The 144,179-nt window shown below is 45.9% G+C and overlaps 2 protein-coding genes, 1 long non-coding RNA gene and 4 other non-coding genes across 7 annotated transcripts; 1 reads left to right on the top strand and 6 right to left on the bottom strand.

Annotated features, from left to right (window-relative positions):
* Positions 1-32,034: 32,034 nt before the first annotated feature.
* Positions 32,035-58,726, bottom strand: LOC138503744 (uncharacterized). The gene is made up of 2 exons (XR_011279699.1): positions 57,771-58,726; positions 32,035-34,712 (listed from the first exon to the last, which is right to left on the bottom strand). It is a non-coding gene; the product is annotated as an uncharacterized lncRNA (long non-coding RNA).
* Positions 58,727-70,566: 11,840 nt separating this feature from the next.
* LOC138503746 (large ribosomal subunit protein uL15) lies at positions 70,567-74,670 on the bottom strand. Its single transcript, XM_069623710.1, has 5 exons — positions 74,538-74,670; positions 73,629-73,692; positions 72,389-72,464; positions 71,116-71,290; positions 70,567-70,738 (listed from the first exon to the last, which is right to left on the bottom strand). Exons 1-5 carry the CDS (start codon positions 74,538-74,540, stop codon positions 70,610-70,612), a joined length of 447 nt encoding a protein of 148 aa, XP_069479811.1. The 5' UTR covers positions 74,541-74,670; the 3' UTR covers positions 70,567-70,609.
* On the bottom strand, positions 70,905-71,039 carry LOC138505394 (small nucleolar RNA SNORA3/SNORA45 family). Its single transcript, XR_011280183.1, has one exon. It is a non-coding gene; the product is annotated as a small nucleolar RNA SNORA3/SNORA45 family (small nucleolar RNA).
* On the bottom strand, positions 71,833-71,959 carry LOC138505392 (small nucleolar RNA SNORA3/SNORA45 family). Its single transcript, XR_011280182.1, has one exon. It is a non-coding gene; the product is annotated as a small nucleolar RNA SNORA3/SNORA45 family (small nucleolar RNA).
* On the bottom strand, positions 73,110-73,241 carry LOC138505395 (small nucleolar RNA SNORA3/SNORA45 family). Its single transcript, XR_011280184.1, has one exon. It is a non-coding gene; the product is annotated as a small nucleolar RNA SNORA3/SNORA45 family (small nucleolar RNA).
* LOC138505396 (small nucleolar RNA SNORA3/SNORA45 family) lies at positions 73,797-73,929 on the bottom strand. Its single transcript, XR_011280185.1, has one exon. It is a non-coding gene; the product is annotated as a small nucleolar RNA SNORA3/SNORA45 family (small nucleolar RNA).
* Positions 74,671-74,844: 174 nt separating the features above from the next.
* On the top strand, positions 74,845-101,325 carry LOC138503745 (large ribosomal subunit protein uL15-like). Its single transcript, XM_069623709.1, has 5 exons — positions 74,845-74,952; positions 79,107-79,170; positions 89,507-89,582; positions 96,478-96,652; positions 101,147-101,325. Exons 1-5 carry the CDS (start codon positions 74,950-74,952, stop codon positions 101,273-101,275), a joined length of 447 nt encoding a protein of 148 aa, XP_069479810.1. The 5' UTR covers positions 74,845-74,949; the 3' UTR covers positions 101,276-101,325.
* The last annotated feature ends 42,854 nt before the right edge of the window (positions 101,326-144,179 follow it).

Genomic DNA, 144,179 nt, shown 5'->3' on the forward strand with positions numbered 1-144,179 from the left:
AAAGGAAGGCTGGTTTCCATTGTGAAATCATAAAATGGAGACGCAGGGGTTTTCTGGGGCAGTGGTTGAGGTTCCGTACACAGAGGAATTGGATGTAACAGTAGGAGGGAAGACAGTGCGAGCACCGCTATTGTACTACGAAGACTCACCAATAGACTTATTAGGGACGGACCTCCTATAATTTACAGAAAGAGGAATAGTGTGCTCAACACCAGGAATATGCACCCTGCACGCCATGTTAACAATACACACAAAGGCCACAGCACATCAAGTGCGTGGGGTACCAGTTAATCCAGATATGTTCACACAGGGACTAAAAGTGTTGGCACGTGTTGTGCCCGAACTCACCCGAGTGGTGAGTGCCATCTGAATGTGTGTTCCGTCCCGTAGCACCCCCAGAAATAGTAGCCGGATCAGTAATGTCTATAGAGTTACAAGGGGTGCAGGAGTCGACCCAATGAATCACAGTGATTGGCATGGATGTGAATGGCGAGCACTGTTGTGTATAAACGTTGATATAGCATTACGAGATGTTTCCGATGAAGAATTGTTCACAGATGCAGACACTGATGGTGAAATAATCATGGAAATAGCAATCCCCTGTGAAATGATAATCCAACACAGACAAGTACCTATCCCCATCATGGCCATAATCAGCACACTGCCAGGGTACTTTAGTGAAGACATGCACCAAGTACCACCAATATTGTGCACTACAGGCCCCATGATGTAGGGCTGTTGCGAGAAGTGACCCCTCCAAAAATAAAACTCAAACCCGGAGCATTACTGCCCCGGGTGAAACAATATCCTCTGTCAAGGGAAGCAGAAGAGGGAATAAAAGAAACAATACACGCACTACTACAGAAGGGGATCATTGTACCATCAAATTCTCCTTGCAATACTTTTATTTACCCGATTAAAAAGGCAAAGGGAGGGGCATAGAGGATGATACAGGACCTACGCCCTCTCAATGACATCATAAAAAAGGAGTTCCCACTTATCCCAAAACCTGCGTCAATTTTGTGCAGTATTCCAAAAACATCAACGCACTTCACAGTGGTGGATTTGAAAAATGCCCTTTTCTCAGTACCACTGGACCCCAACTCACAATACCCGACAGCATTTACCCATGGCAGGAAAAGGTACCAACATTGCAGGCTGCCCGAGTGATATTGCAAAAGCTCAAGCATTTTTAACAGGATATTACAAGAGGATCTTGGGAATGTTGACACTGAGAGCACCATTATTCAGTACGTGGATAACTTGTTGGTTTGTGGTGAGAATGAGGAAGCATGCAGACCAGACTTTGTTAGCATATAAGGGATATAAGGTGGACAAACAAAAATTGCAGCATTGTCTAACAGAAGTACTATATCTGGGTCAACTGATATCGAAAGAAGGTAAACGAATATTATCCGACAGGGCAGCAGCAATACAGGCAGTAAATGAACCCAAGACAGTGAAGGAAATGCAAAAATTCCTCAGCATGTGTAAGTATTGCTGCGTCTGGATATTAGACTATGCATCATACACAAAACCTTTACTCCATACACTCAAGGAGGCACAGAGAGAAAATACAGTTTTAATGTGGACACAAGAAATGCATACCTCCTTTAAAATGCTAAAAGAACTGATTGCCACAGCACCCGTCCTAGCAACCCCAGATTATGATCGCAAATTCTACTTGTTTTCACACTGCAATGGAATGTTAATGACTGCAGTGCTAATGCAAAAAACATTGCTAGGCCACAAACCTCTGTCATATTACAGCAGCATCCTTGATGCAGTTATGCAAGGACACTTCGCCTGCGAACAAGCTCTCGCAGCTGCATCGTTCGCCATTGAAAAAAGTGCCACGATTGTGATGGGGTGCTCAGTGACCCTGTTTGTGGAGCAATCATTATTTGCAATACTGGAAAGATCAAAAAGTACACTAACAACCCAGAGAGCTACTGCATATGAAACAATTTTGTCCAGCGCAAACATACACATAGTGCGATGCAAGACAGTGAACCCAGCCATGTTTCTCACAGAAGCTTGCACAGTGGAAGATATGCAGAATCATGATTGTGCATCATACAGGAGGAGGATGAAGACACACCCACAGCAAGTGAAAATGCTCTCTCGGAGGGATAGGTATACTTTGTAGATGGGTCAGCATCAATAAACGGTGAAACAGGTGAAAAACATGTAGGGGCAGCAGTGGTACGATTAGAGGAGGAGGAATACAAGGTGATTGTACAAAAAAGACTACATGCACATTTCTCAGCACAAGCAGCCGAGTTGGTTGCTCTAATTGAAGCTCTACATGCTGCCCGAGCGTGCGCAGTAACAATATACACCAACTTGGCATATATGACAACCACAGTGCATGGGGGTCTAGCGCGGTGGGGAGAAGAGGATTAAGAAGAGCAGACGGGTCCCCTGTACAGCATGCCAAACTACTGATGGAATTGATTGAGGCCCTAAAGGAATCTACAGTAGTAGCCCTGGTTAAGTGCCAAGCTCACATGAACAATAGTGATGTCATCTCACTCGGGAACGCGGCGGCATTTGCTGCCGCGAAAGAGGCAGCATATATCAAAAAAAGAAATGTCGGGAGAATATGTATTACAAAAGCATGTGGAGGGAGGGCAAGGTGAGGGATATAACTCAATGCCAATATCTCAAATAATTGAGCTGCAGCAAGAAGCAGCGCCCAAAGAGAAGGAGTTATGGGGAAAAGGGGGATGTAGCGAGTCATCCACAGACCTCCTATGGAGACAGAATAACACGGGTAAAATAGTGATGCCGGTAAAACTGCTAGAAATAGCCTTCTAGCAGCTCCACTTCCCAGCCCACAATGCAAAACAACATATAGCTGTAGAGATACAAGAAAATTGGTTCATGCCAGGATTGCACGAGCATGTGTCCAAAATGGTAAAAGAGTGTACAACATGCCAAACATATAATTCAGGGATGGCCTTAAGAACACTGACAGGAACACTGCCCCGTCCCATTGGGCCATTCTGTGAACTGCACATTGACTACGCAGACATGGGAGAAAGTTGCAATGGAGCACGATACTGGATAGTGGTGGTCTGCACGTTTTCACGTAGGGTAGAAGCAGGCCCCTGCGCACACACAAATGCATGGCAAAATTTCTAGTGAGAGAAGTTTTCCCCGCTGGGGAATATGTGACGTTATATGCTCCGACAACGGAACGTATTTCGTCAACGATCTTTTCAAAGCGGTAACAACAATGCTGGGCGTCACCAACAAATTGTGTTCGATTTATCACCTGCAAGCTAATGGTATTGTAGAAAAAATCAACGCCCTCTTAAAGAGCAGACTGTCCAAATTATGCCACACCCTAAAGAAAAACTGGGTGTACTGCTTGCCGTTGGCGCTATTTGAATTAAGGAACCAGCCCAGCAAAGACCACCACTTGTCCCAGCAAGAAATAGTGACAGACAGACGTATGCACACAGCACTATCTTGTTACGCTCACCTGGTATCCACAGGGACACCACCCAGCCGGGTTACTCGCTGGTATGCTTCTCAGCCTTGCCCTGATGTGGTCTGCGGAGAAGGTTCTGCCTGAAACTACAGGAGACTGTGTTCACGACTGACCGACTGGGGTAAGTATCCTCCCTCCACCCCGGTATGATTTCAGTCCCTTTGGCGCCCTCTCCTCACCTTGTCGTAGAATTAGGCGTGCTCTCCGTCCTGCCTTCTTTTCAGGGGCGCGTTGTCTTTCATGGGCGAGTGCGGCCCAGTTACTTCACTGACGCTGGCCCGTTTGATATTGTTCAGGTAGGTCTTATTGCTGTTCTTTAGTTTTGTTGCTATCCTGCATGCCTTTCTTTGTTTAAAATGTCTCTTTTTTCTCCCTTAGGTATGCAGAGCTTCAGCGCGGTGAACAGTCTTGATTGAGCCCCGCTGGTAAATGATGGCGCATTAAGAGCGCTATGATGCGGTAAGTAAGCGATATGTGCAGCGCTGCGAGGTCTTGCCTTTGCTAACCTGTGTTTTCCTTCCTTGTAGGTCGCGGTGTTCTTCAGCGCGAGTGGAATGTCCGGAGTGGTGCAAGCTGAGAGGCGACCAGCCAGGTAAGCCTTTTGAGCAGTTCATAATTTGTAAATGTCTCTACTGCTTTCTTTAATGTTGCCTCTATCTTCCTCTTTCAGGTCGTTCTGTCCGGGAGGCGTGCAGATTCGAGGAAGCTGTTCTCAGTAGCTGCGAGTGTTTAAAGATGAAGAATGCAGGTAAGATGCTGCTGCTAATGATGTTCCTTTTGTCTCCTTGCAGGTTCTGCTTCTCCGAGGTTCGAGGGAATAGCTGGACACGGTGAGCATCACGTTGCAAAGTAACACAAAGCGTGTTGTCTTGCTCGGGTGTGGTTTAAATAGCCCCAACAAAATAGTCCAGGTAAAGTAGTCCCTAGGCTACCACACCCAAAACACTAGACCGCAAAGCTTGGTTCTTAGGAACCAAGCTATGTGGATGCCTCCATGTTGGCTGACAATACAATAAAGTCGTTCCCAAGCACATTGTTTTTCATGGTGTATGAGCCTGGCGCCATAGGCACCAGGACTGGCCCCATGAGGGCTTTTGAAGAGGATGCCAGGCTCTAGAGGCCAGAGTCCTGACTGTACCTGGCCAATGGGTTTGCCAGAGGGGGCTTTGGGCGAGGGTCGTGACAGCACTCCCCCTTAAGGCCCCTTCCATTGTGTTCCTTCTGTCTGGCCCAGGTTTGGTTGGGAAGTTCCGATGGAATTTCCTGATTAGACGTGGTGCATGGATATTCTCACTGGGCTCCCAGGATCTATCTTGTGGTCCAAATCCTTTCCAATCAACGAGATGATATAGCTTGGTCCTAGAGTATTTAGAGTCCAAGATATCTTTGACTTCGAATTCTGGTTCTCTGTCAACAAGTATGGGCTTAGGTGATGTCCCAATCTGTGTGCCGGGTTGCATTGGTTTCAGGAGGGACACATGGAATACCGGGTGGATGTGTAGATTAGGTGGTAAATCCAGTTTCACGGCTGCTGGGTTGATAATTGTCTTAATGGTATAGGGTCCTAAGAATCTGGGATGAAAGGTCCGGGATCCCTTGATGGGTACGAATTTAGCGGCTAACCAAACTTTGTCTCCTACTTGATAATCAGGGGTCTTTTTCCGGTGTTGGTCGACGAATCTCTTTTGTTTTTCTTTGGCCCTTTTGAAAGCCTGAGTAATGATTGTGTGTAGAGTCTTTACCGCTGGCATTTCCAAGCTGGCTGGAAGGTCTAGTTCAGAGGTATATGGATGTCTGCCATAAAGGGTATAGAAGGGCGTTTGTCCCGTGCTTGAATGCAAAGAATTGTTATATGCATATTCCGCTATCCATAGTAGGTCTTTCAAATTCCTTTCTTCGTGGTGCAGCATGCACTGTAAATATTGCTCGAGTGTCTGATTGGTTCTCTCAGTTTGGCAGTCCATTTGGGGATGGTGACTGGTAGATAGCCGAACATCGATCTGCGCCATTGCACAACATTTTTTCCAGAAGTTTAAAACAAACTGGCGCCTCGATCAGAGACCAGAACCGAAGGGAAGTCATGTAGCTTAACCACGCCCTCCAGGAACACTTTTGCTAAAGTGGCTGCGTCTGGGAGGCCTTTGAGAGGAATAAAATGGGCCATCTTTGAGAATAAGTCCACAACTACAAGGATGGTGTTGAACCCTTGGCTTGGAGGTAGATCAGTGATGAAGTCAAGGGAAAGAGTGTGCCATGGAACTGGAGGAATGTCCAATGGTTGTAGGAGACCAGATGGTTTTTGTTTCTGTGATTTATTTTGTGCGCAGACACCGCAGGACTGAATATACTGAATGATGTCCTTACGCCAGGTAGGCCATCAAAAGTTCTCTTTCACCTTAGCTAGGGTTTTGGCGATCCCAGGATGCCCTTCGATCAGTGAATCGTGATAGTTTGAAATAATATGCTGTTGTAATTCCTTCTTGGGTACATATAGGCGATCCCTAAAAAAGGGTAGATGGTCCATGATGTTATATTGTTATCCTTGAGATTGCCATGCGAGGTAGGCATCAGGATTCATTGTCCGTTGGATTTCTTTTCATAGTTCTGCTTGTGTTAAGGCTGTCGTGTTACCCAAGAGTTTGTCTTCAGGCATAATAGGTACTGGGTCTGGAGTTGTATATACTATTTCATCTATGCCCATCGAGATAAGGCATCCGCCTTTCCGTTCTGACTCCTGGTCGAAATGTGATTAAATAATCATATTCGGCGAAGAAAAGGGCCCACCGTAGTTGGCGCAAGGACTGGGCCTTGGCTGTTTTGAGATATTGCAGGTTTCGGTGGTCTGTGATGACTGTAATGGTGTGTCTGCCCCCTTAAGGTAGTGCCTCCATGCTTTAAAGGCGGATTTGATAGCTAAGAGTTCCTTGTCGGTGATGGAATAATTCATCTCTGGAGGTGATAACTTTTTCGACCAGAAGGCCACAGGATGTAGCTGGCCAGTTTCCGGGTCTCTCTGTGAAAGGACAGCCCCATTGCGAGACTGGACACATCAGTTTCAACGACATAAGGGAGGTCTGGACGAGGATGTCGCAGGATTGGAGCGGAGGTAAACCTTTGTTTAAGTTCCTGAAAGGCTTCTTCTGCTTCTTCGGTCCAAGCAAACTTTTTATTGTTTTTTCGTAATAGTACTGTGATTGGGTGCACAACCTACCTGAGAGAAGTCTGGGATGAACCGGCGGTAGAAGTTCGCAAAGCCCAACATGCTTTGTACCCCTTTCAGAGACGTCGGTGAAGGCCATTTCAGAATGGCATCTACCTTGTGCACGTCCATTCTGATGCCTCCTGGAGTAAGGATAAAACCAAGAAATTCTACGTGACGTGAAAAAAGCATTTTTCAAGCTTTGCAAACAAGCGATGTTGACGGAGCTTGGTGAGGACTGAACGAACGTGCCTGACATGAACTTGTTCCGAGGCTGAGTATACTAAGTTTTCGTCTATGTACACTAAGGCGCACACATCAATTAACTCCCTTAAGAAGTCATTCATGAAATATTGGAATGCTGCAGGAGCGTTGCATAACCTGAAGCGCATGACTTGATATTCATACAAGCCGTACTTAGTACGGAAGGCAGTTTTTCATTCATCTCCTTTTCTGTCTCGGACCAGGTGGTACACTCCTCGAAGGTCCAATTTGTATAAAATCTGGGCATCTTTAACTTGGTCTAGCATCTCAGGAATAAGTGGCAAGGGGTAGTGGTTCTTCACAGTGATCTGGTTCAATGCGCGGTAGTCAATACAGGTTCTCAAGTCTCCTTCCTTTTTCGGTACGAAGAACAAAGGACTGGCTGCGGGGTACTTCGAAGGATGGATAAATCTGTTTGCAAGGTACTGGTCTAAATAGGATTTCAAATGAAGGTTTTCTGGTTCTGTGAGAGCGGATCTACGGATCCTGCCTCAAGGGATTTGTGCACCAGGAACAAGGTCGATCTGACAGTCATAGAGCCTGTGCAGTGGCAATGTATAGGCTTGGTCCTTTCGGAAAACATCCTGGAAATCATGGTATTCACTTGGCAAGGTATTAGTTGCTCCCAGGGTTGATACTGTCGCTCCGGGAGTCATGGGGATACAGATGTCGGGTTTCTCCTCTTGGTAATAGCAGGCAAGGGAGCACTCACCGGGGAAGGTTAATTTTCGTGCCCGCCAGTCTATCAAAGGGTTGTGAGCAACCAACCGTGACATCCCTAGTATTAGCCTGAACTGGGGTGCCTTGATGAGATTGAATGAAATAGACTCCCGATGTCTGTCCTGGCACAGCAAGGTTACCCTGGCTGTGCACTGGGTTACTGGTCCAGAAGCGATTTCTGTCCCATCCACGGTGGGTTACCTTGTCCATAGTTGGCTTAGAACACAAAGGAAGCCCCATCTCTGCTGCCAGTTCTTGATCAATATAATTTCCAACTGCTCCGCTATTGATGTATGCTTCAACGGCATGCATTCTTGATGACTGTTGGTGGTTAGTTAAGATCATTGGTATTGCAAAGTGCGAGGTCAGCAACTCTTTCTTCTCACTCGACAAACTGACCTCTACGTTTGTCAAGCTTGGTAGTTTTCCGATTCCTTAGCTTCATCCTTCTCTGTGGCCCCGACTGTTCTTCTTGGGGGTTTTACTGTACAGTCCTTCAGGAAATATCCTGGTTTCCCACAATACATACAAAGCTGTTGTTGTCTTCTTTTGTTCCGCTATTGTTTTGTAAACGGAGGCCGTATCCCTCCAATCTGCATGGGTTCTGCAGCATTTTCAGGTACACGGGGTGTGTTTTCCCTTGGTCGAACATACACGGTCCGAGGGTCCGTTTTAGACAGGTCTGCCTTTCGGTCCTGCAACCGGTGGTCTAGCTGCACGACCAGATTTATGAATTCTGCACAGTCTCTGGGTGGATCAACCACCTGGGCTAAGACGTTCTTTAATTCGGCTCGTAAGCCTCGATGGAATAACGTGGTTCTTTTGTTTTCTGGCCACCTAGCTTCGGCAACAAGTCTGTTGAAGGTAGTAATGTACGTTAACAAGTCCTGATTCCCCTGTCGGAGAGACAAGAGTTCATTGAGTACTGCTTGTTACTGGGTATGGCAAGCAAATCTCTCCCTCTCTCCCTCTCTCCCTCTCTCCCTCTCTCCCTCTCTCCCCTCTCCCTCTCTCCCTCTCTCCCTCTCTCTCCCTCTCTCTCTCTCTCTCTCTCTCTCTCTCTCTCTCTCTCTCTCTCTCTCTCTCTCTCTCTCTCTCTCTCTCTCTCTCTCTCTCTCTCTCTCTCTCTCTCTCTCTCTCTCTCTCTCTCTCTCTCTCTCTCTCTCTCTCTCTCTCTCTCTCTCTCTCTCTCTCTCTCTCTCTCTCTCTCTCTCTCTCTCTCTCTCTCTCTCTCTCTCTCTCTCTCTCTCTCTCTCTCTCTCTCTCTCTCTCTCTCTCTCTCTCTCTCTCTCTCTCTCTCTCTCTCTCTCTCTCTCTCTCTCTCTCTCTCTCTCTCTCTCTCTCTCTCTCTCTCTCTCTCTCTCTCTCTCTCTCTCTCTCTCTCTCTCTCTCTCTCTCTCTCTCTCTCTCTCTCTCTCTCTCTCTCTCTCTCTCTCTTCTCTCTCTCTCTCTCTCTCTCTCTCCCTCTCTCTCTCTCCCTCTCTCTCTCTCCCTCTCTCTCTCTCTCCCTCTCTCCTCTCCCCTCTCTCCCTCTCCCTCTCCCTCTCTCCCTCTCCCTCTCCCTCTCCCTCTCCCCTCTCCCTCTCCCTCTCCCTCTCCCAAAAGAGGATACGGTACAACGTCATTTCCTCGCCGGATGTTTTTTCGCAGGGTTTTATGCTGCAGATTTTTTTTCTAAAAAGATCATCGAATTTTTGGGGGGGATCAAAAAATTATATAAATTGGGTGTGGGTGTACGGGGAAATAAAAATAATTAAAGGGGAGGGGTGGTTTGAGGGGTGACCCCCCAAAAAATCTGTGGTAAAAAACCCCAAGATGAAACAGCAGGTGATGAAATCACATGGAACGGGATATAATGTTCAAAGTGGCTCTATATTACACATTTTCAGCAAGCCTTTTCCTATGAGAAAAAACAAAAGAGGCCCAAGGTGCAGAGGCCTACCAGGAAATCTCCAGAGTTCCCTAAAGGCCAGTCCACCCCTGGAGGATGGCTCAGAGGCAACGTGCTCTCCTTGGAAGCAAGAGACACGACACGAAGCAACACAGGTTCGATCCCCGGGTCTGCGGTTAGAAACCCCTAGTTATTAAGCGTGTTATAAATAACCTATCATCATTAAAGTGGAAATGGTTGCTTATGGTGTGGAACAGCTACACCACGGAAATACGAACACACTTGTTGAATGAAATCGAAATGAGATATAGAAGGAGAATGGCTGTCTTTTTTGGAAAAATGACAAAGTTGGATAAGTTGCGACAGAGGCTTTAAGGCATGGGTGTGCCCCGCTTTTCAGTGGTGTTTTGCAGTCCAACAAGGGGCCTCATAAGTACAGCGTACTTGGGTTGGGGAGGTGGAATTGCGCTGTTGGGATTATTGGGTAAGATTTTCACGAGCCAGCTAGCAACTCGACTAGGGCCGCGGGCTAACAATGCTGAGATGTTGCCCAGCAACCAAGGATGGATTTATCCTGGGTTTTCAGCCAGAGGTATTCTACCTTTTCTCACTTTTCCCTGAGAAGCTCACTGTCTCCAGAGCTTTGGTTCTGCCCAGGCTGGACTACTATGAAAACAGGAAATAATGGACCAATAGGATAGGGAATGGTACATCATATACATTTATCTTTTTAAATATACAAATGCAAAAATATCAATTAATAATACATATATCAAAATATTTCTCAAATTCCACTCACATTCATTCATTACTACCATCCATTCAATATCATTTTCTTAAAAAATTGACATATCACCCATATTTTTTCTGACCACTTGGTCAACAATCTATATTTTCCACTGTAAAACGCCCTCCACCTAACTCTCAGATGGTTCAATCTGTGTTTCAGCAATTGCACAGATATAAATGTCTACATATGTTTCGGTTGTCTGTTTGGACTTCCGCACATTCGTCCACTTGATAATGCAACCTTCATCAGGACCACAATGGGGAATTCAATCATTCCTGTTAAACTGAGTAGGGTGATTAACAACACTCCAAAAACGTGCAACAAACCATTTCTGGTTCTAATGTCCGGTAATTTGGACGTATCCTTATTTGGTTAGGCAAGGTTCTTCGCAACCTAATTAGATCTGAGCAATCTAGGCACCTGTCTGTTGGTCCAACTCCTCTTTCTGTCCTCAATAGTGCATACACATGGATCCATCTCTTCGAAAATATCTCTGTAGGGTATACTTTCAGGGTGGTTCTGTTTTTTTTTAATGCAAGCTCCTGAGCTGTTGCCAGCACCATGTGGCTCTTTACTTCTGGGGTGGCTGGCTTTCTTATTCAGGCCCCTTAAAAAAGAAGATAAATAAGAACAAGAGTGCCACAAGTCTAACACTTTCAGCACTGACCCTAAATAAGAAAGAATAGGAATACCAAATGTGTCTTTCTGGAATTCTATACAATAATTGCTAGACTCATTAAAGGTTTATTTCAGGCACACTTCGGGGGGTGAGTCAATGATTTAGTCTGTTCTTAAAAGCCTCAACTCAGCCTTTCATCCTTCTGAGGTAGATAAATGAGTAACAACACGGGTTGGGTGATATTGGGTGTATATTTTTTCTATATAAAGTGCTTAAGCGTAAGTGCTATACAATAACACATCATTATCATTTGGTGATGGACGTCTACTTGCATTCACAGTAATTTGGTAATATGGGCCTATACACACTGATCTTAACGATACATATGGCGATCCATTCTTGTCTGAAATGTACATCGCACTATAGTGATATTGTAACCATATTTTTCGTAGTGTACAATGCTATGTGATGCCACTTTCTGTTTTGTCAACAGGTGAAAGGTCGTGTTCCATTGCTTCCCGTGATATCACTCCGGGGTGGGGTCAAATGACATCACTTCCTGTGATGTCATCAGGGGGTCAAGGGTTGTGTGGTGTCACTTCCGCTACCCCTGGCATTTTGGTGAAATGATGTCCCTGGATACACTTTAATATTTGGCTGTGCATTATGCAGTTTATCTAGCATCCCAGTAACATATATTTACATAAAAGTTGTCTCTGGATCAAAACGTGTAAATGTTATATATGTAATCATCGGCTTATCAATGGTATGTGTTAAGCAGAAAGCTGTAATACCAGCCCACATGCCCAACCAAACATCACACTCAAACCACGACTGCACCCACCCCATTCCCTGTGTAGCCCTTGGGGCCCTCCTGCAAAGCCGTTAACATCCTGGGGAAGCCCAGTACACATGTGGCCCCTTGGGATCCTGGCCCAGGGACATGGTGTGGTTTAGTGAGAAGCTGGAGGACAAGTAGGCTGGAACTAGCTTACCCAGAAGGCTGCATACTCACACAGGACATGGGAAATCACAGTGGCCATATTGAAGCCAAGGCTATATGAGCCATGGCATGAACTGTGCCCATTTGGTCAGTGTTTTATGTGCACAAGTGCTCTTGACTGCATGCGCCCCTCACTCCGCCCCAGTACCTGCTTCCTGCTCCAATTCGGTGCTTCAAATGGCATTTGGCTGCACCAGTAAGGAAAGGAAAATAGTTTAGTATGGGAAAATAGTGAGACATCACATATTGGCACCTTAAATGCTGAGATCTAGGCATTTGTTTTGGACGCTACCTTCGAAGTGAATCCAGAGAACCACAGCCATATTGATGAACCTCAACCAGTGAGTTAACTAGGGTGGGAGAACACACTGCAAGCCTGAAATAGATGGACTGCTTCATTCAAGAAGAGTGAAGGAGCCTACTTGGGTGGCATGAAATCTGTCTACCAAATCTCAATCCTCCAGGTAACAAGGGATCACATTAAAGGGAGGGGAGGAATCAGAGTAGATATAAAGAAAGGCACTTAAGGCTGGTTTCTTTATTGTTTTGTGGAAAGGTTGCCATCTCAAATACTACAGTGTTTGTAGACCAATAGAACCTATCATCCTTTGGTCGAGAAGTAAAGTTATACATGTTTTCATAATTATATACACCCTGGGTCCCAATAATATATGGGGAAACTGTGCTCTAATTATAGGAGATGAGTCTGAAAATGGTACTGCACAATGATCCTAGCGGTTTTTGTTTAACCACTGTACTGGGCTATCTTTATGAATACAAACATATCAAAACAGTTAACAAAACAAATTTGCTGAGCCATGTCTTGCTTCTGTGTCATTGCCAGGATTTACCAAAGCCACTTGGGCACTGTACCGGATTTTAGGACACAGCACAATCCAGCCAGACACTTCTTCCACTGACACTGAAGGTGGCGCATAATAAAACACGCCTATTTATTTTTATTTGAACCCTGGATTCTTTCTTGAAAAAGCACCCAACCGCTCTCACAACCACCTTAACAAACACCCTCTGTCGCAATGGACCATGAACCAGGCCGGTGTGTAACAAAGAAATATTTATTTATTTTTAGAATTCAAATGAAAATTCAGAACTAAACAAATTTTAGGGCAGCAATCACCATTGTGGTGACAATATAAATGCAAAATCTTATAATACTGTTAATTCAACTTTCTGACATCATATACATATACCTTACATAAAACAAAATCACTCTTTTTCACAATCATAGATGACAATTAGGTTATGCACTCCCCCTGCAGCACTTCCCCCAAACACCTGCTAACTAAATTCTGTGTGGATGGAAAGCAGTGGTAAGGAGTCAGCAAGAAGAGGAAAATTCCACCCACCATCCCAGAATGGGAGGCCAAAAACGAATGAAAACCTTAAAAATGAGCAAAATAGCATACTCGGATTGCACTTGTTACTTATAGATCAGTTACAGTTGGGGTAGGATCGTTATAACAGAAATTTGTGTGGCTGCACTAAAGAGACAAGGAAGCTTACAGGCTACTGAGCAGGGCACTAAAGCAATGTGAACACAGGTGAGAAGATCGATTTGGGAAGGGAAACAATGCAACAAAAATCACACGCAGCAGAATTGCAATTTCTTATTTCGCACAGGCTTTAAACTGGTAAACAGCTGCTTCCAGCAGAAATGCATTTTTCCTGCACTCTCAGTTCGCCATGTGCCAGAAAGATGCACCTAGTCTTATTGTGCATGTCCAAAAATCACATTAAAACTGTCATAATATCACATAACTGCTTATTCAGATTGCAGGGAAACATGTCTTAAAGTATAAATGTCCTGCATTGTCAATAAGGTGGATTTGCCAAAGATGTGGGCGGCGCTGCCACCCCCACAATCCAAATTGTCTCCCCTGGGTCAGCTTGCACAAGGGTATCCATGACTCCCCTCTGAAGTCCTCCAGTGGATACTGGGAATGAATGGAGAGGAAATCACACCTACAAGGCAAAACACAGGGCTTCACCCCCATCCTTTGTCCTTGGGAGCAAATCTGCCTGTCAGTCTGGGAGAACTTGTAATTATCACACTGTCAGGTCCATAAGAACAGGGCACATTGCGTAGCGGCCTTAGTCACTGGTAGGTGCAAAATTAACCTTGCTGCCAAACTGGTTTGACAGAGATTCCTGGGCCTGAGCCGGGATGATTTGTCTTTTGGGGGGAAAACAGAGCACAATATACCTATCTTTGCAGCCCCTCTCTCCACATGTACAATTGTGTTTCTGTGCGAGCTACATTATTATTTCACTTTTAGCTTTCCCAAGGTCATTTTCTGCTTTGCAACAACAGATTTACGCCTGTTCATTTTTTCTCGTGTTCATTTCACAAAATGTGGTTTTTCCCGCACACAGCTTCCTTTGTACTTACTTTCTGAAAGGCTTTTCATTGATCTGGTATGTTTCTGGACACAGAGATATGCTTGAAAATGGTTTCTTGGAAATTGACACGAAGCAAGAGAGAGCATCTTTCCTTTGAAGTACTTTGCGTGTGTTGGTTTATTTCAAAAAGTAAATCCAAACCGTGCAGACTTGAAGCTGAATTCTTTTCCTTTGCATGAACTTTACTGATGAAAAAATGCCATTCTGGGAGGGATGGCCTTATTTAATGGTGTTCAAAATGAAATACACAGACAGGGCTGTGTTTTAATAGAACACAACTGTGTGATGTTTGAAATGAAAGTAGCACCGGTGCGATGCCTTTTTAAATGTAGCTCATTTTCTTGTGCAACCATGAATGTTTAAATGATAGAACAGCAATGCACAGCCATTCTGAAATTGATTTGTTTTCTCTGGATTCACGTGAATGACAACAAAATACAGCTATTCTTGGGGTGGCTGTGTTCAACTCGCACCCCCTATGTGCTCAGCAGGCAAAAGCACAGCCATTTTTGGGTGACGGCTGAAATGCAGTTTTTGTTGTGGGGGGGTTCTATCTTAGGCCTTAAATATACCCCACAGAACCCCCCCCTGCTCTGCTGCGACATCTTGTTAAGGGAGAGTAGGGCAGAGTGGGGTTCATTTGACAGAGTTCTCTTTCATCGGGGAGCGGCACACCAGGATTTCCTTCTGTCTTTCGGTTCGAGGGGATGGAGCAGCACCTCCTTTCCTTCCTTCACTTTCCAGGTCCTCGCCAGACTAGGAGGTAACAAAGTTAATTATCTAATAGGAGATAGATAAAAACAGGTTTTAGTATATTTAAATCACAGTCTTCCCGGAAGATTTACAACAGTGAGACAATAATTAAACACAAGTTTTTTAAAAATATTACAGTACACTGAAGGGAAATACTCCCTGTTATATAAATATAGCTATGAACCTCAATACCTCCCTCTGCTTTTTCTTTTCCTTTCTTCTCATTCTTAAGATGTCTCCTCTGTTTGATTTCCCTTTGGCTCATCAATCAGCTGCAAAGTGTGTTTGGGGTGACAACTTTTTAACTGATTGATGTGGACCCATTTCTCTTCTGACAGCTCTCCTTTGAGGATGCGGATTCTGTAGGCGACAAGTGAAATTTTGTCTACAATTTCAAAGGGACCACGCCAGGAGGGCAGAAATGTTCTCTCCTTAGTCTGGTTCCTCTGAAAATTTTACAAGCAGACCCGGTCTCTTACTTGGTATTCTTTTTAGTTGTTTTTAAATCATAGTGGGTTTTCATCCCCTCTGCCGATTTCTCCAGATTCCACTGAGCATATGCAAAAGCATGCTGAACGTATTTTCTTAGATTCTCAACATATTCATGTGTTGTGGAGGTGTTTATCAGTGTTTGCTCTTGTGTTCTATAGAGCAGATGCTGAGGTAGCACCATTTTTTGCCCAGTCATTAGCTCAAACTGAGAAATTTTGGTTGCAGAAGATGGTGTAGATCTGATGGCCATCAGGACAAGCGGTAATCGGATTTTTCAACTTGGCCTAGAATCTGCCACAAACCTCTTGAGAATGCTCACAATGGTTTTATTGTACCTCTCAACTCTCCCACTAGAGGATAGGTTGTATGCAATATGGAGTTTCTTTTTTACCCCTAGTATTTCCCACATCTTTGTCATCACTTTGCTGATGAAATGACTTGCTCGGTCTGACTCAATCCTTTGGGGAAGGCCAAAATGCGAGAAGATGTGGTTGATCATCAGGGCAGCTGCTGTACCTGCCTTGCAATTTAGGGTCGGGAGACATTCCACCCATTTGGTAAACAAGCATCTTACTGTTAACATGTACTTGTTGCCCTTAAAGGAGCGAATCATGGGCCAGATGAAATCTACTTGTAAATCTGACCAAGGCAGTGTCATCCCCCTCTTCTGGTTGGGAGCTCGTTGTGCTAAAATTGTGCACACACAAGACACCCCTTCAAATATTGGTCCAGGTCCTGCCCCCTGTGTGGCCAGTATGCAACCTCCTGCAAGATTTCTAGAGTTATGTGAAACCCCCGATGACTGGATGTGGCTGCGTCATGGGCGTGACTTAGCATCTGGCTTCGGAATGAGGTAGGTACCACCCACTGGTCACATCCAGAGAAGGATCTCCTTACAACACAAAGCGTCTTGGATTCGGAACATTTTGGGAAACTTCATCAACAACCTGAGGTCCTCTTTCCCAATATAATCGGTTTCCATCAGAGGAAAGTTCACAGGGTCCTCAATGTGTTGGTAAAATTTCCCAATAATCGGAGCCCCTTTTTGTGCCATAATTGAATCAGCATCTGGGGTCTTGTTACTCCACTGGGCAGTTGAGTGTTTATTTTGAGCAAGTGTCTGGGACCTGGTGACACCAGTGACCTGGATTTCCCCCAACAGGGTCTCGATCTCAAAGAGATCCCCCTGGATGGATCCGGTTTTGGCCAATTGATCAGCCAAGTCATTTCCAGTTTTGTCTGGTCCCTCTATTCTGGAATGACCCTTAATCTTTTTCCAATAGATGGTCATCTCATTAAAGGTGACCAGATCATCAATATTTTGTACGAGCTTGCCATGTTTAAGTGGTTTATTATTTGCACACAGCATGCCTCTGGTTTTCCAATTGATCATATGCTCCACGAACCTGTTCCGGAAATTCTCAATCAGTGATTATGACCAGCTCGTGGAGTCAGTGTTGCACGGCAGCGAGGATGGCCTGGTGAACTGCCATCAACTCTGCTACCTGACTACTGCGGGGACCAATTTTGTACCCAGCGGAGGGTTCCGGGGCATCATTCACCGAGACATTCCCAACGCTGGCCACCAGTTCCTTTTTCCCGTTGTTGTCAACATGGAAGGAACACCCGTCCACATAAACTGTGGGCATTCCCTTGACCTTGGGAAGGAAATTCAGGTACACCTCCATGTTGTCTTGAGTTTTGAGACTTTCGTCCTCGAGACACAATCATGCAAGTCAGCTGATCCTTGCGCGAGGGGACTCTTCTCGTTTTAGCCATATCTGACCTCCACAGGAAAGCCTTGCATGGACAGAATCCAGCAGGAAGTAATTTGGCAATTAATCACATTTCCTGCCCGATTCTGTCACTTTGGAGGTATTGCAAAGGCTGTTGCGGAGTCTCCACTATGATGTGCTACCCCTGGATGAACAGGCAGTATGTTTTCAATGCCCACACCATTGCCAGGAGTGACCTCTCACAATCGTTGAATTTTTCCTCCACACTGGATAACATTTTACTTGCATAGGTGATGACTTTATTGACCTTGTCATGCTTTGATATAATACTGCTGTTAAGCATGTATTCGAGAATCTCGTCTCCAAGAAGAACTCCTTGTTTTTGACGGGGTAAGCTATACAAGGCGTTTGTGAGAGACTTCTTTTGAGTTTCTTCACTGCCTCAGGTTGTTCTGTACCCCACTCCCACTTGACCCCCCTTTAACAGATGACAGGGGGTCTCGTGACCTCTGCGTAATCCTCAATGAACTTCCTACTGTAATTAGTCAGTCCAAGAAGGTTCCTTAGTTCACGCAGAGTTGTGGGGTCTTTCCGTTTTATTAGTGCTTCCACTTTCTTCGCCTGGGGACAGAGACCCTCAGGGGTGATTTCATGTCCCAAGAAGTTGACAAGGGTCCTACACCACTGTGCCTTCTGGAAGGACAGTTTCACTCCGTCAATCCTCAACTGGGACAGAACATAGCAGATTTCCGCTATGTGTTCCTCCACAGTTGAGCTATTAATCAGGATATCATCCACATAGGCCAGGTTACCCCTTTCACCCAAGTCGGGCATGGCCTTGTGTAGGAAGAGGTTGAATTAATTGCCGGAGTTTATGTATCCAAAGGGAGTCCGGGTCCATGTGTACTGCTACCCCCAGAAGGTAAAGGCCAGCTTGCACTGATCCTCCCTACTGACTGGTACTGTCCATTATCCATTTGTCAGATCAATGGCGGTGTACACCTTTGACCCCTGGATATGGGCATGCCCCTGGCCAATGTAGGGAAGAGGCCATCGGGAGATGTGAAACCGTTTCCTCAGCTCCCTAAGATCTGTGCAAAGTCTACATTGGCCATTTACCCAGTACCGGATTATTAAAGGTACTGTGGACTGGACGAATTACCCCACTGGACTCTAGGTTCATTATACTTTCTGTAAGGGACTCCACAGACGAGAGAGGCTAGCGATATTGCTTCACGAATACAGGAGTCATTCCATGGTCTGTGGGAATTGAGGTGGTATGTATCTCGGTGCGACCACAGTCGTACAAGTCCACAGAAAAGATATCTTGAAAGTTTAAAACCACCTGTTTCAACTTTTGCTTTTGTTCCTCGGTCTCATGGGCATCAGCGAGGATGACCCATTCTTCAACCATCTGTCTGAAGTCTGGAAAGACTTCGGATTTCGCGATCTCAGCGGCCTCCTCCAGCTTTGTGGAGAGATCTCTGGTGAGGGGGTTGACCTGGACAGAGGGTTTCAGGTAGGAGAGGTAGTCATTTTGGACCTGGAATATCACCTCATCCTTCCTGATGTCACAGGTCACCTCTCCCCCACGCAAGGGCAGGAAGAGTACACCAGGAAATACCCCCTTGCCGGGTTAAGATCCTTTCTGGCAGTATGTCATCATCAGAGTCATAGCAGTCATTGGGGATTGGTCCTATAATTTAATTCCCTAAGTCCATGGACAAATGCTGGTAATCAACCGCCATTCCAATAATGGTGCCTGTACCCAGAGTGATACTCCTATGGTCGCTGTTATACACCAATATTGGAATTGTGTTGTGTTCTACGCTAACTATTGGTGTTGGGTTTAACCGTATGCCCTGCTGTTGAAGATGGGCATTGAGGTGTACATAAGCATCTGGATTTTGAAGTTTCTGACCTCTCTTAATGTTTAAGTCAAGTGGGAATTGTCAGGCCTGTCCTGGGATGGTGTCAGGAATCAGGGTTGGCACAGGCGTGGAGTGCTAAAATACACCTATTGAGACATTATGTGCTGGAAGGATAAGGAAACTTCAGTTCCCAGCATCCTTTGTGTTATTTTGTAGTTTGGCCCGTGCGCGCCTTGCCAGCTGTACTGCATCAAGAATCAAGGCAGCTTAAAGGCAGGCAACGGTGGTGGGCAGGTGTGGCTTATTGTTGATTGGGAGCAGGAGTCAGGCTGCTGCGTTCGGCAACAGAAGGAAGGCGTCCGCGTGCGACGAAACGAGATGCAGAGGAGGAACGCTTGATCGCACGCGTTCACAGTGCGGTAGAAGCAGGAGGGGCGGCAGAGACAACGCTTGCTGTTCTTAGTCTGGGAAGTCCCACGGGGCTCTCAGACTCAAGATAAGTACTCGTGAGGGCAATATATTTCCTGAATTGCTTGGAATGATTTACCGCTGTTTCATTAATTGTCTGGGAAGTCCCACAGGCTCCCCAGACCTGAGATAAGTAACGCCCTAATCACTTTGAATTCAATCCGTATGAGAAACGAAAGTGTGTTTGTGACTCGTATAATTCAAGAACTTTGCCAATCTTGTATGGGTTAATGCAGGAAGTACTGCATATGGACAACGACATTTCACTAGTGCCAGGAACTAAAGGAAATGCATTTATGTTGTATGTTGCCAACGCTGCCCGAAGGGCCTTGTGTGTTGTCTAATCATTTTGGGAAGCTTTCCTTTATGTGTGGTCATATTGCTTGCTTATGTGTTGTACGGGAATGATATTTCGGAGTAGGAGACAGTACACGTATTAAGGTGTGCTATTCAGGAATCAGGTATATGTTAATTGTGCAGGTGATTGTTCTTTTCAGTCTATGTGAGTAGGGTTTTTTCCTGTGTTTCCCGAGTCCCATCCACCTTAGGAGTTTCCTTATCCTCTTTCCGGTGTTCATAATTTCCCCTCCCTATCCACAACCTCTCCCTAACCCCTCTTCCCCCCATTGGCTGCCACGTGGTGACCTGTTTACTAACTCAGGCGCCTGTGCCAACCACGGTGGGAGGGTCGAGTTCATTCGGCTTCCGTGGTTCGGGGGAGAGTGTCGATCTCTCTTCCTTCCAGGTAGTGTGATTGTGGCAGATGGTGACCTCCTCTCCAATTTGAACTTCAACCACACACGGCAGCAATTGAGCTGACCGAAATGCCTTTTCAGAATCATCAAAGCCCATGGGATTGCCCCCCAGTCGGGACCAGGCCTTGTAATTTATAAGGTCCAAATTAATTGCAAACCAATTGAGAATGTCACTGCCTAAATATAATGCAGCATGGACATCTCGCACGACCCAACAATTATGCTCTATGCTTTTATCATCTATGGAAATTTTTATCATACACCTGCTAAGCAGGAGATGTTTGGAATTGGGAGTTTCCAGGCCCATTTCCCACTTATCAATCAATTTAAATGTGGGAATGGCCGGATATTTTCGGAGTTTCTTGAACAACGCTTCGCTGATTAAACATTTTCCATTATTCAGGCACACTCGGGCGAGAACAGGCTCCCTCACCTCATTTAAGTGAATAGGGAGGAACAGCGGTTCTCTCATTTTCTGAATATCAGCCAAACTTTGAGCTGGTCTTTCATCACTTTTGACTGTAGGACTTGGACTTTCAGATTGGGGATCGGTATAACATTTCAAGGTATTTCGTTCCAGTGTGGAATTTTACTTGAAACTGGAAGGAAGTTTGATTTTCAGGAATGGAGAGGAGTTCCCATCACCAGTTTGTTGTCCTCCAGCAATTACTGTAATGTCAGGTATTTGATTGTTTTGGAAATGGAACTCAATTTGGTCAGGTTTTTGTTCATCCATGTGGCATGTGCCATTTAAACTGACATAGTTGTTGCTTTGTTTTAATTTTATTGGCCAGTTAGTCTAAGTCGAGAGTACCTTGTTCACACAGTTTATTAGTGGAGACAACCTCCAAAGGAGGTCGTTTCCTAATAGACAGGGGGTTTCCTCTAGAGTCACAACTATTACCGGGTGCTTCACCTTGTGTCACCCAATTTTCATTTCCAGATCCGCAGTCCCCTTGATGGGAATTTCATTCCTGTCGAAGTTCTGGAGTTGTCCAGGAAGAGGGGTGAGAGGGATCTGGTGTCTCTCACCCTTCCTGAATTTAGCTGCTCAAATGACCTTTTGGATAGAAGAGTGGCTTGGTATCCGGTGTCCACCAGTGCTAAAAATGCACATTGCCCTTGCACTCGGACAGGGGCATAGCACCCCCCTTCTTTCTCCTCCAAGGGGCAAAGAAAATGGGAATTTTGGGCAAGCTGGGCGGTGAGTTTCTTTATTTTGGACTCCGACACAATGGGGTTTTGGACAGTTTTTCGTGTCGGAGTCCGGGAATCTGTAAAGAAAATTTGGCATCCTGAAATAGATGGGATTTCGGAATCCCCTTTTCTCCTTAGCTCTGTGCTGTCCCGCCTTACCTGGAGACAGTCACTAGAACCGGTTTGTGTGGAGGATCCCTCAGTTACTGTTACATTCACAGGATGGCATTTCTGGTGTTCAGGGATGCTCGATTCTGAATTAGTCCCCACCTCTACCCTGTCGGGGTTATGGTCTCTTGGGACCCACTTTCTTTGGGAGGAATTCCCCCATCCTTGATGGAGAAGACTTTTCCCTCCAAGGATTCTTCCTCTTCAAACTGGAGGACACTGACTTCCTCCACAAAATGGTCCTTTTTGGTCTCTTAGTTTCTCCTACCCACCCTCTGTTCCCTAGGTTGCAGATTTTCGGGGGCAGGAGATTTAATTTCCGGATTTGGGATGTCAAGGGGATTTTCACAGGGGAGGAAGGAAGCTTCCTCTAGGGCTTTGCATCCCCCTTCCTCCCTTTCCTCCTCCTCTAGAACCAGTGGATTATCAAGGTTCTCTCCCAATAATTGTTCCGGGGTACCAGACCCTTGGTTGGAGTTATTCTGAGCCGCCATGTTCATCTGAGGGTTCTGCTGAGCCCTCAACATGAGACTCAGATGTTGTGTAAGGTTCTGGACCTGGCACTCCAGTTGGGACACCCGCTCTGGCTGGTACGGGGCCTTGGATAAACTCTGGGCTGCTCTCGGGAAGGGTAACTATCCCTTGTCCCGGAGTAACCTGTGTACTGGGGGTTCCCCTGGTAACCCTCCACCCTGAGCCTCCCCTCTACCGGATTTGGTGGTCTGGACTCCTGAAAGCTGGGAGAGTAAGGAGGGCTGTTCTGCATGTTGGGGTTTTGAAGGTACCGTGAGAAGAAACTTAAACCAGGATTTGGAGGATTACTGCTCTCCTGAGGAAAGTTTGGAGGGAAGTTTCCTGGGGCCGTACTCACCTGATTGGATCTCCCACTCCGGGCCAGGGGAGTCCACACGTACCCCAAGATGGGTCTGTTGCCTTTATACCTAGTGATGATGTGTTTGGCAGAGTTAGAGGGCACATTTGTGGGGTACCCTACCTGACTACCACCTGCTTGTGATTGATCAGAGGGTCTTCTTAGCCTCTGATTCGGTTGGTTTTGGGAAGGTGTATTTTTAGGCCCCCCCATTTCTAGGTCCAAAATGGGGGCAACCTTCACCTCCACCACCTTGGCAGCAGCGGGGTGTTGGTTGGTTTGGGGTTTTTGGTTGGATTTTTTTTCCTACATGTTTTTGGACCTCATAGATCTGGGTAGCTTGCTCTATTACCCAATTCAGGGCCCTGTCATCATGAAAATCTCTTACCAACTGTGTCATGATGTATTTTGGGAGTGCATGAAAATAGGTCTTTTTTTTTTTAATTCCCTACTATTCGTGCGCACCCGCCTAGTAGTTTGCCAAAATGCCTGTTTTAGCTCCTGAACAAATTCTATTGCGGCCTGATCCTCTCCACACTGCAGATTGTAGGCCACCTTGCAGGCCTCTTGGGGGTTCCTGTGTGTGGAGATGTGCTTCAAGATGGTTGCCTTGTAGGTGGACCACCATGAATGGTTCTGGTCTTCCAATCAGGCAAAGAAGATGGAGTACTCTGGAGAGAACGTCCATTTGGCAAATTCTATGAAATTCTGATTATTTTTAATGTCAAAAGAGTTACTCATCTGTTCCTATAGCTCCAGATTCTCCCAGACAGAATATTCGGCATTCTTGTGGTACAAGGTCATGAAACTCCTAATAGCTTTAATCTGTTTAATAGGGTCTTTCACCAAAACTCTCTTTTGTTTGTTAGCCTTCTTTTGCCGCTTCACCTGAGTCCATTCACCCTCAGACTCAGAGCTGATGCTATTTGAGGTCCCCTCATTATCCTCAAGGCGCTTCCTGATTCTTTGAGCCTGTGAATTTTTATCAGAATGGTGGGGCCTAGTCTCATCTCCCCTGTATTGCCTTGGGCTCTCTGGGTCTCTCCCCTTGGATTCCCTCTTTCGCACAGGAGAGTAGTCTTCTGACTCCTCCCTGCTTCCAGGGTTGGTGGAGAATCCCCCCACTGCCCTGATTGGGTGGAGGCTTTTAGAATACTGTTTTGAGGCCTCAACGCATACTCCTTTTCTCTGCAGAGCGAACCAAGTGGTTCTTTGTAGGGGAGGTTTCTGCAGGTCTAGCTCCCTGATTTTCTCATCATAGGAGCTATCCTGGTCAGATCCCTCAGCAATAATATTTTTGTACCTGAACAGGAACGCCCGTCCATCAGTCTCTGATGGACGCTGACCCGTCAGCTCAATCATGCTAGGCCTATTTAAGTCTGGCTGCCTCCTGGTTTCGGGTTCATGTGAACCTGTGGATATGAAGTGTGCAATGCCTTGTGCATACAAAGTGGTAAATGGGTTTGAGTCCCTTGGTACAGAGGGCATCATGCTGTGATAAGGGGTTCGCCTGCCACTCTCTACTTGTTCGGGGCCCCTCAAGTTTTGATTCAGCCTAGCACACTCTTTTTCTAACTTCCCAAGGTTCTCCTAAGCCCCTACCTTTTTATAGTAGGCAAAGGTCTGGGCCGTTTGCTCTGCTATCAGGGCTTGACTTGCCTCTATTACCTTCCCTTGGGCTGCTACCTGGCTCTGGATCCCCCTGTTCTCGCCACAGAGGGCCTCATTGTCTTTTTGTGCTGCCTGTATTGCCTGGGAGCACTGACACCATTTTAGTTGCAGCAGGTACATCTCCTGACCTTGCACATTTTTGGCTTCGGTGGTCTCTTCTAGATCACCTTATAATTGTCTTGTGTGCCCCAATAATTTTTCATATTCTACTTTTAGTTCATTCAGTTCCTGGAGGTCTAACCCTCTGTTCTGTAGGCCTGTCTTTAATTTGCACACTTCCTAACATAGGGCATCTCTTTCCAGATACAGGATGCCCTTCTTTTCAGCCAGGTCATCCCTCGGTTGCTTGAAATCACTTAATTTCTGGCGTTCTTGATCAAATTCTTTTTGAGAGTGGAGTTCTTTAATGATTGACTTATTAGTCTCCTCTTCCAAATTTTTGATCGGATTTTGTAATGCTATCATGTCCCCTAAGCAGGTTCTATTGAATGATACCTGTTGGTTTAGTTTGAGCTGATTCTCTTTCAGGGAATCAACCTTTTCCTTACACTCTTTTTGTAATGTAGCTAATCCAGCCTCTTGTTCTGAGCTGGTTTGTTGCTGTACGGCCAACTCCTCTTTTAATTGTTTGATGTGGTTTTCAAATTCTACCTCAGAATTCTGGCTCTTTTGTAATTTTCCTTCTACCGGTTTTAATTCACTCTAGGTTTGGTTTAAGAGCTCAGACTGGTTTTGTGCAAGGGTTATACTTTCTTGGTATTTCTCTTCCATAACCCCCATGTGGAGGTATATGTAGGCTGTGAGTCGGCCCATTTAAAGCAGTTCCTCTTTAATATTCATGTAAAACTCAGTCAATGCTTGATGTAACAGGCCACTGTCCTGTCACACATCCATGTTCATGGAGGTGACCTGTTGCATCATGGTGGCTAGCCAGGATCCCTGTTCCTGTTCCCTTCTAACGAATAGTTTGGACAGAAGGTGCTGCCTAGCTATATTACTCTCTACGGTGCTCATTATGAAGAGTGTTCTCCTTTATTTATTTATCAGTGCAAGGACAGATCTACACTCTGCTTTTGTCTAGTTTAGGGTTAAGTTTACTTTATTTCTACACACAGGCCTGATACATAGGGTGTATGTTTTTGGCTGGCACTTTTACAGTGTAACACAGTTTTCTAACCACCAAAAGTATCACCACATTCAATGAGTTACAGCTGTCACGTGTGTGGAAACACTTACTTCAATCACAGCACAAGCGTGCAATGTGTAATGGATTTGAGGACACCACACACTCCAGCTAGACACTTCTTCCATTGACACTGAAGGTAGCGCACAATAAAACATGCCTTTTTATTTTTATTTGAACCCTGGATTCTTTCTTGAAGAGGCACCCAACCCGTCTCACAACCACCATAACAAACACCCTGTGTCGTAATGGACCATGAACAAGGCTGGTGTGTAACAAAGAAATATTTATTTATTTTTAGAATTCAAATGAAAATTCAGAGCAAAACAAATTTTAGGGCAGCAATCACCAGTGTGGTGACAATATAAATGCAAAATCTTATAATACTGTTAATTCAACTTTCTGACATCATCTACATAATCCTTAAATAGAAATGGAAACAAAACCACTCTTTTTCACAATCATAGATGACACCTAGTTTATTCACTCGCCCTGTAGCACTTCCCCCAGACACCTGCTAACTAAATTCTGTGTGGATGGAAAGCAGTGGCAAGGAGTCAGCAAGAAGAGGGAAAGTCGATTTTTAAATTCGACCCACCACCCCAGAATGGGAGGCCAAAAACGAAAAATGAAAACCTTCCAAATGAGCAAAATAGCATACTGGTATTGCACTTGTTGCTTATAGATCAATTACAATTGCGGCTGCACTAAAGAGACAAGGAAGCTTACAGGCTACTGAGCAGGACACTAAAGCAATGTGAACACAGGTGAGAAGATCGATTTTGGGAGGAAAACTATGCAACAAAAATCACACGTGGCAGAATTGCTATTTCTCATTTAACAAAGGCTTTAAGCTGGTAAATAGCTAAGGAAATGGGTTTAGCAACCAAAATCAGAAATCGGTTTTGGGATGGGAAACAAAGGTACAGAACAAGCAGGACACTGAGGGGAAAAGATGAGTCTTATGGGATGATGTTATGGGTTTTTATTATGGTAAATTCAAGTCAGATTTTAAAGAAAGCAAAATACAATGGGTAAAATCGGTTTTGTTAGCACAATGATTAGTTCTACTGAGACTATATTTTAAAGACCATAATTGTTCTTCCAAGTGGCTAGGACCGTTCCTCTCATCTTTTCTTGTTGGAAATTTGGACTGGGACTAGGACACAAGCAGACTGCCGTCGCATTTCTCCACATCTGTGGTGTGTAGCAGTGTGTTTGTGTTTAGTGTACGGTGCCGGGGGTGCAGTGGTGCCACACTTGCCTACACTGAAGGTAATCAGTAACACGTGAAGAGTGTCCTTCTCACTGTGATCTCACACTGTTGGAGCCTTGGTATCCTGCTTCTGCATTCCTTTCCTGGCTAACCGTGTGTATTTTTAATTACTGCATGTGCCTACAAGTCCATTCCTAGTACACCCAATAAACGGCCCCTTGTATAGCCACAGGAGGTTTTTTTGGTGGATTGTAACGGAGCTCTCCAAGTCCACCTGCCGTGACTTCCTAGTCCTTTGATAGGAAGAGGAGATTTATGGGGAGTGTTCTTAAGTACTTAATCTCCTGCTCTTGTGTGCATACCTTGGTTTATTTTAAATTTTCCCCCAATTTAGGAATCACGGAAAACGGCTGGCGCTGTTACCTTTTAAAGGTCTTTCCCTGAATATTCTTACTTCAGTCTACTTCGGTTCAGTGTTAAGGCCAACCGCTTTGTTTGTACATCTGAGCAACTGACGGGGCTGGAGCACACAGCTTTGACAAATCTCTTGATCCTCTTTTATTTCATGACTTTTTTTATGATTATTTTGCCATTCAGTCTTTGAACTCTCACAGAGGAATTTTAACGTGCCTTGCAGTAGCGACCGGGAGACTGCGGGAATAACCTTTGATCTTGCTCGCACATTACAATCCGCCTATAATCTCTATAGGTAAAAGCTGTGTTGAGAAATGAATTTGACTATTAAAGTGGAGATTTGAACTGTGCCTTGGAAGTGGTTGAGATCTGCGAGTGAGAACGCACACTGTACCACGTGTATCTTACAACTTGTTTATAAAAATGGAGGCTAACAAGAAGAACGTTCAGCCTAAATATAACCTCCGTAAAGGTAAAATGAAAGAGAAAATGCAGAAAGTTGTTCTAACATCTTTCTTCCCTGCTAACGCCCAGCCAACTACAAACTCCACTGTCCTAGATGAAATTGAGCCACTGGGACATAATGGCAGCATTCCTCAAGAAGAGTCTACCTTTGGGGATATAGATAATAATTAATTACTGGACCTCTGTTTGAAGATGCAGAAGGCAATGACACCTGCACCTCTGAAAGCCATAGTTCCTGCTCAGGATAATCACAAATTTAATGCAGAGACACATAAACATGCAAACTCTCATTCACCTAGACTGTCGGCCTCACCAAACCTAGCCATAAGTATGACTGGAGCTCTTGCTGCAAACACAATGGAGGGCAGTGATGACTTATTACCACGTAACATGGAGATAGCTGAATTGCAGTCCTCAATGACTTCACTGCAATTCGCTATGAAAATCCTGTTAAAGATGTGTGGCCAGATACTGGACAATACGAGGCGGACGGCTGCACTTAGTGAACTCTAAAGATGAGGCCGAGGGTGAACTGTCGGCAGCAATCCGAAAATTTGAAGAGCCTGCGGCAATCCTGGAGCCGGAAAAGAATGCTGAGGATGATTCCGTAATCTATTTTTCCAGGAAGCAACATAGATTGGCAAGGAGGGAGGCAATGAACAAGCACAAATGTGCAGTTGCTTCTCCTCTCCCGGAACCTGCAAACAAAATGAAGCAGAGTAGAAAATCTGAGAAAAGAGCAGGAAGAGCCAGGAAAAGCACATCTAAGGTTGTGGGGTGCCTTACTAGTTATCTTGTAGCTGACAAAGGCAACGTATCCTTAGGAGAAGGAAGTACCGACCTGGTGTTACCCCAGGCCGGAGAGGACCCCATTACAAAATAATCTACTCCTAATAAGTGCGCTGGAATGGCCCAGTTGAAATCGATACCTGATTTGCCGAGCATAGAAAAGATAGTAAACACTGTTGAGCAATTAGGCAATCGAATCTGCATAATTAAGAATCTATATCATGAAAATGTATGCAGATAGCTAACAAGATCTGAATTACTTGTCAGATTGCACCCAGTGCTGCAGCTTAGAGTGGTCAAATCAGATGATTTCGAATATGTTGAGCCTCTCAAATGCCCTAACCCAAATGTATCTGACATTCATTGCAAATCTTTGATAACTGCACAGTTGATGCGTAGCTATAAAGAGAGCTTGGTGACGGCTGATATTGAACTTGATGTGCATCCAGAGTATGAAGACCCAAACTGGCCGAAGAAAGAAAGCAACAAGGCCAAACGTGTGCAGTCTACTCCAGAGCTATGAGAGGTAAAAGAGGTCCAGATGATAGATATACAGAAGGTTTTGAATTGGCTTGTCGACTCACTCCCGGTGGTTGTGCAAAATCTTGAGAATACACCATTGCCTCTTGGAACATCAGAGGCTTCACATACCTATTTGCCCCTGATGGACTCCTCCCACATATCGTGAGCCACACCTGCTTTTATTTAGAAGAAACATGGCTGACCGAGCCGATATTAGATGGGTATCGAATCTACCAATCCTTGGGAAATAAAGGGCTACAAGGTCGTCCATACGGGGCCTGGTAATTGGTGTATCACTAACTGTTAAATCTTGCCGTAAAACTACTACCTGTGATGACAATTTGATTGCAGTCAAAATCGAAGGGTATATGAATGGTGTACTGGAGACAATCTTATTGATTAGTTTGTATAATCTGCCTGGGGCAACTCAGAGAGAGAATTTGCAAGACTCTCTACATGAACTTTTGACACAATAGTCAATATTCCCTTGGAATGCTGCAATTACAATGATGGGTGACTTTAATTGCCATATTACTGGCCTAAAAGGGACTTGCACCAACCCCCTTTTAAAAACCAAGAGTTTAATGACCCACACTATATTCGACCAAGAGGGTTTGTGCTGGCTGAACTTCTTCCAAATTTGGGATTTAGAAATGGTCAATGGGAGAACACTAAGTGACTATCCGGGGAATCATGCATGGAGAAATGGCAAATCGCAGAGCACTCTGCACTACATTATTGTAAGTATAGCCATTCCCTCCTGTATAAAGGATATGAAAGTCAATACAAATGGGTGGAGTGACCACGACTCATTGACCCATATCTGTGCATCGCAAAGAAGAATGCTTTACATCTAGGGCCTTCTATACTGTCTGCCGAGCTATCAAGAATAAATGCAGAGCCCGAATTAAAGGGAAGAGATATTCAGATAGGATCAATCATTGGCAGAAAACAGTCCAAGTACTGTGTGCCAAAAATACTAGAAATATCTGGGTGCTCTTGGGGGTGGCCAGGAGTAAAAATAAAACACAGATGATTAATCCCAAAGGAGCACTGCATTGGGAACACTTTTTGGAATGTCGAAACAATCCAATGAGTATTAACACTCGAGTAGAAACTCTTACGGTACCAACTAGACCCCCATTTAAAGTGACCTATGATGTATTGTTAACCAAGGTCAAGAGTCTAAAATCCTCAGGTGCACCTGGGCCTATTGTCTGGCAAATGTAACACTTAAGAGCAAACCAGAGTTGTGGGCTGGACTCCTAAAAATCCTGTTCGACAAGGTCCTAATTGAAGGTAGATACCCCTGTCTTGGCAGACTGCCTTCTTAATACCCATATTCAAGAAAGGCAATAAGATGGACCCCAGCAGTTATAGACTGCTGCCCATGCTTGACTGTACGGGCAAGTTATTTGCATCTCTTTTGCTTGACGAGCTACAAGCCTCGGTGGACAATTCAGGACTTCTGTCGTTTCCAATCTGGATTTAGACATGAGTATTCTACAACTTACAATCTTATTATTATAGACACTCTTCGTACGAAAGCTAGAACTAAGGGCCATCTTCCATTATATGCCTTTTTTGTGGATTTTAAAGCTGCATTTGATCTTATTCCCAGAGAAAAACTGTGGGCAAAGCTCAAATCAGTGGGCTTTCCTGAGGGCCTGCTATACTACTTGAGACTATTGTATCATAACACCAGTGTATCGCTTAAATTAGATTCCCATGGGAATATGACCAAATTTTGCAAAATACAGGGGTTAAGCAGGGCTGCGTTACAGCTCCTTTGCTATACAATCTCTTTGAGTATGATTTGCCGATTTCCATTTAGTCTGTTCATATTTGCCTGCCAATGATTGGTTCTGCCCATTGTGCGGTTTTGGCTTACGCCGATGACTTGGTGATCTTAGATCACACATTCAGTGGCCTATTGAGATCCACAGAAGTGTTATGGACATTTGCAGACAGCAATGGTTTAAGTCATCAGCCGTGATAAAACACAATTAATGGTTTATGCTAACAGGAAGATCGCTCGCCCCAGGCTGATGATGAAAGAATCAGAGATTTGTTATACCCCTCAGTATAAATACTTGGGAATTGAATTTGATGATAGTGGAAGCTACATATCGTGCAAGCAAGCGTACATGTCTAGAGCGGCGCAGATAACTTTCATGGTGTATCGTTTCACCATTGACCATGGAGGATATACCATCTGGGTTGCCCAACAGCTCTATACCCAAGTATTGTCCCCAATGATAACATATGGGTTGGAATCTCTTCTATCTATCGATTTGAGGTGGCTACAGATTTTGGAGGGCACATTTTGGAGGAGAATGCTGAGTCTTCCTGATTGCATTCCAATGGCTATTATTAGGCTTGAATTAGGCCTCATGTCACTTAAATCTATTGTGCTGAAAAAACTGGCAGAATTATACATTACAATGAGTAATAACACTACAAATTGTTTGTTAATAGCCATGTATTAGGAAACTCTTAAAGAGTCCACAGCTTGCAAATTTAAAAATAAGAGTCTTTCTTTGATGAGATATGCTGGTCGCAGATAAGAGGGAGCGACATTACTAAAATGAAACACGCACTTGTTAAGCATATAGAGTTGTGGGATTGGCTGGAAAACTATGCCCATTTAAATAGTTTTTAAAAAGTACCAGTCAAGATACATATACTGTATATGTTTAAGAAGTCGCAGCCATATTTGAATCTTTTTTCTCTCTCCTAGACTCAGGCGTTTTATATTGCTCCTGAGACTGGACTTTCTTCTCGTATTAGCAATTACTAGCACTGTAAGCCACATACCATGGGCTGATCATTGGTGTCGTATATGCAAAAATAGGGAGTCCATAGAGACAGCAATAGGGAGTCCATCGGAATGCCCCAATATGGCTAAGACAAATGTAGTGAAAAGGGGAACCCGCACACCCCCCGTGGGGACAGCCCTTAGTGCAAATAATCACTTCTAATCACTCTCCCACACAAGTAAGAATTTATGCGAGGCACAATGTACTCAGTCTGGAAGAAAGCCAATCACACAGACGATTTGATGCTTGCATTTATTACTACAGTGACTAATTAGAATTAAGCAGCAGTTTTCAATAGCATGGGAATTAAAGTGCAAGCTAAATAATACAAATCATCAGTCACAGATGAATATACAATTCTTACGCTCCTAGGAATCGTTGATGCTGGTACGACAGAATCAGACCCAGGACCCATGCCACTCAGTGTGCCCGGCAACCTCAGGGACTGGCCTAGCCCCCAAAGCCTGCACCAGAGCGGGGATGTGATGCCAGGAGTCTCTGCCCTCTAGTGCTGGCTGGTCATCCAGGTGCTGTTGCTCTCCATGCGTGCATCTCGCAAACAGCCCAGGAAGAGTCCTCCCCTAACCGGCCCAGGTAAAGTTCTCTTATTAGGGGCTGCATGTCAATCACTATGACATACTAGCTCTTCGAGAATCTTCTGGGCCCAACCTTTTATGCAGCAAACATGTTTTCGCCTGGAAAGCTACAAATAGAAACAGCCAGTCTTGGCTCCCAGGCTCTGTGTACATTGTTTTGGGAAGGCCGTCCTCATTCCTGTGTTATCTGTGCACCTGACTCGTAGAGCAAAGAAGAGCCAAGCTGTACCTGGCTCCTAAAAGCTGCGCAGGGCTTCTTGCAAAACTAGATGTTTATGTCTTCAAGAAGGGCCTTTGCAGTTAACCCCTCACAAGCATGCGGGCTCACCCAGTTCGAGAGGCCTGGCTGGATCAGCATTTTCCTCCGTGCTTCGAATAAGCTCTAAATACACGCAAGGTAGCTCTGTAGGGTAACGCGAGGGCAGGTTACTGCAAGCGCCTAGAGGCTTTTCACAACATTCCACCCCTTTCGAAGTGAGGCCGGAAAATGCTGACTCAGTTCCATGATTTAGAAGCGTGTACTGTGTGCTGCGTGCTGTAGGCCGATCAAGAGTTTTTCTAGCGCAGTCATTCTATTGTAGAGGAAAGACATTCTGCGCAAGAGCCCAATGAAAACAATAAGAACAAATATTAGGGAAATCAGCAGCCACAGCAATGGATGCAACATTATATTAAGCAGCTTAGTGGAGGAGGGAGACCATTCAGTGAATACATCCCACCAATGGTGAGTAGTAACTGATTGCAGATGATCGGCAGTTTTAATTAATTGATTCCTGTCAATCATCATCTTGCACTCTACAGAGATAACCGAGGTAGCTAACGTTTGGAAATCCTTCCAAGCGGTTTGAGCAAATTGTCTAATAGCTTGAAGCCTGGCAGTGATTACCCCATAGTGCAGAGTCCAGTTAAGCAGTTGCGTGAGCTCGGCATGCAGAATAGTGTGAGGCAACTGGGTCAATGAATATAAGGTGTGAGTAATAGTGTCTAAGATAGTCATGACCTGATCTACGCAAAAGACTTGAGGGTTTCCCAATAACCTATAATTGTTAATAAGCAAGGAATGATTAGTAACTACGCACACCAGGAACCATTTATTTTCATAGGCAAGACTATAAAAGGGCACCATATTTCTAAAGCATAAGTGGTTCTACTAACTTGCATTAAAGCGTGGAATGTGTTATTCATGCAATCAAAAGCAAGCGGTTTAATCCATATGTTTACTGGTAACTGTAGCTCTGTGTGCCAGTGGGTTGAGGATAGTCGCCCCCACTCTGAGCGAAAAGCCAACACCTGTTGATTTAACAAGGTTTGCCATAAAATGCATCAGGTGTCTTTAGCAGTCTTATTGACCTGCCCTATGGCAAAAAAATGACTTCATAGCTATAATTCTGCCATCTCCAGTGGTTGCCAACACTTGTAGAAGTGTTTCGCAGGGTAGGGCTTACCAATAGGCCCCACTGGGCCAGATGTTTTATAGCAGCGCTGGCATCAGAACCCATAGTAGCTAACTTATTGCGCACAGTTTCTATGTCAAAAGCGTTTAAAGCTCCCATTCCCACCCCCGCTGCTCCCGCAATCAATGAATCTAGCCCCATAGCTACGCGCAATTTGGCGATGGGCCATAGAAATTGACTGCATTTGTAGCAGCTTGGTTGTAATAAGGAAACATTGCCTCGTGATAAATCTATGTCTAAGTGTATCTCTGTAATGATAGAGGTGTGCATTACATGCTTGCAATTTAAATGTTGTATTACTACTGGAAAATCTAGCATGTTCACAGTTTCTACCTTGTGTGATTTAAAGAACACTATTCCACAAGTGGCATGCCTGCCATATACGATATTAGATTTAGATACAAACACCATGCTACCATCCGGCAGTGGCTGTTTCATCGTACTATTGTAAGTTAAGTTATAGTCCACAAAATCTTGGCGAGTACACTCGCTGCAGTTCTTGGGGCAGAAAAACCATGAAACATCACACATTGTTGGATACATTCACTGAAACGTTTGGGCCTAGGATTTCATAAGCAACAGTCATATGGGTCAGTGACAAAAGGTGTCCGACAATATGCCAAGCCAGTACTTTAGCAGTTTCCTGTGGATACTCATTTGTAGCGTTTTTCTCACAGGTTACGGTGCGGTTGTTGTCATCATGCTGGACTGGAGCATCAGGTGTAGTGCATGCGATTCTCAGAGTCCATGTAGCGTCTTACATCAACCCATTCTTTATAGAGAAAGCGTTTGCTTGGCAGGTCAGGAGCACCCACAGCAAGGCAAGTCCCATCCCCTTCATACTGCTCTACGTTCGTGGTGTGAGCCTAGTAGCAGGGATATAAACGGGCATGTCAGAATTCTGCAATAGTACAACATACGTACTTCCAACACCTTGACTTAACACCTCCCCAGCCTCAGGCTTTTTGTTTGGATGGTGAACCCACACCTTTTTCCCTGTACTACCGAAGCCTCCTTCACACCTCAGTGTGGTGTCTGGGGCTTGCTTACTTTCAACCACTAGGGGAACAACTGTTTGCTCACAAATCAATTGTGCAATTCGGTCATATTTGGTTAATGGTACCGCAGATGCACCAGCATTATGTAAAAGTACTGAAACAGTCCCTCTATAATCAGGATCAATCACACCTCCCAAAATGTCAACGCCTTTTTTTGCCTGGCTGGATCGTGCAGCAAGGCGTCCATAATTGCCAGCCGGCAATTTGATGCCAATACCGAGCAATATGGCTTTGGTTTGTCCCGCTGGTATAACATCATCTTCATAGGTAGATAAATCAAGTCCAATGCTGCCTGCCGTGGCTTGCACAGGCAACTTTGCTTCTTTGTCTGTTTTCCACACAATAAGAGTCTTTGTGGATTCCGCTTTCTCACTTGTCAGTCTCACAAAGGGTGTCTGCCGGTTTCCCAATGGATGATTGTTCCGTTCAAACAGTGCTTGCCAGCACACTGGCTTTGGACCACCCCTTGAGAGTGTGAGTCTTAGTCAGTTTCTTTATTTGTTGCTTGAGCAGCCCATTGCAGCGCTCCACCAGAGCAGAGGATTCTGGGTACCGACTGATGTGCAGTGTCCATTTGATGCCTTGCTCTAGCGCCCAGTTCTGCACATTGTGTCCAGCAAAATGGCTGCCTTGATCTGATTGGACTTCAACCGGAATGCCATAGTGCCTGATGAGGTAGTCCATTCCTTGCAAGGTAGCCCGTGAATCTGCATGGGCAACTGGATAGGCAAACAGCAGTCCTGAGTATGTGTCTACCATGGTCAACACATAATGCTTCCATTCTCGGGCGGCAGAGGGCCAATGTAGTCAGCTTGCCATATGCTAGCAGCTCTTTCACCTCTTCTCAAAGGGCCCCGAGGCTTCCTCTCCAGTGGGTAGTGCTTCACTTTGCAGCACACGGAGCATTGGGAGGCAGCTTACTTGGCATAATCCATGGTAATGGCCAATTGTCTCCTCTTAGCCCATTCATAGGTTCCTGCTTGCCCTAGATGCCCTGAGGATTGGTGTGCCCAGTGCGCCATTCCTTGCAATACCTCAGCTTCTTCAGGTGTTGTCACTGGGCAAATCTTTGCCATTTGATCCACTTCGTTGTTGAACAGGGCAGCCAGTGAGGTGTCAGGGGGCATGTGTGCATCGACATGCCCAATGCAGATTTTGCACCTCTCACCTTTGCGCCACATCTCTTCCCAGATGTCCGGCCCTCCCCAGATCAGAGTGTTTTTGATCTGCCAGCCGTCTCTTCTCCATGCCGGTGCCCAATGCCTCAGGCCCTGATATGTGGCCCAACTGTCCGTGTATATGTATGCAGTCTCTGCCTCTTTCACCTGTTCAATCACAGAGGCCACCCCCTGCAGTTCAGCATATTGACTGGATCCTCCCACACCTCTCATCAGCAGTGTTTCTCAGTAGGGCTGGAATGCAACAGCTTGCCAGTGTCTTTGCCCTTTATCATACTTTTCTGTGCCGTCTGTGAACCATGCAAAATTTTGTTCTTCCTCTGTCAATGTATCATAGGCGGATGCGACTCTGAAGGGAGATTCTGGCAACGCCACCGTGGTGCTCGGTTCAGGCATCGCTTCCAGATCTACTGCCTCCAGCATTTGTTCTTGCAGTCTAGAAACCCCGGTGCGGTCAGCTTTTGCACGTTTCTGTAAATACCATTTCCATTTGACATGAGTGGTGTCTTGCGCTCTGCCCCTTTTTCCGATTGCAGCAGTGTCGCGCACCCAGCCCATGATCGGAAATTTCTGTGCAAATTGTCACTAGTTGCTCGCCTGTGATTCTTTCAGTCTCAACTAGAGCCCAGTATACTGCAGCAACTTGTTTCTCAAGTGGAGTGTATCTTGTCATAGGATCAGTGAGTTTTCTTGCCGAGAAACCTTGCGGCACTCTTTTCTGTCCTTGCTTTTGCCACAAGCTCCACACCGCAACATCATTGTAGACAAGAATTTCCAGTTCAAAATGATCGGTTTTCGTCATGGGGCCCAGCGTGATGTAATTCTGCACAGCGTCCTTAGTCTGCTGAAAGACAGACTGTTTCTCTACGCCCCATGTAAAATCATGTTTCTTTCTGGTGACTTTGTAGATGGGTTTCAGTATCAGGTTTAAATGAGGTATGTGATTTCTCCAAAAACCCATTAACCCAATAAATCTTTGTGCCTCTTTTTTATTTGCTGGTGGACTCATCTGCTGAACCATGTCAATCACAGGGACAGGAATTTTCTTAACTGACCCCGACCAGATTGCACCTAAAACTTTCACCTCTTGGGCGGGCTCCTGTACCTTTTTGGGATTTATGGCCCACCCCTGGTTTTGCATGTGTGTGATCAACTTTTCAGCAGCTTTTTCTACATGTTCTTTCTCAGCACTGGTTAACATGATGTCATCAATATAATGGGCAACATACACATCATCCAACTGAACCATCTTCAAGTCTCTGGCAATCAATTCATGACACAGAGTGGGACTATGCAAATACCCCTTGGGCAATTTAGTGAATGTAAATTGTCTGTCTCCCCAAGTGATAGCAAATTGGTCTTGTGATTCAGCATCAATATCAATGGAGAAAAATGCATTGGCCAAGTCAATGACCACATGCCATTTACCCACTTCTCTCGTAAGGTTTTCAATCAGAGTAATGATGGCCGGCACCGCCACAGCTAAGGGTGGCACCTTCTTGTTCAAGGCGCGAAAATCAATTGTCAGACGCCACGCCCCATCTGGGCGGCGGATAGGCCAGATCGGAGAGTTGAATGGACTGACTGCCGGTCTCATAATGCCAACTGTCACCAATGACTCAATATTTTCACCAATCTCTTTGTGCCCTCCTAGCAGCCTGTACTGTTTCATGCACACTGGCTCAGCAGGAGGAGGTAAATGCAAGGGGGACCATTTTGCATGCCCAACCACCATGGGGTTAACAACTCTCACATGGATTTTCCGATTGCCAAAAACAAATTCACCTAAATCTGTAGTCACACTTTTGCCCAACAACACATCCATTCCCAGTATATACTCAGGCATGTCTGCAATCAAGACATTTGCTGTGAAGGGCAATTCCTCGCCAATTGACTTCTTTACATTAAAGGCTTTCAGAACAGTTTCTGCTCCCCCATACCCATTGACAAATACTCTGGGACCAGATAATTTATTGGGATTGTCATTCAAAATGGTTACCTCAGTTCCCGTGTCTAATAGAGCCAAAATGTGTTTAATTTTATCATTCAAATACAATGTAAGGGGCACAAAAGGGCGTCTGTCTCTGGGACTGGTTCTCTTTATTAACCGTACCTCAAAGACAGAGCCAGCCCTTCAATCAAAAATGGGGTCTGGGACCTCCCATTTGTCCTTTGCCAAATCAGGGTACATTTTTGCCCGCACTTTGGGCTTCAACACCTCTTCCTCAGATGGTGCAGAGGGCTTAGTTTTGCCTGACCCCTGTTTTTGCAATTCTTTCCATTACTCAAGCAGCACAGGAGTGGGTTTACCATCTATCTCTTCCTTTGCAATTCCCACTTTTAGCAGGTCCACCCACATTTGCCTGCGTGTAATTTCAATAGTGTCAGTTTTCACTTTAGACTTTGCATTCTTGCCAAGCCTTTTCTCTGAATCATTACTCGCCGCCATTAGGCGCACGGCTTTGCGAACATACAGCCCTTCTAATTTTCCTAGTGAACAGTGCAACCTCACCAATGGCTTTACCTTGCAATGAAAGCAATGCTCCCTTCATATGAGCGCGTGCATGCCTGCATTAAAAAGTTCCATATCAGGCCTTGCAAAATTTGCACTGTACATTGCGCACTGTAAACCCATCTCTCTAAGCTGATCTGCCGCTTCAGTTAGTGAACCCCAGAGGCCCCACATTTCTTCCATATCCATTGGACTTGCATACAAATGTATTAAGACAGTCTGAAGCCAATTAAACAAGGAATGCGATTCTTGCTGCCCCGGCGCACCGCGCACCATCTGTCCCAGCATTACATTAGTAGTGATTGAACCCATTTTAACAATTCTTCTGGGGTTAAGAAGATGCCATCTGCACCGGTGTCCACCTACCATTTCAAAAGTGCTTCGCCTGCTCGCTGTCTAAACAACTTGGCAATGTCTAAAAGCTCTGTCTGTGTATAATCGCGGACAATACTAGTATTCTGAATGTTTCCACCGCCAGCTTGGCCTTTTGACTTGTTAGTGATTAACGACCGCGCTGGATAAACACATTTCTTTGGAGCACATTCCAGCTCCTCTCCCTCCGAACAGTTTAGCTCTCCAAGTCTGACTTCAATGGATTCATCCCAGTCAAATGTCTGTTCGGTTTCGCTATCACTAACCTCCCCAGACCATGGATTTGGGTCCCAAGTATCTTTCCTAATTAATGCACGAATCCTTATCTTTGACGGATTGCCCCGCCACTGTCTGCGCTTGTGCGTGGCTACACGCACAGCTAAAGAGGCACACCTGTCCTCCATCTGATCAGCCCGCTTAACGGACGTTTCAAGGGTCTCTCTCATAATGATTTGTTGCTCCTGGAGCAGGGAAATCTCATAATTTAATTTACGAATCTGTGCATCTTTAAGCAATTCCTTCTCATGCAACTTCCTGAGCGCCTGCAGGAATAACCAGCCCACGTTTTCTGCTGCTTTTTGCTCCCTTCTGCATTTCCCAAGCGGTAAACTCTCCAAACACTCACTAATTTCATTTTCAAGCATGTCCCATGCTCTTGGCGCAGAGTACCGATGCAAAATGTCTGCTACACCCGACCAGGCGCTTGTTGCCGGCCATCCAGGAATGTGACAGAGTGCACTATCCCCCTCATTGCATTCATCCTTCCCCTGTTTCTTCCAGAAAGGCATTGTGCTCGCAAATCCTTCCAACTACGCCGAATGTAGTGAAAAGGGGAACACGCATCCCCCTGGGGCCAGCCCTTTGTACAAATAATCACACCTAATCACTCTCCCACACAAGTAAGAATCTATGCGAGGCACAATGAACTCAGTCTGGAAGAAAGCCAATCACACAGAAGATTTGATGCTTGCATTTATTACTACAGTGACTAATTAGAATTAAGCAGCAGTTTTCAATAGCATGGGAATTAAAGTGCAAGCTAAATAATACAAATCATCAGTCACAGATGAATATACAATTCTTACGCTCCTAGGAATCATCGATGCTGGTACAATAGAATCACACCCAGGACCCACGCCACTCAGTGTGCCCGGCAACCTCAGGGACTGGCCTAGCCCCCAAAGCCTGCACCAGAGCAGGGATGTGATGCCAGGAGTCTCTGCCCTCTAGTGCTGGCTGGTCATCCAGGTGCTGCTGCTCTCCGTGCGTGTGTCTCGCAAACAGCCCAGGAAGGGTCCTCCCCTAACTGGCCCAGGTAAAGTTCTCTTATAAGGGGCTGCATGTCAATCACGATGACGTACTAGCTCTTCGAGAATCTTCTGGACCCAACCTTGTATGCAGCAAAATATGTTTTTGCCTGGAAAGTTACAAATAGAAACAGCCAGTCTTGGCTCCCAGGCTCCGTGTACATTGTTTTGGAAGGCAGTCTACATTCCTGTGTTATCAGTGCACCTTACTCATAGAGCGAAGAGGAGTGAGGCTTTGCCTGGCTCCTAAAAGCTGTGCAGGGCTTCTTGCAAAACTAGATGTTTATGTCTTCAAGAAGGGCCTTTGCAGTTAACCCCTCCACACTTTGAATAAGCTCTAAAAACATGCAAGATAGCTCAGTAGGTTAACATAATTGCAGGTTACTGCAAGCCCCTGTAGGCTTTTCACAACAACATGCCGGACAAGATATGGCAGGTATGTGAATAACCTAGACTCGATAAGAGACCTAACATTTTGGGCACAGTGTATTAATACAAGGAATATGAAGTTGCTCATCTCTATGTATGATGTCTGGCAGAGGATAGAGAGGATTGTGGGAATAACCATACAGAAAAAGGAAGCTTTGCTTACTGGTGTTTGCTGAATTGCACAGAGTTTGTGTTCCCCATGGGAATGGGAATAAATGCCTCAATGGGATGACGGGTTAACCTGAGTGATGCATACATGTTTGGTTGGATGATTAGAAAGAGATTGCATATAGGTATTTTCAAATCATTATTGATCAACTGTTTAAATGTTTATTTTGTTTAATTGTCTTTATAGTGATATTTGTGTAACCTTGTACTTATGATTGAGTTTATTGTGTATGTATATATTTATTTATGTGAAAAGTTTATTTAGAAACTGTAACACATTAAATAAAATTACAAATAATTGTTAAAGAAAGGCGCTTGTCATGAGGAGGTTGAGTTCGAATTACAACCAACTCACTGTGAATCTCTTTATAGGGAAATTGAGTTATTCCAAATAATGCTAGGGACTTACACAGGTAACTGAAGAAATAAAGAAAAATATGCTAACAGATATAGACTAACACAGATTCTTCTAAGGAAAGGGTGAACAGGGGATACTGGCATTTTGGGAAATGACTAGGGTTTTTTATGGGATTTGAATAGGGTTTGAACAGGAGGCAAGGTAAAATAGCGGGATATGCAGTTTTGGGTACTGGGTGATAGGATACTTACAAGACAGGCTTGGGTTTGGTAATTTGGACAGCCAGCAGGTTCTCTAGATGGCAGGGGCCACAGATCTGGTCACAGGCAGCGGGGTCAAGAGATCTGGTTACTGGGTCGCTGGGCTCTTCTGGTTGGGAACAGCTGGGCAAAGTCTGGTCACTGTGGATAGCGGGATGGGTCAGTTGGGCAGAGAGTCTGTTCAATGGATTCTCCAAGGGATCAGCAGCCTTTCCTCTTTTCTCCCTGGATTATTGGGATGAATGTGGTTCTGGATAGGTGGTTCTGCCTGGATGGGATCAGCTGCCTCTGGACCTGGTTCTGGAGTCGTGGAATCTTGAAGGGTGAATTTTGAATGTCTCTGTGTCTCCCTGTCTACCCCTTAAATAGCCAGAGTGACATCATAGAATTTTACAATCTGGGCGAAAATACTCTGGACCTACCCCTTGCATGGGGTAGGCCAGGCTATGGGTGTCCCTCCTCCTTGCAGGCTGATTGGTTCCAGGGAAGTTACATCAGTTTAAGTGTGTGCGTTTTATGACTCTCTTTGTCTTACAATCCTATTTTTCATAAAAGTGGGTTATGGAACAAAACTTCATATTTACAATAGTCCCCATCATATAAATCAGATAGGCAGATCCCAAATTTTACAAGTAATATGCCGGTTTGAACGCCAATTCTTTGCGATGTTGTCTCGTCCTTGGGCACAATTTCGCCGTTTTCAGGAGAAACATAATATCTAAAATTCTGCAAATGGCTATGCATGAGCATAGCAGTATTTGGCATATTTTCCCCAAGTTTAATATCTGTGCCATTTATGCTTCCCGCAGAAATGCATTTTTCCTGCCCTTTCAGTTCGCCACGTGCCAGAAATATGCACTTAATCTTATTGTGCTTGTCCAAAAATCACATTAAAACTGTTATAATATCACATTACTGCTTATTCAGATTGCGGGGGAAAATGTCTTCAAGTATAAATGTCCTGCATTGTGAATGAGGTTGATTTGCCAAAGATGTGGGCGGTGCTTTGTCCCCCACAATCCAAATTGTCTCCCCTGGGTCAGCTTGCACAAGGGTTTCCATGACTCCCTTTTGAAGTCCTCCAGTGGATACTGGGAATGAATGGAGAGGAAATCACACCTACGAGGCAAAACACAGGGCTTCACCCCCATCCTTTGTCCTTGGGGACAGTTCTGCCTGGCAGTCTGGGAGAACTTGTAATTCTCACACTGCCAGGTCCAAAAGAACAGGGCACATGCCCTTGCAGCCTTAGTCACTAGTAGGTGTGAAATTAGCCTTGCTGCCAAACTGGTTCGACAGAAATTCCTGGGCATCAGCCAGGATGATTTGTCTTTTGGGGGGAAAACAGAGCACAATGTACATAACTTTGCAGCCCCTCTCTCCACATGTACAATTGTGTTTCTGTGCAAGCTACAGTATTATTTCACATTTAGATTTCCCAAGGTCATTTTCTGCTTTGCAACAACAAATTTACACGTGTTAATTGTTTTCTCATGTTAATTTAAAATAATGTGGGTTTTCCCCGCACACAGCTTCCTTTGTATTTACTTTCTGAAAGGCTTTGTATAGATCTGGTCAGTTTCTGGACGCAGACATACGCTTGAAAATGGTTTCTTGATAATAGACACGAAGCAAGAGAGAGCATTTTTCCTTTGAAGTACTTTGCATGTGTTGGTTTATTTCAAAAGGTAAATCCAAGCCGTGCGGACTTGAAGCAGAATTCTTTTGCTTTGAATTAACTTTACTGTTGAAACAATGCTGTTCTGGAAGGGATTGCCTTATTTGATGGTGTTTAAAATGAAATACACGGACAGGGCTGTGTTTTAATAGAACACAACTGTGTGATGTTTGAAATGAAAGTAGCACCAGTGCGATGCTGTTTTAAATGTAGGTCATTTTCTTGTGCAGCCTTGAATGTTTAAATGACAGGACAGCTATGCACAGCAATTCTGAATTTGATTTGTTTTCTCTGGATTCACGTGAATGACAACAAAATGCAGCTATTCTTTGGACGGCTCGTGTTTAACTCTCACCACATATGTGCTCAGCAGACACAAGCTCTGCCATTTTTGGGTGACTGCTGAAATGCAGTTTTTGTTGAAGGGAGTTCTGTCTTAGGCCTTAAATGTACCCCACAGCACATGTCTTTCATCTAGCCTTCTGAAATGGGAAGACTAGGGAAAATTTCTTGACTCATCAATCACCGACAATGCCTATCCCTGAATTTGCATAGTAGGTCCACTGTATGGTCTGTACTGTCTTATCAAAAGCGCACCCAAAGGAAGAGGGTGCATGGATATAGTTGAAGGGGCCCCATCCCACACTTCCCTCTTATGTACTGCATATTGGGAGGCTGGTGCTGTCAAACTAACTAGACTACTTGCAGGAAGTGTTGCTTTGGGAGACCAATATTTTCCACTGGACGTAAATCTGAAAAACAAATGATGAGGCTCATCCACAGCAGAGAAAAACAGTTATGATCCCAAACCCAGTTTTGGTTTCTCGTGGTATGTGAACATCTTGGACCATTGTCTGGGACAGGAAAAGACTCTCTTGCTGTGTCTTTGAGCGAGCTATAATATAATGATTCTTCATTTCATTACTCCATCATTAGCCATACATATTTTCCTGCCTGCTGTCCAGGTGGTTCAAGAGAAAGAGTCTTGGGTACATGTAAGTAACCATCTTGAGTTGGATTCAAGTGATCGATCAAAACGTGGCATGTTAATTATTTTGGGGCAGATATGGTAGGGTCACCTGTTTTTGTACCCAAAGGTTTAATGACTTGGAGTTCACAACATGGATGCACGGCAATCGCACCGCGGATCTACTCGCTTTAGAAACTAAAACTTTTTTTCTCTGTACACTAAGGGACACCATTGAAAACAGTTAAAAGCAGTACTGACAGTAGACAGCCCGAATTTTACACATCTCTTGCGCAAAAAGGGCTGTTCAAGCACTCTTGTATAACCAATAATATCATCAGCACAACCAAAAACAAGTGAAATAGCAAACTTTTTTTCACTTTGAACTAATTTTAAGTCTAAAATCTCCTGAGGAACCACCAAACGAAAGGCGGAGAAACACGTGTCGGGTACAGACTAAGAGGGTACAGACTAAGAACTAATTGGATCTGTGCAGTAATAGTACTGAATTGAATGAAACTGGACTGTGAAGTAACAGTACTTAATTGAATGCAACTTGTATTGCAATCAAAATACATATTGAAGTGAATGAAACTCACAAGTGAATGTAACTTACAAATTCAACCGAAATATGTACTGAAGTGAATGAAACTTCCAATGCAACCTAATATGAGTTTTCGGAATAGTCAAATTCTGTGATGCAACAGTTTTTGCTCTGAATGCATTTTATAATTTAACAAATCATCCTCTGTTTGGAATAAAACAAAGGCTAAGACAAACAACCAATTTTCTTTGGTTCAACTTATTATTGAAAACGACCTCGAAAACCACAACAGAAAATCTTTTTTGCTGACTGTGTAAATAGTCTTTTCTATTAGCAGAGCGCGAAACACCTCAAGGTCTAAATAATCATTTTGTGCAGACTTGTATATGTTGTTCGTACTTAGAACTGGATTTCTCTGTGTTATGTAGTTCTTCTAGCACCTAGGTAACATCCTTTGTTTATACTCCCTTCAACCATGATATCCTTTCCTACCTTCTCTTAGTATTGCATGTTATGTTATGTTATTTTGCATTTATACAGCGCCTTATATACCATTGGTATGGTCTGAAGGCGCTGGTAGGTTGAACGCCCTTGGGAACTGAAGTTCAGATCAGTAGAGCGAGTCATCGGTGCGTGTGAGCACCGGGTATGTGTGCAGCTGGTACGGTATTCGTGTAATAGCTGCTTCTTAGCGGTAGGTGTGGTGGTTGAGAGATCAGGAGTATGTGTTCGTTCTGGCAGGATTTATCCAGACCGAGTGTGGCTGCGTTAGGCCTGAGGAGAACGCATGGCTTGGAGTGGGGGGGGGGTGTAACCAGCAGTGTTTACTTAGAATGATGTGTAGTATGCGGCGGATGTTGGTATTAGAACAGTTATACCGAATGGTGTCATAGTATCTCTGTGTTCTAGTTGAGTAGTGGTGTAGAGGGGAGAGTAAGCGTGGTGGTGTGATATGATGGGTTATATGCTCTTTCAAAATGTTATCTGCATTCCAAACCATACTATATACGTAATGCAATTCTATGCGCTCCAGTCCGTTCCATGCACTCCTGTCCACTCCATGCATCCTAATATGCTCCAGACACTCTGGTTCGCTCGACGCACTCATGCACTCCAGTCTGCCCTGTGTGCTCCAGTCCACCCTGTGTGCCTCAGTCTGCCCCACGCATGCACTCTTGTCTGCCATACCTGCTCCACTTCACTTATTCCATCCGCTCTACGCATTCAGCTGCTCTACCTACTCATCCGCTCTGTGCAACTCGTCCGCACTATCCGACATGTCCGTTCCATTCTAGGCACTTGTTCGCTCTAGGCACCCGTTCGCTCCAGGCACTCGCACGCACTATGCTTTCACCTGTTTTGCTCACTCACCCGCTCTACGCACTCATCTCCTTCTTCACATCCCTTTTTTCATATGCACTCTTTCGATCATTCTGCACTCATCCGTTCTACATGCTTATTCGTTCTGCGCACTCACCCGGTCTATGTAACTCTTCCGCTCTAGGTATTTGTCCGCTTTATCCCCTCGTATGCACCATACCTTCATCTACTCTATGCATTAACCCACCCAACACAATCACGTTCTCCCCGCACTCATCCGCTCCCCGCACTCATCCGCCCCCCGCGCTCATCCGCCCCCATGCTCATCCGCTCCCCGCGCTCATCCGCTCCCCGCGCATTCAACAGCAATATGCACCCATCAGCCTTATAAAGTCATTCGCTAGTATGCAGTAATCCTGTTTTATCTATTCGTATGCCCTCTACACTCATCTGCTCTCTACCTTCATCCGTTCTGTATACTCATCCGCTCTGTACAGCCATCCGCTCTGTACACTCATCCGCTCTGTACACTCATCCGTTCTGTCCACTCAACCACTCTATACACTCATCTGCTCCCTGCACTCATTCGCCCCCCGCACTCATCCGCCCCCGTGGTCATCCCCTCCCCGCGCTCATCCGGTCCCCACGCATTCAACAGCAATATGCACTCATCAGCCTTATAAAGTAATTCGCTAGTACGCAGTAATCCTGTTTCATCTATTCGTCTGCCCTCTACACTCATCTGCTCTATACCTTCATCCGTTCTGTATACTCATCCGCTCTGTACAGCCATCCGCTCTGTACACTCATCCGCTCTGTACACTCAGGCGCTCTATGCATTCATCCGCTCTACGTACTCGTCCGCTCTACACACCCAAACCGCTCAATCTGATCATCCATTCTAGACACTCATCCAATCTACATACTCATTCGATTTACACACTCATTTGAACTATATAGTCATCTGTTCTTCCACTTGTGCATTCTTCCACTCAGCGCATTTATCTGGTAAACACGCTTCATCCATTCTAACTATTTCATCCACGCCATTCACTTTGTTCACTCCTCATGCTTTATGTCCCTTTCAAGAGTTTAAGTCTCTTTACTGTTTCCGTATGATTTATTCTTATTAACCACTTCATTGCTTTGGTCTTATTTTATTTGGTTAATTCGGATTGTCCTTCTAGTTTATATTAGGGGTTACTAGCTGTCAATTTCTTGCATTAGGTAGTTTGTTGGATTGGTGTCATTCAGATGCTGTTAGTCTGTTTGGGTTAGTTTGGTATGGGTTGGTTTTAGGGGAAGAGCCAGGTTTTCAGCAGTTTGCGGAAAGAAGTTAAATCCTCAGTTAGGCGGATGTGGGGTGGGAGTGAGTTCCATAGCGTGGGGGCCTAGGCTGAGAATTATGACCCGCCTAACCTGACTGAGTTCGTCTTAGGTATAACTAGGAAGCTGGCTGAGCTTGATTTGACGGTGCATGGGGGATGATAGGGTTTTAGCTTGTCTTGAAGATATTGAGGTCTGGTTTTATGCAGTGCTCTATGGGTGATGCATAAGGTTTTGAAAGTCACCCTTCGGGCTACAGGAAGCCAGTGCAGCGTCTTTAGGGCTGGGGAGATGTGGTCTCTTGGGCCGAGCGCAAGTAGCAATTTGGCTGCCGCGTTTTGTGCCCTTTGGAGTTTATTCAGTTGGTAGGCATGGATTCTGCGTAGTCCAGTCTTGATATAACGATTGATTGGACCGCAGAGAGTCTGCTGGGAAAGGAGAGATATGGAAAGATGCGCCTAAGGGTTTTAAGGTGGTAGTGGCAGGACTTTGAGACATTGTTGACTTGGCACGAGAGCGTTAGGTCAGAGTCAAGGGTGCATCCAAGATTTTTCACTGAGTTGGAGGGGGTCGGTGAGTTGCCCATGGCGGGTGGCCAGGGTAGTGGGTGCAGAAGAAGTTCGGAGTTGCCACAAACCGGGATTTCCGTTTTGGAGGGGTTTAACAAGAGGTGGCTTTGGGTCATCCAGAGTTCTATGTCAAGGAGGCAGGAGGCCAGGTCAGGTCGGGAGTTGGGTTTTGAGTTCAGGAGTTTTAGAATTAGTTGAGTGTCGTCGGCGTAGTTGTAACACAGGATGTTGTGTGAACGAATTGTTGGTGGGAGGGTAATCAAGCAGAGATTGAACAGGAGGGCGGATAGGCATGCTCCTTGTGGGACTCCCGTGTCGACTGGTCGGGCTTGGGAGGTATAGGTGGAGAGTATCGTTATTTGGTACCTATCTTTGAGGAATGAAGCTTTCCATTTAAGAGCGGTTCCATGAATTCCTAGGGAGTGGAGGCGACCTAGGAGGATCGAGTGACTGATTGTGTCAAAGGCGGCGGATAGGTCAAGAAGGATTAGTGTGGCGCATCCCGCGGAGTCTCCTGTCATTTTAAGGTCATCCCAGATTGAGGTTAGGGTGGTTTCAGTTCCTTGACAAGCTCTGAAACCTGATTGTGCGGGGTCTAGGAGATTGTTGGCTTCGACAAAGGCATTTAGTTGGGAGTAGGCGGTTTGGTCAATGAGTTTGGCTAGTAACTTGGTGTTTGAGATGGGGCGGTAGTTTTTGGGCTCGACAGGGGCGAGGGAAGGTTTTTTAATTAGAGGTTTGACATGAACCGTTTTGAATGCGTCGGGAAAGATACCAGAGGAACATTGGTTGCGTAGTGGTTGCAGCTCGTGGGCAGGGGTATGGGGGGAGTATTGCCTGGTGGATGTCAGAGGGCCAGTTTGGTGGTTAGAGTATTTGTTCTTTCAAGAGCTGTGGTGTAAAAGTGGAGGGAGAGTGAGTCACACAGTGATTGTGAGGGTGTGGTGGGGGGGTCGGGCGGTCGTGGTGTAAGCCGTTTTGGTGAATTCGGAGATGATTTTGTGGCGTTCTTTGCTCAGGTTTTTGCAGTTTAGGATTCGGGAGTTGTAGTGGGCTTTTTTTGTTTTCCGGATTTCGGCCTTGTACTGATAGAGGTGTCGGGCCAAGGTGGCCCTGCTTTCCTGGGTTTTGTCTTTCTGCCATTTGCGCTCTAGGAATTTATATAGTTGTTTCGTGGTCTTCAACTCAGGAGTGAACCATTTGGGGAAGATGCCACGGCAGGTCGATGGTTTGCAAGGGGGTGTGAGCCGCATCAGAGATGCCTTGAGCCATGAGTCAAAGGCGTCAGGGGTTAGTTATTTATTGAGTTGGCAGGTAGGTGGTGGAGACTGGAGGAGTGCATCGGCTAGGTCTGGGACGATCATTAATTTTTTCCAGCATTTGCGTAGATTCGGAGGTTCAGATTCGAGTATGGGGAGGGGGTCGGGTGAGTGAATGGTGAACGAGAGAATGAAGTGATCGGACCAGATGATAGGAGTGGGGGGGTTTAAATGAATCCGGGTGTTTGGGCAAAGGATGGTGTCAAGAGTGTGTCCTTTATATATATATTTTTAATGGTATGTTTGGTAAACCAATCTTTTCATTATATTGGTCTCTTGAAGAATCGCTCAGTAAATTGCCATGGGTCGATGTCCTTTTTTTATTTTTCCGTATTCTTTTCGATTTCTATCCAAAATTTGATGGCTGTTAGAATTAGATGTTTGTCATTGCCTTTTAGTAGTTGGTTCCAGCATTCTTTTGTGGTCATCTGTTTTTTTGACATTCTGAAGAATTCTTTGAATAGATTTATTTTTTCTTGTAGGCCTGGGCATATCATAATGATATGGAACAATGTCTCTTTGGTTCCCTCATTCTGGCAGAAACGGCAATCTGCGGATTTAATTTCTGTCTGTTGAGTGATATTCATATAGTCTTGAGTTGGTAGGATGTTCAATCGGAACCTTAAGAAGAGATCTCGGTACTGTTGATCTGGAAAGCAGGTCAGGTATGGGGGAAGTTCATGTAGGGCTCTTATGTCTGTTTCGCATACTTGGTGGCGTTTATAGTTGGTTTGGGTCTTCAAGGGTTTTTAGCCAGTCATTCCTCTGTAGCGTTAGTTTTGCATGTTGTGGCCTGTTTATTAGCGTTTCTTCAGTAATGCCTTCGGCGTCCATTTTAGACTTGATCTTATTGGTCCATTGTTGGAGAACCGTTGCGTTCAGTGCGTTGTTTTTGCTTTTCAATATTTCTATCGCTGGAATCTTTTCACAAATTATTATTTTTCTGTAAAGATCCATCTGTTTCCATAGTATTATGGATTGTAATGATTGCAACGCCAGTTCAAATCGGATCCTTATCATGGGGAAACTTTTCAGTAATGCCAGTGTTTTTCTCCAGAATATTGCTTCATAGAGGTGTCATTTCAGTAATTGGTTGTTTGCTAGGGTTTCGCCAGCACAAGTCAATATGGGAACAACTTTTTGTTTATAGAAAGTGATTGTTGATTTGAAGGAATATGTCCCAAATTTGCAGTGATAGAACCGACCCAATCTGGCTATGGACCTAGCTTTGTCTTCGATGTGCATTTTCCACTGTTGTTCCATGGATGACGCATTTATCATTACCCCCAGATATTTGATGACATTTGTTGTTTCAATTTCTTTCCCTTCGAGGTAAAACTGGGTTTTTTCGGTTCTTCTTTGTTCTTTGAGTAATTAGGTTCATTACTTTGTTTTTTTTTATGTTGATCTGAAGTTCATCAGCTTTCATGTAAGTTACTACTTAGTCCAGAGTTTTTTTGTAGACCTGCTGGGGTTTTATCCGTGACTGTGATGTCATCAGCGTATATTAATGATAGAACTGATTCATTATTAAGTTTCGGTGGATTTGCAAGTGGGTCTTTGATTGAGTTGACAAAGTCATAAGTGTATAAATTATAGAGGCAAGCAGCTAAGGGATATCCTTGCTTAAGACCGTTGAAAGTATTGATCGGTTATGTAACTTTACCATGTTTTGTTAGCTTGACTCGGACTGAAGTGTTGGTGTATAGTTGCTTGATCGGATGAAGAATTGCTGGTGGACAGCCCCATGTTGTTAATTTAGTCCATAGTTTTATTCAATTTACTGAGTCGAATGCCATTTTTAGGTCGATAAAAACTGCATGTACCTGATGATTTCTTAGTGCAGCTTCGTATTTGAGAAGGCTCACTATTATCAAGTTGACGTTGGTTCCAATTTTGCCTACAAATTCTGTTTGGCTTTTTCTAGTTTCCCGTTATTTGCTGCCCAATCGGTAAGCTTTTTCAACAGAAAGTTTGCAAAAAGCTTTCCTAGTCGGTCAAGTAAGGCTATGGGTCTGTAGTTATGTGGGTTCTTTCTGTCGCCAGTTTTGAAGATTGGGATCAAGATGGCTAATGTCCAGCTACTTGGGATTTTTTGAGTTTTTTCTATGATAAGGAGCAGATGGGAAAAGAGGCTAGCCCAGTTTTCTGGTGCATCCTTCAGGATTGCGATTGACAGTCCGTCTGGGCCTGGTGCTCTTGATGGATTTAGAGTTCTGATGGCTTGAATGATGTCCTTGGTTTCCCATTTCAGATTCCACTGAGGACAGATGGGTTCTTGTTGTGTGGTCTGTACAGATGTACTGATGTTATATAAAGTGTTGAAATGTGTAGTCCACGCTTCCGGATCGACTTCTTGGATCATATTTGTTGTTCTGTTGTTTCCGTTTAGGAGGGACCATAATTGCCTCGTATTTTTAGAATAGCTTCAGCATCCGCTTGTAGCAGTAATCCCTTGGCTGATTTGATGAAGTTAGAATAATTCTGTTTTTCTTTTTTTATGGTGATATTTGCTGCTGTTGTGTTTAGTTTTTTCAGTTGGCGTATTTTTTTTAAGCATTTTGTTCCTTTCTTTGAAGCTCGTATTGAATGCGTGTTTATGTTTAACAATGGAGTTGGTGCTTTTGGGGGTCTGGTAATCTCTGAGTACCCATTCGTAGTTGAGTTTTTCATGATCAGGCATCAATGATCTTTCAAATTTAGATACTAGTTCGGTCATTTGGTGCTGTTTTAATCTTAGTTTCGTTAGACCGTTGTTTATTTCTAGATCTAGGAGGTTGAGGGAGAAATTCTCGATATGTTCTGCCTGCCATGTTACTGATATTTGGCAATGGGCACTATTAGATTGTGCAGCGTTTTCTGTGGCAATGAGGTTGTTCTTTATTCCTTCAGAGATGTAAATATAGTAAATAAACAATTTCGATTTTCCGCTGGACCATGTTGGCAGCATTTGACCTTGTATGTTTAGCAGTTGCTCTGTTAGTATTAGTTTTCGGATCTCAATCTCTTTGGTCCATTTTCTTGCTCTTGGGGATATTTTCTGAATATCTAGACGGATTCCTTCAGAGTTGTAAATGTGGATGTTTAAATCACTGGCGACTACAAACTCAGTTTTCGCGAAAGAGTTTGCTATTTTGTCGAACTCGTTGTAGATGGAGTCTAAGAACTTATTTCAGTTATTGCTATTGCGTTCCAGTATATGTTGAAGATTGTTAAATGTGTTATGTTTGGAGGTTGCTCTGGTTTGGATGACGGAGTCAAAATGCAGATGACATGTATTGGGCCCATGGGTGGATGTTTTTCTTTTTAACAATTGACCAATTGGGGTCTATCTTAGTCAAGATTATCATACCGGATGATGGTCTGCCTTGTTGTATGGTGATTGCCGGGTTCATATACATAGAAAACCCATCGCAGACAACTTCTGTCGATATCCAGGTCTCTTGGAGGCATATTATAGCCATTTCTTTTTGGTTTGTAGCTCCCTCTGAGAGAAGATGTTTGAACCCTCTCGTGTTCCATGAAGATAAAGTTATTTCAGTTGTCGGATTTCCATTTGGGGTTGTGTCTCCTTTATAGTGAATTGGGCCATTTATGTGGGGATGGAGGTTAATTGCGTCTAAACCGTCAACCAGAGAGTGTGTCATACGGTTGGTGGGGATGTCGAGCCATATGTTGAAGTCTCCAAGAAGGGTGAAGTTGGAATGGTTTAGTTGAAGGGTGGCAATGGAGTCACAGAGGTTGTTTGCGAATTGCCGATCATAGCCAGGGGGCCTGTAGATGATTAGGAAGCTGTGTGAGAGCGACGGGGAGAGGGATAGTTTAACGAGGATAGATTCACAGGAAGGAATAGAAGGTTGGTTGTCGATGATTGAGGCATGGAAGAGAGACTTGAAGACGAGTGCTGCTGCTCCTCCTCCTCCTCTGGAGGGGCGGTTCAGTGGGAGGAGGGAGTAGTCAGGGGTGAAGGCTTCATTAGCGATTGGGGTGAAGTCGTCAGAGAACCAAGTCTCGATGATGAAAACCAGGTCTGGTTTCTTAGAGGCGAGGGGGGGGTCAAAGATGCAATGTCTGCTTTTTGCTACAGATTGGGCATTAAATAGGATGCAGTTCACATCGGCAGGCGAGGTTGGTCTCGGAGCTGGGGCAGAAGGGGGTGGTGGCGGAGAGAGTGGAGGCTGGAGACGGAGAGGGGTAGGGTGGGAGATGATCGATGGGAATAGTGGGCGAGCAGCAGTATTGGCAGGCGTTGGGCGGGGTTGAGTGGCTGCGTGTGTTAGGATGATTTGGTCTGGCTGGGGGGATTTGAAGGTGGGGTGTGGGCGGTTAGGAGTTTCAGTTGCAGCTGATGAAAAATCGAGGGTGAGGGGTTTCAGGAAGGGTGAAGCCACGGGGGAAGGAGGTGAATGGGGGCATGAGGTGGTGGGTCGAGACAGGGGAGGCGGAGAGTGCTGAGAGTTTGAGGGGGACCAGGTACACTTCCTCTTTAGTTTCTTTGTTGCGATTGGAGTGTGAGAGAGGGTAGGGGGGTGAGAGGGATGCGGCTTCAGTTCTTGCTAGGGCTAGGCGTGCAGTTTTTAGGGAGGGGAAAGGGTCCGGTCGGGGGGTGGATGATTGCCGGGCGGGGTGTGCCAGGTAGGATAGTGAGGGGAGGGGGCATGGTTCACGTCAGGGTTCAGGGGAGGAGTGGTTTTAGGGTGGTTGGCTTGCCATCATGCCCCTCTGGCTTGGTGTCTGGAGAGGAGAATGGCAGGGAGTGCGAAGGAGGGTGGGGTGATTTGGGAAGGGGGGACGGGAGCGACGGCAGATCGGGAAGTGGGGGAGGTCCACGGTGGTTGTTTCCGACAAACTCTGGTGGAGTGGGTGCACTCATGCTTGGTACTAGCTTTTAGGAGGACTTTCTAATTGTAGTTCTAAATTCAGTGGGGGCACACTTTAGGCACACTTCCAAGTTCAATTTGCACAGAGATGATACTAGACTATTGTGTGTACTTCTAGATTTGATTGTACACAGAGATGTTATTAGGCTATTAGGTACTATTAGGTACACTTCTAAGTTCAACTGTACACAGAGATGATATTAGGTCTACCTCTAGATTCAATTTTGTATAGAGGGGGTATTAGATTATTAGGCACAGTTCTAGATTCTACATTACACAGATATACTATTTAGGTATACTAATAGGATTAATTAGGAGGATTAATAAGGATACTTAGGCACGCTTCTTAACCTCAATGGTGTTGTGTACACTTCTAAATTGAACTAAGCACAGAGAGACTATTCTGGACACTAGTCAGTTCAATTAGGGCATGCTAATAGGCACACTTCTCTCAATTCAGCTTTATACAGGGAAGGTATTAGGCATGAATCTAAATCAACTTTGCACAGAGAGGTTATTAGGGAGATTAGTCGATTCAACCCGGCACGGTATTGGACTATTAGGATATTGGGCATATTTCTAGATTTATCTTTCCCTCAGAAGTTTATTGGGCACACTTCTAAAATCAACTTTCAAAGAGTCTATAAGGTACACATTTAAATTCAACTTTCACACAGAGGCTATTGAGCACACTTCTAAATTCAACTTTTGACAAAAGGTTGATCTGGCCTGCTAAAGGAGATGAAACTGAACAAGACAGGCATGCACCTTAGCATTCCCTTGAACATTTTACCATTGCATTGTGAGTGGCATGGCACATTTCTTATGCTTCTCATTAGCAAAGGCAAGTGATCTACCCAGTTACTCCCAAAGAAAAGGATGCATTTGGTCAGGCCCTGTTTAATAATTCCATTCACTCACTCAACAATCCCATTAGACTGCAGTCTGAGCTGGTTTGAGAACTACAAGTTACACCCCCTGCATGACTGGGCTTATCTTAAGGCTTGACCTGTAGGGGCTGGCTGATTGTCAGCTTGCAGTGTTTTTAGTGTTATCATAACTACAAGAGATCACAAATTGTTCATAGCCCCCCTGCAATCCGCTTACTTCTGGGGAATGATCCAAGTGAATTGTGTACAAGTAACAATTACTTCTATTTTTCAACTGCTGTCATGGTATCGATTTGATGAATGTACATATTTTGAAAAGGTACTGATGCCCTCATTAGAGGAATTTTTTTTGGCTTGTTGCCATGATCCACTGTCGTCTGCAAACATGTTGATCAATTAGTAAAATAATGTAGCTTTATTCTCAGCTCCGGCCACCGATATATTTTTCTAACAAATTCTCCTGTCTCTACCCTATTCATGCCTCGTCCATTGACGATGATTTTTCACTATGCACTTACGTATTCTATTGGTCAACACTATCCTGTGTGCACATTCACACCTTCTAGCCCGCTCACGCCCCGCCACACCCGTCCTCAGCCCTGGATCACCTCTAAGTTGCAGCCCTCAAAACAAACATGTGCCCTGACCTGCAACATTTGCGCAAATCCTGGGTGCCCAACCTATTTTGAAACTACAAAACGTCCCTTGCTGCTCTCTGCTGCTCCATTATTCAAAGGTCCTTCAGCAGGGACCTTCAACCGGATCACTAAGTACTTTGAGGACAATGACCTTGCAGATATACTTAAATATCATGGCTTCTGCGGTACGCACACCAGAGACTGAAATTACGCATGCCTCTCTCTCCGATGCTCACCCTTTTGGACCTTTCTTGTTTTTAACTCTGTTGATCACTCCTCTAACCTTCTCACTCTCTATGGCCTCTCTATGACCTCTGGGTTAACAAATCTGCTCTTCCCTTGATTGCCTCCTACCTGGAGGTTACCCCCTTTACAATCTCCTGGAACTTGCAAGTCTTTGCCCCCCAACCACCTCCCTGTCAGTGGCACCCAAAGATTGGTCCTTCGCCGTCTATACCTTTGACCTCAGTGAACTTATATCATCCTTTACCATTCACTAGCACCTCTTTGTTCACAACACTCAAATATGTTATCCCTGCCCTCCTTCACCACAGACAGTTCAGAATGGATTAGCAACTATCTCACTGCAGTCTTCACTGGTGGTGCGCCACTGCCTCATGCAGAACTATTGGCAGCTCGGAAAAAGATGCCTCTGTAGCTCCTCCGGCTACTCTCCCCCTCTGGGTCACTGCTGATTGGTCTCAGATCTTCCATGCAATGAGGGGGTGGGATTTCCACCCATTCTCTGTCCCAGGTTGAAAACAGTGCCTGAAAGGGGTCAGAAACCATACCAGCAAATGGTGTGTGAAGGGGTAAGTCAGTATGCAAGTTAACTCCCATGTAATTAACAAAACTAGCAGATTAGGAGGAATATATATATATATATATATATATATCCCTATTTAGGAATTGCCTGTCCTCCTGCCAGGAGTCACACAGACAATAACACAGAACACATAATAGAACAAGGAGGCCCTGTCCCTCCAATGTATTTCCAGCATCATAGCGGGAAGTTGGGGGGAGGCAATATCTATGTTTTGCTTGATTACTAATCCCACCCACCCCCCTCCCCACATATATATTTTAAACAATTCAACATTGTTCGTAATTAACTGCTGTTCATTATTTTCCATTGATTATATTCACTGCATAAATGTCAACTCTTGACATTTCTGTAAAAATGTGCCTCGACCACAGTGTGAAAATAAAACTGTAGCCAATTCTAAAATGCCAGAGAGTAACAATAAGACAGTTAATGTATTCAGAATCTGATAAATATCTTATTTTCATAATCCTGGATCTGGTGAATTGCAATATAGCTGGGGCAGTGTATTACGACTTCTATTGACTTTTCTGATAATATTTCCAGGGCCACTGTAGTACAGGGCACTACAAATGCTATAAATTCTTAATCTACAAAAAGGAACAAATTATTCAGATTTTTAGTAAAAAACAAAATTGCACTGGTGGGTAAGATGCATGGATCGGCAGAGTTTTTTTTCAGTTCATTCCCAGGTCTTCTCTTAGAATCAGGCTGGGGCAAGTATGTCCAATCACCAACAATGGTTTTATGCACTGGAACTATGCACCACCACTGATCTGGGGACAGCACTGTGTGATAAAGGACAGGGTGTTCTCCCATCAAGGGTCAGTGCTAGTGTTCTCCTGGATTGATTCCATACAATATTGAATGTCGTACATTCCACACCATTCTTGTGCGATACACGTTTTTTGCTAATAATGGTGGAGAAAAATATTTGTATACATGAAATAAATGTTGCCTTCCCAGACTACCGACCCCTCTTCACGCCTCATAAACATCGACCAATGGATGACGGCTAACCACCTCCTTCTTAAACTGGAAAATCTGAAATCATGATTTGAGGGAAAAAATGTGTCACTTCTTTTGATGTGAATTGAATCTTGAACAATATTTTGTATTTTTGCATGGCAATCGTCGGTTACTGTTGAACGTGCGTACATTTCCATGACTGATATTGTTGCCATTGATTGTATATGAAGAACTTTTTGCCTTGAAAAAGACTGTATAGGTCAAAACACAGGTTGGCAAAACTTTAGGCCAAACTTCAAAAACGCCCAATAAATCAAATTGACACATTTAATACCAGATGTTAAGAATTCGATACTTACCAATCAGGACAAGTGCATTGATACCGGCACATCGCCTAGTTTACAGATATAGAAACAGATCTGGCCTTTGGTTCCCGCTACACCATCTCAGACGCTACCTGCTGTCTCAAGCTTCCTGTAAGAGATGTTGCCACGTGTTGAAATGCACCACGTTGGACCAAGTCAACCCACTCACATCTGTAGAGGTCCTGTCACGCTTGCCTGGAATTCAGGGCCCTAGAGACATTTAAGAACACACACCTTACCTTTGTAAAATACAAATACTGAAACCTTGAACATTGCTACCAAGAACAGTGCCATTTTTATCAAACATTGCGTATTATGTGCCTTCCTTTACAGGAGTGGATCACCATTGTATTTGTGGTTTAATTAAAGTTGCCCTTTTTATAGAACTTGATTAGCCATTTCCTGTATACCGGTATAATAGCATTATTCTTGTTTGGATTCGTCTTTGCTAGTACCCCTCCTGAAGAATATAGGTGAAAGAAATATACCAGTCAGATTGTGCCCGTTTCAACTTTATGATTTGGATCACTGCTAGTAGTATCTCTTCCCTGAACACCTGCAGTGCAGACAGTCCATGTAATCAGGGATTCAAAATCGCATCAACTGGATCGAGCACTAGTAACGAGGGGCAGGCCGAAGCCATGTAACCCGCGTAATACAGGCATTACACCAGATTGGTGCATGTTCCAGGTTGGCCAGAATTACCCAAGGCGCTCTCCACTACGTTCTTATTTCCCATGCAGGTTCGCCAGATTTTGCGTCCAATGCTGTTACGTTATTAATGGGTGCCTCTGGGCTTTCACCGTCTACAGATTTCTACAGGAGGGAGGCCGGTTGTACCATTGCTCAGTTCTGTAAACTTCCCAGGAGGGCTAGTTGTCATGTTACTAATTGAGCCACTTCACTGGCCAGAGCCTGTGTTCCTCCCTTCAGGCACAGAAGGAACAGCAACAAACACCTTGCCCAAAACAGGGGGGCTGTGTCCAAATGTTGATGTGATTTCGACTGGTTTCCTTAAATGGGATTCTTTGTCATTTTGGTTCACATAACACGGTGTTGGATGACCCATGGACATAGGTTTAGTGGGTCTTATCTGAGAGGAGCCACTTACTTCCTGTCCTGGGACCTCACACCCTCAAGCTCACACTCCATAATCCTCAGTATTTCAGAGGGTATCGGGAGTAAATGTCTTTCATCATTAGGATGGGCCACAGTTCCCTCACTTCAGATCTCTAGTAAGCCCCAGAAAACTCCACCATGACAGTGTTTTGTCGCCCTCATCATTTCAGTGACAGACACCTAGGTGTTGGATTTAATGGGTGGGTGCACCTTTTTAAAGGTCAGATGGGAAAGGATGGAAGGTTACAGTCCAGACTCCAGGACGTTTCTGGCTTCCATTCTGGGCTGGGCTTGATATGGGGGGGGATGGGAGTTTCATTTAGTTTGTGGGCGATGTTATTCCCCATTCCCATGGAGTCTCATACAACTACAGGGGAATGGGGTCTCAGAAGCACCAGCACTGTTACCAATGGTGGCAGTGCTTCCATGACAACTGTGCCTACCGGGGCCATTGCACCCAGCAGGTCAGACTTGTTACGCGTGCCAGCAGGCACAGTTGTAGTCTGCCGGTCCAGAAAGCATGCTGGTAGGTTGCTACCGGCACCTTTATTTCGAGACCGGCAGACTTGTAATGATGCCAAACGTGGTTTCTACAACTGGGTTTATGGAGTATGTACAATAAAGCAAAAGATCCTTTGAAACTTTGCATACAAAAAGAGAAGTAATAACAGTCATGATGGCCTCCTTTAGGCAAATGTCTTCCTGCTCTAACCTCAAGTTCCAGTCCTAAATGTTCCCAGGGATTTGGATTCACCTTCCCTCTGGGTCCTCAGTCTCTGCAAATCCAGATAGAAGCATAATCTCCTCCTTCTCTGGCCTTGTAGGCTAAGGGGTTCATGAATCCTCTTGCGTTGATTTCTAGAAGCTTGCCAAATCCCTGAACTAATGCACTTAGCAGTCCTCCAGAGAACACAGTAAGTGGTTATCATTGGCAGGGAAAGATGTCAGTGCCACTTCAATCAAGATGACTGAACTCTGGTCCTCCCCTTCCCCTATACAAAATGACCATACTCTCATTGACAGTCATTCCTTCTCTAGTTTGCCAAGGACCATTCTGGTACACCCAAACTTGCAGATTCTGGCTACACCATGGTCAATATTGCCCACAATCTTTAACCCCCTGCTTTCTCCTCATTACCAATGTACTAATCTCTGACTTTATCTTGGCTTTTGTATCATGTCCAGAGCCTGGCACCCAATCCTTCTTGGTTGCTCTCACTGCATCCCCAGAGATTTCTTCTCCTGTTACTTCTATTTATCAACCCTCATCTTCAGATCTCCCAACCTCCTTGACTTGCTGGCCCCTTTTCTCACTCTTGCAATGTTACCTGCCACTACCCCCTCTTCTGATGTACCTTCTCCTGTTTTGCTTCCAAGGGGCCAATCTTTCTAACCGCTTCAGATCTCTCCAGTCTCATCCACTTTTGCCATGTCCTTTATTTTGACCACTTCCCAGCCTTCACCAAAACCAAACATCTTGCTTCTATCACCCAAACTGCCAGACTTTTTCCAGCTTGTGTAATTTCCTTGGTACCTCTGGGTGGATATTTCATTGAGGGGCTGCACCTGTAGGCACGAAATGGTAGGGGCTGGGATTGGTTAACTTTCTTGGGAAGTGCCTGGTGTGGTGGGCAGGGGCAGAGATTTCGGAATTGAAATTACTGCCTCAATGACTACTGTTCATCACAGATTCTGCATGGGTCAAAGCATTGTCCCTTTGTGGTACTGGCAACAGTGGCAGTGTGTAGGCTACTCCTTGTGTAACCCTGCAGAAAACACTCCTGAAAGTGAAAGCACTTACATTGTTGTAGAGACTTTGTACTGGGTGCAATGGGCATCAGGCTCATTCTCTTAGGAAGGGGCTTCTTTTCTTTATCCTGCAACCAATGTATAACATGCTCCTCGATGGATTAAACTTCTAAACATGCAATTATGAACTGCTGAGCACCAGTGGCAGCAGGCAAATGTTTAAACTGGGGGTGAAGAGACAGTCCTGCCATTCGACGCTTGGCCCATGCCTCGATGGAGTGCATGTGTTCCTAGAACGGTGGGGGTGTAATGTCATGTGTGTATGAACAAATTAGTACATCTGTGCAGGGGTCTGGAGTGAGGGCCGAGATAGGTTGAAGGGAGGGACAGGTGGGACTCTGGTACACACCAACATGGGAAGGTTTTCATAGTGTCATGGCAATATATTACTCCCATTTTGGGAGACAGCCAACCCTAGTGTTTACACGAAGATTCTGCCATACATTGGTGCGCAGCCAGTTTGGACATTTTGTTAGGGACAGGTTTTCTTCTAGTACCATTACTGGTGCTATGGGTAAACCAAAAATGAATATGCCCTTACATGGGTACAGTGGCACATTTGTGCAGCCTGCATTAAAAAAAAAACACTCTCATACTGGCATGTATTGTGAGCAACAGCATCACGAACATTTTGAAAAATGCTCTGGTCAGCATGCATACATTTAATTTGTTCATGTTACCCTAGAATGTAAGTGGTGTGGCTTTTACATATTTATGATGTAAACTGTGTGGCGTTTTACCCAATTGGCCACTGAACGCATGCTGTACCACGTTAACCCATCATTTAAACCCCCCCGCAGCAGGAGAGGGCTGTCTTCACAGATGCATGGCGCTCAACATCCCAGGGCATTCGATTTTCTGCAGGAAGGCTACCGCATGGAGTTTCCCCAAAATCCACTGGACAGCAAAATAACGGTGGTTTAATGGCCACTGGTGCCAGGAGGGGAGACATGCTTATAGAAGGAAATGTCTTCTATATAAGACAACTTGCTTGTTACAGCTAGCAGGACGGGGTGTTACTTTGGGTTATTCTGGCCCTGGAAGGAGGTTATATTGGTTCTGAATGTGAAGGAAGTAAACCTATGTTCAGAACATATTTCAAGATCGAGACCCTACAAAAGATTCTTCCCGTGAGATCACATAGGGAAATATAGCTTTTTAGGGCCCAAGTGATGCATACTTCCTGTTCCAATCCAGACCATTTCCATTTCTTGTCATTACAAGAATTTGAGGTGCTCCCATTGGGGCCACATGTGGCACCTCATGGGTGCATTAACAGGTTGAGGCTGAAGGTGCATTATGACGAACATTACCTCGGGCGCCAACTGCACTAAAGGTAGTGGTCAGAGTCTTCTTAAAACGAAGACGACATGGAATCATCAGAAATCTGATCCCCGCCAAACTCTGGATACATTTCAGGGCTAGCTTTCAAATAAAGTTGAGGCTAATGACTCTTCCAAAAGGTTGAACACCCAGAATTGTGCAGAAGTTCCAAGTGAGCCCTGCAGTGGTGATGCACCAGAATCACCTTTTAAAAAGTGTTGCCCTGAATCCTCTGGCGTCCATAGTGATCACCAGTGCTCATGGTTGGGCTCTACTTGGGACAACTATTCAAGGGCAATGGTCACACCAGGAATCCCAGCAGTCTTCTAACTGGAGAGTATTGGAAGCAGTACAGTGGCCCCAGACCAGGTCGTTTTCATATTTGGAGGTAGCCCACATCAGGATGATCCAAAAAATGTGGGTTGCGTCAGCAGGACCTCTTCCAACTCTGGTGCTGGCCAGTCCCATGGCCCCCAAAATGAGGTTTCCCGGTTTGGCCTTTCAGTGAGCAACAGGCTTGCCTTCCCGAAATGTGGATGCTCTATCAATTCCCTATTCTGCAAACTTACTGTATGCTCCCGCCTTTCAGAAGATCAAATCTTCCAGAGCATGCGCCCGTACCGGAATCCCCACATTTGATTTTGGCAGAACAAAAACCTCAACAAGCGGTTGGGGCTGTGTGGTCCACCACGCAAGCCTTTAGGGGTGACAATACTGCTATTATGAAAAGCCTACAATAGGAAAAGGTAAGCACTACAGGTACCTTACAAATGACTAACAAACGTGCATACATTTTACTAATTTCAGCAAAATAAATCATCAAAAGTCTAATACAAAAATGCATGTTTCACATCCATAGGAAGGAAAATCCCCCTGCAATTCACAGCATAACTGAAGCTATACAATACTGTGGATCCTGATTTAGTATTCAAAACATTTTTTACTTTAAATGTAATTGACTCATGACATGATTCGACATTCTTTATACATCATAATCCTTCTTGGCGTTCCTCTTCATTGGCATATTGAACGTGTGAGATATAGTGCCATATTCACATGTGCAGGCGTAGGTTTCAAATATGAAAACAAAAATTGAGTCAATCCTATTGAGGCATGCAAGTGACATAAGTTATGAATCAAAATCAATTAGGAACATTGCCACATAATGCAAGAACATAAATGAAGGTTAACCCGGGTATATTCTGATTCAAGATGTGGGACCCCACCTATTTAAAGGTATCAGGAATCCCACCATATATAAGGCAGCTGTCGACAACAATAGCGTTTTATCAGACACGTGTCCATCATTTACCTCTGCAAGTCCCAATGGACTAAGACCTGCTCTAATACAGCAGTTCAAAAAAGTGCGTTCTTATTTCGAGTTCAGTGTAACGTTCTAATCCGTTTGGGGAACTAAGTTGGGGGGAGAGAGCATTGATATTCCAATCCAACGTACCGGACCTGAACACTGGAGAACTTAAGTTGATTAACTTTACCTTCTACTCGTGGTGAAAAGCAGCGTTTCCCAAAATATCTAAAGTCCAACCACGTACTATGCTCCGAGTCCCCTAATCTGGCTTCAGGCAACATGGTACAGAAACAGCCCGAATTGATCTAAAGACCCAGATCGATGAACTCCAGGAAAGTGGCCCTGCTACTTCTCCCTGATCTATCCACCACCTTCCATCTGGTGGACCATAGACTATTATGTCAACCCCTCGCCCCAGCCGCTCACTTCTCACAGGATGCCATTACTAGGATGAAATCCTTCTTGAATAGGACCCTGAGGGTTTTTACCTCAGACGCTGCCGACCCCATTCCAATAACCTGCAGTGTGACACAAGGCTAGTGCCTCACCAACAATGTATATTTTCACAAAGCCACTGTTCCACTACTTGGACCATCTGTGTCACCTACACTAATTATGCAGATGACACCAAGATCTTCATCCCTCCCGCCCCCCAACGAGTGATAAAGACTCGACCTTGAACAAAATGCATTTAATTGTCTAGGCATGGATGGCCGCCCACAGCCTATGCCCGAATGACATCAAACCAGAGCTCCCAATAGTCCGATCCTGAAACCAAACCGACCAAACTTAAAACAAAATACTCCACTTTTAATATTGACGGGAACACTATCAAAGTGGTAAAAGAGGTAAAAACACTTAGGTGATTAGAGCCTGCTAACACTTTCTCTCCAAAGAAAGTGTTACTATCCTAGCCAGAGGCCTCATTTTAACCAAGTTGGATTAGTGCAATGCACTGTACCTTGGTGCAAGTACATTAAGAAAATCAAAATTCTCCAAAACAATGCACTCAGATCAGCATGTGCCATTCCTAGGAGGTAGCACATCAGACAGAACAAATGGCTTTCCACCAACAACAAAATGACACTCAAAATGGTCTCCCTGACCTTCAAGTGCCTAAACCAGGGGTGCACAACTGATTTTGACAGAGGGCCGAAAGTACCTTACATGAGGGCTATAGTGGGCCGAAAAGTAAAAGTGGGCGGGGCATGTCAGGAGGCTTTTTCAACCCCCAATTTGTATTAAACACATGGAAAAAGATGTTTTTGAGGGGTAACGATTTTTATTGCATTTCAAACTTACATTTTGTACTACACATTTTCCATTGCTATCATTTATTTCAATTAAGTTATTGTATATCGTCTGTTTAATTAAATTATATATATTTTATTGACCCTTGATTGGACATTCCGTTATTTTGGACTGCTAGTTTGCTGTTTGGGTTACCCAAGAGGAGTATGGCCTTCGTTGAGTCAGGTTTCCTCAAAAAAGCAAAGGATGTACATCTCCTAACTGTGCCTGTTTTAGCTTTATTATTGAGTTCACTCTTGGAGTGCAACACTATGCCCCATGGCTCCCATCCCCAACCAAACACTATGCCCCATGGCCCCCTCACCCCCAACCAAACACTATGCCCCATGGCCCCCTCACCCCCAACCAAACACTATGCCCCATGGGCCCCCTCACCCCCAACCAAACACTATGCCCCATGGCCCCCACCCCAACCAAACACTATGCCCCATGGGCCCCTCACCCCCAACCAAACACTATGACCCATGGGCCCCCTCACCCCCAACCAAACACTATGCCCCATGGCCCCCTCACCCCCCTAACCCCCAACCAAACACTATGCCCCATGGGCCCCTCACCCCCAACCAAACACTATGCCCCATGACCCCCACCCCAACCAAACACTATGCCCCATGGCCCCCACCCCCAAGCAAACACTATGCCCCCTGTCCCTCACCCCCCAAGCAAACACTATGCCCCCTGCCCCTCACCCCCAACCAAACACTATGCCCCATGGCCCCCTCACCCCCAACCAAACACTATGCCCCATGGCTCCCAACCAAACACTATGCCCCCTGTCCCTCACCCCCCAAGCAAACACTATGCCCCATGGCCCCCTCACCCCCCTAACCCCCAACCAAACACTATGCCCCATGGGCCCCTCACCCCCAACCAAACACTATGCCCCATGGCCCCCACCCCCAACCAAACACTATGCCCCCTGTCCCTCACCCCCCAAGCAAACACTATGCCCCCTGCCCCTCACCCCCAACCAAACACTATGCCCCATGGCCCCCTCACCCCCAACCAAACACTATGCCCCATGGCTCCCAAGCAAACACTATGCCCCCTGTCCTTCACCCACCAAGCAAACACTATGCCCCCTGTCCTTCACCCACCAAGCAAACACTATGCCCTGTCCCTCACCCCCAACCAAACACTATGCCCCCTGTCCCTCACCCCCCAACCAAACACTATGCCCCCTATCCCTCACCCCCAACCAAACACTATGCCCCATGGCCCCCTCACCCCCAACCAAACACTATGCCCCATGGGCCCCCTCACCCCCAACCAAACACTATGCCCCATGGCCCCCACCCCAACCAAACACTATGCCCCATGGGCCCCTCACCCCCAACCAAACACTATGACCCATGGGCCCCCTCACCCCCAACCAAACACTATGCCCCATGGCCCCCTCACCCCCCTAACCCCCAACCAAACACTATGCCCCATGGGCCCCTCACCCCCAACCAAACACTATGCCCCATGACCCCCACCCCAACCAAACACTATGCCCCATGGCCCCCACCCCCAAGCAAACACTATGCCCCCTGTCCCTCACCCCCCAAGCAAACACTATGCCCCCTGCCCCTCACCCCCAACCAAACACTATGCCCCATGGCCCCCTCACCCCCAACCAAACACTATGCCCCATGGCTCCCAACCAAACACTATGCCCCCTGTCCCTCACCCCCCAAGCAAACACTATGCCCCATGGCCCCCTCACCCCCCTAACCCCCAACCAAACACTATGCCCCATGGGCCCCTCACCCCCAACCAAACACTATGCCCCATGGCCCCCACCCCCAACCAAACACTATGCCCCCTGTCCCTCACCCCCCAAGCAAACACTATGCCCCCTGCCCCTCACCCCCAACCAAACACTATGCCCCATGGCCCCCTCACCCCCAACCAAACACTATGCCCCATGGCTCCCAACCAAACACTATGCCCCCTGTCCCTCACCCCCCAAGCAAACACTATGCCCCCTGTCCTTCACCCACCAAGCAAACACTATGCCCTGTCCCTCACCCCCAACCAAACACTATGCCCCCTGTCCCTCACCCCCCAACCAAACACTATGCCCCCTATCCCTCACCCCCAACCAAACACTATGCCCCATGGCCCCCACCCCCAACCAAACACTATGCCCCCTGTCCCTCACCCCCCAAGCAAACACTATGCCCCATGGCCCCCACCTCCAACCAAACACTATGCCCCATGGGCCCCTCACCCCCAACCAAACACTATGCCCCCTGTCCCTCACCCCCCAACCAAACACTATGCCCCCTATCCCTCACCCCCAACCAAACACTATGCCCCATGGCCCCCTCACCCCCAACCAAACACTATACCCCAAACACACTCTCAAGCATGCACCCATACAGACCCGAACCCCCGCCCCCCAACGCAGCACACACATTCTCAAGCATGAACCCATACAGACCCGAACCCCCCACCCCCAACGCAGCACACACATTCTCAAGCATGCACCCATACAGACCCGAACCCCCCACCCCCCAACTCAGCACACACACATGCACCCTTACAGACCCGAACCCCCCACCCCCCAACTCAACACATGCACCCTTACAGACCCAAACCCCCACCCCCCAACTCAGCACACACACATGCACCCATACAGACCCGAACCCCCCACCCCCCAACTAAGCACACACACATGCACCCATACAGACCCGAACCCCCCAACTCAGCACACACACATGCACCCTTACAGACCCGAACCCCCCACCCCCCAACTCAGCACACATGCCCATACAGACCCGAACCCCTCACCCCCCAACTCAACACACACATGCACCCATACAGACCTGAACCCCCACCCCCCAAATCAGCACACAGACCCGAACCCCCCAACCCCAACTCAGCACACAAACATGCACCCATACAGACCCGAACCCCCACCCCCCCAACTCAGCACACAAAAAACATTCAATTCAAAACATTCATACACATCCGACACCCACCCCCGCATCTCAACATACACATAAAATACATTCAAATTCCAACATTCATACACATCCGACACCCACCCCCGCATCTCAACACACAAAATACATTCAAATTCCAACATTCATACACATCCGACACCCACCCCCGCATCTCAACACACACAAAATACATTCAAATCAAAACATTCACACACATCCGACACCCCCCCACCCCCGCATCTCAACATACACATAAAATGCATTCAAATTCCAACATTCATACACATCCGACACCCATCCCTGCATCTCAACACACACAAAATACATTCAAATTCCAACATTCATACACATCCGACACCCCCCCGTCCCTCCATCGCAACATACACACACAAACAAAGTAAAACAGACCCGACACACAAACGCAAACAGACCACTTACCGGAGACGTGCTGGAAGGCAGGCAGGCAAGCAGGAACGCTGGAATCGTACTACGGCTGGCGTGGTCCAAGGCTGAAATGCCTTCCGGCATCAAGCCTTATGGACCACGCCAGCCGTAGTGCTGGCCCTCCATTGGGTCAGCACACACACACTACGTGGCTTGTAGGAGCAACGTGGTGCATGTGTGCTGAGCCAATGACGGCCAGTGTTTTGTCCGGCCCGGAAGACAACAAAGACTTTCCTAATGGATGGCGGCCGCGGGCCGCCCTCCATTAGGAAAGTCTTTGTGCCTCGCGGGCCGGTCAAAAGGGCATGGCGGGCCGCAACTGGCCCGCATGTTGTGCACCCATGGCCTAAACGGTGCTGCCCTGCACTACATCTGAAGGGTCAGAAAATTTAACGAGGACAGCCAATTCATTCTGTCTGGTCGACCCCAGATCCAAATTAAAGTTTGCCCGTCAGGGCAGCCCTCCCTTATTGAGAGCAGATGAACCCTTCCCTCACTTAGGCGAAACACCATAAATTGGCTAGTATCCAGGGACATATCAGGATTGTCTCTGCTTTCTAAACTGTAGCTACCGAACTCATTTGGCACCAACCACTGCCCTATATGGTATTACTTTGCACATGCATTGCTTTATCCATTTTATTATGTAAATACGCTCCACTTATGCACCGTTCTGTAAATACTGTTATGTATAAAAATCATAACCTTTGTACATTTCAGCTGCTACGATTGTAATTCATGCCTTAACCATGTGTAAATGCACCTAGATACCCCTGGGTTTGGCACGCAACACAAATCAATAAACCACCATGTTAAGGGCACCTGGGGTATTAGGAAGTGCTCTTTAATTTCAACAGGACTGCATCCTTAAGGTCATTTGTCACCTTTTGGCAGGCAAGTTAACACCTACTCCGTGCGGTGGTGGGACATAACAAGGGGTGTGAATACTACCTGGGAAGAAGTCAGGGGGGTGTCTCGGATGGACATCTCCAGGGCAGCTGGAGAGGAATACATGTTTCTTGCTGACCCAGATGGTCACTTTGCATGATTTTGATTAAAGGTTTAGGAGGAATATCACCAGTGCAAGGCCCCGGAAATCTAAGATGCACCCACCATTCTAGTCAAGTCAGCCGAGCTGTGGCTGGCGCGTGTTAAGTCACTAGCTTCCTTTTGCAATCCCCTCACAAAAAGTCTCACAAGACAAAGTGTCATTTTGCCCCCCATTTGGCTGTGTACTTTATTTGTAAGCACACCAGGCCTGAGGGCAACCGGGCACATATTTTAGAGAAACAGATACAGGTCAGGTGTATTTGACCCTCTGCCAACCTGGTGACTCTGTGCCATATTTGTGTTATGTACACAGGTCAAGCCATCATTATGAAGCTGTCCATCGTTCAAGCTTTATAAAAAAAAGTGACATTGTGTACTTTTCAAGCCATCCCCTATAAACAGAAATTGACATTGGGTGTAATTGGCAGAGAAAGGCCACCGATTCCAGTTGACTGCCAGGACACATGGCGTACCTGCTGTGGACCAGGACCAACCACTCGGCACCAGAATATTCCATGACCGGGATAGCAGACATTGAAGACTAATCCAAGAACCCCAGAGTGGTACTTGCTATGGCTCAAACCAGTCAGCTACATTCAAATACATGTGTGCCATTGAACTAGACTCCCACCTCCCAATACTGCCTTTGGCACGGAGTGCCTGCATCTCAACACTGCATTATGCTCTTGGCAAGCCACCCACATGCTCACCACTGGGACCAAACTACATCACAACTCTACCCGACAACTGCTTCTTCACTAAACCACACCAGAGGACCAGGATCACCACATGCTGACTCCCAACTAATGGATCTTTTCACCAACCCTTCAGTGGCGACAACCAGAGCCTGGTAATCACATCTGAACCACAAGACCCACAGCATTTGATCTTGCTAGACGCCTGCTTGCTGCTTGATCCCAGCATACCCAAATTTAGTCTGGCTTGAATCCAGGTTCAACCCTGTACTGTCAAAACTAGAAACAGGTACTATGAACCACAGCCATCCTTCTCCATTTTGGCCCTAGAGAGAAAACTTGCGTGCCTTTTTAACCCCAAAGAAATCCATTTTTAACTTGCCCATGTATTCTTACTCCCAAACGCTACATCCCTCTGCTCCTTCCCACAGGGTGTGGTAGTTTAGTTTTAAAAACACAACCTTGTTGGACCATCCATTTGGACCTCTACTGGATCACATATCCCTCTTAAGAGGATAGCCATCCCCCACAAGAGGCAAAAGGAGGAATCTTTAATGTTTGTTTCTTTAGGATTGTGTTGGCTCTTGGTTTGTAGAAGTGAGGGGCTGTGAAAACACTGCATGTAAGTCGTCAATTCAAATTATGTCCTTTAGGGAAGCAAGGACCGATGAGCAGATAAATATTAGGAATAATAATTAAGGCCCAAGCATTAGCACAACATGTGTGAAGCCAAATAGATTACAACAGACTACTGCTCGATAAATTCAGCAAAAGGAGTTCAAACAAACACGCAAACAGAACGTTACCCACAACTTTATTTACATCCAATTTCTGGCACTGCTATGCCATCAGAACACACACTCCTCCAACACCTTTAATCTTCTCCTCTGCTCTCCTGCTGAAGAATTTAGCCTTCACAATTACAGGTTGCTTGGGCAGTTTGCCTTTGCCTAGGACTTTGTAATATCCCTACAAAAAAAATGTGGTATTAAGTACTGAATGTTTCTCGGGTACATGTAACATACACAGGAGTGAGTTTTTAATAGGCACAGATCACTTATAACAGTACTGAAGTGTTTCCACCTCAAAGGAAGCATGCATAGTCACTAAAAGGCACGGTGCCCCAAACATTAACACATGTCACTGAGCAGGTGACTGACCAAGTTTAAAAAAAAACTCAGCCAGTGAATAAAACTCAGTAGTTTCTCTCCGAAGACCCTAGCACACCATGACAATTAAGAGTGCCAGGATGTGACTCTATAGTCTCGGGTATTTGTAGTTGACCAATTAACAAAATATCACTTTTCAAAGGGTAGCAAATCACTAGGTTTACCACACTGCCTTACCGAGTGCACCACATCAATAATGGGTGCAGGGCCTTCAAGATTCTTAGCGTAGTTCAGCCTGGTCTGCTCACTAACAAGGGTCCACAGTTTATCTAGATTGATTGTTGGACAGAAGTGCTGATTATTCTTCAGATGGAAATGCCGCATACCAACTTTGCCGAAATAACCCGGATGGCTGCAAGTATTAAAAAAAAACGTTAAGTGCAAATCATGCCCTGTACAATATAATAACGGCTACTATTTCACCAGCAGGTAAATTAAGGCTCATGCTTGACGAAAGGACCCCACCTAACCTTAAAACAAGTTGTCGCTGTAATTACTAGGCAACGAAAATACCAATCTGGCATCAGCAGGTACTGCATGACCCAATTAATATCAGGGCCTCGATTTAAATTGCAGATTTACAAAAAGTTGCAAATGCCGTATACAGTGTTGCTATTTTGGGAATTCAAAAAATGTAAAGGTCATTAATACCTCGCTCGTTGTAATTTACTTGGTTGGATTACTAATGCATCATTAATATTTCAACAGACCACATTTAGTTTGCTTTACACCTCGGCTACGATGTCCATTAAGGGTTGAGAACAGGATGCTTACGTGAAGAGTACAAGTTCAAACAGGAGACATTATGCAACGGCGGTGAAACAATTTTAGTAGCGAAAAACTGGCTACGGAATTGAACAGAAAATACTGGACACCCAGGCAGCCTACGTATAGACTTGTCACTGAACCGGTGACTGGCTGGGATACAATGAACAGCAGCCAGTGAATAAAGATCAGTAGTTTCTCTCCGAGAACTCTAGCACACCAAGACACAGTGCCAGGATGTGACTCTAGCCTCGTTAACAGTACAAAACACAAACGTAATGTCTCACTAGTGTTCCCGTTTCAATACAATTCACTAGGGGAAAAGAATGATCTTCACAGAATGACCAAATATGGTCCGATTGTCACTGCACAAAAATGGGGTAGGGGTTGTTAGCGTGGAAAATGCATGTGCGTGGATCGGTTTCTAGGTGGTCTGTGCAGAGACAGTGTCGAGGGAATCATGTGCATGTGGTTGTATGCAGGACAGGAGCAACACCGCAGTTTTTTTTAAAATAAATACTGTCAGTTACATACCATTACTCAAAAAGGAATTCTCTGGTTTATTACTGAGAAACTGGCTTTAGCCTCTATACTGCCCAGAATGCAGAATACATTCAACCCCCCCTTCAATGGGTTAATAAAATAGGCACGTAGTTTTAAGTGTTGAAAAATCCACGTAACTTACTATTTATCGAAGTTAATTCTGTGATGGTGCATGCCACCTGCATTTCCACGGCCTCCAGGGTGCTTCCTGTGCTTGCCTGAAATGCACGATGTTACTTAATACAACTTATTCAAACATTAAGTCATGCATTTAAATTAAGTCTGTATGCCAAGGAGTAAACTTGTAAAATTGTAACGATTGAAGTTCTTATAGTAACTACAGATGCGAGATCATTGCGATTAAACGGCCCACATGACACTAGTGTATGGGTCATACTTTTCTCAAGACGAGCTCACTCCACGAGCAAGGGAATTCTCACAGGAGCTTACGCCAATAAAGGCACGTCACTTGAGATTTTTGAAAGAAATGAGGCCTTCAAAAAGCACCAATTTATAAAGAATTTTGCAATCCAACTGGGAGGTAACCTCTGAAGTAATCGACCACGAACTCGAGCAATTTTATAGTCGTCATCGATAACTCTAGTGTAAAATTAAGTTGGAGTAAAAACGTGGGCGACCATTTTCAAACGTCAAACTTTTTTTTTATAATTAAATGCATTTTAGATCTGTTCACAAGTCCCTGTGCAATCTTATGTCCAAACGAATAATGCGGCCAGGATACGGAATTAGCTAAAAAGTGATTCGGGCTCATAAAGAGGATACCGAGCTCGCTCCCCCTTTCTACGGATGAAAACTTCTGTACAGAATCGGAAAGCCAAATTTTCTTTACATACAAATTGCAAACGTGTTACTGACCCGGTGACTGTCATGCCTATTGTGTAGGACAATCAGTGAATAAAGATCAGTGGTTATTCTTCGAAAGCTCTAGCACACCAAGACAATGAACTGTGTCAAGATGAGACTCTAGCCTCGGTTTTAAAACTGCAAACTTATCTAGCTGGGTCTTAACGACAAACCTTCGAGATAACGTTTTATCACAACTGTCAGCTCGTGCCGAAATCTCATTGAAGGTGTCCTGTGATCACATAGTCCGAGCTATAGTAAAACGCGGACCCTGGGTTTATACTGCTAAAGCACGCCGGATTGAACACCGGACCGGAAGTGCGTGGCATTTAGTATTATACGGTGCATTGGCATCAATTTTAACACCCAGCCCAAATGCATTGAGAATATTGAACTCAAAATTGAACCAGCGTCCAGTAGGGTACATTGTAAAACAACAATTCGACATTCAGCATTTTGTCGATTTATTCAACGAATTACGTGAGCATGATGAAGTATAAAAACTAAACAGTACGCACCAATACGTCCGTGCCCATGGCTGACGTGCCCTCTGAGTTTCCTGGTCTTGCTCAACCTGGCTGGCTAAAAAGAAAACGTATGGTAAGTACGACCATATGATAAGTACGACCATTCTAGGAATAGTTAACAGTTATGCATTAAAACAAAAGGTTTACTGGCGCCAATGGAAATGTTACTGGCCTGGTGACTGGTATGATGACGGTAAGCAGCAACCAGTGAATAAAGATCAGTGCTTAATCTCCGAAAAGCTTTAGCACACCCAGGCAATTTAACGTGCCTGCATGTGACTCTAGCCTCGGAATGATACATCTAAAATATTAAGACGCAATGCAAACGAATAAGAGGGTGTGCAAGACAGGCTGGATTCGCATTTTAGTGAATGCATGCATTTAAGGGGTCGTGCAGAGACACCATCGCGAAATACGCATGGGTGCTGCGTTGAAACACATGAGCGTTAAGCACAGATTAACAAGCGAAAACGTGTAGTTAGATAAAAGGCTCGTCTGAAAAAATTAAAGGAAATCGCTTTGGTATATGGCGGAACAATATATATATGGAGAAAATAGGTGGGTGCCTTTTCTTAAGAGGGCTTAAGTATAGGGGATGACCTCAAAAGCCGGTGGCCTGAAAGATTCCTTTATAACCAGCCTCGAGGAAACATTTGGTTAATCGAGTATTATCAGGGCTGATAGCTAGGAGGGAAAGCCTGCAGCGAATAGTCACATCGTGGTTCACGGACAACGCACAATTCTACTCAAATATTTAAACAATACGACTTTTTAAAAATCTGGTTAGTAGATAATGATGCCACAACTTATATAAACATATTTACGTTCTCCCTTCACTTACATGCCAAGATTGGAAGTAAACGCTGTTTTCCAGCTGCCCGCTGCTGCACTGCTACCTACCATCTTGATAGCCGCGTGGAAAAAGAAAAGGCAAGCGGAAACACAGAAAGAAAAGAAAAAGGTGCGAAGCACATCCGGGTGAAAGTCAGAGCACGGCACGTGTGGGCACTTTGCGTGAGTGTCCCACACACCAGCTCCGTTAAGTGGCCATATTGAAGTCAGGCATTAGCTTCTAACCACACCGTCGGCCCTGGCACGCTTCTAAGCTTTAGTCACAACAGCGACTGAGCACTCAATCCCATCACAAAATGGCAGCTTCGGCTAATTAGGGGGGTGGAGCATTGGGTGTACTACCGGCGCACATAGACAAGTTCTTTAACCCGGCATTGGTTCCTTTTTCTCCCCCTCCCCTTGTTTTCTAGTTGTCGCGTGATTTTGTCAATCTCGTTCTCTTTCCCTTCGAGCCGTTAAGATGGTAGGTGTACTGAGACTTTTGCCTTGGTCTTTAGGGTCTGTGTAAAGAAGTTTGGGAACTGCTGGAAGCCTGGGGGCGCGAAGAATTGCAGTTATTGCACGTGTGCGGCGATGAGGCCGATGCCGTTCGCCTAAAAAAAAATGCGATAGACGAAATGCGGTATCATACTGGTTGCGATGCCATCAGTTTGTCTTGCGTTATTCACTTTTAACGTCACCTGGGACTCTGCCAGGTAATTCATATATGGTTGGCTACGCGAGGCTAGGTTGTGAATTGCCCACAATCCCATGGCTCGTACACCCCCAAAAAATGCATGGCTTCACCCACCTCTGTAAACCCACCGCTACATTGAAGACAATTGCATTAGAAAAAGCACCGTCCACTTTAATTTACTTTTTATAACATTGTAAATACGATAATTTCCCCGTTTCCTTAGTTGACTGTTTTGTTATTAGTTTGACAGGCAAGCACACGTTATTTGTATCATTCAGCAGAAGATTGTACCACATGTCATTTTGAGCTTCCCTTTGATGGGCATTCAGCGCAGAAAGCTGTATACTAAGCTGCAGGTCGTCACAGATGGTCAAAGCTGCTGTTGGGAGAAACCGACCCCCATAATAAACCCATTGTAGGCAGGCGAAAAGGCTTGCTTTGTTTTTATAAAAAGATTACTTTATTCGCGTGATGGCAATGTTTCTTGGCAGGCCCTGCTTATTGGTTTTGGTGTTTTATTGCAGACAAACCCTCAAGTAGGTATATTGCATTGTCTGTCCTCACTAAGAGGACTCGCCCAAGCCCGTGTCTCTGCGGCATCTAACAACTCGGCCAAACTGAGTTGGCCAATCCTGCTCTACCTCTCCTGTCCCTTCCCAGGGCCTCTGTACGGCATTGGCTTCACATTATTTCTCCAGGACATCCTGTCCACCCTCTTGGCTTTCCCCTCCACTTGCTTCCTCTGGCCACCCTCCCGCCCCCCCTTCTCTGCCTTTCCCATCTTCTTCCCTGACAAGGTTTCTAGACGAGTCCGATCTATGAAAACCACCAAGGACCATATTGAAACCCTCGCTCCAGCCTTGGCTGTCTTCTGCACCCACTTTCGCCTCTTAAACCTACCCCTCCCACCTGAAGCACTTTCTTGTGCACCCTCTTCACAAGAAAACCTCAGCTGATCCCTCCTTTCTGGCTAATTATCGCCTGTTCTCTCTCCATCACTCTTCATGGGCAAAGTCCTGGAAAAGCTGGCAATCTCCCAGCGTAATCTTCACACTGAATCTGTTGGTTGTCTCCACGACCATCAGTCTGGCTTCATAGTATAGCCATAAGCACAGAAACTGCTCTCCTGAGCATCAGTGAAGACCTGCTCTAATCTCTCCTCTGTCCTCCTACTTGATCTCTTCTGCTTTTGATAGTCAACTGTGCCATCCTGCTCAACCAGTGCTGTGATAACCTGGGTATCACTGATCAGGCTCTGGCATGGCTGATTTCTTCTCGCACCGACCCTCCCAGGTCCAACTTGGGTCCTTCCCCCTCTTCTCTCTCCACCTGTGTTCTTGCCCAGGGTTGGTCAACCATACCATGCACCTATCGCCCACTGCATTGCTGCTCTCTGCTCCATCTTCCAGTGCTATGCGGATGACACTCGGTTCGCTTTAAGGCTCCCCTCTGCCTCCTCTTCTCTCATCCCGGATTGTCTGTCTGCAATCCAACAGTGGTGTGCTGCCAATGATCTTTGCCTGAATGCCAGTAAGACAGAGTTCCTCCTCATTGGTACACCTGCACCCCTCTTTCCTGCCACACTCTGGCCAGCCTCCCTTGGCCCTCTTCCTGCTCCCACCAGTGAGGCTAAGAACCTCAGGGTTCGCTTTGACTCAACTCATTCTCATATTTCCGATGTCTCTCAGTCAAATTACCAACTGCACCTCCTCGGGGGTATTCTTCCTTTCCTTCCCTAGAAGCTCACTCTCTGCAAAGCTCTAGTTCTCTCTATGATTGACTACTGTAACAGCCTCTTTTTAAATCTGCATGCCTCTACTCTCCGTCCTCTGCCACTCGTCCAGATCAGGACTGTGAGACTTGTCCTTGGCCTCCAGCCCAGAGATTGTATCTCTAAAGCCCTGAAATCTCTCCATTGGCTCCCGGTGGCTGCAAGGGTTAAGTTCAAGACCCTTTGCATTGTCCACAAGGCCTTCTGGGGTCTGGGACCAAAATATCTCCAGCTTTCTCTTCGGAAATATCTTCCTGCTCTTTGCTCCTGCAACTCCTTGAGGCTCAGTCGGTTTTCTAAGCAACGGGTTGGGGGCAGATCTCTCTTCGGCTGGCGCCTCCCTCTGGAACGGCCTCTCTGAAATTTGAGCAGAACCATCTCCGGAAACAGCTCAAGACTTTCCTCTTTGCTTCTTCCTTCTCCCGTCCCCTTCCCTGCTGGTCCCTTGTTTGATACTGCACTGGTTACCTGGCTACCCTCTAAACCACGGGCCCAGGTCCCTGCCCTCCTAGTTGCACATCTGCCCTGCCTCCTTGCAACCCTTCAGTCCCCTTACTTGTACTTATCTAAAAATTGTCTGCACTTAACCCCTGCACTGCCACCTGTTGGCCGCAATTGTTTTTCTACACTTTGATCCTATGTCTTGAACTTGCCCCGATCCTTTCCCCCTGACACTTTTCCCCCCTTCCCTCTCCCCTTGCGCAATCTTGATTTCACTTGGCCTAGTACGATCAATGTTGTCCTCCCTTTGTTCCCTTCCCTTGCCCCATTGCGCCTTGAAACGCTTGTGTATAGGCGCATAATAAATGTCATCACTACTATAGCCCAGCTTTTGTATGCAGTACGAGGTTTGGGGCCCAATATTGGATGTGGTACAAACAAAAGGGGGCATGTTTCGTTTTTGAAGCTCCCAAAACCAGTTGGGGTGGAGCGCAAAGAATGATAGCCATATTTAAGAGCAATTACTTAGCAAACTCTTAATATGGGTGCATTTTGACCGTTTCTCCTAGTATGTGACCCTTAAAGCTGAGCCTGGGGCCCTCTGATTTTCTGCACACAATACTTAAATCATGTTCTTCTTCGCCCCTAAGCTTTCTTTCGGAATTTTAATGTTTGTAGTGCTTTGCTCGTTTCCAACACCTACCTGCACCATGCATCGAAATAAGAATTGTTTAGTAGCTAAAAACAGCACCTCTGTATCGGATCATTACCCATTAAGTAGCTACGTCTGGGGAACGAGGAACTAATACATAATTGCAAGACTAGCTTTCAAACCCTTTGCTCACTATAAACCTATTGTTTACCAGATGTCTCATGGTGCTCATTTATGCTCATTCCCAGAAATCCAGCGTTCATGTCGCATAGGTATGTTTCTACGGGACCAGTTGTCCTGGGAAGTCGGATGTAGCTCACGTTACCTGCTAGTGTAGACCAGTTGAATAAATCTATTTAAAAAGTATACAATTTGTTGTTAGCCTGGTCTTTTTATCAGTCTTTGATCAAGTAAAATTCCAGCCTCAGTTAGTGGTAGCATAGGCATCCATGCATGGCAATCCTCTGACTGAAGACGTATTGCACACTGTCTCAGGTAACTTTGTTATTTTTCTGTAGCAACACTTGTGTATCACACGTGACAAGTATTCGAATTGGCAGTAGTCTGCAACTGGAAGTGAGTGACGGGCATGTATAGTAACTGGTAATCCAGTACCACAGCCGTGCCATTTACTTCCTCTACTAAACTTGACTCGCAATCGCAACCAAAAGGGAGTGCTTTGGGAAACGGGGCAGGGTGAAGTTTCTAATGGTAGCATATTCAAGACTGTGCAGTTAGCCAACAGTGAAGCTTTTGACAGTTTAGCTGCCTCTCTCAAGACATACATTAAATGGTGCCATAAAAGGATCGAATTTGCACGACGTATAGTGATGGAAACAAGATTGTGAGTTTATGCTTCATATGCTACGTACAACTTTAAATAACACTCTGGCCTCTACCTGTAATGTCTTTTATTTTTGGTGCTTGTTAATAGTACGTTTTTTTATGGAGATGTAGCTGCGTTTAAATTATAATCCAGTTGGTGTTGCTAATGTGCATACAATGTTTTATCTCTTTGGAATTTGCCCCGCCAAAATTGAATTTTACCTTCAACTTGAATCGTTTTTGTTGTTGCAGCCAGCCAGAACAAGAAAGACCAGGAAGCTCAGAGGACACGTCAGCCATGGACATGGCCGCATTGGTGTGTGATCTAATTATTTCATTTTTAGAAATCACTTTGACACAGTCTTCATGATGTAGTTGGGAGCTTGCAGTTCTGTTTGTCTATTAGGTAATAGGAGGTACTGTTCAGAATTGTTAGGCACAGTAAAACTTGGAGCACAGTGACTACTCAATTTCAAGTTCACTTTACTAGATACATTTAGGTAAACCCTTGGTATAGTTTTGATAGTCACCTATTTTACTTTTGCTGCCATAGTTAATAAATAGTAACTTTTCACAGCAGTATTTGGATATTTTACGTTTTTTCACCTAATTCTCCATATATATAGTAGGGTCACCCTTTTTGCTTTTGCCTACGATAGTGTTTTTATTTAAATTTAACAAAAACGCTTACATTTTTTTTTTTTACATGTCGCAGTGTCTGAAATTAAGTCCTGAAAGGTGTTGCTTTTCCCCTTCGTTTGCCCCATTTCCTAATCCTTTGGATCGGGCCCAGGTGCATGAAGTTAAGATCTGTCTCCAAAGAACTATCAATTTTATTCCTTCATGATACTTTCATGCATGCATAGAACTATTGGCTCGTTGCTTCGAAATTGCTTGCATTTCAAGACCAAGTCAATTTCTCCCGGGTTTACTGTCTTTTTGCACTCCCACCCTGTAAACGTTTAAAGTAGCATGCAAGGGCCCCAACAGCACAGAAGTCTGAAGTGGCAGTCCCCTTGTGCAATTTGCATTTATTATAAAATAACCCCGTGATTTGTTTGAAAATGCGTTTTATTTTTAGAAATACTGAATCGCCCACTATTCCTAAATTAATTTCTATAATTACAAGTTTATTGACCAATAGTTTTTATTTTATTTGTATCTCTAGTTTTTACTGTCGATCCTATGTATTGCACATGTTCTCCCCCCCCCTGCACTTGCGTGATTGCAATGTCACCTGGCCTAGTAAGATTGTTGTCTTTGTCTTCACTCGGCCACCCCCTTGCCTCGTCGCGCCTTGAAACTCTTGTGTATAGGCATAGCTCTCAACTCACATGCTTTTGGCGGGTGTCACCCGCCTTGTAAACAGCTGACTCAACCGCCAAGCCTCCTGCACGCCCATTCATTTCAATGGGCCTCTCACCCGCCAAAAATAAAATCGGGTGTTTTCACCCGCCTTTGCAACACAAATGGTTGAGAGCTATGGTATAGGTGCGTTATAAATGCCATATCATAATATCAGGCTTATCCAAGCCTGCCCTCTGCAGTATTTAGAGGCCATGCCAACTTTACAGCTGTACTTCCGGGCCCCTCCACCCCCTTAATTGACCTTTTTGTTCTGTACAATTGTTGGGCGCAAAGAAATTGTTCACTCATGCTTAAGCCCAGATGGAAGATGTAATACGATATTTAAATGTGACTCACCTTAGTTCATTAGAACAAAACGTCTTGGGGAAAGATAAATGGGCACATAATCAAACTAGTCAGTGTAACACAAACCACATAGCCATAAATGCCTCCCAATGATTTTAGCCACAATATGCCTTCCAATGATTTTCTCCTCCCAGAGTTCGTTCTTCCTAAGGTGCCCAGCAAATGCTGGTGCTTAACAGTGCCCTCTAAGAACTGGGCAGCAGCAGAAGTTCTTCAAAAGCATCACATGCAGTAGCCAAGACCATAGTTCCTCTCAGAGCAGTGTGTTTCAGATGGGGTTTTATGTTCTCCTATATTTATACTGATCCATCACCGCCATAGTGGTCTTACTTGTGCTTGACCTTGTCGTAAACATTGCTTTTTTTGTACCCGATTGTACCGAAGTACATTTACCAAAATAAAAGGTGGTGTTGCCCTTGCCAAGAGAAGTCGTAGAGAGGGCAATGCCAATGGGTCAGAATAAATTCACTGTACTCTCTAGTAAGAATGATGAATGACTATCGTTACTCCCAGGTCTTGATAGCTGGTATTTTAGCAGTCAGAAATTCTGTATGTTAACTCTTGACTATTGAAGCATTTGGAGAACTGTTTTTTTCTGGGTAGTCCTTGTGTTAACCAGGTGCTTGTGTTAACCAGGTGTCTGTTCACTGTAGGAAAATACCACGTAATGTCCCTGTCGGCAGCTTTGGCCTCAGTAAAGGGCTGTCGGTAGTGGAATTGATATGAATGCATAATGAGTAGGCTTGTTACCAAATATATATTGAGGTAATCTACTTAACTATTTGTTGGAAACTGTTTCAATACAAACACCATCTACCTCCAAGATATCGTGGGAAGGGCAATTGTGTTTCTCGTGGGGGCAAAGGATCACTGCCTTCAAGAACTACGTAGCCTTTTTCAAAAGCAGGCCACTTCACTGTTGGGGAAGGTGTTTGTGACAATTTAATGACACGCTCTTGCACAGATATATAGATACTAGTAGTTTGTTTATTGCTTGGTATGAAAGACTGACACAAACTTGGCATTCATTGAAATTACCTGTGCAGTGAAAAGGTTGCCACGCAAAAACTAGTAAATGCAGCTGAAAAGTAACCAAAAAATGTAGTGCTGCTAGGCTAATTGTTGGTTTAAGGAGGGTTTTGTGTTTGCCTGGTTTATAGCTAGGATAAGGGGTTAGGGTTAGAGTAAACACTTTGGTTGAAATTAGGGTAAGGGCTGGGGTCAGGTTGTGGGAGTGCTGGTGGTGATGGGGTTTGATTCGTTAGGCTTGAGTAAGTTTGTTTATTTTATTTAAATAGCGCCCCCGACCCAGAGGTATCTGGGCGCTTTAGGTAAGGATGTGGTTACATGATACAAATTATACAATATGATAGTTATAAAAAGGCAGAGTACAATGAGTACAGTAACATAAGAATGAATTAAGTGATACGAAATGGTGAAAGATTAGTTAGGGTGGAATACAGAGTGGTGATAGGTGTAAGATCGATCAGTATAGTTAGTTGTTCAGTAACCAGATGATTATTATATATTATATATGTGACTTCTGATTTTTTAAAAGGTTTGAATGGTTGTGATGTCCTGAGGAAGAGTATTCCATAATTGGGTGGCTAGAACTGGGAAACTAGTACCGCCTGCTTTTTCGGTTGTACCTGGGCACTGTAAGGCAGGATGTGTTAGAACTTGTGATTCTAGTCGACAATTTCATAGTGAATTTCTGAGAGATGAGGTGGGGCTTGGTGATTTATAGCTTTGAAGGTAAGGCAGATGGTTTTTAGTGTTACCGTATGGGGTATGGTAAAACTGGCACAAATGGAGTAATGGTTTGTGGGATAGGGAAGTTGGAGCGGCCTGGTGATGGCGTAGGATAAGGGTTATAATAAACCTAGTTTGGAGTGTTTAGGGTAAGGTTATTTGTGAGTGGTGATGGGGCTGGAGTTAGTTTCCCTGTTCATTTTCCATCGAGTAAATTTTTATTAACATGCAAATAAAATGCTTTACGGTACTGAAAGAATAGTATTCTGTAAGGGTTCAAGTTAGTAATTGGGTTGGGGGTAGGTTTCAGGATGGATTTAGGGTGATTGTGAAGGTTTTATTAAATATGTGGGTCATTATTAGGGTTATAGTCTTCTAATTTTTTAGAAATTATTTTGGCAACCTTATTACTGGCAACATTTTCAAACTTTGCATTGATGGTATTGAATGACTACATTTTTTTAAACGCTTTGCTGTTTTGTTTTCACGTGACATTTTCCTGGGGACGTTTTTACATACAACTTTCTCTTCAAAACATCTTCCTTCTCAAGCTCTCCCCTCACCCCTCTCCAACTTTCTCAGGGTCAGGCGTTTGTAAGCAGAGTTGGGGCAGATTTATCTCCTCAGCTGGGACCATCACTCTGGAACAGTTCCCTGCCTCTTAAACTTGAGCAGAACAACTTCCGGTTCCGGAAGCAACTCAAGACCTTCCTTTTTCGCTTCCTCTTTCTTCCTCTCCCCTGCTGATGCACATGACTGCTCCATGCACTGTCACCCGCTGAATGACCCAGGCTCCTGCATGTCCAGTTGCCCTCGCAGACTACAGGTTCCCCAGCACTAAAGGGTCTGTATCTGCAACCCTACAGTCCCTGCTCTCTGCACTTATGAGCCACCCACTGGCTGAACTTGAGTTAACTGCACTTCCCCCTGGCACTTGCGATCTGAACGATACAAGGCCTAGTAAGATTGTTTTGTCTTCCCTGGTTTCCCCCTCCTTGTCTTGTCACGCCTAAACTCTTGCGTACAGGCGTGTAATAAATTCCACATATTATCATAATTCTAATAGATATTGTCTAGTACAGAACATACAGCAGAACGTTTGTGGAACCTTAACATGAGGGGTGAAATATATGGGACTTTTGCTTTACTGGAGGCTCAATTTTTACGTAATGGTTGAATGCCTATGAATCCATTGTTTTCTTACCCATCCTCTGTAATGGGTGTCTCACCAGTTCTTCTGCAACCACCATTACAACCGAGACTGACATTAGTGAGACGCAGCTGGCTCAAATTATCAAATCGAAATATATATCTTTTTTCAAGACAACTCAATACTTTTGATGCTTGTGAATCTGCATAGAATCGCATGTAGTCCGACATCTAGTGGTAATCGCGGAGTATTGAATCTTTCAAAGATCGAAAAGGGCTGTCGACATGGGCACAACTGTAACACTATCCCTGATGTGTAGTGTACTGAAAATCCTACACACGTCTAGGTCCCACCAATTGGTTTTTTCCACCTATCTAGTCGGTCGCTCAATGCAGAGCTCATATATAGTTTATATTGCTTTGTCTTGCTTGAGCGGTTCTCGCTAAGTTTTCTCGACGGCTGTCTTAACGACTCATTGACATCCTCTTGACTTATCCTGCCTCGCCAAAGCTACATCTACTGGCCACTGACTTCATCTTGGCCTTGGCCCTAGGGTCCGGCCTCAAAGTAGGGAGAATCGGGTCCTATTTTGCTGACTTTCTCGAGTGCCTCTTCTTTGCCCCTCCTTTTTCTTTCGTCTAGCTGTACATTTTGCCCTTCTTGCCACAGCAAATTCCGCTGGAGGAGATACTCATGGTGCATCACTTGTGACGACGACATGCAGCGTTGCAATGTCTAAATTTTTGGCCAAAAACCTTAAGGCGCAACAATCAGTGGGTGGCCTACGCCATGCAGGCAGAGGGTTACTCCCCCACCGGCGCATTTGCCTCAGATGAGCAGTCCGCCGGCAGCCACGGCTCAGATTCGGATGCCGTAGACTAACAGTGGAACCTACAGGTTCCCGCATTCCTGTCCTGACTGGCATGCCACCAGCAGCGCGATGGCGAGATCACACCCCAGCAAAAAGGACACGCACCTTGCTATTACACAAACATCCAACCCCTATGCTTTCCTCAATGGATCCGTTGAAGCCTTCGGGGCCTACTGAACCTCGTTGTTAAACGCCCTCTGTGCACCTTCCATTGTGGCTTGCGCGCAGCGTTAAGACGCCATCTTTATCTCGCTCTTCCAATACATTTTTGGCCCTTGATGCGGTAGCATCGCTGAAACGGGCCCACCCATCCAAACACTCCTGACGCTTCAGGAGAATCTTTCTAAAGCCCACTTCACACAGTTCTGACCCTAAAAGGGCCTCCCCTGTACCTGGGGTATTATCTAGCCTCTCTCCCCTCTCTGGTGGTGAGAAGGCATGACTCATTTTATCACACAGAACTCTACTAATGTGCCATGCATGGCTCCGAAACTCTATAAGCCAGAAACTCAGGCTTTCCTCATCAACAAGCCCTTGGAATACTCTGCTCTTGTCAGTATGATGGTTGATGAGGCCCTGGAAACCGTTAAGAGCACAGGACTCTAAAATCATTAAACCAGATCTTGGCCAAACCCTTTGTCCAACAAGGTGCTTTTAACACATGGAGGCACTATAGTTTTCCGGTCAAGGTACTTCCAGAGGCTTCCAGTCCCCCACCCCCTAAAACACAGGGATTCTGATGCAGGAAGCATAGCCACGGCTCTCCTGTCTCCCCGGGCAGAGGGCGTTACCATCTTTTACCCATGCATGGGAGGGCATCACTTGGGATCAGTGGGTACTCAAGACAGTCGCCCACGGGTACTGCAAATAATTCCTACAACCACCCCTAGCATCACCCAAGAGCAGACTGTCGGCAGAGCATCTCCAGATCCTGCTAGATTTCCAGATCTTCTAGAAAAGGGAGCTATCGATGTCCCTAATTTCTGGGTAAACTAGGGTATTTATTCAATATACTTCCTTGTACCCAAAAAGGATCTAAACATGTGCCCTGTTTTAGTTCTAAGTCTTACAAACAAGTATGCAAAACCTCAAAGTTCAGGATGACCACTCTTCAGGAAGTAATCCCACTGCTGCAACAGTGATTACGTGGCCACGTTGGATATGAAACGTGCATACTTCCATATTTCAAGGTTTCCCATGCACAGAAAGTACATCAGGTTCAAGATGGCGAACACCAACTATCAGTTCAAGGTACTCCTCTTAGGCATTGCCTCAGCTCCAAGGGTATTTTCAAAGGTACTAGCGGCAGCTCACTTGCGCAGGCAGTTCATTCCAGTGTACCCTTCTAGACAACACTCATAACTGGAGACCCGCACAGAACGTGTCTGGAGAACACTCAAGACAGTTGATCGCCTCTGCAATCGTGTATTCTCAATCAACGAGTCATGTCTGGGCCCCAGTCAAATCAAACCTATTCTAGGAGCACTCATTCGCATCGAAGACTGTATTCCCCTCAGTACCCTGAGCATGTAGTGAGTCTCTGTGTAACCGCACCGAAAGCCGCGAGGCTAAAGGGGATGATGGAATCCTGCTTCTAGTTCCACGCTCCTGTCTGCGCATGCGCTCCATGCAGGAGTGGCTCTTCAGCCAATAGTGTGAAGGCAAGCAGTCAGTGGGACAATCTAGTGGTTGTCTAGACGGCCCTCGTTCGGACTCTGCAGTGGTGGTCGAAGGAAATCCTTCTGAAGGGGAAATCCTTTACCACCCCCGCAGTAAAGGCCACTCATTGTGGATGCATTTCAGTTGGGTGGGGAGCACACCACCTACAACAGACGGCGCACGGCATGTGGTCTCCATCCGTAGCAGAATCCAAACCTATCGATCTGCTGTAACTACTTGCAGTGGTCAAAGCCCTGAAAGCCTTCCAACACACCTACAAGGGAAGACTGTTCTTGTCCTTATAGACAGCACCACAGACATGTACTATCTGAACAAACTGGGGGCACTCACTCCCAGAGTTATCCAGACTGTCACAGAACATTTGCAAGTGGGTAATCAAACACATGTTCTAGGGGATCACAATCTTCTGGCAGACATTCTCAGCTGAGACTTTTCACCTAACCGTAAACCTGAGAGACGCTTCCAAGAACATATTCTACTCGGCGTATTTGCAGATTTGGGTCGTCCAGACATCTGTTTGAGACTCTGTAGAATGTCCTATGCCTAGATTATGCCTGCGGGTACCCTCAACAGCCCAACGGAACGGTCTCTGGATAACATAATCTGGGTGATCTGCCTACGCCTTCCCCCAACAGGATATTGCACAAGCTGCACCAGGAACAAGTCATGGCGATCCTGGTGGCACCAATGTGGGCTCGGTGGTTCTCTAATCTCATGAGTGTCAGTTTCCCTCCCAGGAAACTGCCCTGACCGAACATATTTCACAAGGCTTGGCGAGGACACTGCACATATGCCCCCAACACTCAATTTAGTAGCTTGGCTCCTGAAGTCAGTTTAGCATTTCCAACTACCTCAAAGATGTATGGACCTACTTTGTATTTGGGTCATTTATAACGTGCTTAATAACCAGAGATTGCGTGAACCCGGGGAATCGAACCTGTGTTGTTCCACGTCGTCTTGCTTCCAAGACTAACACATTGCCCCTGAGCTATCCTCCTGAGAGTTAGAGGCTCGTAAACCTAACACCAGGCATTGTTAATCCAATAAGTAGAAACAGTGCAGCTGTGCAAAGATATGGTCCTTTATCTAACGCACCTACTCAGGAATTGTTTTCCCCTCTCTAAAAGTCCACCTCTCTGCGTATACCACAAATCTGAGCAAGGGTTCATGGTGGAAGATTGCTGCAATTAAGGCATTCATGGAAGGGGTAAAGCGACTTCACCCTCCTATTTCTATGGGACTTTAATGTTCTCACACGATTGTGATCTCCATTTGAGCGAATGCATAAGGCTAGTCTTAAAACCATCGCCTATAAGGCTGCCTTCCTATTGGCCAATACCTCTATATGGGGAGTTGGTAAACTGCAGGCTCTCTCAGTTCCGGACCCATTTGTGACTATTAACAAAGATGAGGTTGCGTTTCACCCACATCCAAGTTTTGCACCTAAATTCATTTCCAAGTTCCATGTGAATCAAACTTACAACTTTCTTTCAGAATCCAACTAACTTTGAGTGGTACATTTTCATGACCAAAATACCGAAAAACACTTTGTTGGGGGCCGGGGAGGGGACAATCGCCCTGTTTTTTTAAAAATCCAACAGCCCATTTTAACAGCCTACCCCACTGTCCTATATATTTGATATTTTCTGTATTTTTCTGTATGGTTTTCTGTGAAATGTACCACTCTGAATTGTTTGGCAAATTGACTGGGTATTAACTAACTCGGCTGAAAGAAGCCTCCTTACACTAGATTTGTATCTATTGTGTTTTTAGTAACACACATAATACCCTACCTGAGCTCTGTTTCTAAGCGCAGATCTGGGATTCGAACATCAATTGCTCTGCATGGTCTTCATTCCAAGACCAGCGTGTTGCTCCTGTGCCATCCTCCCTTCACAGATGTTGGGAGAGCAGTGGTATACTATTTTGAAAAGACGATACTAAGAAAGACAAGACAGTTCTTTGTCTCTGTGACGGCTGGTAAATAAGGGGAACTATTTGTTGGGAGCATCAGGAACCATGGGTTGTCGTGCCTTCATCTGATTTTAAGGTGCACTAGCAGCCAGTTGGTAGAAACTTAGAGGCCCGTGCTCGTGGTGCCCGCTTTGTGCATCAAGAGATTTGTTTTAGTTTACACTCATTCGGCACATGTGCTGTTTAGTATACAAAGGTTTCCTCCTTTGTTTTCAGCTCAGGTGCATGAAGAATATAGGTCCACAAGGATCATGGTTTCCATTTTCTGATTTTATTCGCATGAATCCATCAATTGATGGTATAACAAGTGGTGCCGACCCGTGTTTCGACCTAACGGGTCTTTTTCTAGGCTACCAATTTAGTTTTTTGCGGTACATGACAATGTATACGTTTACATAATGAGTCGGGCATGGTGAGTGTAGGCCCCCTGTGTGGGGTATTCAGCCATTGTGATTGTATTACCAAGGTAGATAAGGGGACCCTGTCTCCGCCATTTCCAAATGGATCGTTGGATGCATCACACGGTTACTCTTTCCAATCGAAACGTACTCTTTACGCCTAGAGTTCACTCTACTTTAGGCACAGTTGCTGCTATAGCCTTTGTTACAAATGTTCCTTTTTGATTGCAAAGTAGCTGCCTGGAACACTTCCATTCAGCATTACTGCTTTGACACACACTTGGTCTGATTCTCAGGTGGGACAGGCAGTGCTAAGGCATCGCTTTGCTACTGCTCCTTCACACATCCCATCGCCATGTCCTGTTACTGCTTGCTACTCTTTGCACAGCATGTGATTCTAAGCAGATTTCACAAGTATCAGAAGACCACCATTACTGTATCTGCTTAGATTCGCATGTGCCCATCCTTCCTCCCCTCTTCATGTAGAAGGATAATGGACCACTTACACCTTCTTTCTTCTGTACTCCCTCATGCATTCTGTATGGCTCCCTCATGACCATAAAAACAACTGGCGGGACCTCAACGCATGAAGGATTGTGGGTACACTACAGGTCACGTCGGAGATAGTTGGTCACACCCATGTTGACTTCCCTTTTCGTTTTTCGAAAGAAAGATGCATTCGCGATTGCCACTAGATGTCAGCCTATACGCACAGCATGTGAATCGAAGCAGATAACAATCAGAAATAAGATTATGATGAGTAATGTATGTCATACTCTTGACACAAAGGAAGGGTTGCTATGAATCTTTACATGTTTGTGATCTGTCTGACCTTGAAGTGCCCATTGGGGTGTCTGCTCTAAGCAGCCACTAATAGCCTAATCGACAAATCTGTGACGAAACTTTTTTTTTTTACTGCCTGATTTGCAGGCCTTAAACTCCCATTAAGGATATTCACCTTTCTTTTTGGTTTCTAGTAGAACTGCCTACTCCTTTTGGGCAACCTGCAGACTCGCCACTTAGGGTGCGGGGGGATGGGGGAAGAAACCTTTAGAACTAGCACAGCGCATGGCACTGCCAACCTATCACTTATATGTACTTTTCTTTATTCCAGGGAAACACAGAAAGCACCCTGGAGGCCGTGGAAATGCTGGTGGAATGCATCACCACAGAATCAACTTCGACAAATAGTATGTTTTGTAATGCCAAAAAGTCAAACTAAAGACCTGCTTTTTTAAAATGTACTTGAAAGGCTTATTTATAAGCCATTGTCATGTCAAGTAGTCTAGTGCACTTGCCATTTTGCCGTGCACATGGTTAAGAAAATAAAGTGGGGTGTTTCATGGGGTTTGCAGTAGGTGTGATTTTACTGGGTTTGTGGTGGTAACATTTGGGTGTATTTATCTAGAAGGGAGAACCCAAGATAGATTAGCTGCCATCGCTGGTACAGAGAGCCGCTCGTTTTTGGCGAGGAGGGCGATGTGTGATTGAGCCCATTGTAGGACCTGCAACATTTTGATCCCTCAGTGGCTCTCTAGTGGTGCTAGTAGGCCGCTGTGTGCCGTTGTGTAGAGGTCGTGTAAATGGGAGTGAGTTGTCCCTTTTTGGATTAAATGGGCTAGGATGACCTAGTATAGTTCCAGTCTGTCTAGTAAAAAAAGTAACTTGATGCAGAAAGATGTCACAGCCTTCTGTACGGTTATATTGAAACAGTCTGGCCTTTATTGATGATTATAGCCGAATGTCTATCCCAAATCTGTTGAATGCTGCAATCATGTAAAGTTAGAAAAATGTTTTTTCATAATTAAAACCTCCAATGTCAGTCTCTTAGGTGCCCCTTCCAAGTCAAATGCGCAAAATGCCTACATTTTGTGAGATTTTCACTACTTTAACATAATATCTTGGTGTTGTCAAATTTCCCCTTTTAATAATTTGACCTGAGACTTTGTTGCAAGAAAGTGGCCTGCAATACCAGGTTTCATTGTATATGGTAATAATTTGCTCCTCTGATCCCTTCAATGAGGCCACTCATATTTTGCCAATGAGAGACCTACCGAGAAGCCTGCAATCCTCTTTTGTACACCCTGTGTAAATCCCCAGACGCACCATCTTCAAACCCAAAACAAATATTGCCAACTATCGCTCTTATTGTCCCTTGCACCTTATGGTATGTCATTGAGTTAAGTGATGTGCCACCCATGTCTTTAAAGTTATCACAGGATATGCTCATCAGCAAACCAGTCATCTTAACTCACAATGCTGATAGCGCTAGTTCTCTGTGCACCCGAATGAAATGTACTGCTTATTGTGTTGAAGTATATTTCCGTTGGCAACGGCCGGTGTCGCCCATGTCTGGAGTGAAGATCTTGCAGTGCCTTCTGCGCGATTAGACTGTACTGATCTCCCATCGTGGACTGCTTAGCTTCCCCCACAACTCAGCTGTGAGTCTATTCAGTTAACACCATAGCCCTATAAAGGGCTACCTGGTGCGCATCGAGCGCTATTCTGTACCAATATTTGGCTTGGGCCACATGATGCGTCTCCAGTTCAGTTCAGGGAGAATCATGAAGAGTGATCCCCCAAACCACTCTCTCCTGCTTACCTGCCCAAATGCACTTTCAGCATTGACTGCATCTTATTGGAAAAACTCTTTGGGTGGCTGAAGTGGGACACTGAGGAATATGTGTAAGAACTTGGGTAGCACCACCTTTTTACTATAGATGTCCAAGCTATTTGGGACATGGGGGGGGGGGGGGGGGGGGGCGCAGCTCAACCTGGCTTGCTTAGCGTCCACAACAGCCAGATAATTAACACGTACAGTCTGTGCGCGTTCAGCGATTGTCGTCGTCCCCCCGCTACCCCCTTCCAGATATCTCCATTTACACCCCTGGTCTGTGCGCACTAGAGATGTGTTGGCGGTCGACAGCAACAGTTCAGATTTTGCCCAGTTGATTCGCTGGCCTAATGTCCCAAATGCTATCACAACTATAGGGTCTGTTTACTTCGGTGCCTGAGACATAAATTAACAGGTCATCGGCGTATAGTGACACTAGAACTCTGCGTGTAAAATCTTAAGCCCCTCTGAATATGCTCCATTTGATGCACACAAGCCAGTGGCTGCATGGCCAGTGCAAACAATGGGGGCGATGGCAGGCAACCTTTCTGCGTTCATTACACAAGCCAAACTGAGCTGACACCATGCCATTAACCAACAGCCGTGCGACCGGCCCACAGTATAACCGCTTAATCATTTAATCATGGATAGCATATAGTTGCCCACAAATTTCAATACAACAAACGGGTACTCCCAAAACAAGCTGTCAAATGTCTTCTTGGCATCTATAAACATAGGAACCGCCAAATCTTTAATGGCTCTTTTGACCTTCTCTGAAATGAGAGCATCCGGGGGAGCCCGGTGCTCCAACTATTCAGGCCAGTTAACCTTCTCCAGGAAGCCCTACAGTTGGTCTTGCCTGCAACTCGCACAGCTTGGTATAGTACTCAACAAATGCCACCATAATTGCATCTTGATCCCTATACTGCACCATCTGCCACAGTCTCGTTTATCTGTGTAAGCAGGTTGTGTGCATGAATGGCCCAGGATAGAAGCCACCCCGGCCTATCTGCCTCACCATATCTCCGGCCCGAAACCTTCCGCCCTAGAAATCTCACTTCTCTAGTCGCAGCTTCTCTGAACTCTTCTAGCTTTTCCTTTATCGAGGTCAGCACTCCATTGGGACGATCTCTGGTATACTGCACCCCCCCCAAGTCCCTTGGAGTGGCCTCAATTCTCTCCAGTCCCCTGCAAGTCTTTGTAATCCATTCTCCTTAGAGATGCAAATGCCCTGCAAAAATACTTTGCATTTCTCCCACAGTTTAGCCGTACTTTACCACTGAACCATCATTTCATCTTGCAAATCCTCCTTAAATGGTCCATCACACATGGATTGTGGTTTAAATCAATCGCGGAAGGATTGTGGTTTACATTTCAATGTAAAATCAGTGACTGTTCCGAACACCTGCCACAATCTGGGTATAGTTCATAAAATCAATGATCCTTTTCTCCACACCCTGAAATAAACGAGGATCGTAAATATTGGGGGGCCTACATGTTTACTGGGGTATCTGTAAAAATGGTTGCAAAAAAAAACGCGGAAGAAAATGCCAAATAGGTCATTGAGGAAAAAGAACAAATGCCAAATGGGGAGCAGAGTTCCCCTCCCGCCCCCACTACCCTTGATGGACATTCTGGGACTTTGGGGTTGCGGGGGTGTCCCCATATTCCATAAAAAGGAAAGCTGCGAACAAGTGAAAAAAGGAAAGGACCCTGCAGTGCTGGTTCCCTTCCATGTGCATGAAAGAAATAGGCGTTGCAGGGGGGTGGCAAGGCGGTGATGCACTTTGTAAGGGGGGTGCATGTTGTCTTAAATGACCATGGGAGAAAGGGTTCTTTCTCGCTCTGTCAATCATGGCAATCAGTTTACTAGAACAATCCGGTTCCCAAATACCCTTCCCGCTAGTATGACCACCCTCTCGAATCACGAACCGTCCTCTGGCACTGCAATCACGTGCTGTTCTATATCGCAGTTATAACTCATGAGTGTGGAATTTGAGGAATACCATTTCGAGTGGGTACCCCACTTCCGGAATAGTTCTTGTTCCATTAGTCGGATGCGTCTCATGTAGCCTAACGATGAAACTGCAATGCATGTTCAACTATTTTTCTCAGTTTAACAGGATCATTTAGCCCTCATACTCTTTGCAACATAATCCCTTACCGGTCACACCCCTACATCAGAAATCTTTAACACTGTCTGATACCCTGATCCAGTAGCCAGAACCCAGCACACAGCAACAGCGAAAATCCATGGAACATTACTATATCTTGCCATAGAGTTCTGCCGTCTCTCAACCCCCTCCCCTCACTGGACCCACCCCAACAGAGCGCACCCATCAAGGAAAAAATAAAAAATAAAGTTTGGCAGCCCACTTGAGCATCCTTGGTTCTTAGGGTGGGTGCATCAAGCAAGAGCCTCCCTGGGGAACCCTCCACAACTGAACAGTTCACTTTGTTTTACCAGAGTGCTAGAGCACAACTACATGGCCTTAAAGGGCCATTTGCTAACCCGGTGTATATTGATGCTGAAGAGTCTATACATTTTGTAGCTGCTTGCAGATGTAAAGTTCGCTCGTCTCCCCCTAGCCCCCAGATTATTTTCAGTCATGCCGGAACAGCATTTGGTATTTTGCATTCTTTGCAAGGTCATCCAGACACAGGTGTGCCGTGCGCCTTGCGCCCGTTCAATCAGAAAATGGTCTGACACCAGGATGGCATCTCTGGCAAGTTTGGGCCCATCAGCACTGTCTGCAGTAGGCCCAGAATGCTTATTTTGCTGCCGCGCCCCCTGGATTCTAATCTTTAGATGCGTCACCTTACCCTCTTGATTGTGCACTACATCCTCCACTACCCCAACAGAGGTCTCTGCTTCTCCCATGCGCCCACAAATGAGCTCAATCTTATGCTGTGTGCTTGCGGTGACCCGAGATGGCATCCATCTTTTGATCCAGTTTTCCTAAAGTGCCCCTCATTTCAGTTATGAGACTCCTCAAATTAGTCTGGTTCAGCTCCTCCATGGGGTCTGATGCATTTCTCCCAGCAGTCGTCAAGTCTCTTACTGGCACTCCTTTCGTGAACGCGTCAAGCCTGTTTCTTGGAGCATGAGCCTGTCGTAGCTTCTGGGACCAGGCCTGCCTATAACTAATGTCCTCCCAGAGGCAACACTCCTTGGGCAACAGCAGTCTATTCCTGTGTGTGCGGGCTCTGGGGCTGGAGCACAGTATAACGCAATCTCCCCTCTGGCAGCGCTCTTGTTTCACAATCAGTTTACCAACTTCCACAGGCAAATATCTGTCGGGGCCACCAGCACCATGTCGCCTCCACAATTTCTTCCCACCATTCTTCACACCGGTAGAAGCAGGCACTGCTGCCGCCGAGGCCTCTTAGCCTGAACCACTCCATGCGTCCTGAATCTCTGCAGGCTCCTTGTCACTTGCCATTGGCTCACTCTTGCCAACGGCTGCTTCCAACAGTCTTCAGGCGTCCGTCCTCCATCTTTCTTCCGCGCCCCACTCCAGGCCACGAGGCACCCCCGACAGGCTTCCACCCATCCGCATGGCTCAAACAGGGTCCTCCGCTGGTCACGCGGGTGTACAGGCACTCACCCCCGCCGGTCCTGCGGTATGCCATCTTTCTTCCACTGCTTGCTCTGGGTCTCTTGCTCTGGGTCTCGCAGTATCCGTCAGGCTTTTGCATTTTGGTCTGGTCTCGTGGTTCCAGACCTCAGCTTACTCACCACCACTCAGCGCTGATTACTTGCACCAAAACACACCAGTGAATCAAGCCCCTCAGCTAGTGACGGATATTGTGTCTCCGAACAGGGCTCCACACTTAGGCAGCCATCTTCTTTGGTGCCCTTTAGCGCTGCACCCACCCCCCCGCCCAAATGCCCCCTTCATTTAATTAAACATGCAGTACGACATAATGTATTACTGTTCGTAAAGTTCTGACCACCTTCTCCTATGTTTTGGCTTAAATAGCAATGAAATGGAACTCCTTGAGCCCAATCGAGGGCTCTCTAACGTCTTAACTGGAACAAGTTACTACTCTTCTGCCTCACGTTTTGTAAACTAATAATGGGTTGTCCAACGAGGGTCTGAATCCTGACGTGGTTTCAGGATATCCCTCAATATTCATGAGGAACAAGGGGCATTCATTATTGTATACACCTTTCTCGTGACTATTAATGAGTGGTTTCCTCAAAATCTCACATGCTTCCGGCCTTCAACGCCTGGAGTTGACAACCCTGCGTGTTGGTCAGGTTTGTCTTTTCTGTATGAGTGCAATCGAAATTGAGACATGCACATATATTGCATTGTCATTTTAAAATACTTTCACCATCCCAGGCTAAAAACCTTGGGGTCATCTTCGACTCCACACACTCTCCTCTCATCACATCTGTCTCTAAGAAATCACACTACCAGCTGCACCCCCTCAGAGGTATTCTTCTTTTCCTCTCCTTCCTCCAGAAGCTCACTCTACAGAGCTCCGGTTCTTTCTAGGCTGCACTATTGCAACAACCTTTCTAAATCTGCCTGCTTCTACTCTATGCCCTCCAACTCATCCAGAACAGGACTGCGAGACTTGTCCTTGGACTCAAGCCCAGGGATTGTATCTCCAGGAATTAAATCTCTGCACTGACTCCCGGTGGCTGCGAGGATGAAGTTCAAAACCCTCTGCATTGTCCACAAGGCCGCCTGTGGCCTCAATACCTTCAACTCTTCCTAAATATCTTCCTTGTCGAACTTCGCTCATCTGCCTCCAACTCTCAGGGTCAGTTGCTTCTCCAAGCAACAAGTTGGTGGTAGTTCTTTCTTTTGCTGGGGCAGCCTCCCTGCATCCCTGAAACTGAGAATCATCTCCGGTTCCAGAAGCACCTCAAAACCTTTCTCTTTGCTTCTGCTTTCTCTCCTCCTCTCCCCTGCTGAATTTCCCGGCTGAAACTGCACTGGTTACCTGGTCACCGTCTGATCTCGGGCCAGGTCCCCTCACCAATCAGTCGCACACCTGCACTTCCTCCTGGCAACCCCTGCACTTGGACTGTTTTCTGTATCCCTACAGTCCCACTACCAGCACTTGACACCGGATGTCTGCACTTACCCTTGCACTTGCCACCAGCTGGCTGTACTTCTACTTATTTATTCTATTATCTAATGTACTGCGCTTCCCCCTTCCCTTGCACTTGCATGATCTTACTGACACCTGGGCTAGTAGGATCGCTGTCTGTCTTCCCTCTGTTCCCCCTCCCTTGCCTCGTCTCGCCTTGAAACACTTGAATATAGGCGCATTACAAATTCCATCTTATCCCCGAACAAAGGCAATACTGTTGTAGAACACAATCGCCACTTTTTTAATTGATTCTCTGCAATCTGGTTGCTTGCACAGTAGTTGGGAATTTATTTACATCTCGAGGATCATGATTTTTCTATGCTGTTTGATTTGGAAATTAATGACTACTGAATTTTCAGTCATCCAGGTTATTTCGGGAAAGTTGGTATGAGACATTTCCACCTGAAGAAGAACATGCACTTCTGTCCAACAATCAACCTGGATAAACTGTGGACCCTTGTTAGTGAGCAGACCAGGCTGAACTACGCGAAGAACCCTGAAGGCCCAGCACCCATTATTGATGTGGTTCATTCGGTGAGTATGAAACTACTGACCTTTTCTTTTGTTGTAGTATGTTGTAATGTGTGTTTGGCTTACTGGTGATGTCACTGACTCTCTGGAACGTTGTGATGTCCGTGTAGAGTGCTTGTGGTGTTGTGATCTGAACCAGGGTTCCAAGAGCTACAGTTGAAGAGTGTAAGCTGGCGCTAAGGGACCCTGGCTACTATCGTACTGAATAAACCTACAGTAAACTTACCTGCTGGCTCAGGGTTGTCTGTGAACGGTACCACGTTATTTCATTGGTGACGAGGATGGGATCCTGTCGAGGAGGGGGCAGCAGCTGAGCCAGGAACATAGCCCTCCGTTTGCCCATGTCGCACGTTGCTGCCAGCACGACTTGGGCCCCAGGAACAGGGATCTGGGACTTCAGCTGGCCAGGTGGTGCTGAAGCGAGGTGGTTTCTACCTTGGCGTTGTGTCCGGAGCTGCGCAGTTGGAGCGTAGGAGTGCAGACGCAGAGATTTACAGTGGCGCTGAGCCTGTGTCTGGAAGGATTGAGGACCGGTGAGGAAGTGCGGGAGCAGTGAAAGCGCTGGCCGTATGGTGGCCAATGGCGGGGAGGTGTCTGGCGGATAAGGAGCACACCGAGCGTTTGGGTGTGCTGGCATGGTCACCAGTGGCCCTGTGTCGGGAGCGGGTTCCTGGTGGTTGCTTTAGGGGAGGGCGCCGGATTGGGGGCCGTGCATCGCCATGGACTCCTTTGGGGTTGCTCCTGTATGTGTGGCAGCGGAGATGCTACCCTTGCGAAGCCAACGAGCGAAGTGATGACGTCGATGCCCTTTCAACTTAAGTTCCAGTGTGTTCAACAGGAACTCCCAAGGAATCTAGAACGCGCACCTCTGGTGGTACGTGATGGTCAAGAGTACGTTGGCATTCTGTTTCAGGTGAGGGGCGACGTGAGGTTGGACTGTGCCGCAATGTTGAACCTTGCTCCAGTCAAATGTGACAGGACTGGGAAAGCGTTAGTTTCTGTGGGCGTATCATGGAGGCCTGGAAGTATCACTACGCAATGGAGTGGATTGCCGTTAGAAGCACATGATGCGGAAGGCAGCGAGGACAACGTGTTCGGTTGGAGTGGCAGACATGTGTCTCCGCCTGGACGTTGCTTGGAACTGCAGTGTTCTTTTTCGGAGTCCTGAAGGGGTCTGGTTTTGACTTCTGGGAGCAGCTCCACGTGAGGACAACTTGTTTCCTTGCGGAACAATAGTGAGCAAATTGTGTAAGGCCGGTCTGTGTGATGTCTCGTGTGTGTTGTGGCCTGTTTGTGATTTGCACCGGGGTATCAGTGTTACGGGCCGGTATGAATGCAGTGCCACATAAGTTTATTGTAGCGCAGTGCCGGCGTGTTTAATGTGTTCTCGGTTGTTGTTGGTTTCCTGTGTTATAGTCTTTGTTCATTTTTTGGGTTTGTGAGCGACGCTCCAGGTGGATTGTTCCTTGGCTTTAGGGGGTGTCCATTTGGGGTTTGGTGGTGTTGGTGCAATTACGTTCTGGCCACATGTATTTGTGGGGGTTGTGTGGTTGTAGGAGTGTAAGGAGTGTTGTAAGGTCCTTCTCCCTCCTTACATTTCAGGAGAGCAGAAAGAAGTGTTGTAAGGTATGTTTGGTTTGCTGGTGATGTCACTGACTCTAGAACGGTTTGTCCGTGTAGAGTGCTTGTGGTGTGGTGATCTGAACCAGGGTTCCAATAGCTACAGTTGAAGAGTGTAAGCTGGTGCTAAGGGACGTGCCGGTCTTCATGGCTACTATTGTACTGAATAAACCTACAGTAAACTTACCTGCTGGCTCAGGTTGGTCTGTGAACGGTACCACGTTATTAATAGTACCATTTTATAATGGGCAATTAGGAACCAGTAATGTTAAATCTGTTGTGGCTAGCATTAGTAACTTGTAAGTTAGCACACAATTGTTCCTAATTGATTATGACTGAGTAAAAAAACGACTAAATTCCTAATTTTTATTCAGACAATGCTGTTTATTCTTTTAAATCTGCTTAGTGCAACAAGAATAATTCTGATAAAGCTTAAGACAGAGGTGCACATAGCCTCTGGGTGAGTAATGCTCAGCCCAAATCTCCCATTCTCCCCTCAACTGCTCATTGAAATGGCAATTTTAGAGCATGCATGTACTTGAACAACTCTGCAACCAGTCATCACAAAGGTGTGGGCCGGATAACCTGGAATACTGTAGTGCATTCTTAATCTGTCATTGATTTTACAAAGATTCACCCTCTCCATTTCATCTATAGGCAAGGCAACCCAGTTGTCAATTTGTGTGTTTAAAGTTCAGTGATTATATTATAGTTGTGGTGAAGATTGTTGATATTTATGCCACGCACTGCTGCCCTTTTCATTGTCTCCAGGCGATCAGGCCGATATTAAGAGTAAGGATGGATAGGGATGGTTGGTGGCAGTGTGCTTTTTGTTACCTTTAGTTTGGAAAAACAGGTCGCTGTTTGATTTACTTCTAGTTTGTATGGGTTTGGTGGTGTTTAGGTGTGAATTTTCCTGGGATTTTGAGTTTCTGGTGTCGTTGTCTGTGGAGGTTTAGTGTGTTGGTTGAGTCTGGTGTTGGAGGGTGTGTAGTTTTCTGTGCGCTTTTAAGATTGTGCTGTTGTAAGTGTTTTTTATGTGGTTGAGTTTGTGGAGATTCAAAAGACTGCCGCCCACACCGAGCCCTGTTCTGTCTAGGAGTCTCCCAAGACGGCTTCTGGAAGGCATTCCCAGCGCACGCGCAGGTCAAAGGACCCTGCTGGTCCAAGGCGTCAACCGATACCTCCACCTCAGGACTTTACCTCAACTGGGGATCCTGCCACGGGCACAGACTAACAGACTAAGCCGATGACTTTGTACCAGCTGACGGGGAACCAGTGGGTGTGGATGTACCGCACAGGTCCTCTCCACCTGATCGGCTCCTTCCACGCAATATCCAGGGCTTCAGAATTTTCCAACTGGTGCCCGAGGAGACGAAAAGGGAAGGATCCCTTTACCAACGTAGAAGACCATCCTGTCCGTCCCCTTGCTGGGCAGATTTCCCCTCTGTGGCTCTTCTTGGTTCATACTGCAACTTTGTGCTACCAAATCTGAAGATGGCCTCCAGGGTTGGAGGTTGGGGAGAGGACTGTCATTGGACGGGGGCAGTATGACCCAAAGGACAGTGATTAGTTTAGTTTAAAAATAGTTTTCAAGTAAGTGGAACTGGTTTTTCTTTTAGAGGATTCCCAGCTTGCCCACTGGGAATATTCCTGAGCTGTTCTCCAGCATGGGTTCACATGGAGTTACAGGTAAGTATCTTATTCTTATCAGATGCAGCATTCGGACATTGTGATCTATGTAAAAATGCTGCCAAAAGAGTAACTTTACCAAGTGCCACACACACCATGGTAAAAAGCCAATGCTTGACGCACAACAATCACTTTCTTCTAAGACCAACAAGATCTCCAGGAAAGCGCATTACTGCCTTTTGTAATCGTCAAATAATTTAATTGCTGAATATGCATCACAAGCTGTTAATATCCTGCATTGGCTTTGCAACATCCTGTATGTTGAAATATTTAATAATAAAGCTACCCATCTAATTGGGAGTCCGGCTGGCAGGATAATATTGATGGTAATGCAGTAGACTGTAAAGCCATGCTCTATCTCTCTGCTGACTAGATGTCAAGCAAAGAATCTTTCAAAAGTGTCTACATAATCTGCAGAGATGATTGGGTATCCTTTGTGTGCAACACCCGATGTTTTTTATGTAGAGCGACTGCAGTTGTGCAGTCTTTTCTCTTTTGTGTTAGTCTTGATTGCACACAATGCTCCCATCTACGACATGTGATTGAATCGATGTCCATATATAAGTACATGACCAAAAGTCGTCTTGTACGATTTACTGATGTGCACAATACGTTCCTTGAATGTCACCATTTTCATATTCAAATGGCTTGCGTTGATTTAGTGATACTCAGTGATATTGTATGTGGTAGGCACTCCTTGCTATGCCTCTCATCCTGCTGGTTCTTCAAGTCTGTTTCAAAGCGGATCCTGCATGCATTACCGCACAATGACTGCGCAGATCGGTTGCAAGAAAAGAAATTCCAGATTTCAGTTAATAGCCTGTCAGAATCCGCAGTCACTGCAAGGGATCCTTTTGCCATAATTATACATTTATCGACAAATGTGTGTATACTGCTTCATGGGTGGGTATTAATAGGCTGAGTAATCTATATTAAGCACTGAAGGGTGCAAAAAAGGTTCTGCGATTTAAACCTGTAGGGTGCTGGTAGGATATTTCTGTAGGGCGTGCATGACTTAAACAAAATTAAAAACGGTCAGTCCATTGAATCGATGAAAAAAGACAATTTAGAGTGCTAGTGTACATTATGAAATGTATTTACTGCTGATATTTCTTAATTTGTATTTGCTCTTGTCCGTGAATGCTGAGCTTTAAGGAGCTTACCCTTTTGTTCCTTCTCTTTTAGGGTTATTACAAAGTCCTGGGGAAGGGAAAACTACCCAAACAGCCTGTGATTGTCAAAGCAAAGTTCTTCAGCAGGAGAGCAGAGGAGAAGATCAAAGGTGTTGGGGGAGCTTGTGTACTCATGGCTTAAAAGCTGCCTACTCCCAGTAGATCTTAATAAAGGCTTTCTGTACAAAATGAGATGGTGCATTGTTGTGCTTCTGGCATTTTGTTTTTTGCAGGAGTTTCATAAATTAAAAGAACATTTTTAGATCTTGAATGGCAGTGTAAAGAAATGGCACTTGTTTTATTGAAGAAAAATCCACATCAAAATCTTTTTAGCAAATGCCCATCTCATGGTGTGAGGGCCATTGTAAGAAGCAGGTGGCCTTTTACTGCACAGTGAGAAAGGGGGTGGCATTGGGAGCTAGTGACATGGGTCTAGTGTGCACATTTCTTGCGGTAGGGTTGCAGGTTGTATTGGCTTCTAAGACCATCAGATTAACCAACTCCCCTCTACCACCTTGCAATACACACCCAACCCCATGCTTGGCCCCCCAAAGCCATCACAGGCCTAGCTGTTAGCACATCAAAACTAACCATACATGACTCGGCTCTCCCCTTAGCCCTGTCACACTTGCATCTGCCGCTAAACAGGCCCAAAGCGCTTTAGTCTTAACAGACCTTGGGCTCATATCTATGGCTAACAACAAACTCCCATGTTTCTTCCGCCAAACCCATAGAAAAAAGATTGGCACTCAAAAACAGTATACTTCCAACCTGCACCCATTAACACAACAGACTTATCTTCCTTTCCCACTAATGAACCCCATCCCCCCTTTTTCTCTTATGACCAAGCTCCACCTGTAGTGGCACAGGTGCTATTTAACATACTTGTCGCAAGGCATGAAATTAGCTTTCAAAAACTGATTAGCAGAATTTGCTATTAAAGTTTTATTGATCAGCAAACAATTTGCTCAGCAATTTTAATAAGTCACCAAACATTATTTGTACCCAAGACATAAAATTTGGAACAACACAGGATTTATGAAGTACGACATTAGTGAGAGGAAAAGGTTAGGTGCACAAATATGACCGATATGAATGGCTTTGAAAAATGTTTTCTGTGCAGCTGGGTGCAAGTGTTGCACAGAGCAGTTAACTTTTTATATTTTATGCTTCACCCTAAATCTGATGTGTAATGAAACCAAAAAGTTCAAGGAAAGTCATAACCTGAGACTTGAGTACGTTGTATGGTTTTGTGGCAGACATGCTAACTGTCCACTTTAGGTGGACAAGATGACCCTTTCCTGCCATTGATATTAACTGTTTTCAATATAGCATTAATTGCCCCTTTCAGTGGGAGGCGAGAGGGCAGGGACGCTAATGGTCTTCAAGCTCGAGTCGGGTAAGCACAAGCATTGCAGCCCTCAATAGCTATGAAAGCGATTGCTATTAACTCTTTAGCTGCCATCTGTGGTTCTGATTTTAATTTTTGTTTTTTTAAGGGAACTATGCCTTGCGCAGTTCATGCTTCCCTTTTAAAAGAAATTACATTGGAAATCATGATTTCCAGGACCTGAATGAGAGCATGGTGGTGTGCAGGTGAGTCTGAAGGGGTCGAGCACTCCCAGTGCAAACTGTTTGCACTGAGGCACCGCCTTCTTGGACATGGGGGAATACTGGGCACAGGCATAGCAATGTGGGCAGCTGCAGATTCTGCTTGCGTTACCAGTGGTCAGCTCTCCCTGCTAATATATAATGCAATTATATAGCGAAACGAGCTCTGGAGCTGAACTACTGTGTATGGTATTGCAGTAGTTCTTTAGATGTACAGACTGGATAGAACTATTTATCCCTACTCTGCGTAAACGTCTAGTTAAATTTGTGTATTCATTATGCAAGAGGAAAGAAAGTAAGCAACTAAGCAGATTGGATGGTGTAACAGCCAGAGAAGTTGGCAAACTAGGTGAATATTAGTTTTACGGCCATCTCACTTCCAGGACAGCTGGCATAAAGCAACCAGGTGATGAGACTGAGTTTGGGATCAGCTCATGGGTTGAGCACCAGTTGTACAGTAGGTCACAACTAGGTTTGCAATCAAAAGCATTCAGTGTGATCATGTACATTAGTTTTCAATCGTGAATATGATGCACTTTACGCAACAAATTTAGTCTACATGACATGATACAGAACCTTACTGAAAAATATGGAGACAACCTAGTGTTTTACAGTACTAATACTGTATGTCTGCAACAACTTATATTTTTAGGAAGGGAATTGCAGCTGTCTTTAAAAAAAAAAAAAAAAAAAGCACATGCTGGTCTTTGCCTGAAAGTTGGCACAAGTATCATCCTGATTACCTCTGGTTTGCAATTATTGAAAGAACATTTTTTGTCTAGCACTACCATACAGGCCTTTAGCAATTTTAATAGTGGAGGCAATAACTGCTGCCCCGCTTGTTAGCCTTTTTGAACTTGTAGTGAATGAGGGTGGCGGGAGCTTCGAGGGTAAGAGGAATGCTGGATGAGCTGTGCTGTCATTGAACAAGTTAATTTAAATAGCAAGCTGTGCTGCACAACTGTAAATTTAATTAGCAAAACTACAGAATTGCAAAGCAAATTGCTGTGACACTGCTTATTTTATTCCTTGTCTACTAAATGAACTTAATGACGAGGGGAACTTGGGTTTGGTGCGTGTGAAGTATTGGGTTAAATATTGCTCGTGTGGTATGATTGAGCAGTGTATGCTTTCAGTCACCCTCACACCCATCCCCCCCCCTGATGACAACTTGCCTGTCCAGAGGAGCAAGCTGTGACTGTTGCATCATTCCTTGCTGAATGCTCGAGCAGTGCCCGCCATGCTCCTGGGTAAGTGCTACATGTACATGATAAAAGCTCTCCATGGAAAAGTAAATATTCTGCTTATATAATACTAATATTCCCCATAATGATTCTCTTTACTACCTCCCATTGGTCAAAGAATCCTCGAACACTTAATGCAGGGTGAAGGTTGTGATCTACTACAGTGGCATAAAGTTAATCTCCCCTGGCTTGAATGCATTTTGTCCTCCTACACATGGGACATAGTGGACTATTTCTCCAAGTGTGAACTACCCCTTGCTGAGGGCCAGTGCATATTTTGTGGCCAATCCTAAGTCTCATTGCATAAACTATGCACCTGCAGCCAACTTTTGGGATAAGGGAACCCCCCACCCCCTCTGTTCCCTTTAATGCACTGCTTCTCAGCAGCCTCTGGTTCAGCACTACTGGATTATGCTGAAAAATGGGACCACCTTGTATTATGGGGTGATTTTCTTTTCCCACCCTGCCTGAGGGTGCTTTTATTGGCAAACTTATGCACTCCACGGATGGAATAAGGCTTTTATTTAGTGATACTGTGCCTTCAGGGGAACCCTTTCCATTCCCATAGCTTATTGCTTCCAAGTCTCCTTCTTGAACCATGATTCTCCTGTTATTTCAGACTGGTGTTCATACACCCATTTGACTGAATATAGGTGCTCTCAATGTAACATTCCCAGGCCTCACGGCACATTGAAACCAATTGGTGAGAAGGCTTAGGGATCTGTGCTTCTTTAATGGGACCTTGGTTACCTTGTGAGGAGGCATATTGGAACAAGCTGCAAATTGGTAGGAGTGGGTGCAATTAGACTAGACCTGAGCAGTAATTTAGGCTTTCTAAACTACACCTGGACCACTCCTGAATTTAGTAACTAAGCAATGGAGGTGTACTGCATTGATGAACCGTTCTGTGCATTTTACTGTTATCCCATCTTCCACCTTCTGATGACCCAACGCCAGTATGAGGGATCCCACTGCAGAAGTCTACATTGTTTGCTGGCTGCTCTCCATTTCAGCATAGCTATCTGCACCCTATAATGCTGAATCTGTGCCACTGCGTTCCCTGTGTTTCTCCTATAAAAAACCACTTGAGCTCTGTGTCAATGCCCTATCCCTAAGCCCCTCCTCTGGCAGCCATCTTTGGAGTTTTACTGCACGTCAAAGTGTTCGGAGGCCTTTCGTCTTGCTCTGTAATTTTCTGTTTTTTTGAGGGGTTTTTTTTCGTTAAAATTCTGTCAGCCTGTGTGCTCTTTCGGGTTTTCGACAGGAAGCCGGGATCAGTTTGTCAAGGTCTCATCGCCCCTCAAGGGCAAGGATCGTTTTCATAAGATTCCAGAAGGCCATCAGACCTACACCGCAAGCTGGACCATGTTGGAGGACAGGTGCTCTCTTCAAGCTCTGCTCCTGCTGCAGCCTAAGGACGTGTTTGAGGAGGACAGTGTGCCTCTGTCTCCATCCGGACAACACTGAGGCATATTGCGAGATTTGCCTGGGATTCGCGAAGGGCACCGGCCAGTCTTGAGGAGCGGGCTCATCAGTTTTGAGGTCGCCCCATCCTTGGCGGTCCAAGACAAGGCCAAGCACCATGACTCCATTTGTCAGGGTCGCCCTGCAAGCGAGTCCCGCAACGCGCAGTGCGCAATCAACATCACCATCAGCTTCCATTTCAAGCCATCGCTCCAGCTCCTCCTCGTAAATTGGCTAATCCTGGGAAGCTTTGGGAGAAGCCAGAGAAGGCCAAGGCAGAGTAAGGTGACAGACCTGCCCTTGAAGGCCCAGGAGAAAACCTCCTCATCAATCAAGTTGGTGGCAGCCACACTAAGGCGAAAGGGGCTGATCCGGTGCAGGGTAGCCCAGTGGCCCTTCCTCCCAGGCGGGAGGCTTCGGCGAAACCGGTGGAGAAGACACTAGAGAAGATGCTAGCTCTAAGCCTGGCTGTGACTCCTTACAAAGAAGGGGGTGGGCAGTTGTGGTCTCTACAGTGCTCCAAGGCACGGATATTTCTTTGTCGGACAATGAGGACATGGCGTCCGTTCAGTGTAGAGGACGGCGGAAATGCTGAGGATGACGGAGAACCAGTCTAGGTGGACAGCGGAGCCGACAACATAGGTGCTGGTCCCAGCAGGCCTACTCCCATCCACCTCAGATGTGTCACTGGACATCCTGTCAACTATGCACATGCTGGGGTTGAGATACTGCACCCCTGTCACCGGTGCCTCCTGGCCCACCGCCAGCAAAGAAGCAGAAGAGGCACCCCATGCTGCCTTATCAACTGCCTCGCATTCCCCCTACGGATACGGGGACGGATATGGCAACAGCGGAGTGTCTCCTCCACAGAGTGTCTGCCTAACAAAGTGGGTTCGTTCCACTCTATGGTTACCTGCGTGTCGGAGCTCTTCCAGCTGACGCCAGAAGGGACCAAAAAAGAAGGGTTCCTGTACTAGCGCTGAGCGGCTTAAAGGAAGATCATTCTGGCAGGGTTTCTCCTGGACGACGTTTGATGAGGGCCTGGTGCTGATGGAGAATCCCGCCTCGGCCCTGGCGAAGAGACCGGTTGGAGAAGTACCGGGTGCCGGAGTCCGCACCAGAGTGCTTCGATCACAGCCTTCCCCGACTTTGTTGTCTCAGCGAAGTCCACAAATCAATCGCTGCCAGCCTCCGTTCCCCCGGACAGCAAGGTGGCGAAAGGTGATTTACTCGGCAGCAACGACGGTCTAGGCAGCAAACGCTCTTGCGATCCTGGCCAGGTACGACTGGCAACTGGTACAAGATGGCCCCATTGCTGGAATTCCTCTCCCAAGATGGCCCCATTGCTGGAATTCCTCTCCAAGATGGCCCCATTGCTGGAATTCCTCTCCAAGATGGCCCCATTGCTGGAATTCCTCTCCGACAAGCGCGTCGGGGCTCTGGCGATCCTACAGGAGGGCTGAGTGGCATCGAACCATGCCATCACCGTGCCCCTGGACATCGCAAACAGATGGTTCCACCAGATACAGAACAGTGTCTGCCTCAATCGTTGTGGCTGGTTGAAAGCCACCAACTTTCGGCAGCAAGTATGCAGTTCGACAATCTCTTTGGGAAGGCTATTGATGACTTTGTGCAAGCCATCAAGACCGGAGACGGCCCAGGCCCTAGACACGCTTCAGTAACACACTGCCCTTCCTTTCGTGCCTCAGAAAGCAAATCTGGAAGATCGAAGGGTTTTGGCAGTGGATCGTCCCCTTACCATCACTCCCACCCGTTCCATGACCGTGGAGGCCTACAGGGAGGTGGCCACAGTCGTCGCTCCCAAGGCGACATGCAGGCCCAGCAGCAGGACTGAACCGGCCGGGACGTCTAGTGGCCACCCATGTACCCTGTTGGTGGCTGGCTGGCTAGCTTCATCAGCGAGTGGAAGATTATCTTCACCGACCGATGGATGCTGGACGCTCTCGCCCACAGACACTCCAACAGAAGTGTCTGCAGATATCACCAGTGGCCTGGCAGGAGCAGCACTTCCCTCAGCTCCTGCAGGGGGGTACATGCCATGCTAAGAAAAGGGGCGATGGAGTGCGTTCAAAGCGACTCCAGGGCGCTGGAGTTACTTCTAAGAAGACGACCGGGGGCTGGAGGCCCAGTCCCCAAAATTCAGGTTGGTCTAGTTGAAACAAGTGCTCGGTCAACTGGTGGAAGGGCACAACCTAACGTCGCTAGACATGGAGGATTCTTACACGTCCCCACGAGAAGCATCGGCAGTTCCTGCACTTCCACCGTACTGGAAAAACAGTACCAAGTCAAGGCCCTTCTCTTTGGACTGAAGCCGTTGCTGAGGGTGTTTACGAAGTGCCTGGCATCAGTGGTGCCCCATCTACATCTGCAAGGGATTCATGTTTAACCATACTTCGACTGGCTCAACCTGGCCAAGTCAAGGGACATCGCCGTCGACCACACAGACCGGACCGTCCGGCTGCTGACGGGTCTGGGATTCTCTGTGAATTATCCGAAGTCCTGTTTGGTTCCATTGCAGGCCGCTCTGTTCCTGGGGGCCCAGGCTCAACATCGGTCTCCTGTCTGGTGGCCCAATCAGAAGAAAGGATTGCAGCCATTTTGGGCAAGGTACAACGGCTGTTGGCGCTCAAGATCGCCAGTGCGGACCATCAAGTCACTGCTAGGCATGTCGTCCTGTATCTACCCGATCAGGCTCTGCAGGCTGCGGATGCGACCCCGCAGGAATTTCTGGACACCTGGTGGATCCAGGTGTCCAGAAGCTTCAAGGACTGGTGTTCTCTACGAGGAGATCAGTCGAGCAATAAGGTTGTGGGGCGTGTGCTCCAACATCGCTGGGAGCAGACTTACACAGCCCATGCAATGAGATGGTCGCCACGGCCACTTCCCTGGAGGGCCCACACGGGATGTCTCCACACCAGAGGCCTGTGGCTACCGAAGGAGTGGGATCTACACATCAATGTCCTGGGTCTGTAGGCAGTTTTCTGGGCCCTCAAGTCAATTTTTCCATCCCTCAAGGGCAATGTGGTGATGGTCTTCACTGACAATACCACCACAATGTTCTACATCAGGAAGCGGGGGTGTACCAGCTCCCCAGTGATCTCCGGGGAGGCGCAGGACGTGTGGCACTGGGCCGTCGCCAAGGTGATTGTCTCATTTGCTTTCCACCTGGCAAGAGTCAGGAGCGCTGTTGCGGACTGTCTCAGCAGGGACCTGCGCTCTTGCTAGCAGTGGGATCTTCAGCAGGATCAAGTGCACACCCTCTTCTTCAGGTGGGGCAGACCCCAGACTGATCTGTTTGCGAAGGCGGTGAACACGCAGTCACCAGCCGGGGAGCATGGGGGACGTGTTCTCCTTCCCGTGGGTAGGCCTGTTCTGTACGTGTTCCTGCCATTGCCTCTGCTACTAAAATCAGTCAACTCAAACTGTGCCGGTGCATGATGATCCTTGTTGCCCTGGCATGGCTGAGGCAGATTTGGTACCCGGACCTTCTCAGCCTGCCGCAGTCACCTCCAGTCACTCCCATCAGTGGTCGCAGATCTGCTCGCCAGAGAAGGAGGCGCAACCCTGCACCACGGCCCAGGATCGCTGAAGGCTTGGCTCCTGCAGTCTTGGGTGGGTACAAGCTACAGGCCGACTGCAGGGAAGTTCTTGCCAGGGCATTGTCTACTAGTGCTACAGGCACAAGTGGAAGCAGTTCGACTTTGTGCCGGTCGCAGAAGATACCTCTTAGGGCCATGGCCCCTCAGATCCTTCCGTACTTGGTCTTTGGCTAAGGCGGGGCTGGCACAGGCCTCCAAGTGCATCTTGCGGAAATCTCACGCTACACCTGGTCTCCGGGGCGGTCCTCTTTGCTCACACCATCTAGTTCCTATTCGGATCATTTCCACCAGTGAAGGCGCCTGCCCCGGCATGGGAACTCAACCTGGTGCTGACGAGACTCATGGGTGGGGGGGACAGACCCCTTTCGATCCTATGCATCAAGCTCATATCAAGCTCCTCTCAAGTTCCTTTAGTGGAAGACTGTTTCTCGTGAAGATGGTGGGAGGGATCCAGACCCTGCCCTGCAAGCGGCCTTATTTAACTTTCCATGAGATGAGGGTGGTGCTGTGGATGGCACCCCTCCTTTATGCCTGAGGTTCCGTCTGCATTTGGTTTCAAATAACCTTTGGTGTTGCCTTGTTTTTTTCTGACGCCTTTGCCGGCTGAAAGGACTTTGCACTTGCCTGATGTGGTTCGAGCACTTATGTGGCACGCACTAAGTTCCTGGAAGACTGCACAAACTTTGGTCCTGTGAACTAATCTGAGGATGGCTGACAGAGGAGGGGCTTAGGGAGAGGGCACTCATTGGCTGTGGGCAGTATGACCCAGAGCTCAGTGAATGATCTTTTACCGATTTCCCAGCCTGACAGGGAATATTCATGAGCGTGTAAATCAATGGCAGACCCATGCTGAAGAACAGTTACAGGTAAGTAACCTGTTCCCTATGTGCCTCTTTGCAGCAATTCTCACTCGCTGCATTTCTTAACCCATAGTTTGTCCTGCCTGTCCTCACCTCGCCCAACTCTGACTAGAGCTATGCAAGCGGAGCGCTTTTTTTTTGGCATTGTATCCCTCTTCCATAATGGATGCCGGCACCCCATCCATATGCTACTTCCTCCATCCCATGCCTACCTCCCTTGACTTGACTGACTGGCTTGGCCTTCTAGGCTGGCAATCCAGCCAGTGTCTGTAAAACAGTTGATTTTAGGATGACCTGCCTGGCGCCTTGGCAATGTAGGGCATGCCAAAGGGTAATCCATCTCTCCCTCATTCCTTTCACTATCCTCCTGGCTCCCTTCTTCAGACTTCAACTACCCTCTGTGTACCATCCAGCTCTCGCTTGCTACCATGCACTGAATACTTGTTCTTGCCACACTCCACAGAACAGCAATCCTTCATGTTTTTCTTTCCTCTACTTCCTGCTTTTCAGGCACATCTTTAACCCCTCTCCTCCACCAGCTCCCTCTCCATTAGCCTGTTGCTGTGCGTGCTATCTTTTCATGTTCACCATTTAAGCATGTCACCCAATTCCATCCCCATTATCTGTACCCCTTCAGCCTATTCTCCTGTGCCTTGTGGCACTCCTTCACCCACTATTTCCTGTCTCACTTTCCAAACTCAGCAAGTGCACATCATGGCAAAGGAGTTCAGTCCCCACTTGCCCTCTCTAGTCCCTCTCTTGCATACCATGGCTCCCTTCCCTCCCCAGTGCCTTCTTCCCCAGGTTGTGACTATCTGCTTCCCCTTGTCTGCACCATCCTCCTGCTTTCCCCTTGTCTGCACCATCCTCCTCCCCTCTCCCCCCTTCCTTGCTGCTCTTGAGCTTGATCATGAGGCTCATCTCTGCCAGATCAGCCCAGGGTTTCTCACGATCACTTTTCCACTGAAGCCCCATGGCCTTCCACCCATTTCTTTACTTGTAACCCCTTCAACGCGGCTATAATCTCTTCTCCCTTTGTCTCTAGTCCATTCTTTCTTTGCACTTTTACCATCTAGTCTAATAAGACACCTGACTGGGAGCGCACCTTATGTCAAAATTCCCATGTGCACCTTTCATCCCATCTCTTCCCTGCCCCCTTGTGACCAGTTGAACTCGCCCACACTTGCTGATCGCATTTCAACTACGTTTCACCCCCTGTAGATCTTATTCTCGCCCACCCCTTGTAACTTTGTCTACCCTGATCTCCAACCCATTTTCTTCCACCCATATCTCTCCTTTTCATTCACACCATCTCTTCCTTTAATCCATCTGTACCCATCTTGAGGCCTCCAACCAAAATGATTCCACTGCCCCCTTTTCCTTGTCTCTAGGCTTGCTGGATGCTTCTTGACTTCCCTTGAACCACTCATGCCCTCATTCCTGTGTGATGTTCCCTTTAGTGTCTCTAATACCTGGGTGTTCTGTACAACTCACTTCGTGGCCTTTCTAGACCTCCCCTCCAGAAATGTCTAGCGAGGTGCACCTTTTTCCTCCGTGGTGGTCAGCCTTGGGTCTCTGCTCCTCTACTATCTCCCACAAGTCACTGAAACGGCGGTCTCTTGCATTGCTGTGTTTTTTCTCCTCTCCACCTTGACCTTTCCAACTGTCCATTTCACCCTGACTTACTTTTCCTATATGGCTGCTTTAAGTACGCCTCTCCAACTTTTACCACTGTCTGCTTGATCTACCTAGATGTCTCCCTGTGCTTATCCCAGTGAAGCTTATCTATTGACCCCCCCAACTCTAGCCTTGCACCTCCTTGTCATTCCTCTCCCTTCCTGCTCTACCTTCCTCCTCATACCCCATATGCTCCAGCTCTAATTCCACATTCTGCACTGTTCTCACTGCCCATCTTTTAAGAATTCCCTCTGACTTGCCTTCTCCCCACCCCCTAGTCGTCTTAGCCCCACCTTTCCCCCTTGCTCGCCTCCCCTCTTTTTTCTATTGAGAATTTGTCTTGCATGTTTTCCTTGTGCATTTGTGGGCTCTGAATTTTATGGTTTTTTTTCTCTAATCCTCATTATCCTTGAATTTTCCCTTTTAGCCTTTGCCTCAATCGTCATCTGTCTTGACCACCTTTTTCTCCTACTCATCCACTCAAGCCTTCTGAACATTTCTGGCCTTCTTGATCTTTTGCACTCAACCCGTCTCTCCCTCCAAGATTCTGCATCGATGGTACCTTTTTCTTGGCCGCCTCTACGGCTTCTGCTGTATGCCGTCTTTAACTCCCGGTATCTCCCTCACGACTCAGAAGAAAGGCACCCTACAACACAGGCAACTTGAATGGATTACATTTTGTAAGCAAATCGCACCAAAATGCAGTGGTCACGGAAAGACCGCCAGACGAGAACTACACAAAGCTGCAAGGACCAGTGAAAGGTTAAGGTACACAACCAGCTACTTTCTCCAGCTTTGGATCTTTCTTTCATGCTGTTTGAATATTCCTTGTCATCTGACTGGGAATCCTCAGTATAGAAAATCAGTTTTACATTTTAAAACTGTCACTTTAGTACTATTAGTAATTTTGTGTGGTATTGCCCAATGCCAATTGACGGGTCTCACTTGCTTTTAACCCAGAAGCCATCTTCAGATTTAACTGCATGTTCAGTGTGGAGTTCCAAAAATCTCCATTTCATTGGGCTATTCAAATATTTCTGCGTTTTTGTTGCGGATATCCTTCAACTCTTAACGACAACAGGAACTTCCTCTGCCCTTCAGTTCCGGTCCTGCTTTTCCAGCTTTTCCAGCTTCTCCAGCTTCCCCAGCTTCCCCAAAGATACCATTTCAGTGTGCTCTTGTTAAAGCATTGGACCTGTCTGTGAGGCTATGGCTGACACCAGGAAGAAAAGCCTTGAAGCCCTGTGCTACATGCCATCTGAAGAATGTCTGTGGAGGATCTCCACAATTTCCTCGATTTGTCTTTATCCTGCCCACAATCTGTCACGAAGGTTAGTGACCTGGTTAGATGCTGGTGCTTCTGGGTTTGTCTTCGTCCGTAGCCATTCTTTCCTCAGGCAGAGCAGGCCCCTTGAACACACCTTTTCATCCAGGGGTTCAAGATCCCACATTGACTCATCCTGTGGTAAAATGGTTGATTAACCCAACCTCGCTGCCTTATCGAATCTTCAATCTGCGACTATGCGTCCATGAGGGCTGTTTCGTCTAGCACTATGAAATGTCCGTTTGTGTCTTCTGCTGATCCACTTGCCTCATCTATGAAGAAGCAATTGTCAATGCCTGGCCGGTCAATTATGTCTTAATCTATGGCCCTGTTGACGCATAAAACCGACCAAATCCTCTGTTCTGTCGATAATTCTGACTACTTGGATAGCTTTAGTACTAAGAGTCCACCAGTCACCACGAATACCTCTACAACAAAAGTGCATGCTTCCTTGTCAACTGCTCTGGAAGGTCTCGCTGGCTGGAGATTGATCTTCTCTGCGTTGGCTTCTGCTCTTTCTGCACTACCAAAGGTCTGTGCTTACTCATTGACTGTTTACCCTGACTCTTTATATCCCTCCTGTTCCTACTATACTTCTGAGAGGATTTTTTATAACCTGTCAGTGAGGCCGAGCTTGAGCAGGAATGGGTCTTAAAGGACACCTATGAAAATGATACTCATGTGAAGTCTATATTATCATCTCCAGTTTGCATGCATAATGCTGCCCCAAAAGGGGAGCTCCTGATGGGCCATCTCTCTGCTCCTGCTAGGCCATCAAGTCGGCTCCCCCATCACTGCGGCCCCGTTACCTATAACTGAAAATCCTGTCCCAATGCAAACGCTAGTGTCTGAATTGCAGCACAGGCTTACTCTCCCTTCTGTGCATCCATGTCAAGTTTCCAATGGGTTTGTGGCCTGCTCCTCGACCCCCAGCTGGGCACACCTCACGGGCATGCAGACAATGCTTCCTCCTCCAGCCACCCTTATGGATTCTGAGGTATGTTCTACAAAAATATGTATTAACAGGTGTCTAAACCCAAGAGTGAAAATGACGGATGGTATATCTAGTACCCAAAATTCATACATGAAAATGGAAAATGTTATTAAAAATATAAAAATGGACACTCATAAAATGATCACATTACGTAAAACTTGATAATATAAAACCTATATCTCACAGAACACAAGAGGTACAATGTGACAAACACAGACAAATGTAGGACATGCATCAGGGGTATAATATATTTATTTTTTTATTGTAACATTTATAAAGCGCTCACTCAGCCCGCAGGCATCGAGGCGCTGTTACAGGAATTGTTTTTTTTTCTTAGTTGCGTAATTGTTTTTTTGTCTTAGTTACGTTTTTATAACGCGCTTAAACACCCAGAGGTTTCTAAGCGCGGACCCGGGGATCGAACCTGTTGCTTCGTGTCGTACATTTGTCTGTTCTAGGGACAAACTTGTGCAAGTTGGGTTTAGAAAACAGCATCTCAGAATAAGGAAAATAATTCCAGTGTGAGTATCACACTGATTTTTTTATCTAGATATTAGAAAAACCAGCCCACATTGTTTGTACCTCTTGTGTTCTGTGAAATGTTTTGTTTTTTATTGAGTTTTATGTAACGTGATCATTTTGAGTGTCCATTTTTATGTTTAATAAAATGTTCAATTTTCATGTATGAATTTTGGGTACTAGATATACCATCTGTCATTTTCACTCTTAGGTTTAGACACCTGTTAGCACATGGATAAGATGTTACACAAAAAGATGTAAAGTGTATGATCCCCATAGCATGGTACATGCCGTTTGAGAAGAGTACTGATTCTGAATGTCTCCCCTAGGGGGAGGTCTATGCATACGAACACCTCGGGATGAGTTTGATAATGTTCCGGATGACAACAAACCAGACTATCCTCCTTTTGACTCTCCTCCAGATTACATCTGCTCTTTCATACACTGTCTAGAGCGGTCAAGCTATTTGATTTTGTACCAGTGGCGAAAATGGAAGCTTCTTATTCCAACGAGATCAAACCAAGTTGGTGGTGGCTATATAAGAAATCATGGAAGACTGCCAAGTTACTATGAGAAATCTTTGCTCTGCCCCTCCAAAAAAGACAGGACAAGTCTGAGCCCAGCCCAGAGTCAGGTGTGGTGCAAACATGCTCTACAAATACTTCCCTGTCGTGCTCAGTGCCACCTGGCAAGGAGGGGAAGAACTAGACTCCTTGGATGAAGCTAATCTGTACAGCTGCCACTACCCTCAGGGCGGCTAATGCAATGGCTATCCTGTCCTGATACGAAAGGGTGCTCTTGCTGAAAAAGGGCTCCATCTTGGATTTCCTTCGGAGTGGAGAGTATGAAGATTTTGCCCTCCTTTGTGAGGGGGGATGCCACCTGATCATGCAATTTCTGTGGCAGTGGCCATTGCAGACACTGGCTTACAGCAAATGGGTAACTGTGCTGTCCTCCTCAGTCTAGGCTGGCTTAAAGGCCCTAATCTCTGTCTGGAGGTGCAGTCGAACATGGTAGACATGCATATCGATGGGGAAGATCTCTTCAGCAAGAAGTGGATGACCCACTTAAAGCCATCAAGGCAGTCGGACACTGTCCACTCCCTGAATACCCTACAGCAATGGTGCCTGTCCTTTTGGTCTGGAAGACACCAAGGAAGTCCTATGACTACAGGCCAGCTTACCGGTCCCAGTCCTACCGGTGTAGCACCAACACTGCATCTAAATGCTACATGGGGAAATTGCAGGCCTACGGCGTGAATCTATGATGTCGAGGCTCCTTGCATACCATGGGCCAAAACAGGTATGTACAGGCTCTGCCATCGCCCCTCCACTTTCACAACCCAGTTAGAGGGTGACTCAAAGTTTGTCGACCACTGGCGCTCCATCATGGACACATCTGTTTTATCACTGATCGACAGGGCCACATGCTAGAATTGGGTGCTCTCCCTCCAATCCTTCCATATCCAAGGTCGAGAAGCACTGGATATTGCTCCTGCAAGAATTTCAGTCTCTTCACTCCAAGGGGGCAAGAGCCCCCCTAACCCCCCAAAAAACCAAATCAAGGAGTACTCTTGTATGGAATAAATTTGGGGGAGCACATGGGGGGGGGGGGGGGTGTTGGAGGCCCATTCTTGGTCTGCCCCTTCTAGAGTTCATGATGCTGTTTAAGTCCCTGTGGTCCCCCTCCCGAATGTTCTCGCAGGAATTGGAGTTTTTGCAGCAGTACGTTTGGTCAAAGAAAAGTTTGCTTTTCGCAATGTATTTTGCTATATATATATATATATATATATATATGTGTGTTTTGGGGAACTCTATGTAGGGTGTTGAGGGGGCTGGGCTGCAGTGGGTCCCCTCTGCAAATATATGCAACAAAATCAACAAACTGTCAAAGAAATGCGATTTAATTCTCCTTCGACCACCAAATGATCAGATTCTAAACCTGTTGCAGCTGAAGGAAAGTAATTGATCATCCCTAGACCTAGAAACCTGCCATTTCATGTGCTGAACCATCACCGGCATCAGCCGTACCTTCGATTCACAGTTGCAGGTCAGAATTTTCAATGTAAGGCCTTGCCCTTCGGCCTCCGCTCAGCAGCAAGGGTGTTCAGTGTCTGGCTCCATCTACGTAGGTCCTTTGGCGGGGGGGGGGGGTGCAGGTCTACCTGTACCTTGACTATTGTGTGCCAATGAAAGTCTGCTTGAACCTGCCAGAGGACACACTCCATTGCTTGATGTATGTAGGATTCTCCAACTTGTCCGAGTTCGGTTCGTCCACCCCCTGCACCCTATACTTGTGGGGGCTTGATTAGAGACACTGTCCTGCACCGCTACCCCTTTGATGGGCATGTATGGCGAAAGCTCCCCTGTCATGGATGAAGTCTGCCTCAGTCCACATGTTGAATTCTCTGCTGGGGATGATGACTTCCTGTATCCTTCAAATCCATCACGGCAGGCTTCAAATGTGCGTCTCTCCAGGAGTTCCTGGATTGTAACAGATCTTTGGTGCATGGGAGAACAGGATTCATCTGACCTGCCCTTTTCATGATGCTCTGCACAGTGGATGCTTTGCTCTGACCTCACCCAGGGGCGCACCCTTTTATCTGCCCGACCACCAGGTCAAGTCACCACAAACACTTCTCTGGTGGGCTGGGGAGCCCACACAGGCAATCTTGATGCCAAGGGCCTCTGGTTGCAAGAGGAGAGAATGTTGCACATCAATGTCCTAGAGCTGTGTGAGGTGTTCTGTGCTCTGAAGTCATTTTTACCACATCTTTATGGCCAGGTGGACGTGTTTATGGACAACACAATAATGGTTTACATCCCACAAGCAAGGCAGCATCCTGTCAACAGTAAGTGGAAACTCAAGTTCTATGGACGTGGGTCCTGGCTCACCACCACCTCCTCATCCTGTTCCATCTGCCTGGGATCCACACTATGTGGTGGATTCCATCAGCATGAAATTGAAATCCTGCCACAAGTGGGAACTTCCTTTGTCTGCCGCATCTTCAGCAGGCGGGGGATGCCAACGTCTATCTCTGCAACCAAGATGAACAAGCAGTGTGTGGCCTTCGCCAGCAGATTACTCCATGCAGGGAGCCTGAGAGACGCCTTCATGTTCTGTGAGAAGGCCTGTTCCTGGGAAATCGTCTTCAGACTGCATCCGTACAAACTGATATTGGTGGCTCCAGCTTGGCTGAGGCAGGTTCTCGGAGCGTCTCACACTGTCAGCAGTGCTTACATACGGCTTCCACTGCTTGTCAATAGTCTCTGTCCAGAGATCAAGGAGTAGTGCTGCACCTTAACCTGGCCTCCCTCAATCTGACTGCCTGGCTCCTACATTTGTAGAGTTCTGAACTGTACCATTGTCTCAAGACTGTTGTGACATTCTGGCAAAGGCCTCCTCCAGTCTCCTGCTATAGAAACAAATGGAAGCATTTCTCCACTTTGTTCGTGTTGTGCCAGGTGCAGGCTTCAGACATCCTGCTTTACCGGTTGTCCTTGGCACAGGTAGGTCTGGCTCACTCCTCCATAAAGGTTCACCCCGTTCACATCTCATCCCCCATCCACCTTCCCAGGGAGCCTTCCCTGCGGTCTCACGGACTCCTCAAAGAATTTCTTTGAGAACGGTTTCCTCATTCCCTCCTGTCGGAGCACATGCGCCAGCATGGGAGTTGAATATTGACCTCTCCTAGCTCATGGGGCCACACAAGGCCGCTCTAGATGTTTTGCCCTGGAAGACTGCTCTATTGGTTGCCATCGCCTCCAAGACATATGAGGGGAAAATCAGGGCTCATGTGCAAGGTGGCCACTTTGATTTTCCACTAATCCAAAAGTGGTCCTTCGCACTAACCCGACCTATATGCTCAAGGTTCAATCTACATTCCACCTCAACCAGCCTGTGGTGCGAACTATTATCTTTGGCTCTGTCCTCTCCTGCGGAACGCTCATTGCACTCTGGACGTTGTACTAGTCCTGAAATTCTAGGTTACTTGCACGAAATAAAATTGCAAATCTTCACAGCTGTTTGTGGCGCTTGGTCCGGTCTGCATTGGCAGTGCGGTTTCCAAAGCTTCCATTGGTCGGTGGCGGTCCACCTGCATTTCCTTATGTCATCAACTGGCTAACAGGCTTTTTCCAAGGAGGCCCAAAGCCGTCCCCCATTGGGTATTTAGAAATAAATGGGGGCAATGGATAAAATATCCATAATAAATCTCAACAATACCTGAAACTTATTAAAATCTACAAAAAAGGAAACATCATGGCCCAGGTCAGCCATATATGTAGGATGTATGAAGTGCAAATATAGCTGGGAAGCAACTGTGCTCATTTCACCTTATTTGTCAAAAATGGCATTAGGCATACATAAATAAAACGGCAATATCAGGAAAAAGTATGTGTACAACATCAATGCTAGAACTCTTCGATGCATTTAGTTCGAAACCATTATAATCTCAACCTCGCAGTGCTCCTTTACCAGGCTCTATATAAAGAAATCTTGCAACTGCAAATACAGTAACATTAGTCCGTTTACAACAAATGATAGCTTCACCTGCTGATCTTATCCGGTTTGATAAAAACCTATGCCTTCGGTACAATCTTTGGTCGTTCAGATACAGCGGACAGGCTATGTTCTAGCAACTCATACTAGTTTTAAAGTGCAAACATGTATCTGGTATTCTACTTTGTGATATAGTTTTACAAAGAGTACTTTACACAACAATAATAGATATTTCACTAAAATAAACATATGTACTTAGACTACAAATTTTAAATATACATGATATGATAGGTTATTTATAATGTGCTTAATGCCCAGAGGTTTCTAAGCGCGGACCTGGGGATCGAACCTGTTGCTCCATGTCGTCTTGCTTCCTAGGGGAGCATGTTGCCCCTGATCTATCCTAAGGAGACATACACGAGAAAAGCAAAGAATAATAATCTCAACCAATCGACATCCTGTTAAATTCATTAGATTCAGTGCATTTCAACTTAATTCGGAGAGCGACAGTGTAGGCATATAATACATAAGGCAACAGTGTACATAATTATTTCTGCAAGTTTAGTATTGTTATGAGATACAGCCAAGGTGGAGATCACTGTCCTGATTTCTCCATCCTGATTTCTCCAACGAAAAGTAAAAACCTTTGTCTGCACTCGATTATAAACCCGATATAGGTTTAGGTAATTGCACTCCAGCGCTTTTCCACTGCAGTCCATATCCTAAACAAGGACCTGAGTAGATTTCAGTTACTGGTATTAATAGACTGGCTCCAGAATGTGTGATCTTTGATGGTCACCATTTGGTGAACAAATCTACCTAAGTGGATTACATAGGTTTCTCTATAATGGGGCATTCTGTTAGAACGTGTTTCACTGTCTACATCACGTCTGTTAAGACGCATGCGGCAGAAATCTTCCTCTTTAGTAACAGAGCGCTCCACACAAACTACAGACAGGACTGGTAAATTCTTAATAGAAGAATACATCTTCTGAGACTGGGGGCGGGACATAAATTCAAGTGGCTTTTGCGGTCTCTTGAATGTATGTAGTCCATTCGTAACACATTTGTAATTTTTCAGTTGACCCAGATGTGCAAAATTTTCGTGCCAGAGATCCATACAGTTCCCCAAAGAGAACTTCATACTAATATAGTAGTCTCCCCATTTGGGGGGTCCATCCAATATTAGAGGATGTTCATACTCTTTTTGAGGCAAGACTTCTCTTTTTCTCTGTGCACGTCTTCGCCCATGCTAAACAGAAGGAGATGGTAGGGCAATTGAGCATATTAAGCATCTTAACATGACACCATTGACCTCAATGAAAGGATGCTCACTTCTAGCCTAATAATTGCCATAGGCACATAAGTGGGAAGCCCTAATAACTTCCTCCAAAACCTTCCCTCTACTAATTGTAACCACTTAGGATCAATTACCAAAGATTCCAACCCATAGATCACAGTTGGCACCAGACACTATATAAAGTTGGTGAGCACCCCACAGCCAATACCCACTTCTTTTTTCCATAAATTGACATATTAAACAGTCAATCAGGCCACCTTCCTCTTACGGATCTGGATACCGGAGTGATAACCTCCACAAACCTCATATTCAACACCAAGGTAGTTATACTGGGGGTGTATGTGATCTCCAAGTCCAAACATGGACTAGGTCTGGCAATCTTTCTGCCAGTGGATAACATCAGTAGGGTTTTATCCCGGTTGATAAACAGGCCATTGGTGTCGGCATATGCCCAGTGCTTCTGCCGATTGCTGGATGCCACCAAAAGTGTGGTCAAGAATGATTAAATCATTGGCATACACCAATACTGTGCAATGTGTTGTACCAACTTTAGGGGTGTATTTCTGTACAGCATCAAAGGAAAATGGGAGATCAGATGCAAATAAATTGGATAGCAAGGGGGCTGTGACGCACCCGTTTTACCCAATCATTTTGTTTGATTAATTCTGTCATCTGTCCCTGTGCATCAAGTTTAAGGCAGACTGTGAGGTATTGTTATGGAGTAATTTTGAGGTAGTACAGTATTCCAGTGGGATAGCCCGTCCTATGTAGTTTGCACCAGAGACGCTTCCTGCACACCGTATCAAAAGTGGCTTTGAAATCAATAAAGCATAAGGTGGAGGATTGTTGGGACAAAGTGCTCGGATACTCGGGTTGTTCAATACTAACAAATTGTGGGCAGTTGAATAATCAGATCTAAATCCACTGTGAAATCTAATATATCCTTTGTCAACCCAAATATGTAACTCCTGAGGCTAACAATTTCCCAGTACAGTCCAGCATGGAGAGTAGCTTATAGTTACCTGGCTCTGTCATAACGCCTCTACACCGGAACCTAAATTGCTATGTGATGTGTACTGGGAATCTTCCCATCTGCAAGCACTTTATCAAAAAGTATTTTAAGTAAACGGGACAAAAAATGGGGATTATTTTTAAACACATTTGCGAACCCATTCGGTCCTGGAGCCCTGGAAGATTTGAGGTTCTTCATTTTTAGTTCTAGCTCAAATTTTAAAATGAAGGGTGAGCAAACGCCCTTAATAGCTATCCCTAACTGCTCCAAGAAACACTTGTGGGCAAGAGGGTTGGGGGGGATTGCGTTTGAGAAGGTGTACTCCAGGTATGTGCACTAATTGGGATGAGGGAGTGCTGCCTTCACCATGACTTCACCCATGAGTGACCATATGCTACGAGTATTTCTACTACATAGTATCTTTACGGTTTGCTGCCATAGGATATCGTTACAGGAACATCTCCATTGTTGGAACCACGACCGATACTTATTTTTTAGCTTTGTAGATACCTAGCAGTAAGTTGCCAATGATCGGGAGGCCTTCTTGGCTTTCCGGATCTCACCCCTTAGTTTGCGTTTGGCATCTCTGGTTTTTTATCGTAGGCATTCCCTGTCTATGATTCTCTTAATGCCATACTTGTTGTTAGGGAGAATTCTCTTAAAAGGCTAATTTCCCAAACCTAGTGAGTCCCCCAGCAGCTTTGCTGGATTTTTGGGGTTTGTTTTTTTTCCTGCTAAGAGTGAGACTTTTCCTCCCACTCTTAGGCATGATTTGAGGTATGTCTTTGACTTTTTATGTGCTTATGGGCTATGGGGTTTCTTTTTACTCCATAGGCTACCAGTTTTTCTGTATGTGTGGTACACAGCACCCTCAGTGCAGTACCAAAGGGGTGTCACAGTGACCCCCAAATATAGACACCATACCCTGGGACTGACTGTCTCCCAGGGCATGTAAAGTCACCATTGGCTTTACTAGTCCAAAATTGTGAACAGAACCAGTACCAACCATCATATTGTGGAAGTACTGGTAAGGGGTAATTCGATTGCCCCTGGGTCTGTTTTCGAGGGGGCACTGTCCCGTCCCCCCTTGTCGAGTTTCCGGCTGGTGGCAGTGGTTACCAGGCAAAATATTCTACCAGAATATTCTCTATGGGATTTTCCCATTCATTTTAAACGCACCACTTTTTGGTGCAATGTTAAAGATACCGCTGGTTTATTTAATATTAAATCACCGGTTGGGTCTTTTTGCCAGAACTCTATTCTAAAATGGTGTTTGTGTCCGTCTCTGTAACTCTGACCAAGGTCGAGCCCTTTGTTCCACTATTTTGGCGGGCTTCTCCACAGAAGCCCTCAAATTGGTGCCACAGGAAGGGTGGAGGGGGGAATTGGCACCCTGGACTGTGTTGCCTTAGCAACCCAAGTCGCAATCTACTCTGATTGGCCCAGTGGTGAGCCGCCCGGCTCATCACTTAGCATGTGTGATTGACAGGTAGGCTGATGAATGGGGGTTTTTCTGCATAAAAGCAGGGCCTTTGGGACTGCAACTTCAGAAGTTGCCACAGGACCTAAGAATCTGAAGAGGGACAAAACTGAGCCATCTGCAACAACACCACCGGTGAAGCCCTGCTGCAGCTACCTCACCACTTTCCCCGACGACCAGAGAAGATCTTCTGCTGGACGAGTCTTCTTCCTCTGAGCTGGTGGGACCAACCAGTTCACCCTTTTCGCCTTCCAAAGACGGCCCTTGGTCGAATCGCCCGTGCCATCCTTGGCTTCTATACTGGGCTGGCCTCAGGCCTTCTAACTATCTTTTGACTCACCCCAACCTCTTTTGAACACTCTGCAAAGACTTTCAGTGCACTTTAAACCGTGGGATCCTGGGCACATTTCGCTTTGCTCCATTTAAAGTGGGCCTGGCCTATCAACTTTGACTCTACATTATAACCTGCCTTTCACCCCTTGCTCTGAACTCTTAAAAATGTTGGGAACTGTTTTATTGGATGCTCTGCCTTTTCTCTCCCTTTTTTAACCTAAACTATTGGAGTGCCATCTAGGTTAAGCGCTCACTTCTGTCTTAACAAATAGTTGTGCTTTAACCCTGACTTGTCTGATAGTTATCAAGGGAGGTGTGTATACTTACCTGACTGTTTTAGATTACTTTTCATTGAGAGTGCTAGTTTATTACCTAAAGTGTGTGTTAAATAAATAACTATATACTTTTTATACAAAGCTCTGGTCAGTGTTTGTTTGCACTACTGTGTTTTGGCCCTATTGCATATACTCTGCATACTGCCCTACTCTTCTTGAGAGAAGTCTGACTGCTCAGCCACAGCTACCAGGTAAATCTGGGTGGTGCAGACTTCTACCAATTGGGTTTACTGCTGCTCCTGTAGTCTTAATCTTTTTGCAGTGTTCCCCAAGGGAACTGCACAGGATTCTGCCTAACACTTGTCTTAGATGTAGCATGGGAACAGGAGAAGGAAGTTGGCCATCTCTTAATTTCTTCAGCAGACTTTTCCTCAAACATTTTGAGGTTTGAGGTTGTCAAATATGTTGTAGCTATTCCAACATTTAGAATATTCCCCTCAGACCAATTAATTCGGTTTGTTGAATGATTAATTACCAGATGACCAATAATTTGATACTGGGCCTCAAATCTAAGCCGTTTAGACTCATGACCAGTGCTTTTTGGTAACTCCAAAAGTTTTGGCTATTGGTCATGTCCTTTATCAGAGTGGCAACCACACAACCTATAAATATATATAGTCTAGAGTGCTATGGGAAGAGCCCCTATTCCGGGTGGCCTGTCCAGAACAGTCCCTTTGTTTGTCCGTTTACAATTTCTAGTACCCAGCTTTCAAAAAAATGTAACCACATCTGCCACTGAGTGATTTAGGAAGGCATTGGTTTGGGATTCATTATATCCAAGTAACTCTCGTATCCATGGCATGAATTTATTTTCGCAGTAAGTAACGAGCAGCTCTGAGATGTAATCGCACCCAAAAAGTCCATGGCACATTTGTCCCAGAACTTATTTTAAGCCTTGCTTTCATGACCAGGTTAAATAACAACCGGAATAGTTCAAAAGTCCTCACATCTGATTGCATATATGATCTCTTTGACCTATAGAAACCAGCGCAATGAAGAACCGCCCTCTTGCCCAAAAACGTCAAGTAACCAATCCTTATACATGCTCGGGTCCATCTTGCCCAATACAAAAGAAGTTTCTTCAACAGCATTTGGTCAAGATACTGAAGACTGAGCTCTTCACGTAATACAATGTTCGACTTGCTGTTTAGTAGTCCTAACATCGTTGTATTGGATTGAAGGGCTGACTTAATTTCTCTCTTGCAAATCACTCTAAACCTCATCCTTGTTCTATGCTTTTCACCATTTTGCTGGACTGCTCCTCTAACATATACCTTCTCCATCATACACCTGTGTGACTCCTCAGCTTTGCAGAATTTTTCTTATCCAGCATGGGGTCTGGCATGGATTCACATCAGGGACGTCATTTCACCAAAATGCCTGGGGTTGCGGAAGTGACATCACACGACCCTTGACCTCTGGCCTCACAGGAAGTGACGTCCTTTGACCCAACCCTGAAGTGATATCGCGGGAAGCGATGGAACACAACATTTCACACCTTGACAAAACGGGAAATGGCATCACATAGCAATGTTCCTAAGTACACTATGAAACATATGGTTACAATATCACTATAATGTGATGTACATTTCATACAAGAATGGATCGCCATATGTATCGTTGGGATCAGTGTGTATAGACCCATATTACCAAATGACTGTGAATGCATGGCCAAATGATAATGTGTTATATAATAACACTTACGCTTAAGCACTTTATATAGAAAAAATATACCCAATATCACCCAACCTGTGTTGGTACTCATTTATCGACCCCAGAAGGATGAAAGGCTGAGTTGAGATGTTTAACCCTTTAAGTGCGATTGTTGTCCCCCCAGTGCCACGTTTTTTTTTTTAAAATCGCGGTACCCACCGCAAAACCCGCCCGTCATTAACCCCTTAAGTGCCACCGACGAGCCGGCTCGTCGGTGGCAACCTGGAGCCGGCTCGTCGGTGGCATTTAAGAGGTTAAGAACAGATTAAATCAGTGACTCACCTCCTGAAGCGTGCCTGAAATAAACCTTTAATGAGTCTAGAAATCATTGTATAGAATTCCAGAAAGACACATTTGGTATTCCTATTCTTTCTTATTTAGGGTAAGAGGCCTGAAAAAGAAAGCTATCCACTCCAGAAGTAAAGAGCCACATGGTGCAGGCCACAGCCCATGAGCTTGCATTTAAAAAAGAAAAAAAAAAAAGATATATTCTGTTTGAATTTTATTTTTTTAGGGGTAGCAAGGGAGACCTCAGAGGTCGCAGTTGCGACCTCTGGCGACCCCTAAATGATGTCCCTGATTCACATGCTCATGAATATTCCCCATCGTCAGGCTGGGAATCTTCAGGAAAAGAAAGTTTCCTCTAAACCAATCCCTGTGCTGTCATACGGTATTACCCAAATTGTTCGAACACAATTCCGACTTGACCGAAAGTCGAGGGTCCAAATTGACCTTTGCACAATTGACCGCACATATATAATGGGAGGGTTGCGGGGGGTTCCCCCCCGCATATATAACAATTGACCTTCACAATTCAGTCAATTGTGCAAAGGTCAATTGTAATTCGAACAATTGTAGTTCGAACAATTCGTATACATCCCTGTCATACTGCCCCAAGCCAATGCAAGTCCTCTCCCCACGCCACTCCTCCGGCTGCCATTTTCAGATTTTTACTGCACGTTTCAGTGTTGGGAGTCCACCAGTTTTGCTCTGTGAGCAGCTTCTAGATTTTTTAATTTTTTCGACAAAGTTTCTATTTTTGTCAAAGAGCCTGTGTGCTATCTGCCGACAGCGGGGATCCGTTTGTCAGTGAATTTCAGCACCCCTGAAGGGCGGGAATTGTCAAAGTTTCTTCTAAGTTTCCAGAAGGACATCAAGCCTACTCTGCGCCTCCGGATATGAACGAGGAGAAAAAGGATCTTTCGGCCCTGTACCAGATGTGGGCTACGGAACATTTTTATGGAGGACAAATTCCTCCAATGCCTCTGTCTTCACCCGTATCAGGAGGAGAGAAAGTGCAAGATCTGCCTCTGCTTCTCCAAGAAAACAATGGATCGTCACAGTAGACTGGCTGTGTGGCTGAACGACAAGGCCTCTGTCCTGTGTCCCGAGCCGGGTCATGCCTCACCCAGGACCGGCCGGGCCGAGAACCAGGCTTCCAAGTCCTTTTGAAGGCGCCCCATCCGTGGAGGCCCAAGACGAGGACAAGCACTGCAAGTCCGGTTCCATCATTGTTGCCACGAAAGTGGGTCCTGCGATGGGCAGGGTGCGATCAATATCACCATCCGCCTCCATTGCCAGCCAGTGATCAAGCTACTCTACGAAGAGGAAATCGTCCAACCCGGCTAATCTGCAGCAGAAGCCTGAGAAGCCAAGGACGGTGTAAAAGGCGGCCGACCTGCCCAAGAAGGCCCAGGTGGCTCAGGAAATGTCTTCATCGACCATTGAGCTGGTGGCGGCTGCTCTCGCAAAAGCGAAAGGGGCTGAGCCCTGTGAAGATAACCCCTACAGCACCCATGGTGTTCCTGCCTCCAAAGCGAGAAGCCTCCAAAGTGACTGTGGCAAAGCTTGCTAGCACGCTGGAGAAGAGGATGCCATCTGACGCTTCAGGGTGCAAAAAGGGGGGCAAGGGGAGGGGGGAGTCCCAGGGTGTCCCATGTCATCCCCATGCTGTGCCCCAGGCCATGGAAGTTTTATCCACAGAAGAGGACCTGGAGTACCTATACATGGTCCACAAGGAGGCGGAGGAGGGCGAGGGCAACGCCAGTGGCGCGAGACCTAGTGTTAGGATCACACCAGTGCAGCTGAGGGATGCATCTCTGGACATCCCATCAACCCTACACACTTTGGTGTTGGAAATCCAGAAAAGGATGCTGCAGGGCTTGGTTCCTGCAGCCCCTGATCAACCTCCGGCTAAGGGGAAGCGCCATTCCTGTATCGCCTCCACATCTGCGTCAGGGGCTTCAACCTCCGACCACCCCCTATCCAACTCCCAGTGCACCCGGACCTCGACACGGGCGGATGCGATGACGGACTATATCGTCACGGTGGGCAGATTCTGCAGCTGAGTGCGTCCCCACCGGATGAGGTGGTTATTCCATTCCATTGTCTCCAAAGCTTGAGCTTTTCCAGCTTACGCCCAAGGAGACAAAGGAGGGTTTCCTGTACCAGAGGCGTGAGGCCAAAAGGAAGACCATCATGGTGATACCCCTTCTGGACGATGTGTGGGAGGAGGGCCCGGCCCGCTTGAACCTTGCACGGCCCCGGCCAAACGGGATAGGCGGGAGAAGTACCAGGTGCCAGAGTCAGTACCCAGGTGCCCACGGTCACAACCATCGTCGGACTCAGTGGTTTTGGTGACCATGAGGAAAAGGTTGTTGAACCCTTCCTCACGTCCTCAGTCCTTCCAGACAGCGAGGGGAAGAAGTTGGACACCATGGAAAGGAAGTTTATTTACAATGCAGCGTCCACCATCAAGGCGGCCAACGCACTGGCGATTCTGGCCAGGTACGACAGGGAGCTGTGGTACACGCTGGACCCGGTTCTGGAGTTCCTCCCCGATGACAAATGGATGGAGGCGACCAGCCTTTTCCAGGAGGGAAGGGAGAGGTGGCTTTGGCTCATGCCATCACAGTGGCACTGGACATCACTGACACAGGGTTCCGGCAGATGGCGAACAGTGCCTGCCTCCGTCATCAAGGCTGGCTGAAGGCCACGAATTTACACCAGGAGGTCCAGGCGAGGGCACTGGACATGCCGTTCGACAGATAACCTTTATGGGAAGGTTGTCGACGAGTCTCTGCAGGTCATCAAGGTGCATACAGTGACAGCACGTGCTGTGGGCATGCTCTAGCAACACTGCTTTTCCTTTCTCTTCTCCAGAGGGAGGTTGAGCAGATAGACTAAAGGTTTTTCCTTGTACTGCTAGCCCTCCAGGTCCATGACCCAGGAGGCTTACAGAGGTGGTTAACAGGCCTGCGGTGGAGGTGGTTAGCACCGCTGTTGCCCTCAAGGCAGAATGACTAAGCAGGACTGAACCCCCCCACCAGTGCACCCCGGTGGGAGGCTGGCTGACAGGATTCGTCAGCAAGTGGCAGAAGCTCTCCACCAACAGGTGGGTGCTGGATGCTCTTGCCCACAGACATACCCTGGAGTTTCAGCACAGGTGTCCATGAATCCCTCTGGTGGCCTGGCAGGAGCAGCACATCCCTCAACTATTGGAGGAGGTACGGGACAGGCTGCAAAAATGGGTGATAAGAGCTGGTTCGACAACTACTCTGGGGCTCCCGAGTCTACTCCAGATACTTTTTAGTCCAAAAGAAAACTGGGGGCTGGAGGCCCATTCTAGACCAGCGACATCTCAAGTACCAAAAGTCCCAAAGATTCAGGATGGTCACGTTGCAGTATGTGCTCGGCCAACTGGAAGGAGACTTCTTGATGATGCTCGACCTGGAGGATGCCTACTTCCACGTCCCCATTCACAAGAAGCACCGAAGTTCCTATGCTTTGTAGTGCAGGGGTGGCACTACCAGTTCAAGGCCTTCCCCTTTGGTCCAAAGTCAGCCCGCAGGGTGTTGACGAAGTACCTGGCACCGGCTTTATCTACGGGGGATCTACGGGGGATCCACGTGTACCTGTACCTTGACGACTGGCTCATCCAGGCCAGTTCACGAGAATTAGCCGTCGAACACACGGAGAAGACTGTCCAGCTGCTGACAGGTCTGGGATTCTCCATCAATTATCCAGAGTCTTGCTTGACACTATCGCAGAACACACTGTTCCTAGGAGCCAGACTCCATACGGTTTCCTGCCTAGCTTCGACCTCTGGGGAGAGAGCCATTCTGGGGAAAGTGCAACGGCTTTTGTAGCTAAAGACTGCCACAATGCGGACCATCAAGTTGCTTCTCAGCATTGTGGTCTTGCATCTACCTTATACAGCTCTGCAGGTAACAGATGCAACCTCTTCAGGAGTTTCTGAATACTGGTGTCCAGAAACTTTGCAGGCAAGATCCCGCTCGACGAGTTCTGTTGGGCGAGAAGGTGGTGAGCATTCACTCTAACATTGCCTGGGGAACAGGGTTTCAAAGTGCCCCCCCACCCCCATACCAGGAAGCGGTCACCGTGGACGCTTCCCTGGAAGGCCGGGGAGCCCACACCAGACGCCTGCACGCCAGATGCCTGTGGGCTGACTGAGGAGCAGGTTCTTCACATCAATATCCTGGAGCTGTGGGCAGTGTTCTGAGCCCTCAAGTAATTCCTTCCATCTCTGAAGAGCAAGGTGGTGAGGATCTTCATGGACAAAACCATCACAATGTTCTACATCGGGAAGCAGGGGGGCACTTGATCCCCATCGCTCTCCAAAGAGGTGCAGGACTTGTGGCACTGGTCCGTCGGACAAGAGATGTTCCTCCCCTTTCATCAGGTGGGAATAAAGAACACCATCACTGACTCCCTCAGCAGGGAGTTGCCCTCCTGCCACGAATGAAAACTTCAGCAGGACCATGTAGACCGCATCTTCATCAAATGGGGCAGGCCCAAGATCGATCTGTTTGTGACAGTGGTGAACTCCAAATGCCAGAAGTTTGCAGATTCCACCATCCGAGGAGCCTGGGGAATGCGTTCTCCTTCCCATGGGAAGTCCGGTTTCTGTACGCATTCCCACTGTTCCCTCTCCTGCTACGAGTGATCAACGCACTTACAGTGCTGATGCATGATCATACTCATCGCCCCGGCGTGGCCGAGGCAGATTTGGTATCCGGACCTTCTTAACCTGTCAGTGTTGCCTCCGGTCAAACTGCCAGTAGTCCGGAGAAGGAGGCACAATCCTGCACGACGACCCAGGTTCGCTGAACCTGAGGGCTTGGCTCCTGCAGCCCTAGAGTTTGCGAGTTGCCAGTGGACTGCAGGGGGGTCCTTGCCAAGGCCGGAGCGTCGACTCCAAGTGCTACGGTCACAAGTGGAATCGTTTCGCCAAATGGTGCCAGTCTCAGAAGATCAGCCTTCTGAGGGTCATGGCCCTGCAGATTCTTCCATACTTGTTGTCCTTGGCCAAGGCGGGACTGGCACACCCCTCTATCAAGGGGCATCTGGCGGCTATCTCCCGCTACACCAGGTCTCCAGGAAGATGTTCTCATTGGTCTGTCTTGTCAAGGAGTTCCTCATAGGACTGTTTCGATCTATCCTGCCGGTGAAGGCTCCTGCCCCGGCATGGGAACTCAACGTGATGCTGACAAGGCTCATGGGGGGCTTTGAGTTTATGCATTAGGCCCCTCTCGTGGAAAACTGCTTTCTGTGTGACCATTACCTCTGCCAGGAGGGTGGGGGAGATCCAGGCCGAAGCCTGAAAACAGCCATATCATTTCCACGAGTTGAGGGTGGTGCTGCAGACACACCAAAGGTTCAGTCGCCATTCCACCTCAACAAGCCTTTGGTGTTACCTGTGTTTCTCCCAAAGCCTTGGTCACTGACTGAAAGGGCCGTGTACTCGCTGGAAGTTCCTCATGCCCTGACGTTCTATGTGACGCGCACAAAGAGTTTTCGGAAGACGGCTCAGCTGTTCGGGAACTTTGGTCCTGTGAACCATAGTAGGCCTTGTCCAAGGCTTTCATCTCCAGGTGGCCCTCTGGCTGCATCACGCACTCATCGGTTGGCGAACTGACCGCTGCCCGGCCGTCCGAGAGCCCACTCCATCAGAGCGATTGCTGGAATGACTACATTCCTGTCTGGTGTGCCCCTGCTGGACATCTGCAGGCTGCTGCGTGGAGGTCCATGCACACCTTCACAAAGTTCTATTGCGTCGACAGGGATTCCAGAGAGTCCAAGCAGTGCTACACAACCTGTTTGCTTGAGGTGAGTCTTTTCCAGAGGTAAGAGTAATTGCTTCTTTGGAGCCTTGCCACCTCCCATGGTTATGTTGTACTGCTGTGTATTCGTTATTCATGAGCATGTGACTCCATGCCAGACCCCGTGCTGGAGAAGGAACAAGTTACTTACCTATAACTCATGTTCTCCAGCATGGGTCAGGCATGGATTCATGTGTGAACCCTTTCGCCTTCCCATCTGCGGCTCTTCTTGGTTCATACTGCCACTTAATGTGTCTACCAAATCTGAAGATGGCTGCCAGAGGAGGGGCATAGAGAGAGGACTGTCATTGAATGGGTGCAGTATGACCCAACGGACAGTGATTGGCTTAGAGGGGAAATGCAGTTTTCAGGATAAAGCGAAAATGCGTTTCTTTTTACAAAGGATTCATAGCCTGACGGGGAATATTCATGAGCATGTGAATCCATGCCAGACCCATGCTGGAGAACCGGAGTTACAGGTAGGTAAATTGTTCCTTCCCCCTGCCTTATCTACAACTGAGGTTGAGCTACTTTACCAAGTCCATGAAGAGGAAGAGGGACTGTCAAACTCTTGATTTCTATAGGGTTCCTTAACTGCAGAGCTTGCTTGCAGAAGGGGAGGTCCCTAAAGTAGACTAGTAAGTGCCAACAGAAGAAACGCCATTAAAAGGCCTGTGGAGAAAGGCCTGCTTCCAATTAGAGGGTGAGCCTCCAGTGAAGCAAAGCATCCAAAACGAAAGTAGATTACTTGTGAGTAAGTGCACAAGAGGAGACCATGCGAGGTTAGAGGTTCCTCATGTGTGGCCCTTCCTCCTGCAGTTGGTGCATGAAGTTCCCCTTGTAGTTCATCCTGTCAACAGGTTATCTCAATTGTGGTCACCAATACAATCTTGCTGGCCCATTATGGGGGTCCCAGAAGAAACCCACTGTATGATTTTCACTTCTCGTCAGCAATCTGACAGAAGTAGACCAGGAATTCAGAATCTCCAGGCTCCACTCCCAGTAATGGATCCATCCTTGAAAGAATCAAGGTCTAACTTTGTTAGTCCCTTAACTCTTTGTACATGGTTGGGTAATAGGAGTAACTCGGTGGTTGCTGATCACAACACCAAGTGTCCTGATGCCAACCCACATCAAATAATGACTGCCAAATCGTTCATTAAAGCTTTACTGAGCATTTTTACCAGAAATAGCACCTCTGAAGAAGTTGTGCCTGACTCGGACACCATCTTCAAGTTCAGTAATAGCCAGAACCTGTCGAAGGATGGAAGGAAGACGAAGCGACTTATGATTGGTCACTCACCTCCCCCCACAGTTGGTCTGAGTGAGATTCTTGGGAACTCTCCAATGTTTGATTGGAGCCCTTGGGTAACCCCAAAAAAGTCAGTGGGACTTTCTTATATCATACTTATTGTCCAAATCCTTGATCATGAGTTTATGGTCTGGTCCTTACCAAGTTGAAAGACTTAGTAAGTTAAACTATTCCATGGACCTTGCAAGACCTAACAAGGCTTTCATTGAGTTTCTCGTGGATAGTATGAAGGATTTTGTCCTTGGGGATGGACTAGGAGTCCTGCTGCTGGTTTCAGAAAGGGAGGCAGATAAATCCGAGTCTCTCCCAGACCTGTTCCAGGGCAGCCCTTCTTATGGCTTCATTGAGGGTGGCCTAGTGTCCCCTCAACTGACCCCACAACAGCAAGATAAGGCAAACTCATTGAGGCTATTTCCCCCCTTGTCCCTAATTCCAGGCTTTACAAATTAGTGTGAGCAGGACTTTGTCACTGGAGTGGGTGGACTTACCAAGTTTAGGAGTTGTTGTTCAGACCAAGTAAGATCTGGCACAGTCTGAGGTCAACAAAATGTTGGATCTTCGGGTGATTGAACCCTCGAGCAGTCATTGGTCCAGTCTTGTGGTTCGGCTACCAAAAGCAGGTAGCTCTAGTTCGAGATTCTGCATGGACTCTAGAGCCATGAATACTGAACCCTAGACAGATTCTCACCCTCTGCCAAGAACTGATGAGTTGGTAGACAAGCTGGGTGCTTCCAAGTACCTCAGCATCTTTGATATCACTACAGGGTATTGCCAAATATCTGACAAAGTGCCACAGAGATGACAGCACTTTCAACAGCTGAATGTCTATCCGTTCAGAGTAATGCCTTTTGGGTTGACGAGTGCACCTGCCACATTGCATAGGCTGATCAACTACATTACGAATGGGTTGGATGATATCTGCATTGCCTATCTGGTACATAGCAGTCTTCAGCCCCAGTTGAAAATAACATGTGGGACACCTGGAGATTGTGTTACAGGCTCTTCAGAAGCCCTCCTCTCCATAAAGGCTACCAAGTGCCAGATTGGTCTGGGTTCGGTAGTCTACCTTGGGCATGAGGTTGGTGAGGGCAAGATTCAACCTCTTCTTAGTCGAGTACAAACTGTACAAGACTGGGCAACCCAAATTACCCACACCCAGGTGAGAGCTTTCCTGGGCATCACTGGGCATTAGAGGATCTTAATGGAAGACTATGACCACATAGCTGCTCCACCGACTGCCTTCACTACTCCAAAGAAACCTAAGAAGGTTTCTTGGTCTGAAGAATGTGAGAAGGCCTTCCGAGGCCTGAAGGGATTTCCTTTGTCAGGACCCTGTCATCAGGGAACCTGATTATCAGAGACCTTTCATGGTGCAGACAGATGCCTCTGACACTGGGATAGGAGCAATACAATCACAGCTAGATGACAAAGGCATCAATCATCCTAGATGTTTCGTTTCATCAGTTGCCAGTTTAAGAAGAGAGTTCAGATGCCCTAGTGTGGAAAATGTGTGTGGCCATAGGAGGTGGAGTCCCTACATCCTTGGGACTCATTTCACTGTGCAGACTGACACTAGGTAAGTTCTTCATTGGTTCATACGTGTTCAAGGCTTGAACTTCAACGTTGAGCGTAGGCCAGGTGCTCAACATTGCAATGCTGATGGGCTGTCCAGAAAGAACAACCGACTGAACAGGAGATCCATCCAGGGGTGGATTTGTTCCCCCTGTCCCTAGTCTGGGAAAGATTGGGTGAGTATCAGGAAAGCTTCTCTTAGGCAACTTTAACTCCATCTTCTCTGGACCACCAAACATTTGGCTTTTGTTTTACACCTTGCCCTAACTTTGAGAACTTCACTGGGCTTTTGCTAATTTCTTATGGAGAAATTGATTGGACTGTCAGTACTGGGAAATTGTTTCCCTTTTGTCTTTTGGCTTACCTGTCTGGGTGACTTTCACTGCACACAGCATCTTTCCATGCAGTGCAATGGGGATACTTTTGTATCGCCCAATATTCACAAAAAAGGGATTTTTGGTAACTCAAGGAAGCAGTTAGATCTTTTCTATATTTTTGCTTAGTTCATTCGCGTTTACCACATATGGTTACTAACTGTCCTAAAATGGGCACCCCACAAAGCTTTTTGCTTGTTCTTTGGCCATTTTGTTCTTTTACCTTCTTCCTATCTCCCGAGGCCAGGAATTCCCTTTAATGGTCATGCATTTGACTGGTAAAGCTACTGCTCTCATGGGCTAGTGCATGTAATGTGCCTGGGCTCAGGAAGTGGGCTGCAACTTTCCGGTTACAATCCACATACTGTTGTCAGTATCTCTAGTATGCATGCAGGAGTCAGCCCCACAATAGTCCCTGATTGGAACACTGCAGTGTGCCTGCGTGGTGCAGATCCTGCTATTGGAGGGTTGAGTTTGGTCACTCATCTGAATTTAGGATATGCAGAAGAGTCCTGTAGCCATTCCATCAAATCAGAAGAGGAGCAAAGTTTCCTGTTGAATGCAGTCATTCCCCAAAATGCAGATCCCAAACTCAGAATAAATGGACACACCCCAGTAGGGAATGAGCCCAGGAGATAGATTGCAAGGTGAGAGAGAGATTGCAAGGTGAACACAGTTTATATCAGGTAAAAGGTGCACAGAGAGGACTCTGCTTCTCTGAGAGCACTCTGCCAAACAATACATGGACAGTACATTATAAAGCAATAACGCGTTATGGCTGAGGTCATTACATACAATGAAAAAAATCAATGCTCATTGGTGGGCCCCTATGGCCCAGTATGTAACAATAAACAGTGCCAGATTCGGATTGGTTGCTGTGACTGGGGCGGCCTGTGGGCACGTGGGTCAGCTGGGTTAATCTTCGCGGGGTGAAGGTCAAGCTGAGTCCATAAAATGTAACTTTTCTAGCTAATCTAAACTACACAATAATTATTGGCATGCAAAGAGTAATGCTGGGCATAAAACTTGCACCAGAATGAGGGGTTACCTATAAATCGTGGGCAAACATAAACATTCTAGCCAGTCTTTATGGGGGCAGGGGTGCAGTGGCCCTTTTTCCCCAGGTGCCTTATCTGGGTGGTTTTGATCTGATTTATTCTCCCGGGTGCCTCATGGTTCAAACAAATGGATTGATGGGTGTTGGTCTAAGGAGAATATATAATCACACAGGATTAGGTATATGGGGCAATTTAGGGTGGTCCATGTGGATGGGTCTTTCAAACAGTTACATGAAAGAAGAGCAAAGGGGCAAAAGGTTGTGCAGGCAGTTATTTCTAAAGGTGGGGGTCGAAGGAGCAATGGCAGGTAGTAGAGACGGATAAGTACACAGGTCCAGATTTTCCCCGGTCAAACACAGGGCAATGAGCTAAGCGAAAGAGAAAGAATATTGAATCTGTTTGAAACCATTCACGCCTAGGCTTCCATGTGAAAAGGGCTGGCGCGGCATAGACTGGGGAGAAGGTGGTGGGGATGCCAGGGCTGACTGTGCGCTGCTATGGATGATGGGAGAGAAGGCTTTTTAGAAATCCTTGTGCGGCCTAGTAAAACGATGGAGTCTGGGGTGGCACAAATGGATTATATGTCTTCCAATGGCTTCTTTCCGCTGTTGTCAGAGGAAAGACAAGGGGACGTCTCCCTGTGATGGGATGAGCAATAGATTCCTTTCATGCAGAATGTACAAGGGGGAGCAAAAAGACCCTTCCTCCCTTACATTCCCCCCTTTCGTTACTCTTAAAGTAACAAATAACCTTGGCTATTAGTGTGCCTACATTCTTCTGCTTCCATTACTGCTTCATCCCAGGCTGGAGTTCCCTTCATTGGCATCCAAGCTCTACACACGGATCTCAGGCTTTGACCCCTTATATATTAATCAGGAGTGCAGGTCATATATATTACACAGCCACAGTAATGGCTGTGTAGTTCTGGTTAAATTGCTAATCCCATAGGAAGAGCACTTTTTGGGCAGCTTATAACTTCACTCTACCTGGATGAATCCTCAACAATCTTTGCAAAAAAAGTATATGGCCTACTCTGAATTATATTGCAAAGTTTGGTGAGGTTTGGTCCAGGGGGGGGGCAAAGTTATAGGGTGGTCCCAAAATGTCTTTTTTTCCCATAGACTGAATGGGGAAAAAACTGCTCACGCCTACAGCCCAAACCGCTGGATGGATTTTTTTCACCAAATTTGCGGCAGGCGCAGTGGCTTGGTTTGTAAATTTGGTGAAAATCCGTCCAGTAGTTTTTAAAAAAATGACCAAAAAGTAGATCACAAAAAATTAGTGATATCTGTCTGCTCTGCGGACACCCTTCCCTGTTCGCTCCGCGGACAGGACCCTGATTGGTTAATCGACTTGCTTCATGTCCGCGGACATGCGACGTGTCCGCTGATTGGATGATTAAGAGCGTGAAGTGCGTCAGATTTTTAGAAACGCCCGCCATCTTGGATTCACAGACATCTGCCAGTGTCCGCGAACATTGCGGTAAAAACATATTAAACACAACATTGCACTTGCAAAACTTATCAAATAATCTCTGGGGAGGTGAGGGCTGATGAGGATGGGATGGGATATGGCTGCAAGAAGCAAAAAACAGGTATTATTTTTGCCCCAAAAGTCCGCGAACAGTTCGGATGTTCGCGAACGGTCCTGAAAAGTTCATGGACACCTCAGCATTACAGGGTTGGTGAAATGCAGTTCTTGAATGGCTTATAACTTTGGCGCCACTTAATAGAACTGCATGAAATTCTGCATGTATATTTCTGACCTGATATGAGTTTACAATGTTTGGTGGGATTCTGTCATGAGGGGGCAAAATTAGAGCGGGGGTCCCAAAATAATGTAATGGCTTATAAATGAGGTACCATTTGACAAATCTACACTTAATTTGGGAAACTGATAAAAGATCTAGATATAAATGTTTTTGGGAAGTTTGGTGGGATTTTGTCAAGAGGGGGCAAACTTAGAGGGAGAATGCCAAAGTAATGTAAAGGCTTTTAATGAGGTGCCATTTGACGAATATACACTTCATTTGTCAAACTAAATGTTTTTGCAAAGTTTGGTGGGATTCTGTCAAGAGGGAGCAAAATTAGCAGTTGGGGGGGCAAAATATTGTAAAGGCTTATACATTTGGTGCCATTTGACAAATCTACACAAAGGTTTGCAAAAAGATTATAGATCTAGATAGAAATGTTTTGGTAAAGTCTGAATGGATTCTGTTAAGTGGGGGCTAGGTTATATGACAATTGTATGTGCATACATTTGACACTTTAAAAAAAAATAAAACATGGGTGGATTTCCAGCAAACTTGCGTAAGGAACATTGGCAAGGACCTACAAGCATGGTTTTGGAAATGTTCCATGCCAGTGTTTTATTATTTGACAAGTGTCATGATGTAGCTACAAAATATAGCGGTATACCTTTAGTGACTGAGGAGTAGCCTGTGGCCATGGGCAGTGGCCAGATTGTCTGGGTCGTGGAATAAGGTCATGATCCGGACAATCTGGCTACTGGCCATGACAACAATGGACAAAACATAGGATTAAAGTGGCCATGTCCACCTGGGACTGGCTTTGTGGTAAAATTATTTGAAATTAGGATAGATTTAAAGGGGAAAATGTGCTTGTGGTAAAATGGTCAGAGGGTTCTCTTTTTGCCTTCTGCATGCTGACATGGAAAGCGAAGAGGGGCCCTGTATGGAACCCCCGCCTTCCCTTTCCATGGTGGCCTTCTTGGAAAAGGATTTTCCTTCCTACACCGGGATGCCACAGGCATCCCGGACTAGGAAGAAAAATCCTATTTTTTAGTACCCTGGGTTCCCGCTTTGGGAACCTAGGCTGCTAATGGCCTTCATCCCCCATTTCAGGGGCTGGAATGGGGGGATAATGGTCCAGAGACCTCGTTATCCACCCTCGCTTCGCTTGGGCTGATAACTTGGGCTGCTGGGCCGGTATCCATTGTTTCAGTCCCTGGAACGGAGGATGGACTCCACAATATTACCATTAGCATAACACAAAATGCAAATGGAAACGGTGGAAAATCTTATTGAGTCTATGTACTTTACTGAGAAATATAAAGTAGATGGAGTCCATGCATTTATTTTTTTGGCAGGAGAACTTGGAACGAAAGGTGGGGAGGGAAATGAGGGAAGGGGCACCAAACATAAATATGGAGGAGCAGGTGGACAGGGGAAAATGTTGCGCGTGTGTTATTTCTAAGGTAGGGGGCAGTGTTTCTCATGCTCCTTGATTACAGCAGTGGTGGTGTCTCTTGGGGAGGAAGGATGGCATTAGCTGATTCTATAGATAAATAGCAGTTTTGCTAAAAGCATGTACTGTGTACTAGATTGTTAATGGATGAGTAGGAATAGGTGTTGGAGCTGTGCAAGGGAAATTTTGAAGTTGAAAGTTCCTAGATCAGTAGAAAATGCAGTTCCGAACTGTCCGTGAAGCACAGATCTTATTGTGAAGTGCGTACGGGTTCTCGGACACATCATGCCGCACGCCAGCATATGGTCATGTGGCACTCCCCGGAAGGTCTGCAATGATGTCAGATGTTCGTAGACATTATGGTTAAGTTGCACTAATAAAAACCAAAGAAATTCAATGAAAAAACTTTGTTAAAGGGACGTTATGGTTCCAAGTAAAAACGAAAAACCCCTGAAATTCACCAGTTATGGTAAGCTAAGCAACCATAACTCGCGCCACCACTGTGCACTGCTAAGACTAACACCCAGGACATCAAAGATGACATCACAAATGTCATTGATGACATCACATACATCTCACGATCTGTAACCATTTGGCGTTTTCTCATGCCTTTATGCTTGGTATGAGTGATGCAAAAAATGTCTCTGCTGAGTTGAACAGCTTAAACTGGTCTGGTATCTGTGCCAAAAGATCGGAAGGGTCTTTATAAATGTAGTTTGATGCCCTTCATTTGCGTGACACTCTGTCTTGTAGCTTATCTTCCGACAGCACATCGTATGTGGGGGCTCCTTCGGTTGCTGACTGGGGTGCCAGGGACATTCTGGTGTGCCCCTTCTCCCCCTGGACGTGGCTCTCCGAAATCACCATCAGGGCCAAATGCAGCATAGCCAGGGCACAAGTACCTCTCCATGACGATGGGAGGTGCAAGTACGCGTGTTTGCCACATACCCAATAATTGTCCATCAAAGCAGCCGTTCCTATTTTCATGTCGGGGAGGATAATCATTTTGTTGCAATGTTTGTTCGAGCCCAATCCTTTTCCGCGTATTGCCCTTCGTGTTGTATCTTGATTGGTTTTTCGAGAGCTGTCACCCATGACAGTTTGGCAATAGGCTGGGACCAGGTTGGAGTGCATGTTCTTTCAACCCAAAGACATTTTTCTTCTGACAGTCCTTGTAGTGCCTCTGCCTTACAGATCACTGTTTCCTCTCGCCATCTATTTTCTGCAAACATTATCCCTTTTTTGACAAACGGTTCTTTGAAGCAAAGTACTCCTTGAGGCTTGCTGTGGCAGGTTTTCTGGTTCTGGAGCAGTTGTAACATTACTGTGTGTGCCTGGAAGGTACTTTGAATTCTACAAAGTGCAAGATGAACGAGACACTGGGCATCCGCTATGGGGGTTTCCTGGGGTAGTAGAACCTTGGGTGTTCCTGATGCGTGAGGTATCTGGGAACACACATAGCAACTTTAGTTCGTTGCTTGTTTGCCCATAGTGCTCATATCAGAGTACCATTTGTTAGACTGATCTGGGTGACGAGGGTCTTCTACTGCATCCAGCTATAGGCCATTGTATGAATAATCTTTTCTGTTCCGCTTCACTTTTCCTTCTGTTACTCCCCACTAGACCATTGTGTAGCTTCATAATTCTTTGATAACGAATTGGAAAAATGCCTACATTCATCTTTTCATTTTGATCATAATTATGTTGCCAATACTGTGTGGTAGGATGGGTACGTGTGGTGGGTGTTTGAGACCTAAAGTGCATGTAATCGTCATTTGCGGTAGGTTCAAAGGTTGTCTGTGGGTGAGCATGTGACAGCATTAATACATCATAAACATACAATACATTCTTATCACTGTCCATTGTTGAGGATTCAGACCGAGGGGCTTTCATTGTGCGATTTATGTGCAGTCAGGTGAGATTTGTGGGCCCACATCAATTTCACCCCATCCCATATTAACTGTGTACCCTCTTGTACCATTTCCCCCCCACTTCCCCTTCTTTTATTCCCGCTAAAATAAGACACGCTCCAATAAAGTCCTAAACATAATATTGTTGAAAATACCATGGCCATAAAATAAAGGCTGCATTCGTACGAATAAGCTCTACTGGCACTAACATTTCCCCTACAGCTAACTATCTCTGTCGTGTTGTCATTGAGGGCCCTCGTTTCTGCCATGTTTGTACCTTCAGGGTGGAATACAATGGGTTAAGTGCATTTTCAGTTATGAAAAACATATTTCATAGGGAGAGAGAATAACACAATCATATTCAACTTTATGTACATATGAATAAATTATTAATTATTTTATTTACATATATATCCCATTCTTTGTAATTTTCTCTTTAGGGAACTGCCACTTCCTGGGCATTGGGCTGTTTTCCTTCTGGTGTCACTGCCATGGGCTTTTCTAACGTCAGAGAGATGTATCCAATATTTCAGGCACTTAACCTTCACTGTGGAAGGCGTGCAATATATCACCTCGTAAGGGCCGTGAAATCTCGGAGAATTCCATCTCCTCACAAAACTCTGCATGTATACCAACTCCCCGGGCATTAACTGTGTCATGGGGCTGTCTGTTGCTGCAGTGGTTGTCAGTTTCGCTTTCCCTAGTGAAGAGTGGGGCCACTTGCTTAGCTATGTTCCTCACTGCCCGTGTAAACTGTGCTAAGTACTCCTTCAATTCCTCCCTTAGGATTGTGACAGTCTGATGAGCATCTGATCTTCTCATTGGGGATAGCGGGGTTTGTATGAGTCTTCCTGTTACTATTTCATGCGGGGACATGCCTTGGTCTTTGCTTGGTTGTATTCGTAATTAAAATAATGCTAAGGGCAGGCAGTACACACTTATTTCTGAGGGTGTGGGATAACTTTGACAGTCTGCTTTTAAGGAGGCTGTTTATTTTCTTGACCACCCCATACGCTTGCGGGTAGTAAATGGAACATAGCTTCTGTTTAATTCCTAGTAGGGACGTGACTTCTTTAAAGAGATAATAAAGTACGTTCCACTGTCGGAACGTATTACATCAAAAATGCCCCAAGGCGGGGACACTCCCTGCACCAAAAACTTTGCTGCGCATTTCGCATCTGTTGTGCACACGGCCCTGCTTCCACCCAGCGTGAAAAGGGGCAGACCACCACTATTAGGTATCTTGCTCCATTGCACCTTTCTCCCATGTCTGCATAGTCAATGTGCAGTTCATGGAAAGGTCAGATGGGGCGGGGAAGTGTCCCTTGCAGTGTCCTGAGGGTCATTCCAGAGTTGTATGTTTGACAAGTTACCCATTCAATTGTCATTTTGGTGGGATGTTCTTGGAGATTTGGGACAAACTAGTCTTCCTGGATGTCAGCAGCTATGTGTTTTGTTGTGTGTGCTAGAAAATGTTGTTGGAATGCAAGCTGTAATAATTCCACAGGCATTGCTACCTTTCCTGTTTTCACTTGCCGCCAAAGGAGATCTGTGGGCGACTGTCCACAACCCCTCTTTGACTACATCTCGTTCCTCAAATGGGGCCCTTTTCTGTAGCTCAATAATTTGTGTGATAGGCAGTGAATTATATCTAACTTCTTTTTCTTCTTGTGCACTACCCTTTAGCAAATACTCTGGGGCTTTTGGAAGTATGCTGCCTGCTTTGCAGCGGCATCTGCAGCCGCACTTCCTAGTGAGATTACGTCCTTGTTATTGGTATGGACTTGGCATTTTACCAAAGCCACTACTGATGGTTCTGCTAGAGCTTCGCAGTTAATTTAAAAATTCTGCATGTTGTACTGGGGGACCTGTCTGCCCTTCTAAAACCTCTCCTTTACCACCTCGACAATCCAGCATGTACCGTTGTGGTTACATATGCTGAATCTGAGTAAATTGTTACTGCACAACCTTTTTCTGCATGCAATGCTTCAATTAGTGCTATGAGCTCTGCTGCTTGTGCTGAGTAATGCATCGGTAGAAGTTTTTGTACAATGATCTCATACTCACCTTTCCCTAATCTTCCCACTGCTCCACACACATGCTTTTCACCTGTCTCTGGGCAAATAGATGCTGACCCATCAACAAAATACACCTCCCCTTCTAGGGCATTTTTGTTTGCTTTGGGAATGTCGGCTCCCTCCCCCTCGTATGTGGCACAATCATGATTTTGCATGTCTTCTACCGTGCATGGCTCTGTGATGTGGCCGTATTTACTGTTTTGCTGTGTACTATGTGAATGTTAGAGCTAGAAAGTATTATTTCATAAAATGTTGCTCTTTGTGTTGTAAGTGTAGATTTAGACCATTCTAGAATTGCAAACAAGGAATGTGCAACAAACTGTGACCAAGCACCCCATCACTATGGTTGCGCTCTTTTCAATCACAAAGGCGGCGTCTGCGAGAGCGTGTTCTCACGTAAAGGGCCCTTGCACCATGGAGTCAAGGGTGCCACTGTAGTAGGCCAATGGTTTGTGCCCTAAGGATGTTTTCTTTGTTAGGACCGCTGTCATGAGTGTTCTAATGCAGTGTGAAAACAGGAAGAATTCCTGTTCATAATCCGGGGTCGCTAGAAAGGGAGTTGTAGAAATAAGTCCTTTTGGTGTTGTAAAGGCTATGGGTATTTCTGGTGTCCATGTGATAGCTGTGCTATCTCTCTGTGCCTCCTTCAGTGCTTGTAGTAGGGACCTCGTGTATGCTTCATAATAGAGTATCCATGCTCAGCAATAATTACATATGCCAAGAAACTTCTGCATGTCCTTCATTGTGTGGGGCCTTTGTATGCCAATAAATTCAGTAATGTTATAGTCTGCTCTGCAGTGTTCCTCACTCTCACCGCAAATCAAAAGGTCTACGTATTGTATCACTGTGCTTTTAACATCAATATTGCCAAGATCTTCATGCAATATTCTGTTAGAAAATATTTGGGCTTTCACAGTATCCCTGTGGTAATCTGCAATGTTCGTATTTTTTCCCTCCCAAAGTAAATGCAGTCAGGTATTGTGAATTTGTATCGAGTGGTACCGAGAAAAAAGCATTTTTCAAGTCTACCACTGTGAAGTGTGTGGCTGTTTTTGGAATGCTGCACAAAATGGATGCAGGATTTAGGACAAGGGGAAACTCCTTCTGTATGTCATTAAGTGGGTGTAAATCCTGCAGCATCCTCCAAACCCCTCCCTTCGCTTTCTTAATCGAATAAATCGCAGTATTGCAAGGGGAATTTGATGGCACAATGAGACCCTGCTGTAACAGTGCACGTATTGTTTTTTATTCCCTCCTCTGCTTCTCTTGACAGGGGATATTGTCCGGGGTAGCACCGCACTGGTTTTAAGCTTAATCTTTACTGGGGTTACCTGGGGTTACCTCTTGCAAGAGTCCTACATCATGGGGGTTTGTGGTCCATACATTTGTGGGCACCTGCTCCATGTCCTCCTCAAAGAATTACGTTGG

The sequence above is a fragment of the Ambystoma mexicanum genome, chromosome 11, assembly GCF_040938575.1.
Source record: "Ambystoma mexicanum isolate Mex_15411 chromosome 11, UKY_AmexF1_1, whole genome shotgun sequence".
NCBI classification, from domain to species: Eukaryota; Metazoa; Chordata; class Amphibia; order Caudata; family Ambystomatidae; genus Ambystoma; species Ambystoma mexicanum.

Bases quoted from the DNA above. Each gene is read 5' to 3' on its own strand.
- LOC138503746 (XM_069623710.1), bottom strand. The intron at 71,291-72,388 runs GTAAGTTACGTG...TAATACTTGCAG, and splicing joins AGAATTAACTTCGATAAATA to CCATCCGGGTTATTTCGGCA. The intron at 70,739-71,115 runs GTAAGGCAGTGT...TTTTTTTTGTAG, and splicing joins TTATTGATGTGGTGCACTCG to GGATATTACAAAGTCCTAGG.
- LOC138503745 (XM_069623709.1), top strand. The intron at 89,583-96,477 runs GTATGTTTTGTA...CTGAATTTTCAG, and splicing joins AGAATCAACTTCGACAAATA to TCATCCAGGTTATTTCGGGA. The intron at 96,653-101,146 runs GTGAGTATGAAA...CTTCTCTTTTAG, and splicing joins TTATTGATGTGGTTCATTCG to GGTTATTACAAAGTCCTGGG.